At 44.3% G+C, this 125,433-nt stretch overlaps 7 protein-coding genes across 14 annotated transcripts; 5 read left to right on the top strand and 2 right to left on the bottom strand.

The window, feature by feature from the left end:
- Positions 1–2,009: 2,009 nt before the first annotated feature.
- POMGNT1 (protein O-linked mannose N-acetylglucosaminyltransferase 1 (beta 1,2-)) lies at positions 2,010–11,124 on the bottom strand. Of its 3 annotated transcripts, XR_013993763.1 has the most exons (23): positions 11,016–11,124; positions 10,388–10,555; positions 9,649–9,763; positions 9,403–9,521; positions 8,666–8,731; positions 8,463–8,576; positions 7,511–7,628; positions 7,227–7,325; positions 6,945–7,072; positions 6,532–6,602; positions 6,232–6,307; positions 5,955–6,038; positions 5,824–5,865; positions 5,572–5,630; positions 5,172–5,244; positions 4,961–5,089; positions 4,751–4,876; positions 3,686–3,750; positions 3,455–3,499; positions 3,101–3,236; positions 2,767–2,876; positions 2,213–2,681; positions 2,010–2,166 (listed from the first exon to the last, which is right to left on the bottom strand). XR_013993763.1 is itself a non-coding variant. In XM_081055896.1 (22 exons), the coding sequence occupies exons 2-22, from the start codon at positions 10,502–10,504 to the stop codon at positions 2,594–2,596; spliced, it is 1,980 nt and encodes a 659-aa protein (XP_080912022.1). In that variant the 5' UTR covers positions 10,505–10,555; positions 11,016–11,124; the 3' UTR covers positions 2,010–2,593. The 3 variants fall into 3 exon arrangements, 2 of the variants coding, with proteins under 2 accessions (XP_080912022.1, XP_080912023.1); XM_081055896.1 differs by having other exon boundaries at positions 2,010–2,681; XM_081055897.1 differs by having other exon boundaries at positions 2,010–2,681; positions 8,666–8,797; positions 11,016–11,119.
- A 2,029-nt stretch (positions 11,125–13,153) lies between these two features.
- LURAP1 (leucine rich adaptor protein 1) lies at positions 13,154–34,552 on the top strand. Its single transcript, XM_081055895.1, has 2 exons — positions 13,154–13,646; positions 21,479–34,552. Exons 1-2 carry the CDS (start codon positions 13,449–13,451, stop codon positions 21,998–22,000), a joined length of 720 nt encoding a protein of 239 aa, XP_080912021.1. The 5' UTR covers positions 13,154–13,448; the 3' UTR covers positions 22,001–34,552.
- A 1,935-nt stretch (positions 34,553–36,487) lies between these two features.
- RAD54L (RAD54 like) lies at positions 36,488–61,239 on the top strand (the record flags this gene model as incomplete). Its single annotated transcript, XM_081055894.1, has 18 exons — positions 36,488–36,517; positions 37,297–37,383; positions 38,796–38,915; positions 45,535–45,595; positions 46,321–46,456; positions 46,899–46,968; positions 47,081–47,369; positions 47,591–47,715; positions 52,415–52,565; positions 54,629–54,755; positions 55,810–55,884; positions 55,997–56,127; positions 56,648–56,758; positions 56,919–57,042; positions 57,336–57,414; positions 57,741–57,920; positions 60,647–60,807; positions 60,898–61,239. The coding sequence occupies 18 exons, from the start codon at positions 36,488–36,490 to the stop codon at positions 61,106–61,108; spliced, it is 2,268 nt and encodes a 755-aa protein (XP_080912020.1). The 3' UTR covers positions 61,109–61,239.
- Positions 61,228–78,772, bottom strand: LRRC41 (leucine rich repeat containing 41). 4 transcript variants are annotated; one of them, XM_081055890.1, is made up of 10 exons: positions 78,522–78,772; positions 74,831–74,917; positions 74,097–74,167; positions 67,043–68,186; positions 63,953–64,213; positions 63,235–63,399; positions 63,042–63,140; positions 62,356–62,478; positions 62,049–62,124; positions 61,228–61,929 (listed from the first exon to the last, which is right to left on the bottom strand). In XM_081055890.1, exons 1-10 carry the CDS (start codon positions 78,718–78,720, stop codon positions 61,710–61,712), a joined length of 2,445 nt encoding a protein of 814 aa, XP_080912016.1. In that variant the 5' UTR covers positions 78,721–78,772; the 3' UTR covers positions 61,228–61,709. The 4 variants fall into 4 exon arrangements, with proteins under 4 accessions (XP_080912016.1, XP_080912019.1, XP_080912018.1 ...); XM_081055893.1 differs by lacking the exon at positions 78,522–78,772 and adding an exon at positions 78,057–78,410; XM_081055892.1 differs by lacking the exon at positions 78,522–78,772 and adding an exon at positions 77,585–77,649.
- A 290-nt stretch (positions 78,773–79,062) lies between these two features.
- On the top strand, positions 79,063–85,653 carry UQCRH (ubiquinol-cytochrome c reductase hinge protein). 2 transcript variants are annotated; one of them, XM_081057880.1, is made up of 5 exons: positions 79,104–79,215; positions 82,155–82,181; positions 82,669–82,816; positions 82,925–83,086; positions 85,435–85,653. In XM_081057880.1, the coding sequence occupies exons 3-5, from the start codon at positions 82,754–82,756 to the stop codon at positions 85,465–85,467; spliced, it is 258 nt and encodes an 85-aa protein (XP_080914006.1). In that variant the 5' UTR covers positions 79,104–79,215; positions 82,155–82,181; positions 82,669–82,753; the 3' UTR covers positions 85,468–85,653. The 2 variants fall into 2 exon arrangements, with proteins under 2 accessions (XP_080914005.1, XP_080914006.1); XM_081057879.1 differs by lacking the exon at positions 82,669–82,816 and having other exon boundaries at positions 79,063–79,215.
- A 9,009-nt stretch (positions 85,654–94,662) lies between these two features.
- On the top strand, positions 94,663–119,637 carry NSUN4 (NOP2/Sun RNA methyltransferase 4). Of its 2 annotated transcripts, none has more exons than XM_081055888.1 (6): positions 94,663–94,978; positions 98,861–99,204; positions 103,301–103,455; positions 106,864–107,024; positions 116,230–116,354; positions 116,935–119,637. In XM_081055888.1, exons 1-6 carry the CDS (start codon positions 94,886–94,888, stop codon positions 117,209–117,211), a joined length of 1,155 nt encoding a protein of 384 aa, XP_080912014.1. In that variant the 5' UTR covers positions 94,663–94,885; the 3' UTR covers positions 117,212–119,637. The 2 variants fall into 2 exon arrangements, with proteins under 2 accessions (XP_080912014.1, XP_080912015.1); XM_081055889.1 differs by having other exon boundaries at positions 94,777–94,978; positions 116,230–116,340; positions 116,935–119,625.
- On the top strand, positions 96,104–97,992 carry LOC308500923 (sperm head and tail associated protein-like; the record flags this gene model as incomplete). Its single annotated transcript, XM_081056429.1, has 2 exons — positions 96,104–96,126; positions 96,285–97,992. The coding sequence occupies 2 exons, from the start codon at positions 96,104–96,106 to the stop codon at positions 97,990–97,992; spliced, it is 1,731 nt and encodes a 576-aa protein (XP_080912555.1).
- Positions 119,638–125,433: the final 5,796 nt, after the last annotated feature.

Here is a 125,433-nt window from a genome sequence, read left to right as displayed (position 1 = left end):
GACGGAGGAGGTAGGGCCTGGGCCAGTCTGCCTTCCTATCATGTGGGAGGACTTTGGCCTGAAATTATCCCCTCCCGGTTGGGAGCACTGAACCAGAAAGCTATGAAAATAACAAGCTTGTGCCCAAGTCGGGTGGAGAGACATAGTGCCAAGGCAACAGGAGAAGGTCACTCCTTAGGCTCTGGGAGGCCCTCTGGAAGCCTCCATTGGAGGATCCAAGCTGCCTACCCTTCCCACTCACGTATAGCCTCACACCTGTCCCTGCTTTGGGGATTTCAGAAAGAAGTTAATTTATTCTTGGTCTTGGCCTGCCTTGTGCTCTACGGATCTGATCGGTTATTTCATCTTAACCACCTCCATGCCCCAGAAACCAGACCTAGAAAGGCCAAGTGACTGTTCCAGGCCCACAACCTTACATGAAGAGCTAAACCCGTATTTGGGCCCAGGCCATCCGACTCCAGAGCCTGCTGGGGTCCTGGCTGACATGGTGACAGATTTAGCAGAAAGTCCTAGACATAGATCTGATTGCTGCTGAACTAGGAGTGATAGCACTAAGGGGAGAAGCTGTGGCCAGAGAACATGGTGTCTGCTACCAAAGCCCAGCCTGGCAAACCAGTCCTTCTCCTTGCTTCCCTTTGACCCCTGGGTCTCTCTTCCCATGTTTTCTAGGGCAGCCCAGAACTGTAATCCCTTGTTGAGCCCAAAAAGGAACAGTGACCTGGACAGAACCATATAGTGCTTGAGAGCTGGTCTGTGAGGCCCAGATTAGGAACTGCTGGGGTGGGCAGGAAGAGCAGTGAGCCCCTTCCTCCTCCTCCCTTCACCATTTTACTGTGCCTTGCACACACAACCCTTGCCCATATTCCGGTAGAAGCTGCAGATTTGTTTGCCCAGGGCGGACCTCCACCTCATCGTGGGTTAATTGCTCTTCAATCTGGCTGTTGTAGCACCTGAAGCACTATCTCTAGATCCTGCAAACATTGGAGGCGGCAGCGTGTCGACAAACACCAAGCCACACACCACCCGTGCCATCGCCGAGCTGAGCTCCAGGCACAGAAGGGGGGGTGAGGTAGAGGGGGAGGCAGGAGCAGAGAACTGACGAAAGGGTGGGAATTCCAATCAGTTCCAACCTCCCCTTCCAAGACTATAGGAGCTCACCAGGCAGACCCCTTCTCAAGAGATGGTCTCCACTCACCCTCCTGACCCTCAGTCCTTCACAGACCCTTTAAATGTCATACCTCCCCTGCCTTGGGCTGTCTCATTCATTCCCTCGGGACAATCCCATCCATTTTCTGGTGGCTCTACCTTAGACCTTCCTAACCTCTTTGGATCATTGGCTGGGTGAGAAACTGATGAAAATGATGGCTTTTCTCCAGAAAAAAAAAAAAAGCCCAGTTATGGAACCTGCAGACAGGACCACAGAAATCCTTCTTCAGAGGCTTCCATCTGCAGCCCTGTTCTAGCCTCTTTATGATGCCTATCCTTTGCTGCTTCACCCACTTCCTTCCCATCCCTAGCCCACCACACTCACCTGCTCTCCTATCACCTCCCAACCACTAAGTATCTCTTTTTGCTCTCTCTTGCTCTACCTCTAGGGACAGGTGCCTGGCCCAGACAAGCTAGGCAGGAAACAACCGGGTGGTTAACAGTGGAGAAGGGGCGTGGGTGGCTACTCCAAGCTGAGCCCCAATTAGGGCAGGACTAAAGTCAAACTCAGGGGCGCTAGGGTGGAACCTAGGGAAAAACTTTGGAGTTTGAGACTTGGGCATCCCCTGGTGGCCAAATGGCCCCAAATCGAAGATAACACCCAGTGGAAGATGGTAAGGAAAACTCAAAATCCATCACGACCATTCTCTCTCCTACTCTCTCTCTCTCTCTCTCTCAATCTCTCTCTCTCTCAATCTCTCTCTCTCTCTCTCTCTCTCTCAATCTCTCTCTCTCTCTCTCTCTCTCTCTCTCACACACACACACACACACACACACACACACAATCACAAGACACATCCCCAGAGATTTTCTCCTTGTTTAATCAATGACCAATGACCACCTTATCCAGCTTTGGAAACCTGGACAAAGAGGAGGCCGAGAAGAGGCCTAGTTCAGTCTCTGAGGGTCTCTGAATGAGTCTGCATCAGCAGGTGGGACCCAGCTGGGCCTATCCAGGGGCTGGCACAGCAGTTTCCTGAGTAAGAGCCAGCCCCACCCTCAGGGCAGCACCCCGTCCATAAAGAAATCAAGGCCTTTCAGGCTTCAGCCTGTTTCTAAGGCCCTCAGGACAGTCAATAAATAGGTTAGATTCTGAGCCAGGCCTGGGCGGAGGGAGTGTACAAAGGGCAGGATCAGCCTCCTAGGAATCCCAGTGATTCCCAGGTATTATCCTGCCCTTTCTCAATAAGGAAGTAAATAAATAGACCTCCAACTCAGACACAGGGACATTGGAACAGGGGAACCCTCCCCTTGGAGTTAGTAATTAAGTCTCATGTTAAAAACAAACCAGCCCCAGCCCGCCAGAGTCTACAAAATCCTACAGGATGGGTGAAGGGCTAGCCTGCCTGGGGTACACAGTACCCAGCCCTGCAGGGTCCTGGAGGTCTCATGTCTGTTCTGCAGCTCCTGGGGCTCCCTCCTCCTTTGGGGGTGGCTCCAGGAAAATTGGGGTGATTGATGGTGGCTTCTTCACCCTGGGAAGATAATAGGGAAGAAGTCATTAGCTATGTCTCCTAATCCCACCAGTTTCCCATTTCCTAGGGCAGAAGAGTCACTCACGAGTAGGGAGAAGCTGGGACCCCCACGACCAGAAAGTGGTTCTTCTTTCGAAACAATCTCCACAGGCCCCGGTGGTTGCCACGCACATCCAGGTCCCAGATATGGAGGCACTGGTGGGGGGTGGTATAGGGGGAGAGGCATGTCAGAGAACTGTGGGGAGGAGCTACTGAGGTCCCCTGGCCCAGCCCCCACCCATCCCCAGCAGCCTCCTCAATTTGCAAGAGGTAACATCTAGAATATGAAGAAAAGGTTCTGAGTAGAAGATCCCAGAACCAAGGCTCCCTGTATCTTGGGGTCAAGGGTACTTCCTAGGGCAAGTGTGGTATTGGGGCACCTTGGCAAGCTGGGTCCAGGTGGTAAAGTCATCATCTTTCTCCATTCGGATAAAGGCCACGTAGGTGTGGCCCTCTGTGTCTGGCAGGAAAGAGTCTTCACAAGGGTTCTTGCTATGGTCCAAAACCTCGGCTTCACTGCAGCAGGGGTTGGGGGAAAAAGGCTAAGACAGGGCTGACTTATGGGTACCACACAAAGCCCCATGCTTGTTGTCATCTTGAAATTCTTAATAATTTTTTAACAAGGGGCCCTGATTTTCATTTTGCAGTGGGCCTCGTAAATTATGAGGGTGAGACCACCAGTATTTGACTCCTCCTCCCTCCCTGCCATATACCCCTACTATCCTAGGCCATACCTGAGCAGCCTGTGAACCTCCACTTCATAAGCTTCCTTCTTCAGACTGATGGAGAGGGAGAAATGGGTCAGAGAAGGGGATAACCCCTCAGGTCCCAGGGGCAGAGCAAGGGGTCACATGTGAACTGGTGGGCAACAGGGCCAGGGTAAACACACAGTTGGAAGGGACTGTGAAGTATTGGTCATCAAGGCTCCAAGATATCCTCTGCTTTGCCCTGTCCCCAGCCCCTACCTGTCCACGTTCCTGAGCTGGACCCCTGGAACCGTGTTGAACTTGTGCTTCTTGAAGTAGGCTTCCTAGAATGGGTATGAGGATGAAAATCAGGACTTTATAGTATCTGGCCCACACCTGCCCACCAACCCATCACATAGCCACAAGCCCACAAATGAAGGCCCCTCTAATTTCCTCCTATCTTCCCCAGCCTCTTTGTAATATTCTTGGCAGGCTCTTACTAGGTTTAATTTGGGCTCAAGCATTGCCAGAGGTTCATGTCCACACTGACAGCTCATGCTGACCCCTGAGCTAGTCTCTCCCCAGTGGTTTTCCCTGGGCCTGCTGTTCTACAGCCACAGAAGCCAGGAATAGGGCCCACAGAGAGTGGTTGGCAAAGGGACAGGCTGCACTGGGAGATGAAACTGCTGTGACTAAGGTACTGAGAGTGACCTGAGGTAGATGCCTGCCCCTTTTCAGGGAGATGAGTGGGGGTCTTGTATAAGCCAGCCTCTGAGGGCCTTTCTGGCTTCTAGGAGGTTCCAAGGTGGAAGCTGTCCATTCCTTCCTGCTGGGCTGTCTTAAGGCCTCCTTTGCTATAACTGGGGAGTGGCCCTTTGGACACAGCCATGTAGTGGATGGGGTCCTGGAGCCCTCCCTGTTTACTTCAGGCTGAATCTTAGGCCCCAGCACTTGCACGGACAAGAGAGGGAGGAGCTTGCAGGGCTGGATAAGTGCTTGGTGGCAGAAATACCCTCCCCACACCCACAGTCTAGTGCTCAGAATAGTAGTAATAAAAATAATACCAGCTAACCCTTATATAATGCTTACAGTTCAAAGCAATTTACATATATCAACACATTTAAACCTCTTTACCTCACAACCCTATGAGTTAGATAGTATTTTAAATCTCATTTTTACAAATAAAGAAACTGAGGTAAAAGAGGGTAAGTTATTTTCCCCAAGGTTACATGGCTGGTAAGTGGCAGACCAGGTTTGCTCCAGTGTCCATGTTCTTGTGCTGCCTGCCATACCGTGCCCACTCCCTGCCCCCCCCCCCCGCCAACACCCCCACCTCCCACTCACGTGGAAGTAGCCGTTCATGTTGAGGCCCACGATGCCAAAGTGATAGGATCGGGAAACGTCAGGGATGATGCACTCCCGACCTCGACGCTGTTCCGGCATTCGCATCCACATGTCCCAGTCCCAGAGCTGGGGACATGGAAGGTGACAAAGGTTAAGAGGTTCCGAGCCAGCAGGGGAACCTAGCCCACTCACCCTGCCGTGCCAGGGTACCTTTTCCGGTGTGGGCCACTTGGGCTCCAGCTCTTCCTTGTACAAGGACTTCCTGAGCACCCAGCCCAGCCCAGGCATGGTCTCCACGCGGTACAGCAGTGCTGGGTCCTCAGCCGTGTGCTCATACCCCTGGGGACAGGGGGCCATGGTGGGAGGCATTAGTTTGGGGACTCTACAGACTCTCCAGCTGACCCCTGGCCACTCAGCCTACCTGGTCATTCCAGGCAGAGATACAATACAGGCTGTCATCCTCTTCCAGCAAGTGGATGGATTGGCTGAGGAAACTGAGAGAGGCAGGGTCCAGGGGTTCAGGGAGGGGCAAGTACAAACCCAGTCACACAGTGATTCAGGAAAAGCTGGAGATTGTACTCAGGAGTCATGCCTCCCTCTCCCTTCCCCCAAATCCCCACTGTTTGCATTTATCCTTTCTACTCTTTACTCAAGCCCAACACCTACCATCCTACCTTTGCTCAGGCCTTTTCCTCACTTTTGAGCTTGCTTCCTCCAGAAAGCTCTCCAAGACACCTCACTGCCTTCTTCCCTGGAGACCCAGTCAAGCAAAGAGGCCCCATGCAGCTTTTAGGAGCTGCATTTAGGGGTACTCCCCTCACCTGAAAAAATCCACAGCAATGTCCAGGTCCTCTTCCAGAACCACAGCAAATTTGGCTTCCTGCAGAGGGAGGGGGACAACATGATCCCAAGGGGGCCTTTCCTGTCCCAGGTCTCCTCCACCCCATCTCACTTCTCAGGTAGTCCTATCCCCATTTCTCAGATCAAGAGGATGAGGCCCAGAGAGCAGAAGACTGGACTTTACGCCCATGTTTCCCTTCCCTAGGCCCAAGAGTTGTGTCCTTACTACTCACCGGAAACAGGTTGAAAGTGGCGGTGAGGCTTGCCTTGTAGTGCTGGGTGGGGAAGAGGTATAGTGCACATGAGCTTTGGGGTGGACGGTGGGGCCAGGTGTCTGCCCCTTCCATCCCTGCCTGGGCAGTACCTGAGACACGCGGGCATTCTTGATGCTGATGGGAGTGTGCTGGATGCCCCTCAGACCAAACAGTGCCACCACGTCCATAGGCTCCTGGGGGGCATGGCCACTTGTCATCCTGTGAGCCACCTTCCCCCGCCCACCTCTGCAGGCTCTGACACACCAAGCCTTCCACATTTCACAGCCCTTGCCTGGGCTGTCTCCTTTACCAGTGCTCGGTGATCACTGCTGCTCGGCACCCGCAACCCTGTGCTCTGCTCAGCCCAAAGCCCCAAGCCCCACTTACCTCATAGTAGCCATCGATGAAAACTGTGATCATCTGGGGAGACACCCCCTGGGCTGAGAGCAGAGAGCGCAGCATCCTGGGGAGCCCAGGGATGGATTAAGCTTCTTTGTCCCCCAAACTCAGGGCTCCCCTGTGCTTATCGATGGGCCCCCATCCCCCAAGTTCACCCACATGTGAGTGGACCTCCTGTCGCCTTTGTGCCCACCTCAAGAGTTTCTCCCGCAGGTAGATGAGCCTGGGGTTCCCACCCGCTAAGCACCCTCCTGTTCAGTGCTGGATGCAGCCCATTCCCAGGCTCACCTGTACAGGTAATTGGGCCGGTTCCCTGCAATGACAGCCACAGGCACATTGAGGACCTTGTTGTCTGGGAGCTGAGGGAGAAACAGCTTTTAGCTCTTGCCTCACTCCCTCTTCAAACTGGGATCCCTACCTAGGGAAGAGCTCTTGGGGGGAAGAGGGGGACTTCAGGGAAAAGGCAGAGGGTTTTCCCTGTCTTGGGTCTTCCATGCACTCAGCCCAACCCTGACTGCAGGCCTTTGCTCACGTGGCCTGCCCCAACCACCAGGATGTCCCCTGTCTTTCAGAGCTCAGTGTAAATCCTTAGCTCCTGGTCCCTCCCAGGATCGGGTAGGGAAAGCCCAACCTGGATCTTTCCTAGCGCCCTTGCCAAGCTGGGAAGAAGTCCAAGCCTCATTGCCTAAGGCCCTACTCACTGGGTCAGGGCTGAACTCGATGGGTGTGGGGTCCTTGCAGCTGCACACACTCCCATAGCCCTCAACTTTGCTGCAGAAGCGCCGGCGGCGACGGTTCAGTTCTGTGTCTGCCCAGTGGCACTCTGCCTCTGAAGGAGGAATATGGTCAACAGGATGGGGGCATGAGGCCACTGTGGCCTGGAGAACACCAGGTCAAGAGAATAAAGCCCCATAAAGAGGACCCAAATGCCCATCATCCCCAACACTGGCATTGCCCCAGAACCCAGCCCCCATTAACCCCACCTTCAGCTGAGCTCAGTGGCACATCTGTCTTCAGTAGAACTGGGTCCCCCCAGGAGGAGAGGGCAGGTGACTTAGAATGCTTCTCCCCAAGGACAGGACCTGGCAGGGGACAGGAAGAAGGGGTAATGGCAGGCTCCAGTTTTGGAGCTTCTTCCCATCTCCCTGCCCACTTTCACCTAACCCACCACCATTGGCTCCTATTTGTCCCCACCCCAACCTCTCTCCTGGGGTTCTGCTCCTCTCGGGCCCTTAACTACAGGGTAGATGGCTTATGGTAGCGGCACCTCCTTTTCGTCCCACGAAGGCCCAGGTGTCCCTCCAGCCCAGAGCAGGGCCGGCCTGGCTGCCTAAGCTCCTCAGCAGAGCCTTGGCTGTGTCCTTGAGGTGGAAGGAGCCCTCGTCCTGGGAGGCCAGAAAAGGTGGTCAGCCTGACCGGCACGGTTCCAAGAGACCCAGCCTCATGGAGCACTATGTGTCAAGCACCATGTAAATCCTTTTACTTAAATTAGCTCATTAAATTATCACAACAACCCTCTGTGGTTACTATCATTTCACAGATAAGAAAACTGAAGGCTTAGAGAGGTTCTGGGAATCATCCAAGGTCACCAGGCCAACAAACCCTTATCATAATTCTACACAATCTGCACCTCTCTGCCCTCTTCCCACTCTTCTCCCCTCCCTTATTCTGCTTCAGCTCCACTGGCATCTTTGCTGTTCCTCAAACATTCCAAGCACTTCCCCACATTGGGGCCTTTGCACTTGCCATTCTGTCTATCTAGAATGCTCTTCCTCCAGATATTTACATGGCTCACTCCATACTTCTTCCAGTTTTCTGCTCACGTCATTTCCATACAGAGAAGTTCCCTTTCTAAAATACACCCCCCACTACTCTGTCTCCCTTGCTTTATTTTCTTCCTTATATAAGTTATAATTTCCTGACATTAAGCATTTATTTGGCTGCTTTTTGTTGATCTTGCCCTGCTGGAATAAACTCCTTAAGGGTAGGGACTCTTGTTTTCCATTATAGCCCGTGCACCCAGAGCAGTGCCTGGCACACAGTAGGTGCTCAATAACTATTTGCTTAATTAATAAAAATGACAAGGCTAGTATTGGTACGTGAGTCACCTTCCTCCAGAGGCTCTTCCCACTGTGCCATATTAGGGGCATAGAACCCAGGGCCATGAGCAGGGTTGGAGCTGGGGTTGTAGGGGATGGGGCCAGGGCAGAGTTACTGACCTTGACAGTGCAGATGAGCACTCGGCCGGGTGCCACCATGTTGAGGAACAGCACCATGGCCTCATCCTCATGAGGTGAATACGTGTCAAACACACGCTTTGCCATCACATGGCCCTGGCAGGGGACACACCACTCGTGAGTTAGTGTTACCAGCAAGGAGGGCTCAGCTTCGGCCCTCCAGGTCCCCTACCCCTAGACCTCACCGTGGCCTGGTTGAGGACGATGACATGGATGCCCCGGCCCTGCTCCCGGGCCTCATCCTCCAGCACCTACAGGGTGGCAGAGACAAAGTCCAGCTCTTCACTCTGGCATTCAAGATCTCTGTCTTACTGGCACTTAAAAAAAAAACAAGAACAGCTGCATGAAATGAAACCTCTCCTGTCTATCTAGGCCTCTGTTCACTTCCAAACCAGCTTGAAGGCCACCTACCTCTTCCAGGAAGCTTCCATAGCACCCCCATCAAAAGAGATCACATCTTTCTACAACACTCCTTTCGACAGCTTTCATGGCTCTTAGAGCCCTTGACAGTTTCTGCCTCATGCTGGCGATATCACAACCTACCAGATTGAGCCCCTGAAAGCCAGGGCCAAATCTGATTACCTCCAGGTTCCCAGTGTCTGGGACAAGGCTAAGGCTAAAGAAGGAACCAGGAAGCAGTTATGAAATCAATCAATCAATCAATGAACTGCCTACTAATACTAATGGTCACTATATAAATATATTTTATATAGTGTATTTCATTACAATGAAAATGCTCTTCATTTTATCCTGACAAGTAGAAATCATTAGTCCCATGTTATAGATGAGGAACTGAGGCCTCCACAGTCATACAGGTAGACATTGGCAGAGGTACAGTTCCCATTCGGGCAGTGGACCTGAGCCAGTGGACCACACCCTGAGTAGAATGCAGCGACTGTACCCCAAACCCCAGCCCACTCACCGTAGTGCCATCCACTGCCACATATACTTTGCTGCGGCTTGAGTATACCTCCACATCCAGGACCCTTCGGGGACCACTTCCTCTGTGCCGTGGGGGCTCCAATCGGCCCAGGGCCTCATCTGTGGGGGTACGACAGATCATGGAGACAGCAGTCTCAACCCTTGGGATGTGCCTGCTATTTCAGCTGTGAGATCCCAGGGAAAACCCCTGACACACACACCAATCCCATCCTCAGCCTGGCCCCACCATAGTCTTGCTCCGGCTCCGAGTCTTCATTGGCCTCGCTGATTGCTCGTCGTGTATCCAGGATCAACTTGATATTGACAATGACGGTCACCAGTAGGAAGAGCACAGCCCCTGTCTGACGGGAGAGATAGGGTTGACTAAAGAGGGTTACTCCCTCCAGATCACTGAGTGTGTTCCTGAAAGGAGGGTCCTGGCTCCAGTGATGACACAGGGAGAACCCGACGCCTCTCTCCTCCTTCTGTATGTCCAGTTTTACTCCCCCAACCAGGGTCCAGTTTCATGACCGCCTCCTCCATGGACACCCCCCTAACCCTTCCCCCTTCATCAGGGCCCTCCCTACCCAGAGCTCCTGTGTTCTTCCATTGGAGGCCTTGATTTCCTTGGTCCCCTCCACAGTTAGTTACTAGAGGTGGAGTCAGTTCCACAGAACCAAACGGGGATCATAAGACCTAGGTCCCAGCCCTGACTGCCTGACAGGTGTGGACTCCTACGTGGCAAAACCTTCCTGATCAGACTTCAGGCTTCTGTCAGAAGCCTGGGAGGTTGTGCTTAGGTTCTGATTCCAGAACTCTGGGCCTAAACCACTACCCAGCAGGGACATGACACAAAGAGGTTTCCTCTCTAGAAATCTGCTGCCCCTTTCCAGGGTGTGGACAGCCAAGGTGGGTCCCAGTGCCCATAGTCTAGATGGGAGTAAAGCTGGAAAGGTGCTCCTAGGAGATTTGGGACATCGCTATACCTGACAGAATCTCCGCAGGGCCCGTTGGTTGGTTAGTTTATACTTCCAGGTAAGATACCAGCTCCGCTTCTTCCGAGCCCCAAAGGGCTTCACGGGGCCAGGCTTCCAGTCATCCATGCCGGATTGCGGGAGTCACCACTGTCCTGGCCAACCCATGCTTTCAGGAAACTGGGGGGACCAGAGGGTCACATGGGATAAGGTGTTCCTCCCAAAGTCGGATGCCTTCTGGGAGGACCTCCCAGTAACTCTTCAAAGCAGACATCCATGTTGTTGTGTGACCTGGGTAAAGTGGCTCAACTTCTCTGGGAAGGAAACCTTCAGAGGGGCCAGATCATCTGGAAACTCCCCTGGGGCTCGGGGAAATGACAGGGCTGTCCAGGGACCCAGAGGGGGAGGCCAAATAATCGGCTTTCACGGCCCATCAGCCCCCAAAAGGACCAAGCCCCAGGCCTTCCCAGTGCTGGGGTGGGCTAAAAGGCTCCCCCCCCCATTCTCCACCCCCTTCCGTCCTCGCCAACCTCCTATCTGGCCCAGTTCTTCTCCTCCCGGGGCTTTGGGCCGCCGGAGTCTTAGGGAGACCTGTCCCAGCCTCGTCACCCCTCTCGAACCCCTGCCCAGAGGCACTCACGGCTCACGGGCCCCGGGCCCCGCTCGGGCCCCTCTCGGGCCCGTACAGCTCAGCCCGGCGCGCCGAGGCCTCCGCCTCCTCCATGCCGCTCGCGGCCCCGCCCCGGCCGGCCCGCCTTCCCGCTTCCGCCGCCGCCGCCGCCGCCGCCGCCGCGGCGGGGTGAGAGGGCGGCGGGCGGTGCTTAAGGCGGCGGCGGAGGCGCGGGGGTGGTTGTAGCGGGTGATACCGCGTGTCCTCCGCCCCTCCGCAGATTCGCAGAGAGCGGACCGGGTGGGTGCTGGGGGAGAGCCGCTTCCCCTACTTCAGCACTGCGGGATGGCAATCCCGATTGAGTCGGAATCCTAGAGCCCTGAACTAGACCAGACGGCACCCCAGGTTCAGCGGGGCTACAGGCCTCGGACACAGATACCCCTCCCCTCGCTTGGGCAAGGCTGCACTCAGGTCTAGGGCATGCGTGGCCTCTGGAGGCTAAGGGGAATTAAAAACCTGATTCCTACCACTCATCTAGACCTTGTTACTTCATGTCTAGGTTCCCTTCTCTGTGAAATGGGAATACCCTTATATGGTGCTTACTCTGTGCCAGTCACTATTCTAAGCACTTTACTGTTAACTAATTTAACTCCACAACAACCTCATGAAGTAGGTATTACTACTGTCTCAATCTTATAGGGAAAGAAAATGAGGCCTAATGTCACAACGCTGGGGGAGCTAGAATTCTCCAAGTTCCACTCTTAACCCTTGCACTATACTGACAATAATTATGCTTACAGAGTTGTTGTGAGGGTTAAATGAGATAATACATACACAGCACTTCACTTACCACAGTGTTTCTCAGACTTTGGTTACGGTTTAGAGAGTTTGTTAAAATGCATATGGCTGTGTCCCATTTTAAAAGTTTTTGATACAGTGGTATGAGGCAGAACAGAATACTGCATTTCTAACAAATTTCTAGGTGATGGTGACACTTATTTGAAGTGAGTGGGTAGCCATGGAACAGTTTAAGGAGGGAAGCAATATAATCTGATTTAAGAGAACATTTACTGTTTTGTGGAGAGTGGATTAAACGGAGACAGAGGAAGTCAGAAGACCAGTTAGATTTTTTGAACTCTCCATATTCCATCTGCTTCCTAAATGGTGGGATGATGTCCCCAAAACGTTAACACTTACCCATGGTTCCAGAAATCCTAAGGAAAAACATATGACTTAAAATTATAAAAGTAACCATTAGATGAACTAAAAATAATGGTAAAAATATATAGGACCAATGGAAGAGGGAAGTACAATGTGTAAGAGAGGTAAATCCATATTGATCATAATAGGAAGTCAGTAGACAATGTTTAAAATTAAGAAAAAGTGGTATAAGCCTATTGTGGAGTCATGAGTATAAACACCAGAAGAAAAAAAAAAGCTAAAAGTGGTTGCCTCTGGGGAATGGGACTACAGGTGGGGAAGGATACGGAAGGGGTAACTATCTTTTCATTGTAAATTCTTCTGTAACCATGGGCTGGAATTACTGGGATTTAAAACCAAAATCAAGTCAAAACATAAATTTTTCATGGCTCCTCATTGCCTGTAGAATAAAATCCAAGCACTTTAGAACCATCTTCTATAACCTCAAAGTGTAGTCCTGATACCTGCAGCATGGCCATCACGTGGGAGCTTGTTAGAAATGCAGAATGTCAGACCTCACCCCAGATTTACAGAAGTGTAATCTACATTTTAACAAGAGTCCCAGATAATTCATATGAACAGTCAAGCTTTATAAACGTCAGTTTACAAGATCAAGCATGATCTGACCTCTGTGGACCTCTTCTGCTTCAATACCGGTTGCCGCTCATTGGCCAAACTTTGCTTTCCACTCTTAGTCTAAATGCAGTGGCTACACAGGGGTGGGGGTGGGGGTGGGGGATGTGTGTGTGTGTCAGTGGCTAGCTAAATTCTAACTACTGTTTTAGGCCCAGCTCCTCTACTCTAGGAAGCCTTCCAAAATCCTCTGCCGCTCCCTGTTACCACTGTTGCTTAAACTCTCATGTCCCTGACTGAGCATGCTTACTTAGCCTTCATTCAGCAAACATGTATTGGGCGCCTAGCTAGATTCAGTGCCAAGGTGGGGAGAAGGTGCTGTGAACTCTCCGAGTGCTCCTTCAGGTTCAAATCCAGGATCGCTCAGCCCTACGCATTCCAGAGCTAGCAGCTGTGTGCGCAGCACTCGAATACACACACACACACACACACACACACACACACACACACACACGCACGCACGCACACTCTGCGCGGCTTTTCTGAGTGTTACGGCGCCCTCCCTCCGCCCCCGCGCGGCGCAGGCGGGGACCCACCGGTTCCGCTCTGCGCTAGCAGCGGAGACAGGAGGACCCCCGGGAGCGGGATCCCGGCGACCTGTCGCCAAGCCCTGTTCAGGCTTAGGCCCGCATGGAGGGGACTGCGGAGCCCCAGACGCCTGACCTGCGAGACGTGGAAGGCAAGGTGGGCAGGAAGACCCCGGAAGGGCTGCTCCGCGGGCTGCGAGGCGAGTGGGAGCCGGGAACCTCTGGTGCCCTGCTGCTCCCCGGGGCGCCTAGCAGGGACCATGGCCTGGGGGACAAGATCATGGCGCTGAAGATGGAGCTGGTGAGTGTACGACTCACGCCCCAGAGTTGGGCTGAGGAGAGGAGGGGGTTAAAACGCCCCACCTAATTGCTCAGGATCTCTCCCAGGTCGACCCTTATACCCTGGGGTCCATTAATTCCTCCCCTCCCCCCGCCCCCCGGGGTGAGTGGGGGTGTTGATGGGTCCTGAGGATTTGGGGTGGGAGGCACAGGTTCTTGGAAGTTTTTCCTGCCAAATAATTGGAAGGGGAGAGATGAAGAGTGGGAAGCACTCGGAACCTAGCACAGCACAAATCTCCCCCACTGCTGCCCAACCATGGGGCTACCTATACCCCCAGCCACCATTACAGGGCAATCAGTGTTTTCTTCTCCTGCAAACTGGGCCCAGGGTTTGTTCTTCTGTGGCCTCAGTGTTCATGACAGGATTCAGCACCGAGAGATTTGGGTGAAAACTGCCTGGGCTAGATCTACTAAAAACATCCTCCTTTTCCCCAACATCCCCCCACTCCCGCTTAAAATAATTTGAAAGTTCCCAGAACCTTAGAGGACATAGAGTAGCAGCACTATCAGTGTTGGTTCCATCACCTCTGACTCAGTCTCCTCCCTGCCAAACTCCCAGGTACGCTGGATATTTGGATCCCGTCTGTACTTCCTTGGGGAGAAGAGGCAGAAACACTCACCCTCTTCCTTCCCTGTTGCTGCTGGTCTAGATTCAGAGCCAAAAGGACAGTTGGGGCCCCTGAGGCTCCCCAGGGCCCTGATTCCGGTGAAGGGGGTGATTTACACCTGCCACCACTTTGCAGCCAGTTCTGGGGAACTGAGGAATTGCCAGCTGCTCTCTGGCCCAGAACCAGGTGGCCACAGTGAGTGTGTGAGTTAATAAGTCTTCCTGGAGCCCCACCGTGTGCCAGGCTGAGCTGTGAGGGAGCAGGGGAGGAACTCCCAGACAGCCTGAGAGGCTGAGAAGAGAGCCTTGTGGGCAGAACAATCAGGGAAGGCTTGCTGGGGGAAGGATTTGTATGCCATCTGTGCACTTGGCCTTGAAGGTTAGAGGTGAGCCAAATTCTGCAGAGTAAGGCTATGACTGTGCCCACCTAAGGGAGGGGCACATACTTTAGCTCAAGGCCTAGAATGAACCTACCTGGAATGCCCTGCTTTGGAAACTCACCAAGTGCATGTACCGGGCATCATGCTGAGCACTTTATAAGATCTGTTAATCCTCATGGCAACCTTATCAGGTAAGTGATATTTTATGAAGAAACTGAGGCACAGAGCAGTTAAGTCACTGCCCGAATTCATACAAAAAGTAAAAAAGCAGAGCTAGGCTTTGAACCCAGATGATCTGCCTATACTTTACCTCTACCATTGAGACCTGCTGTGTGCCAGACACTTTAAATACATTTATGTTATTGAAATGAGAAAAGCAGTCATCATTTTCTTCATCTTACAAATGAAACAAGCTTGCAGGTGTTGAGGGGCTTGCCTGAGCTCACAGAGGGAGCCAGTGGAGGAGCCATGCCTAATCTCCCTGGATCTCTTTTCTGCCTTTGGTGGAGATTACCTATTTGTAAAGTTTAAGGGTGTACATTTAACTTCTGATTAGGTCATTTTGCATTCTTATCCAGGCTGGGCTGGGGCCCTAGGCTGCCCATGAAGGGCATGAGGGAGGGAGCCTTCTGGAGGCCAGAACAGGGCAAGTCTTCCTATGTGCTCCAAGGATCCCTACCCCATTCTCTTCTCCCTCCTGGGATCAGGATGTCATTGATCTCTTTGTGTACTCTGGCCTGCCCACTGGGTTGCACCCAGGAAGGACAAGGGGCAGGGTAGGGGGATTCCCCACTTGTGGCAGAACTGGTGCAAGCCCTGTAAGTATTGTCCTTCAACTGCCCCTCTCCCAGCTCTCCTGCCAGGAGGAAGCAGGCCTGCCTTTAAAGCCAAGGTCATCCCTGCCTCTAGTCCTCTTCCCTCCTGCTTCCCTCTCCTACTAAAACTTTGATGAACCAGCCCGACTCTGGGATATGTGGGAAGGGGAAACAATAGCAATCTCCCTTACTAAAGGCTCCCACACACAAAACTGTTGCTACAACAACCCACCCCCACAGAACAGTTTGAGAAAAAGCTTTAGATAAGGAGAGTGGGAGGCGTGGATTCAAGTCCCAGCTCTGCTCCTGAATCATTTTGTGATCTTGAGTCGTGCCCTCTCTCTTGGCCTCAGTTTTTCTGCCCCTTGGGGGGTGAGGAGATGGGGGATTTGTGGGACCAGATGATCTCTAAGAGTCTTTCTAGGAACAATAGTCTAAGCATCTCAATCCATGATCAGAGAGCTAGGACTGGGGTCTCTGGATTTTTACCCCATGGGCTGTTTTGGATTGAGTGATGAGGGAGCCGTCCTTGTGACTCCCGGGCTGGGCAAAGAGTCTGATGTGTATGGGTTAAGGGGAGGAGTGGGGAACCTGCATCCCCCTGGGAAGAGAATTGAGTTGGAGTGGCCTCTGAGGCTACATCTCTTCTGAGATGTTTGTCCCCTTTCTATTTCCAAAGAGATGGTGTGAAGTGAGTGTTTCTTTTTTTCTGGAAAGAAAGCTTTGCATTCTTCTGTTCTGGGGAGTGATAATGTCACAGTCAAGGAATGCCACTGTCGCAGGACTGTAGAATCTGGTCCTCAGATTCATTTCCCACCAACATGGTAAAACCAACTCCCTGAATCCTGGGACCAGCGGAGGGGCCAAGGATAGTAAAGGCAAGAGAATCACAGCACTGGATCTGACCTACCCAATCCTAGACTAAGTACCATAAATGAGCTGGGCCGGACCTGCTCTCGGGGAGCTCACAGTGTGGGTTGGGGAAGTAGGGAGACAGACTAACTAGGACAGGATGATAAGTACTATTGGAACCCAGGGAGAGCTACCTGGAAGAGTCTTCATTATAGAATGACAAGGTCAGATTTGTGTTCTGGAAAAGCTTTGAATGGGAGGAGACACATGCTCTTTTCTCCACTGCTTTGTCTGGCTAAGTCCTACTTAACCTTCAAGTTTCAACTTACGTCCCTTATTCTAGGAAGCATTTCCTTACTCCCAGGTTGGGTTATGGCCCTGTAGCCTTCTGTGCAATAATTGTTTCCGCTAGTATATGCTACACTGAATTTTAAGTGCTTGCGTCATTATCTTACCCATTAGACTGTGAATTCTCTGAGGACAAGAAAAGGTGTCTTTTTTTCATTTATCTAACACAATACCATGCCTATAAGAAAAACTCAATAAATATTGTTTCATGACTGAATGGATTAATTCCACCTTGAGGAAGGGCAGGGAAGTCTTCCTAGAAGAGGTGGCATTTGAGTTGGGCCTTGAAGTCTGAATAAAGTCAGTGGGAATTCCAGTGCAAGATAGCAGATTGAACACATAGATTGAACACATTCCATTCCCTCTTGAAACTGCAGGAAAAAGCCAGGAGGATTATTGTAAAAGCCACGAAACCACTATGACAACAAGAATAGGAGAGATGATAGGAACAAAATTTTGGAAGCTGAAAAGCAACCCATTTTGCAAAACAGAAGCCCTCAACGGTCTTAGGAGTTAGAAGCACCAGGTATTTCTGGAACTAGGAGTGCAAGTAGAGCTGAAAACAAAAGGGTTGGTGAATGTTTGTTGAAGAATCCTACTGTAAGATACCCTGCCTAACTGGGCAACCAGGTGTCAGCCACTCCTTTATTCTAACAGAAAACAGGAAATGTAAGTTTTGGAAAGAATAGAACATAAGGAAGAAAGGAAGGAAGAAAAGGAGGCAGGGAGGGAAGGAGGGAGGCAGGGAGGGAGGTAAGGGGAAGAGGAAGAGGAAGGAAGGAAAAAAGGGAGAGAGGGACTGGGAGGGAGGGAGGAAGGGGAAATCATAGCAGGAGAAGCATTTTTATTATGAGAAATTTTGTTTAATGCATTTAGTTTGGTCATGGACTAGGATTGTTGGTATCACTGTTAATGTATTTGTGCCTAGTATGAAATAATTGAAGATAATCTATTTTATTATGTCATTAATAGTCTGTACAGTCTGTGGTATTTCAGTTATTTATGGCCATACCTCCTTATTGAAATAACAAGCTTCTGGTAAGCAGGGATAGTTTCTCCATTATCTTTGTAATTCTTAGAAAATCCAGCTACCCAATAATCATTTGTTTAATTGAATTAGAGTGGTGATATTCCTCTAAAAACACAAATAGTTTCAGGTACAAAATTTTGTTCTATGCTTATGCCATTGTAAATAAGTTAACCGTAGTAATATGTAAAACCAAATGGCTACCATTTATTGATTAACAAACACTTGTCAGGTAATATGCTATGCATGTTGATACATTCCTTCCATTTCTTAAAATAAACCTTTAAATTAGATAGTATCTTAATTTTACAATGAAGGAATAAAGGTTTGAAGGGGAAAAAAATTCCAATTTCATATGGTTCATTAATGGCAAACTGGAATTTGAATCCAGGTCTGTTTAATTCCAGGGCTTTATTTTTCTCAGTATACAAATACTTGATTTTATTCTGGTTCATCATTGTAGATGTGAGAAAGCAGTTATTTCCTGAATAATTCAATAAACATTTATCAAGTGATATATATATATATTTTTTAATTCAAGTTTATTGGGGTGACAATTATTAGTAAAGTTACATAGATTTCAGGTGTACAATTCTGTAATACATCATCTATAAATCCCATTGTGTGTTCACCACCCAGAGTCAGTTCTCCTTCCATCACCGTATATTTGAAAGTGATATATTTTTAAAAATAATAGGGGTGGCCGGTTAGTTCAGTTGGTTAGAGCGTGGTGCTGGTAACACCAAGTTTGCTAGTTCTATCTCTGCATGGGCCTCTGTGAGCTGCGCCCTCCTTAAAAAAAAAAAAAAAAAAAAGTAATATCTGAAAAAATAAAATCTTTTATGAAAGAGAAAATTAATAAATAAAAATAAAAATAAAAATAATAGAACCAAAAGTTGAGGGCAAAAGGGATTACATGAAAATGTTCTTTCCCCCTACTTGGCTCCCAGAATATTGACAGGTTTGCTTACATTATACTCTCTAGGTGGGTATAACGTGGTGACTATGATGAACGCAAGAGAAAAAAAGACAAAAGATACTGACTTTAGGCCTTACCCAAACAAACAGCCCACAGTCAGATAACTGTTAGTGAGGATCAGAGTTGGCAAGCCTCACACATGCACTCAGTTTCCAATGAACTTTTTAGAGACCACTCTGAAGTGTGAGCAACAGCTAAAGATCCTAAGACATCTAATGAGACCCTTTATTTATGTAGACCTAAGCAAAGAGAAAAAGTCAACTTGAATAAAATGGAGAGGATATAGGAGGGTAAGAACTTATAAAAATCATTAGTTTAGTCATATCTTTAAAAAGATAAGAGATAATATTGCACCATGAACTAAAACAGGAAGCTCTAAAAAGGAAAACATACAAAGAACTAGAAACAATTCTTGGAAATAAAAATATGATAGGAAAAAATGAAAAACTCAATAGAAGGATTGGTAATGTCAAAATATTTCAGCAACTAGAATAAATATAGAAAGAGATGGAAAAAGAAAAAGAAAAGAAAAGATCAGCCCAGGATGCCCTCTACCCAAATAATAGGATTTCCAGAAAGAACAGAAAAATATTGGAACAGAAATAATCCTTAGAGAAATACTTAAAGAAAATCTCCCAGAACTGAAGGATATGACTTTCCAGCTTTAAAGGGCTCAACAAGTGGCCCGTTCAATGGATGAAAATAGAGCCACACCATGGCAAGTTACTGTTTCAAAAATAATTTAGAACACTGGGAACAAAGAGAAGATACTAATAACTTTCAGAAAGAATGGAAGATGGTCACATACAAAGGATCAGGAATCAGAATAGCATCACACTTTTAGAAAATTAGAGGACAATGGAACAATGCCTTAAGTCCTGAGGAAACATTATTTTCAACCTTTAGAATTCTATACTCAGCCAAATCATCATCAGTGTGAGGAGAGAACAACATTTTAAAACATGCGAGGCTTCAATTAATGTACTTCCTATGCAGGCTTTCTCAGGAAGCTACTGGAAGGAAAGCACCACGCACTCAAATGAAGGAGTAAATCAAGAAACATATGGTATGAAGATATGGTATCCAGGGGCCGGCTGGGTGGCGCAGGTGGTTAGAGCTCCGTGCTCCTAACTCCGAAGGCTGCCGGTTCGATTCCCACATGGGCCAGTGGGCTCCCCCCAAAAAAAAAAAAAAAAAAAGATATGGTATCCAGGAAATGGGGGAAAGAGGCAAAGGAGATAGAGAAGGGAGATCCCTGGATGGCAGCAGTGCAGCAGGGACAGAATGGAGCAGATGAGAAGGTTCCTAAAGAGCCTCTAAGCAGGTGCAATAGATAGAACATATGATGTGCTTAACAGCCTTTAGAGGGAAATTCAGACAATTGAGAGAGGTTGGGGATGACTTACTGATAACTAGAGAGTGAACTAAGTAGTAGCAGCAGCAGCAGCAGCAGCAGCAGTAGCAGTAGTAGTAATATTATAAGGAAAACAAAGTCGTAAGAAATGAAAAGTAACCAAAGTAATCCAATAGCATTTCAAAATTCTAAGAAGGTAAACACTGAATAATTAATTTTTTTTTCATATATTGGGAACATGGGGAGATGGGAAGCATGTCTGTATGGCAGAGGGATGGATAATAGGATGAAAGAGTTAAATCCGTAACCTTCTATTGTGTGGGAAGGATAGAAAACACCTAAAACTTGAAAATCAGTGAGTAAAATGTCATTTGGAGATTAGAAGGTAAGTACCCAAATAAACAGCTAAAAAAATGAATAGTTGTCTCTAGGAAGCAGGATTTAGGACTAGGATGGAGAACTGTTATTTTTGATAATAAATCTTGCAGAACTGTTTGCATCTTTAATCTGTGCGTCTATTACTTTGATTAACACTGAATAAAATGAAATTTAATTCATGTGTGGCAGGACCTGAGGTTTCCAGGGGGAGGTATGCTAGAGGTGAAACTAGAGAGATGGGCAAGAGCCATATTATGACAGCCTTTGATTGCCAGCTGTTAAAGTGTTCAGATTTTATTCTCTAAAAGCAGTGCAAAGCCCATAAAGGCTCTTGAACAAGGGAGGGAGAAGTTCACTTGTGCATGAGGAAGAAAACTCAATGCATCTGAGCTGGACAGGACCCTAGAGATTACCCAATAAATCAGACTTATTCCCAGTACTGACAGGGAGATTGGTGTGTGGTGGAGGGAAGCCCTGAATCCCCAATCAGCGGATGTTGACCCTTCAGAGCTCTTCCCACCCTCAACAGCTGATACCAAACCCTCTTTATCCCCTGGCTCCTACCTCCAGTCTACTTTGCAATTAGCACCCGGCCACCTATCAGGCATTGGATGTTTCTAAGTCTTACTAGTGAATCTGGACCAGTTCAATAGTTAATAGTGATACCCTGTCTATGAAGTTCAAAGCTCAGTAGGATCAGATTTTAATACATAACATTTACTGAGACCTTATTCTGTGCCAGGCACAGTGCTGAGTACTTAATAGATAGCCTCTCAGAATTCTCACACCTACCCTGTAAGTGAGTGATTTAGCCCTATTTTACAAACAAGGAAACCAAGGCTCAAAGAAATAAGAAAGTTGCCCAGAGTTGTATATCTAATCTGTGGTACTTTAAACAGCAGTCTGTCTGCTTCTAAAGTCCACACTTCAAACCCTTCTATTTCCATGCTTCTTGAAAGTGAAACATGGTTAAACAGCAAGTTAGGGGTCTCTGGAAACATTGGGGAATCGCTTGGCCTAGAACCTGGGACTGATTCCTTCTCCCACTCCCCAGGCTTACCTGAGAGCCATCGATGTGAAGATCCTGCAGCAGCTGGTGACCTTGAACGAGGGCATCGAGGCGGTGCGCTGGCTGTTGGAAGAGCGGGGGACGTTGACCAGCCACTGCAGCAGCCTCACTAGCAGCCAATATAGCCTGACTGGCGGGAGCCCAGGCCGCTCAAGGCGAGGCAGCTGGGACAGCCTTCCAGATACCAGCTCCACTGACCGGTTGGACAGTGTCTCCATTGGCAGTTTTCTGGACACAGTGGCCCCCAGTGAGCTGGATGAACATGGCCCCCTTGGGGCTCCCCGTCCTGAGATGGACTGGGCCAAGGTTATACCTGGTGGGGAGAGGGCCAGGACTGAGCTGGATCTGACAGCCACCAGGCTAGGGAGCTTGAGGGCTGTGTGGAAGCCCTCAGGGGAGGGGCTTCAAGGTGGACCTCCTGAGCCACCAGAGGATGAGAGTGCCAAGCTGGGCTTTGAGGCCCACTGGTACTGGGGGCAGTGCCAGGATGATGTGACCTTCTTGTAACAACTTTTCCACCCTTTAGTGGCTCTTCACTAGGCCCTGGTCTCCCTTGAAATTCTCCCTCAATCTGGGACTAGGAAGAGGCTACATTGAAATCAGTTACTGTGGAAACCTGGCCTCACCATCCCTCAGATCCCTGGGGAAGCTCTGTCTCTCTCAATCATCGAGTCCCTAGAGCTATTTCCATAGATACATTGACTCTAGAGGCTTGACCTGTGGCTCCAGGCATGACGGTATCTCTTCCCCCTCTCCCCCCAAAAAACTAGGTAAGGATTTGAGGGATTTAGGACACTTAGGAGATCACTGATGAAAAATGGGAGTATAATTACTTTATCCAACGTCCAGGAGCCTTGGCCCCACTCTTGGCCAAGACAGAGAATTGTGGAGGGACATGGACATTCAGGGTCAACCCTCCGTGGATCGGCCCTCCCAGAAACCTTTGGGGTTGGTAGAACTACTGCTTCCTATTTGGTGAGCGATGTCATTTCCTGCCAGGATGGATTAGCCTTTCCACTGTACCAGTTCTTTAGTGGAGATAGATGAGTATAGCGGTGTCTGAACTCCTGCAGCTAGTGAGACCGTGCCATTTATTCTCCATACCATTACTTCTTGTGAGGGGGAACATACCACCCCTCCTGGCAGGAAAGTTTCTCATGTTTGATATTTGTGCTTCTTTTCAGAATAAGGTGTTCTCATTTTATCCTAGGGGTCTCGCTTCCTCTGTGGCCACATCCCTCGTGGGATGTGGTGCCAACATTCCTGTATCTGGGCTTTTAGGAAGGGAAACTGGCAAGGGCCTCTACCTCCTGCTCTGTAAAGTCTGTTTGGCCTGCCCTGCCACAGTCCCGTTTTACCCTGTCCCTGGGTTGCCCCCATTCTTGTATTCTGGCTCCAAATCTGTCTGCCAGGTCGTTCAGTCTTTGTGTCTCCACACCTTCTCAGTTTCCACTTCCACTTAAGGCCTCATGCCTTTTATATGCAGATGAGTCCTCCAGCCTTCTGTCTCCATTGTTGATGGGAGCCAGACGGGGGACAAGCTTGAGGTCTCAGAGCTCTGGGGGTGTACCAGAATCTTCAAAGTGAGGAGATGTCTTCTCTGATCCTATGATTCCCCCTTCCCCACCCTGCCCCAGACCCTCCACCATTTGGTCACAAGGACCTGCCCAGAGACTGGGACACAAGGAATCCCCTTGTCTGAGTTACAATAGGGGAGCGGGGCGGGGGGGGGGGGGGGGGGGCGTGGCAGGGAAAGACAGAGGCTCTTTAGTCCCAAGGCCCACGTCCTGGGAGGGGGGAGAGAGTGAGGGAAAGGCCACTTTCCTTCCTCCCTTACAGCAAGCCCTAGACTCCTGGGACCTGACGAGGGAGCAGGGGACTGGCTCTAGGCCTGGGTCCCAGGACCCTAGTGAATTGCACCAAAGAAGGAATTCAGGGAAGCTGCCAACCTGAGGCTCAGGGAGGTGACAAGGAGACCTTAATTGGAGAAGTCACCCCAAATCTTAGAATAACTCCTGCAATTTCTCTACTTTTCATTCTATGCCTGGGAAGGGAAGGAAGCCAAGTTCCCTACTTCCCAAGTGATTGATGTCAGAGAATGATTTCTTGGGGCTTAACCCTTTGAACCTCATGTAACTGCCCATATGTTTGTCCCTGTCTTTCCTGGGCCTTCAAACTAGATTAATGGAAGGCAAAAAGGAGAGAAAAGGATGTCAGGTAATCCTTGGCTATTTATTGTGTCCTCCTTAATTGGAGAAGTCACCCCCAAATCTTAGAATAACTCCTGCAATTTCTCTACTTTTCATTCTATGCCTGGGAAGGGAAGGAAGCCAAGTTCCCTACTTCCCAAGTTCTCTACTTCCCTTACATTCCTCGAGTCTTGTTCTACACCTCCCACCCCAATCATTTTGGGGCAGTGCATTTAGTCCATTGCTCTCCCCTGAAGACCCTCTCCCCTCCTCCCATCCCCTCAATGTGATTGAAATTGCTGCAGTATATTCTTAGCCTCTATTCTGCTGCCCACAAGCCCTCTCCTTACCACCCCTCGTGGTCTTGGAGCTCCTGACCACCTGCCTCAGGCTGGAAATTCAAACACCCCTTTCCAATCCTTACTCTGTTGCCATTTTGTAGTGTGCCTTGGGTAACTAACTACCTTGTATTCCTTTTCGTAGCTTTCTTCTTGTTAGCCTACAAACTTCTGAGCAGAAGAGGTTGCCTGCCCTCTTGTGGCCATTATGCACCATTGCTAGGGGTAGCTGGATGGAACCTCCAAGTTCAAATACAGCCCTACAGGAGACAAACCCCGTCATTGCAGACACAGGCTGCAGAGACAGGCCCAGAGAGGGCAGAGACTTGTCCAGTGTCACCCATGGTAAATCCATGGCAATGCCCAGGTTAGAGAACCCAGATCTCCTGCCTGCCTGCCTTTCCACAATTCCATCACATGGCCAGACTATTCCCCCACCTGTGTCAATACTACCCAAACCCAAAGGGACTGAAAGCAGTTTTCCCCCGTTTTAATATGTGGGTTCTCACCCCACTCTAGGGAGGCAGCTCAGTGTTTAGAGAAATAGCTATAGGCTCTGAGGAAAGAGAAACTTGGACCTGGATTGAGTGAAGGGTACACTAATGTGGACTGCAGATATAAGGAAAATCAATCCTACATTAACCATTTTTCCTGGGAAGGGAGGGAGAGTAGGCCCAGATATCATGGGGGAAGAAACCAGCATTTCAGACCTGGGGGTTAGAAGCAGGGGTTGGGGTGAAGAGGTTTGAGATTAAGAAATCCAGATGGGTCCTGTGGAGTTGGGGAGCTCTACAGGTCAGGGGATTACACTTCAATTGGATAGGCATCTGAGGATGTTGAGGGGGTGGAGATGTGGAGTGAGTTGGGCTGCCTGGGCACCCCAGATAGGTCTGGCATCGTGTCTTAATACCTTAGACTCCATTTCACTACCAGAGAAGTTCAGGAACCCAGTAAACATACATCCTTGGTCCCTCTTACTTGCCTCTGAACCAGCTGCTTGAGGCTTAGCTCCCCTGTTAGTTTAGACATTTCTGGGTTGCAAGGAAGCCTGTTTGGGAGCTCAAAGAAAGAGATGGAAGGAAAGTGGGGAGAGTTGTAGAGAAACAAGAGAGAATGAGAAGAAAACAGAGTGTTGAAAGTATGATCAGAGGGAGCATCCTGTCCTACAAGTGGGCCAGGGGCTTTTGTCAGGGCTCAGGGTAAAGGCCAAGATGAGACTGGTCTTGGCAGCTACAGAAACAGCACCTAGGAAGATAAAGGATGGTGCTGGCTGGGATGAGTACATCAGGGAAACATAAGACCATGTGAGTGGGCAAGTGTAAGGACCTGCATTTAGGATGGGGGCGATGAAGTTGAGCATTGGACTGACTGAAAGTTCAGTGGTAGGCAGCTTAGGTGAGAAATGCTTGAGGCTTGGAGTGGACACACACTCACTGTATGCCTGGTGACAAGCACCTACGAGGTGTTCAGTGACATTTGCTGAATGAATGGAGAAATGAATGTGTATAAACCTACAAGGGGATGTGACTTATTTTTTTTCAAGTAGGTAATTAGATAATAATAAGTAATTTAAAACATTTCTTAGCAACCCTATAAATAATTATTAACATTAGTAGCATTATTAACAATTGCTTAGACATTTGCTCAAGGTCAGGTAGGTATACACTGTCATGTGAACCTAGTTTGGTCTTACTGCAGGGGCTTCCAGGAAGCCTCTGATTCTCCACTTCCCACTCTCACAGACCTTATTTTCCTAGGAGAATAGGTCAGTGTTGCCCAGCAGCAGGCCAGTGCACTAGTTTCTTATTGCTGCTATAATGAATTACCATACCTTAATTGCTTAAAACAACATAAATTTATTATCTTAAACAGTTCTGGAGGTCACAGGTCCAAAATCAGTTTGACTGGGCTAAAGTCAACGTATTGACAGGCTTGCGTTCCTTCTGGAGACTTGAGAGGAGAATCCATTTCTTTGCCTTTTCCAGCTTCTAGAGGCTGCTTGTTCCATGGTTCACGGCCCCTTCCTCCATCATCAAGGCAGCAGCATAGCATCTTTACTCCTCTCTGACCTCTGTTTCCATCCTTACATCTTCTTTCTCTAATTCTCCTGCCTCCTCTTCTAAGGATTACATTGTGATTATATATCCCTGTGATTGCACTGGGTCTACTGGGATAATCCAGGATTGTCTCCTCATCTCATGATCCTTAATTTAACCGTATCTTCAAAGTTCCTTTTGCTATGTAAGTATACAAGGTAAAATACTCACAGGTTCTGGGGATTAGGACACGAACATCTTTGGAGGAGGGGCCGTTATTCAGCCTACCACAGGCAGAGATGGAGGGTGGTCATGAGGATGTACCCAGACCCAGAATGAGCCTCTATGCTTTGTCCAGCCTCCCTCAGCCAGGAGTGAGAGGTGGTGCCAAGGGGGACGTGGCCTGGTCCAGGGCCTCATGTCTGGCGAATGGCAAGTGCCTCCTGCATCATCGCTACCAGGGAGAGATGAGACTGAAGGTCAGACTTGAGAGAAATTCTGTGTAGGGAACGTTTCAGGCCTAAAGCTCTCCTGGGAACATGGGAACATGGAGGAGGCTTCCAGCAGTCTCTTGTCTTCAACATTGCCTCCTCTCCAGAACCATTCTCTGCTCCTCAAGGCAGAAAATAATTACTGGCAAACTAGCCTGGGCTCTCTCTGGAAGGGGTAGATTGTCTCCCTTGTAAATTGTTTTTTTTTTATTCCTTAATAGTTAATCCATGCTCCTCAGAACATGGTGAATTCTAATCATCAATTGATAGTAGGCCCCTTTCTTGTTTTATTTTCCTCTTTTGATCCCTGATCCCTATTCTCATTCATCTCCCTGACCTAGGCATATACTCTAATATGTTCAGTTAGTGTTTGGACATGTATGTATCTTTAACAAACACACACACACACAAACATATATATATATATATATATATATACATAGATATATAAATATATATATATATATAAAATCATGTGCTTATGTGTTTTAATATATATATATATAATACATGGTATACTTATATAATAAGCTAAATTCTATACTGAATTGCCCTATATTTCAGTGATTAAACACAATAAAGATTTATTTTTCACTTACACAGGAGTACAGGTTTTCTTGCTTTGGTTTTCTTCTTTAGGGAGATATATTTATACATATATATGTATATATATATCTTTGCCTATTTTCAGTACTTGTCGTTTTCGTCTCTAATACTTTTTTATCTTCCATTTCTTTTAATTTAAAAAAATTCTCTTCATCTATTTAAGGTATTATCTACTGTATTTATTTGCTCTTATGTATTTTCCAGTTTAGTCTTTACTTCTAAAATGATTTTTTTCTTTCATTTCTAATTCATTCCTGAGTTCTGTCACCTCGTTTGAGTTTTTCTAGTTCTGATTTATGTTGTTCTTTCATGAATCATGTCATTTTCTTAGTGTTTTTTAGCTTGTTTTGAAATAGTAAGTTGCAGTTTGACCTGTTTTGTGGCGCATCTTTCTGGTGTGCTCTTGTTGTCTGGAGTAATGTCATTCTTACGGTTCTTTTATAATAACTTTTATGGGATTTAACCTTGATACTTTTCTATTGCTCATTTTTTTGTGAAATGAGTTTTCTTGAACTTAAAGAATGAAGTGGTGTTCAGCAAAGCTTTTATAACATCACAGAGCTCCCTCTTCTGTTATTTTGTCTGGCTTGCTTCCTAGTATTTCCTGGCTCTGTTCCCCCACTCTATGATGGTATCCATCTTCTCTTTCTTCCTCTCTGTTGTCCCTATCCTACATTTTAATTCCATTCCCAACAATTTCTTCTCAGTATGGGGCACAGTACTAGAAAGAAGCTCTGATGGATTGATTTTGACAGTTCATAGGAGGCAGACCTGCTCCAGTGTCTTAGTCCTTCTCACTGTGGGCTCTGCCCCTTGCACTCACCTGCTATTTTAGACACAAATTCCTCCTAGTTACAGCTACTACTCTCCAGTGGCCTGTCTTGATTCCAATGAATATCCACTGGCTCTTTTGAGGTTCTCCTGTTCTTATTGTCAGATGTCATCCCTTTGTTTCTGTCTTTCTCTTGCAAAGATGCAGATTCCATGCAGGTCTGGTGGCTGTTGGTCATTTGTCCCCTCTTGCTTGTATTTTGGGTTGTGGAGACACCTTGTCACCAAATTTGTTGTAAATGTCCTTTTTTTTTTTTTTCAATTTTTTAATTTTACTGTCCAATAAGAGTTAATTTTTATGTGGGGATCTGAAGATATTGGAAAAACTAGGCTGCTACCATAGTCATCATCTTCCCAGAATCCTCTACCTTTTATCGTTTGATGTCTTAGGATCTATAATGACATCTTCTTTCATTTCTGAATATATATATTTGTACTTCTCCATTTTATTCTTGATCAGTCTTGTTAGTCCATTTTACTTATCTTTTTAAAGAACCAACTTTTGGCCTTGTTAATTTTCTCCATTTTTTTGTCTGCTTTCTATTTCATCGAATTTTATTCTAATTTTTATTATTTCTTTTATTCCACTTTGGGTTGAATTTGCTCATCTTTCTCTAACTTCTTCAATGGAAACTGAGATCACTGATTTGAAGCCTCTATTCTTTAATAATATAAGCTGCAAATTTATTTCTAAGCACTGCTTTACCTACATTTCATACATTTTTTATATGTTGTATTTTATTATCATTCAGTTAAAAATGTTTTGATTCCATTTGCTATTTCTTCTTTGACCCATGAGTTAACTAGAAGTATATTGTTTACCAAATATTTGAGGCTTTTTAAAAAGCTTAATTTTATTGATTTCTAACTTAATTCTAGAAAATAGACTCTGTATAATTTTTTAAAAATTTATTGAGACTTGTCTGATAGCTCAGAAGATGGCCTATCTAGGTGAATGTCCCATATCTCCTTGAAAAGAATGTGCATTCTGCAGTTGTTAGGTATGATGTTCTACGAATATCAATTAGGTTAAGGTATTTAATGATATTGGTTAAGTCTTCTTTATTCTTGCTGAATTTTTGTCTGCTTGTTCTATCAACAGATGAGACAAATAGAAAACAAATAGCAAATGCCAGTCTTAAATCCAAATGTATCAATAATTACATTAAATATAAGTGGATTAAATACTGTAGTAAAAAAGAGGCTATCAGTCTGAATAAAAAAGCAAAATCCAACTATACGCTCTCTATAAGAGATATACTTTAAATAGAAAGATACAAATAAGTTGAAAGTAAAGGGTTGGGAAAAATATCCCATGCAAACACTGACTCAAGGAATGTTGGAAATTAATATCAATATCGGACAAAATAAACTTCAAGACAAGGAGTATTACTAGAGAAAAAGGACATTTTATAATGATGAAAGGATCAACATATGAAGACTTAAAAATTTAAACTATGAATGCACCTAATAAAAGCTTTCAAATTACAAGAAGGAAAAACTTGACAGAACTAAAGTGAAGAAATAAAAATCCACAATCATGGTTGGAGATGTGAACTCCTTCACTGATGATAGAACAAGTATTGTACCACTTCACATAAAATACAGACATCTTGCAACAGTATGTAGTTCTATTTCCCTCTCTGGCCCAGTCCTTTGAGCTATTGTTGTCAGATGTACTACATCTACATATGTTATAAATCCCAGAACATAGTTTATGGTGTTTGTTTTAACACATCATATGCATTTTAAAGAGATTAAAAGAAGAAAAAAATTTTAAAGCCAGACTTTTATATTAACCAACAGTAATTAGTTTCCTATGGCTTCTGTAACAAATTACCACAAACTTAGTGGTGTAAAACAACACAGACTTATTACCTTGTAGTTTTGGAGGTAAAAGGTCTAAAATGGGTCTCATTAAGCTAAATTCTAGGTGTCCACAGGATTACATTCTTTCATGGAGGCTCTAGGGAAGACACTATTTCCTTGCCTTTTCCATCTTCTAGAGTCCATCTGACACTGACCTTCTGCCTCCCTTGTCCAATTATAAAGGTGTTTATGATTACATTGCACCAGATAATCCAGGATAATCTCTCCATCTCAAGGTTAGTTGATGAGCAACCTTAATTCTCCTTTGTCATGTAACCTATCATATTCACAGATTCTGGAGATTAGGTCATGGACATCACTGATAGGCCATTATTCTGCCTCCTCCACACACATATTTACCACCATGTTTCCCCGAAAATAAGACCTAGCTGGACCATCAGCTCTAATGCATCTTTTGGAGCAAAAATTAATAAAAGACTTTAATTTTATATTAAAATAAGACCCGGTATTATATTATATTATTATATTTTATGTTATATTATGTCATGTTACATTATATGATATTATACCCGGTCTTATATTAAAATAAGACCTGGTCTTATATTAAGTTTTGCTCCAAAAGACGCATTAGAGCTGATGGTCTGGCTAGGTCTTATTTTCAGGGAAACACGGCATTTCTGGTGATTTTCATTCCTTTTTATAGATTATTTGGTATCATTTTCCTTTAGTCTTAAGAACTTTCCTTAGCATTTCTTGTAGTGCAGATCTGGTGGTGATGATTGTCTATTCTTGTTGACCTGAAATTGTCTTTATTTTGTTTTCATTTTATTTAAAAATATTAAAATAAGATTTGTTGGGGTACAACTTATATATAATAAAATGAATCCACTTTAAGTATAGTTCGATGAGTTTTGAAAATGTATATAGTCATGTAATCATCATCACAGTCAATACATAGAACATTTTCATCACCTTAAAAATTTATCCCATGCCCCTTTGAAGTCAGCCTCTCTACTGCCCTCGCTTCAAGTAAGCATAAATCTGCTTTGTATCAATAAAGATTAGTTTTATTTTGAGAATTTCATATAAGTAGAGTAATACAATATATCCTTATTTATGTCTGGCTTTTTTTTGTTCAGAATCATGGTTTTGAGATTCATAAATGTTGTATGTATCAGGAGTTTGTTACTTGTTATTGCTGAGTAGTATTCCATTGTGTGAATGAATATACCACAGTTTGTTAATCCATTCACCTATTGATGGACATTTGAGTTGTTTCTATTTTGGAGCTCTTACAAATGAAGATTCTATGAACATTTATGTATAAGCCTTTTTGTGAACATTTGTTTCTTGAATAAATACCTCTTTTGGATAAATACCTAGGAGTGAAATGGATGGGTCATATAGCAAGTATAATTTTATAACAAACTGCCAACACTTTTCTCAAACTGCTTGTACCATTTTACATTTCAAAAGACAATGTATGTGAGTTCTAGTTGGTTTACATCCTCACCAACACTTAGTATTGTCAGTCTTTTCAAGTTTAGCTATATTAGTAGCTATGTAGTGGTATTTCATTTGCATACATTTTCCTTTAGGCCTTTGAAACTATTAATAACAGTTGCATTAAAATTCTTGTCTGCTAATTTTAATATCTGTGTCATCTTGGGGGAGGTTTCTAATGACTGAATGAGCCACATTTCCTGTTTCTTCACCTGTTTACTAATTTTTGTTAGATACTGAACATTATGAATGATATTTTTCAGGATTCTAGACTCTGTTACATTCCGTTGAAGATTGTTTTTTGTTTTTGCAGGAAGCTAACTTGGCTAGACTTTAACTCCAAATTCTTTCAACAACAGTGGGTAAAAGCTGAAATCTTCACCCAGTTTTCACCTCTAGCTGCTGCTTTTTTTACTCGGTTGCCTGGTGTTAACCCTGAGCATGTGCAGATTATCAGTCAAGAATTTGGGGGGGTTATTTTACACAATGTTGGGGGTTTATTTTACACAATGTCTCTGTGATTCTCTCCTTTCCAGGATTTCTCCTCTAACTCTGGTTGCTTTCCCAGCCCCAAACTCTGTTTTCTGATGTCTCAAGCAATAAATCTGTGTCTTTTTTTCCATCAGAACTGCTTGTACATTGGGGAATGCTCTCAGCAAAAGGACAGAGATTCACTAATTTCACCAGTTGCAGTTGTTTTCGAAGGGCACTTAACTCCTGTTCCTGCCTACTGTTCCTACTTTTGGTCACTCTCCAGTGTCTTCAAATAATTGTCTTTAAAAACATTTTTTTCCAGACTTTGTAATTGTTATTCATGAGAGGGTTAGTCTGACTGAATTTATCTGCCATCACTGGGAACCAGAACCAGAAATACTTAATTTTGATGTAATAAAACAAAATCTACATTTTCCAAGTGCCTGAAACCTCTTCTACCTGCTCAGGGAGCCTCTGCTCCTTTCTGAACTTTGGACCCCACACTGAGCACCCCTTTGCCCTCTTGAGCTACTACAGCATCCCCTTATTAGTAATAGAGCTCCCTGTTTTTCAATGGGCATATGGCTATCTGTAATGAAGACTATATTTCCCAGCTTCTCTTACAGTTACATGTGGCTGATAAAATATAACGTGGGTTTTTCAGGTTGGGTTCTCTGGAGTCAGAAGCTGAGATGGCATGTGGGGTGCAAGATACTCATTAGCCATCAACACCTGTGAGAAGGGTGTAGAAGCAGGACTGGGCAGAGGAGGAAGTCAAATTGTGAAACTCCAGCCAACCCAGTAGGGAGTGCTACATCCTATTGTTTGTCAGAGTATACCTTGTTGGGCGAAAATAGCTGGGCCTTTAAGTCTTGCTTTCTCAGTCATTAGATGCAGCTGCTCTGGGACAGGTATGACCTGCTTCGAGCAAGTCTATCAGTGCCATTTTTCAAACACATTCAGATATGATTAGCATTTTTAGCGATAAAGTATTTTTAAATTAAGGTATATACATTGTTTATTTAGGCATAATGCTATTGCAAACTTAATAGACTACAGTACAGTATAAAGATAACTTATACGCACTGGGAAACGAAAAGTCATGTGACTCACTTTATTGTGACATTTACTGTATTGCGGCGGTCTGGAACCAAACCTGCAATATCTCTGAGGTATGGCTATACAAAGCGAGCTCAAAACTCAACAGTAAAAAGCAAACAATCCAATTAGAAAACGGACAAAACGTATAAAGAGATATTTCATTGAAGAGGACATACAAATGTCAAATAACCCCATATAAAGATGTTCAGTGTCATTAGCTATTAGGGAAATGCAAATTAAAATCACAATGAGATATCACTGTATGCTCATCAAAATAGCCAAAGTAAAAAATGGTGGGAGTACTGGGCAAAATAGTAAAGGGAGTAAAAAGGTACAAACTTCCAGTTATAAATAAGTCACAGGGAACTAAGGTATAGCATGATGACTATACTTAATACTACTGTATTGCATTTTTGAGAGTTGCTAACAAATCTTAAAAGCTCACATCACAAGGAAAAAAAATTTTGTAACTATGTGTGGTAACAGATGTTAACTAGACTTACTGTGGTGATCATTTAAAAATGTACACAAATATAGAATCATTATGTTGTATACCCAAAATTATATATGTCAATTATACATTAAAAAAATAGTGACAACACCAAATTTGGGAGGATGCAGGAAAACTGGATCACTCATACATTCCTGGTGGGAATGTAAAATGGCTACAGCTACTCTGTATAACAATTTGTCAGTTTTTAAAAAAATGAAACATGCAACTACTGTACAACCTAGCAAGTGCACTCCTGGGCATTTATCCCAAAGAATGAAGACATGTTCACACAAATATCTATACACAAATACTATAGCAGTTCATAATAGCCAACATTGGAAACAACCCAGATGTCCTTCAACAATGTGAATAGTTGTGAATTAACTGAGGTACATCCATACCATAGAATACTATTCAGCAATAAAAAGGAACATATTGATACATATACATGCAACAATCTAGATGAATCTCTGGACAGTTATGCTGAGTGAAAAAAGTCACTTTAAAAAACTGACATACTGGGCTGGCCCAGTGGCTCAGGTGGTTAGAGCTCTGTGCTCCTAACTCCGAAGGCTGCCTGTTCGATTCCCACATGGGCCAGTGGGCTCTCAACCACAAGGTTGCCAGTTCGATTCCTCAAGTCCCACAAGGGATGGTGGGCAGCGCCCCCTGCAACTAAGGTTGATAAAAATAAATAAATAAAAGCATGAAATATATTCAATATCTGACCTTGCTGATTTGATTTCGGTATTGGAATTCTAAAAGCTTTGAATAAAATCCAAATTTATAAAAAAAAAAAACAATCTGACATACTATTTGATTTCATTTATATAACATTCTTGAAATGACAAAACTAGAAATGGAGAACAGATTACTGATCATCAGGGATTAAAGAAGGGGTAGAGGTGAAAGAGAAGTGGATACGGCTATAAAAGGGCAACAGGAGGGATCCTCAGGTGGTGATGGAAATGTTCTGTATCTTGACTGTATTGTCAATATCCTGGTGTGATGTACTAGTTTTGCAAGATGTTACCATTAGGGGAAATCGGGTTAAGGGTATATAGGATCTCTTTGTATTATTTTTTATAACTTCATGTGAGTCTGCAATTATCTCAAAATAAAAAAATTTAATTAGGGGTGGCCAGATGGCTCAGTTGGTTAGAGCTCGAGCTCTCAACAACAGAGTTGCCAGTTTCATTCCCACATGGGCCAATGAGCTGCACCCTCCACTAGATTGAAGGACAACAACTATTGGATCCTGGAAAAACACACTGTTCCCCAATATTCCCCCCACAAAAGAAACATTTATTTTTAATTTAATTAAAAAAATCAATAAGTAAAAAATTATTGCCTTTCAACCTCCCAAACAGTAATAGTTATCATCAGAGGCAGATTTACCATGAAGCTATGGTAAACTTCAGGGCCCACTTGTACAGCCCCTGGGAGTGCTGGAAATTACTGGGGATTTATAATCAGTGTTCTAATTGGAGAGAAGCCAGATTGCAACAGGAAGCATTTCTGATAAATTGCCTAAAGAAATTTCAGAAGAAAGGGACCTAAATTTCCAGGATTCCATACTGGGTGTCTTTTTTTCCCTTTTCCTCATTCTAAATAAATATTGTATTGACTTAGAATTAACTCCTGGTCGTTCACAGAATGTAAAAGAATTCACAAGACTCAGAAAAGTAAGAAAGCAAAGAAAGTTTTATTGAAGGTTGGGCAGAGAAAGACCTGGCAGTGTCTAAAGAAGATGGCTGCCACCTGTATTAAGGAGAGAAACTAGCGGGGGTGAGAGGTGGGGGCAGTGCCAGGGGTAGAGTCTCAGAGTAGACAACTGCAGCCAGTTCCCGTTTAGCTGGGGTTTTATATTTTTCCATGCAGGATGCAGGGGGCTAGTCATCATGCAGTTGTTTACTGTTGCTGCTGGCCCTTTCTGAGAACTGTTGTCCCAGTTGGCTTCCTCTGAAAATTGTCCTGTTGTTTGTCAGCCTGCAAGTTTAGTGATAGCCAGGAGATTCAGAGCTAAGTGGTTAATCTTTAAGCTTATTCCTGTTAGCTCCCAGACTCATTCTTATTAACTCTTTTTTTGACTCATCAAATATTAATGTGTACCTAATTTTAGAAGGTCTCAACAAGTACTTACAAAAGCTTCAAGCCCCACAAAACTGGGTTCTGCTCCTCCTTACCATACATAGTATGGTAGTAAAGTACTGACTCTGGAGCCAGATTGTCTAAATTCACAGCCTGGCTAGTCTCACTAGGTGTGTGACCCTGGACAAGTTACTAACCTCTCTGAGTCTATTAATTCTCCTATAAAATGGGGACAATAATAAACCTCCACATAGCTGTGAGCATTAAGTGAATATCTTAGAAGCTTAGCAGTGCCTGGTAGTAAATGTTATGTTTATTACGTCTCTTTTTATTATGAGAACCTAAGTTGTGTCTTGCGTGATGTTGAGTACTTTAAACACATTACTTCTCAGAATACCCTGTGGGCAAAATACTAATATAACGCGCACATTTCAGATATGAAGAAACTTGAGGTTTGAGAGATTAAGTCATTAAGTCTCCAAAAAACTCCAAAAACCGGTTTTGCCTAGCAAAAGAATGCAGCTTCCTCCAAGAACACATTCCCTGGGGCTTTCACTGCCGGAGCTGACCGAATGACTCCCCCAATCTTGGGGTAGCGAGGTCTGACTTCAACCCCGGACCTCAGCTCCAGGTCAGGCGCAGGGGAGATGCAGACAAGTGTCGCCTTTACAATCCTCAGCCTTAGGCAGACAGGCGGCAACTCCTCGGCTGCTCAACCTAGAGCAAACCATCTCCAGAGCTGCTGCCGGGTCAGCCCACCGGTCTCTTAGAAAAACGCTGCGGAACCAGTTAAGAATCCCGCCCGCAGGCACAAGAATCCTGGGCGGTCCGCTCGGCCCGCCCACTTCGCTCACAGGTGCAGCCGCTGTTGGCCCTGCCCTTCCGCCTAAATCCCACCTCCTAGGAGGTCGTTTTCCCTCTTCAGCTCCAGAGCCCAGGCCCCTCCTTAGTCCTATTACTGGGCCCGCCCCTTCCTTGTGTCACGAGCGCCGAACGCATCGAACGCAGCCAATGGGTGGTGCTGCGGCAGAACCGCGGGAGGTTCGATTGACCGGGCCTGGCGGAGCCGTGGAGCCCTGGCGGCTGTTAACGCGCGCTTTGGGAAGAGGAAGGTTAAGCGGGCGTGCGGGGGCCAGTTTCATCTCTGCCGCTCTTTCCAGCCTCGCCTAGGGTTCCCCTCCCAAGCCGGGGTCTTTTACTTGTCCTGTCTCGATTCCTACTCGGTCTCCCTCAGTCCGGCCCTCGCATCTGCACTCCAGACCTGGGAAATCCGCCTTCTCCGCGCTCGGGCGCTTCGCCCTCCCCAGGCCTCTGATTTTTCACCGCAGCCTCTCTCTCTCCTGGCCTGTGATTACCCTTTCACCCCCAACTACCTCCTTTCTTCACGCCCACTTGGGACCATTATCCCGACTGCACTGTGCCCAGCCTGGCACTCCATCCATCTCCCCCCCAACCCCAACCCACATCTCTCCTTGGATACTTCCTCTTGGCCTGCTCTCCCGCCTCAGCTAACTGGCGATCGACACTCAGCGGTTGGGCCCAAACCCCAGCGCCTGGCTGAATTCCCTCCATCCACGCTCCCTTTTTAATTAGCCCAAGCTCTCACTAATGTAGCAGCCCGCTCTTTACCAGGCCTTGGTTCTGCATTCTCAGCTGCTGGATGCCTTTGACCTTTGGCTGATGGGTACTTGACATTTTATCCTTCTGGGTCTAGGATGGTAAGTGTGATCTAGGGGAAACGGGGCAGTCTGTGACTGGGTCTAATTGGGCTCCGGCTGCAGGATCCCTCCAGGTGCTCAGTTTCCATTCTCCCGTTTCAGAGGAGGAGCTTAGCTCCCAGCCAGCTGGCCAAGAGAAAACCAGAAGGCAGAGCCTCTGATGATGACGACTGGCATCCTGGGGCAGTGGTGAGTTTCTGCCCTCAAGTGGGTAGGGAAAGTGGGGATGCAGGAGTGTTTGGGCAGAAAGGAATCCTGGACTTGGTTTCTGGGGTTACATGGAATGAACTGGTCATCTCCAGAAGTGTCTTTCAGTAAACTTATAATGAGTACTTCCTATGTGGGAGGCATTGAACAAGATGAATAAAATATTCTCAAGGTGCTCATTAAAAGCTAATATAGCCTTAATTTTCCTGGTAGGAAGGGGTCTTCCAAAGCAAAAGAGCACATTGGGTTGGGCCCTTTGGCTCCCTTGACAAAAATTGCTCTCCAACAGCAACTAGCAGCTTGTTCTTTTGCATTTTGTCTGCTGCCTAATGTCACAGAACAGTAGAGTGTACCAGGCCTTAAGGTCCTGAGCTCCCTTGGGCCTAGATCAGAGGAGTGGTGTCCCTCCAGCCTCTGCTAATACTCAAGTACAGTACTACTTCGGACTGGGCTCTAGGCTTTGCTCTCTGCCTTCCTGCTTTCTGGGGCTGGCAGTGGGCAGGACCTAATAAACCAGAATCAATAGGATAGTGCAGCATGTACTTCAGAGAGAGCAGTTCAAGAAGCAAGGGATTGACCACTGGAACCTTGGACGAAGAGGTTAGCTAAGGAAGATCTAGAAGGCAATTTTGGGTGGGGACAGTGTATGAATAAAAGCATGTAAAGAGAGGGGAAGGGGCTTGGTGTTTCTCTTTCAAGTGTGCCTTACAGGGTCTTTGAAGCTTCAAATACTTTGGCAAGCTGATACAAAAGGCTTCTTGCCTGAAGGCTCAGTGGAACTTGCTGAGTAGTTGCACCACTGCTGTGCATGGGGCTTTTCTACTTGTGAGGGAGGCACATTGGCTTCCCCTTGCCGCTTGCATGGGTCTCATACTTGAATTCGGGCAGGTGTAGCTGGGTCATAAACGGTGGTGTCTGCTGCTGGTTCTCCTGAAAAAGTTTTTGGTGCTAGAGTCCTCACTGCCATGGTGTGGACTGACTGGAAAGAAGCTTCGGTGGCCCAGGAGTTGGGGGCAACTGTACTCTTGTCCCCCCCCTTTGGGAAACTCAGGGAAGCAAACAATTGTTCAATTATTCCTTGGAGCTTTTGGAGTAAAGATTCGAGGGCAGCATGCTACTTGTGGCGTGCCTTTCACAGGCCCACTTTATTCACCTCTTCTAATGCCCCATCTCAGATTAGGCAAGTTCTTTTACCTTATATTAAGCTCTAGTTTTCTCATCTGTTAAAGAAGGATAATAGATATGTAGCATAGGATCACTGTGAGATGATACAGGATAATATGTGTGAAGAGTTTTCAGCATAGTACCTGGCACTTAATAAGCATTTTAAATGTTGCCGTTGTGGTGAACTCTGTGGTCTTCCAGACTTTGCCTTACTCAATGCTGTCTCTTAGGCTCCTAAGAAATGGAAATCCAGCCGTGAAATCCAGAGCCAGGAGTGTTTCCTGTCTCCTTTTCGGAAAGCTTTGACCCTGCTAACGAATCGACCACCCTGTCTGGACAGTAGTCAACATGTAAGTCAGAACTGCAACCTGCTGATGTATGTGTGTGTCCTGTTGTTTTGCCTAGGGAGGCTCCCACCCCTCGGGGCTCTGCAGAGTAGCCAGCAGACAGACTGTGGTGGGGGCTTTGGGCCTGGAAGAGGCCTGGCCTCTTTCCTTAGAGATGTGTGCTGATTGGAACTCCTCTTTGTTTATAGCTACTTGGGCACCAGATCTCAGGTGGCTCAGATTCCTGAGGACATGAAGGTAAAGGAGAGGGAGGATCATGGCAGGGTATTGGAACCAGGATCTGCATGCCGGCTCAGTCTCTGACTGTGCATATGGCTTTGAGAAGCACCAGGGTCCTACAACTTTCATGTGTTTCCTGTAGTAAAATCAAATGTTATCATTAACAGGGCAGGTTCTGTGCATTATCTCATGTAACTCTCATTTTTTAAGATGAGGAAAGCTGAGTCTCAGAGGGTTACCTTGCCTAAAGTTACAGAGTGGTCAGGTCTGCCTAGCTCCATCCAAAGCTTTTTCCATCAAGTTTTCTCAGGGACAGTGATGTTGAACTCTTGGAATTTCTTAAGTGACTAGAGTGATAAAAGTATCTTTTGTTAATTATAACAAACAAACCTCTTTCAACTACACCTGAGTTTATGTTAATGAGACGACTTTGTAAAGCACCTAACCTTGGGGCTGGTGGTCAGGAGAACCAACTCACCAATGAATGGCCAGTGCTAAATCCATCATGTCTATGTAATGAAACCTCCATTAAAAACTCCAAAAGAATAGTTTTGGAGAGCTTCTGGGTTGGTGAACAGGACCTCATTCTTGTGTTGGGAAGAGGTGCCCCACAAGCCCCACAGGTATAGAAGCTCCTGTGCTCAGGACCCTTCCAGAGTGGGCTATGTGTATCTCCTCATCTGGCTGTTCATTCATGTCCTTTAATATCCTTTGCGATAAACTGGTAATCTAGTAAGTAAACTTTTTCTGAGTTCTGTGAGCTGCCCTAGCAAATTAATCGAACCCAAGGAGGGGGTTGTGGGAACCTCCAATCTATAGCCCGTCAGTCAGAGGCAAAGGTGACAACCTGGACTTGGTATTGGCATCCGAAGTGGTGGGAGGGAGGCAGTCATGTGAAGCCCTGCCGTGTAGGATCTGACCCTTTCTCTGTGTAGATAATGTCAGAATTGAGTTAAATTGTAGGACATTCAGGTGGTTCCAAAGGATTGCTTGATGTGTGGAAAATTCTCACAGCTGGTGTCAGAAGGGAAGTAGTGGAGTACTGAGAGTAGAGGCGACACACAGGAGTGTGCTTTTCCTTTCCGGGGACACTTTGGAGGAAAAATGGAAATCTGTTGATGGGAATATATAATGGAGTTTAGTTATTCATGCATTCATTAAACATTTAAAAACATTTTTACATAACATTTCATAAATGCAAAAGTACATATATAGCATGTAAGATACAAAACACAAAATAAACACCTATGAACCCACCATCCAGGACTAGAACATCATCAAAGTCAGAATCCCTCTTCCCATCCCCAGAGGTAAGCACTCTTTGAACTATGTTCATCATCCCTTGCTTTTTGTGATAGTGTTACCATCTGTATGTAATTCACTAAGTAATACATTGTTTAATTATTGAGCTATAAAAATGGTATGTAGTCCACTGGGACTGTTTTCATTTGGGATTCATTCGAGTTGTCTTATGTAACTAAGTACAGGTGGTGGGAGTACGCAATAGGGGGCCTAACAGTCTGGAGGTTGGTGAAGGTCTGAATCTGAGGGTCATGCTGATTAGGTTGAGTCCTGAAGGATCTGAGGAGTCAGTCAGGTGAGGAGAGTGGGAAATGTTTCTAGATAAAGGGAACAGTCTGTGTGAAAGCTGTGGAGGAAGGGGCCTGTCAGGGAGGAATATTTTTCTCTATTCTAGGTTCTTCTGGCTGGACTAATAATCGAAGTGTCATGAGACAGATTAGCAGGAGAAAAATAAATTAATGTTTAATAACATGTATTCCTCCTGTATACATGGGAAAGACCCAGGACAACTGAGTAACTCGCCAAAATGGCGGAAGCCATGACCTTAATACCACCTTCAGCTAAAGACAAAAAATGTTGTTGGGGGTGGAGAGTCAGTTAAGGGAGGTGCCCAGGAAAAGCACGGTAAACAAGGATCTGCAGATTTAAGTCCATGTCTTTTCCATTGATTGTGGAGGCAGGCCTGGTTCAATGGGGGAAACACCCTTACAAATGGTGATTTCTCTTACAAAAGTAAATGTCCTTTTACAATGGGTAACTTCTACTTGGTTTTCAGAGCTTCTCCCACGTGTGCTGTTTCTTAAAAATAGCCAGCTTAAAACAATATCCCAAAAGGCATATTTTGGGGTGGCAAAAACTGGTTCCCCAAAGGCAAAAGTGCTTCGGGCCCACATAAGTCATAGTACAGCCCTAGAGATGAGGACTGCAGCCCCACACGCGATAGGTTTGAAGTCACGTAGGATGTCTAGTTTGGAGGTGGTTGCAAATGTGGGTGTAGAGCGTAGGAGGGAGGTACTGACTGGAAATAGAGTTGGGGTCATTAGGATAGTGATGATATTTAGCACCTCCAAAGTGTATTGGAGTGGCAGGGTGGGTATACAGTTAGAAGAGCTGAGGGCCGAGCCCTGAGGAGCACTGACATTTGGGGGTTAGGCAGAGGAAGAAGAAAGCCCCAGTAGGGGACTGAACATGAGGTCCCAGAGAGGGGAATAGTGGGAGAGTAGTGTCATGGCAGTAAAAGGCAGAGAATATTTGAGAAGGAATGGCCAGCTTTGTCAAGTAAGATGAGGATAGAAACACACCCATTGGAATTAGGGTCATGTAGGCTATTAGTGATCTTGGCCAGAGTCATTTCAGAGCAATGGGAGGGCCAGAAGATAGATTGGAGGAATGGGAGATAGGGAAGGGGAGACAGACAAGTCTTTCTAGGAGTTTGAAGGGGAGTAGATAAGAGGTCAGAGGAATTTTTTTTTTTTAAGATAGGAAAGTTAAGCATGTTTTAAATGCTGGTGAGAAAGAGATAGTAGAGAGGGAGAAGTTGAGATACAGGAGAGATTAGGCAGAACTGACACAGGGAATCTCTCTGGAAGGGGAAAGCTTTGACCTTGGGGAATAGGGATGCTCTCCCTCTTCTCTCAGAAGGAAAGAATGTTATGAATTTTCAGCAACTAAATGAACAAAGTGAGAACATGCTCTCTCCCCTGCCTCTGCTCCAGTCTAGTGAGTATTACCACACCAGATTCCCAGAGACTGCGCATTGTAAGTCTTGTCTTGCAGACTGTACCCTCATATGTCTTTGGCGAGGGGTTCACATAGCCCTGTTTCCCCCAAAATAAGACGTAGCCGGACAATCAGCTCTAATGCATCTTTTGGAGCAAAAATTAATATAAGACCCGGTCTTATTTTATTATAAGACCGGTTTTTATCTAACATATTATAAGACTGGATCTTATATTAATTTTTGTTCCAAAAGACGCATTAGAACTGATTGTCTGGCTAGGTCTTATTGTCTGGCTAGGTCTTATTTTCGGGGAAACGCGGTAGTTGCACAAGCCTGCAGTTCTCCCTGCAGAACCTAGGGCTCTTAAGATTTTTGACTGTCTTGCATTTTAAATTTGGAGCATAAACTCTTGGCTACTCAGAGCCTCAAATCTAGCCTCCTATGTTGATAATCTTGAAAATAATATTTCAGTTTTAGAATCGAAGGCAGAATTGATGCCAAATTAGAAAGGAAATTAGAATCCATCTCCTTCCTTTTCCTCTCCTTTGACCTAAGGGTAACTTTTAGTTAGCATCTTTCATTTATGAGTTTCTCATTATTGTTGCAATTTATAATTACAATAATCATGGTAATTAAAAATAGTAAATCAAAGATTTTATTCAGCTGCAAAGAAACATGCAAATATAAAATTTGGGCTTTTCTCTAGCACATTTTTGCCCATGTCATATTATTTAGTGTGATAATGAAGTTCGATTCGCCCACATTCCTTTTCTATTTTCCAATAGATTGCCAAATATATTCATTACATTTTTCCTATTTAAAGTACACCGAGTTTGTTGAAATGTATGTTCTGTGTAGAAATGAGTCAGAATAAAAAGGTAAAAAATTCAGGACAAGACAAACTTACTTTTATTCCTATTAAACTGCCTTTTTACCGGAAGGGAATAGTTTTCATTATTTTTCTACTAATGTATTTCCATTAAAACTGCCTTTAGGGTTTCTGCTCTTGCTTTCTCATTGCTCTTTTGGGTTCCAGCTCTTGTTTTGAGATTCACAGACTACTGTAATTCCCCAGAGGGCTTAGCTGCGGATAGCCCAGAACTTCGATGGAATTTGTCAGAGTTAGCTCAGGAACTGGTGCTGTGGGTTCTCCTGCCTTCTCTTCTACCCCAGTCCCATACCCCTGTGCTGATTCCAGGCCGAAGTGATGGTGTTGCAAGAGAACAGACCTTTCTCGGTGCAGTGTCCAGATTCTTGGTGCCTCGAGCAAAAAATTGAATGTGACACAGAAATACAGTGGTGAAAGAGCAGTTTATTAAAGGCGAAAGTACACTCCAAAGACATGGGAATGGGCCAGAGCAGTAGAGTGGCTCAAAGGGCACTGACTTGCAAGGACTTGGAGTTTTTATTTCCTTTTCTTCTAGAATGGGCTACTCCTCTCTAATTGTGGGGCTGTTTGATTGATACTTGTGATTGACAATGGCTAATAGGTATGGTAAACAAGGGCAAGTTTGGGCAGAGAGGGGAGGTCTTTTGGGTGGTCATTTCCCATAGACTATGTTGGACGTGCAGGAATGTTACCTGACGTATCCAGGCATCTCGGAGACCCAATTCCTGCCTCTAACTGCCTGCCTTATGTCCCCTTTGAGAGACATGATCCCCATAAATCTCTGGGAAGTTGAGAGACAGGAGATTTCTTCTGTGTCTGCTTCCTGCTGAATGTGGCCGTTGTCCCTACCTATTGGAGATTCATGGGACTCTCGCCCTATCTGATCTTAGATGAGGGGAAGGGTCTTGAGATCCACCTAGAGGACCATGTTGACCTCTTTGGTGGGGAGGTACTGGAAGTCTTGTTGGGGTATCACTTGTAGGCCCCTAGATGAGGAGAGACAGATTTTAGTTAATAGAGTTAAAAGTGTTGGCCCAAGAAGCAGGACTCACAGCCATTGATGCAGGGTGACTGTGTGATGAAATATTTGTTCATCTTCATGGAGCCTGTGGTCTTTCTTGTGGTTTAACTGGTCATTTAGTCATTGTTCACCCAGGAGCTAGGCCTGGAGAGAACGCTGCTACAATGACCACAGTCAATAGACATTAATCACAAGCTTTAGAGTAATTATCTAAAGGGGGTAGGGGGATAGGAGATTTCTGTGATTCAGGTTAAAAACAATCTGTTGTTTATGATTAAGAAATTGATTTGAAAAATGATTACAACCAGGGCCTAAGAAGCTAAGACACTAGGGAAAAGGAGACTTAAAGTTTTTATTGTGAGTGGACTCTCCCGTATCAATGGTACAGGGTCTTCCTGCAGACCCTGAGGTGGAAACACCAAGGCCACCTTTCTCTAGGACCTATATATGTCTGCTTCCTGTCACCCTTTTCCCACTTGCTTTCTCTTGATGATTGGCTTGCCCTCTGTCTCATGTCTCCTTTCTCATGTTCCCTCTCTTGTGCCTTCCCATGGCAGGAAGCTGCTGTCTGAGCTGATCCACGTGGCTATACTCAAAACAGGTTGGGTCAAGAGGCCACATTACTTACTAGTTACAAGTAAGGGCCCTGGAATCAGGAAAGTCCTGCATCTCTCCTGGCTGTGTGACTTGGGAAAGTGACAACCACTCAGCCTAAATTTGCTTATCTGTAGAATGGGGATGCCAGTAATCTAAGGACCTCACAGGGCTATTTGTGAAGATGAAATGGTCACATGAATACAAGGGGTTTAGCACTGCATCTGGCATACATTGTTAGTCATTATTGTTGTCATTTTTGCTGTTGTTAGTATTAGTTTACTAATACTACCGCCTCTGTTACTCCTGCTACCACTGCTCTTTGAAGGGCGGTTTAGTTCCCGAGGAGGCTGATGTGGGAATTAAATGGAGTAGGCAGAATTGATATGCCAAAAGAAGAAATGTGAGGTATGTTTGGGAAGATGTATCCCTATGGAAGGTGTAGCTCTTTAGGACAGTGGTTGAATCCGGACATTGGAGTTCCTTGTTAATACTGAGGTTGGTAAGTTTGTGGTGTTTTCTCCTTTAGGTGCTGCTCCCTAGGGAATAGCTAGATGTCCACACTGGCATGGTCTTTCATGAGCTAATGGGTCTTATCCTTGTGGTTGACTGAGGTTAGGCACTTGCCAGTGGCACTCTGCTGTCCCTGGATATTTGTAGAACTTTACTTAAAGCCTCAAAGATGAAAGCTGTTGTACAGAACCTAATATGAAGCACACCTCTTTAGTTCTAGATGCATCTGAATGAGATATAATCACAGTATAATACTCTCACTGTATTACAATGCTTAAATAGGTGTTTTGGCTTGCATTTGTAAAAATATTATCCCAAAACATCTCCAAACAGTTCTGAATCCCTCTTTCTTCTTTCTTTTCAGGAAGCATTTATTCGAAGCATTTTGTCAAAGCCTTTCAAAATCCCCATTCCAAATTACCAAGGTAAAAATGGAAACTTTTCTATTTTTTAAATCAATCATGTGTGAATGTGCCTGAATAGATTAAAACCTCAGCTTTTGTAAATACAAGCTTATCTTGGAATTGAAGATGCCAGTCTAGTGATGACTGTGTGTGAGGAGACCCCCGCCTGAGGCTGGCATGAAGGCTGTGTTTGATAGCTTCAGCAAGGGCTGCCAAGACGGACTGCCCCTCCTCTTCTTGGTGGGGCGGTGCCAGTGCTCAGGAAGCTACTGGTGGGCCAGGGTGGCTGTTGAGCCCAGGTTTCATGTAGTCCAAGTGGGTTCAGTAGCACCTCCTTATGAGGTTGATTCTGTCGGAGGCCTAGTTTCTACAAAGTTCTCCCCTGTTTTCTGTAGGGTATGGCATTTAGCAAACGGGCTGGGGAAGGAAGAGTTCATCTTAACTCTCAAAAGCTCTCAGTCTTGAAAGGCCCCTTTAGGGTTTCAGACCTTTCCAGGATTGACTTGAGTTGAGATGAACAAGACCCAGACCTTCAGAAGTTTGTAGTTAAATGGGGAGGTAAATGGGAAAAATTGATCTGAGGCAAACTGGGATAATGGTCAGGTAGAGGTGCCCAAACTGGGTTTGGAGAGGTGCTGGGAGGCAGAGGGTCATATGGAGACTTAGGAAGGTTACGTGAAGGATAGGCATTTGAGCTCTGGAGCTCCTCAACATAGAGGCTCAGGTAACAGATTATTGGTTTCTAGGTCCTCTGGGCTCTCGGGCACTGGGACTCAAAAGGGCCGGAGTCCGCCGGGCCCTCCATGACCCCCTGGAAGAAGGTGCCTTGGTTCTGTACGAGCCTCCCCTGCTGAGCACCCATGACCAGCTGAAGCTTGACAAGTATGTGCATTGGTATTTCTTGAGCAATTCTGTCCTCTGCATCTAGCATACATTGTTACTGGGGAGGGCATAAGGCATTTCTCCGTAGGACTGGCATGTTTTCAGAGTGCTGTCATGACTACTGCACCGTCCAGAGAGTGGGTAAGGTGGGAAAGGAGTGCCTGGGGAAGAGCATGTGGGGGTGTCTAGTGGGTGGGGGTCCCTCACCCCTTCCTTCTCAGCTCCCTCAGGAGCAGAAGGGGTTGATCTGATGACATAGGGAACCCATCCCCCTCTCCTAAATTCCCTGGAGCAGGAATTTATTATGGTTTGATTACCAGGTCAAGAAGGTCCTTTCTTCGGTAGCTGCCTCTGTGGCCTCTGGATTAGCAGGACACAACTTCTTGAGGGTGTGCCCTTGCCCATGTCTGAACTCCATGTTCTCTTTGCTGTGTTTTCTCAGGGAAAAACTCCCTGTCCATGTGGTCGTCGATCCTATTCTCAGTAAGGTCTTGCGGCCTCATCAGAGAGAGGTAAGTAGGGGTGGGGGGAATGAGGTACGGTGTAGGGGCTGAGCCTGGAGGCTGCCATCCCTGGGTGGCAGCCGTGTGGTTGCCGAAGTGGCTGAGTGCTGTTCTTCCCCAGGGAGTGAAGTTCCTGTGGGAGTGTGTCACCAGTCGGCGCATCCCTGGCAGCCACGGCTGCATCATGGCTGATGAGATGGGCCTGGGCAAGACGCTGCAGTGCATCACATTGATGTGGACCCTTTTGCACCAGAGTCCAGAGTGCAAGCCAGAAATTGACAAGGCTGTGGTGGTGTCGCCCTCCAGCCTGGTGAAGAACTGGTACAATGAAGTTGGGAAATGGCTTGGAGGGAGGATCCAACCTCTGGCCATCGATGGAGGCTCTAAGGACGAGATAGATCGGAAGCTGGGTATGGAGCCCTAACCAAGATGGCTGCACTCTTCTACCCAATTTGCTCCTTTGTATGTCTCTAACCACAGTTGAGGGGAATGAGAGGTAGAAGAGAAGAGAATTCCCATGGAAAATAGTTAAAATAGTTGCTACTTCCAGGCTAAATTAAAGCACTGTGAAACTGGTTTTTTTCTTTAAGATTTTCTAAGATTTGTTCTGTTCACACCTTTTCTGTTGTAGAAGGATTCATGAACCAGCGTGGAGCCAGAGTGCTTTCCCCCATCCTCATCATTTCCTATGAGACCTTCCGCCTTCATGTAGGAGTCCTGCAGAAAGGGAGTGTTGGACTGATCATATGTGACGAGGTACTTGACTCTCAGCATGCTGGGTGGTTGGAGAAAGTCTATCAAAGTCTCCTCACTGAGAACTGTCATTCAAGGGCTGTGCCAGTCACTGGAGAATGCTGACAACAGAGCAGGCTACCTTGGAGGAGGCAAGTGAGAGGGAGAGCCCACGATACCAGTCTGCCAAAAGAAGCATTGAGCAGTGTTCAGAATTCCAGAAGGGCAAAGTGCTGTGGGCTTTTGTTGTGGCCTGATTGGTTTTGTTGCCTCCAGAGAGTATTCCTAGACCAATGGACTTTGAAGGATGGGAGGGATTTGGATGGTTGGAGAGACATGCTGCAATGTTCAGGGGAACAGGTTCTAGAGTCAGAGACCTTTATTCAAACCCTAGCTCTGCTACTTCCCAGTACTATGAACAGGTTACCTAACCAGCTAAGCCTCTGTTTCTGTCAGTAAAATGGGGGTGATAATATCTCCATCATGGGGTTATTGTAAGGATTAAATGAGGTAATTGAGTGACAGCTCTTATCACAGTGCCTGATATGTCTTAAGACCTTGGTAAAGACCAGCCTGGGGGCGGGGGGGGGGGCGGGAACTCATGAACTGAAGCACAGAGATAGGAATGTTAGGTATGGTTGGAGGAATGAGGCACAGGAGACCAAGGTTGGTCTATTAGAATTGATTTGGCGTGTTTATGCTGTGGGAGGTCAGGCTAGAGCAGAGGGGAAAGATCGTAACCTCCCCGAGCAAAGAAGGGTGTGGAGTTTTATAGGAGAGGGTAAATGAGGCTATTCCCCCTTCAGTGCTTCAGGGGGTTTTCGTTGGCTGAGGGTTTCAGGGCGTGACCAAGCCCTCCAGCCCCACACCCTGGCCCCCCGGGTCGCATCCATACTGTCCGCCCAGGCCCCTAGAAGATTAAGCTAGACAGGATCAAGACAAGATGGCTTTTAAGATAAGGTTTCTGCTCCTGGCCTAAATATGGCTTAACAAGGAAAGCCTAGTGTGGACAATCCATACACCTTGTAGTAGTCTGTGCTGACTCTCTGGGACTAAGGGAAATGTGGCAATAGTTACTTCCTGGCCTTTGCCTGCACTATGCACGAATGGTGGTAGACATGCTACTACTTAGTGGAGAGGGTGGCTGAGAGCTTCCAAGTATAAAAAATTGTCCAAGTCTTCATGGAGCTCGGCTACGCTGAGGCAGCTGCAATTGTTTGGACTTCTTTGAGAGTTACGGTTACTTTACATACCCCTGGGGCTTTAATGGAAAGGTGGTTGAAAGACTTGGCCCATCTGTCAACTGATTGGCAAGCTTGACTGTGCTCTGGAGACTATAGATTACCCCAATAACAGGATCTTTCGGGAGGGGACAGAGAAGAAAAGCATCCTTTGGGGTGCCATGCTTGCTACCTGTGAGCTACTTCCCAGTTGGGCTTTTGTCCTTAATTGAAGATTCAATCATTGTCCGGCATATCTGCAAATTTATGGCGCTGGTGGGCTATTTCTTCTGGTAGAAGTAAGGGATTTAGAACGATGAGGTGGAGTATGTGTGTGATCACCCTGCGTATCTCAGGGTCCTGGCATATGCTTTATCACCATAGATGGGCGGACTGTGCCAGGAGCCTGCTCCCAAGTCCAGAGCATTGGGGGAGAAGAAGACAGGCTGTAGCTGTTGATTCCTTGGGGGCTGGGGGTGGGGCATCTAGATTTTTCTTATGCTCTGTAGTGTTTATTTTCTTTCTCACTCTCCAGTTTTCTGACCTGACTCTGCAGGGCACAAGGGACCAGGCTACCTCTTGCCACACTGAAATATACTGGTCCTCTCTTCTCATCTGCCTTTTATTTGTCAGCAATTTGTTAATTGTCAGAGACCTAAGGAAGCCAAAGTCTTGAAAGATCACCAGCCTACTCTAGGAGAAGAGAGTTTGTCCTGTTCAGTGTCCGGAAGGGGAAGGTGCCACCCCAGTTTTTCACGTTCCTGCTTCCTCCTAGTTCAGACTTTTCTCTGGAACACAAAGTTCTGCATAATAACACCATGTATAAAATCCTTGCTCTTCACAGTAGACCGCCGTAGGCAGGACAAGTCAGAAGACTTGGGATCAGACTTGGCTTTGCCACTTGTAAGCATGACTGTGCAGATGAGACTGCTCTGAGACTCAGTTTCTTTGTAGAGTCGATGGCACAGGGTCTACCTGAAAGGGATACAATCTGGATCAAGAGAGAGGCTATATAGAAGCGTTTTGTAAATTGTATGACTAGGGGAGGTATTAACATCACCATCATCTCAGTTTGGAAGATAAGGACACTGAAGTGCAATGACTTGCCCAGGTTCATCCAGTGAGCGTATAAGGAAGTGGGACTTGAATCCAGCTCTGGGATTTTAAGTCTTGGCTCTTTCTTATCTCTTACTGTCTTGGATATAACCCAGACTTGGTGTAGGAAGAAGCCTGACTTAGGTATGGAAGGACTATCCCGGTGTGCCTCATCCATGTATGTCCCTTTACAAGTGTTAGAACGCAAAGCAAATCAGATGAAAAGTGCTGGGGAAATGCAGAAAAAGAATGCTACTCATTGGGCTCATGTTTCAGACAGAGAAGTGGTGGTATTTAATCTTGTATCATTTGTTTGTTTGTTTGTTTTTCAAGCACTCTTCCAGAACAGAAATTCATAAATAAGAGCTTTGACAACTTTGCATCTGGCCAAACATTTGATTTGCTGAGATGCCACAATTTGGGTTTAAATCCATGTGCGATGGTGGCAGGAGCTGGGTCTGGAGCCAGGGAGGTGCCACAGGGAGCTGAGCTTTGCTTTCCCTTCCACAGAAACCCTTAAGAATGGCGTTTCAGCCTAGTTCCTTCATGTTATTTACTAAGTACCTATAATGTATTGGGTCCTGGGGATCCCGTGATGCCTGCCCTTCAGTTTAGAGCTTCAGTTTAGAGGGACCCAGTTGTCGGTGCCCCTTTCCCTAGGGCCTTTTTGAGTAATTTCCTCACAAGTTGCAAGTTTTATTTCTCTCTTTGGCTCAAAAGTTTTAGCCTCTGTCTCAGGGCTAGTGCTTGGAGCCTCGTCATATTTTATTTATTTTGTTTGTTTTGGATGTCTTTAAAAATTTTTTTTAAATTGAGATATAATTGATATAACGTTATATTAGTTTTAGGTGTACAATATCAAGTCATTTTTAAAAAATTAAAATTCTATGTCTAATTGTTCTTTAATTGTAATGTGGTCATTCATTCTTTTCAGCCAACATTCACTGAGCAAAACTCTGTGGGCGTCTGTCCTATGTACTAAGTTATGAAGGCCATCTGACATGGTCTCTGCCTTAAGAAGTTCCTGCCTAGGTGAGGAGATAAAGTACAGTAGAGTGATTAATAATCTACTGTACTAATAGCAGTGAATGAGAGGTACAGTGCCCACACTTCAGAATCACACAGACCTGAGTTCAAATCCCAGTTCTACTTTTTACCAGCATGATTTTGGATAACTGTTCACCTCTCTGAACCTCATTTTCTCTAAAATGGGTATTATAATTTCCACTCATCTGATTGTTTTTGGAATGTAGAAGAGAATACAGGTGAAGTGTTTAGTATAGTACCTGGCATATTAAAACGATTCAGTAAACAGCTGTTATGTACAGAGTGCCATAGAAGCATAGCAGTGAGAGACCAACAGCCTTGGGTCATTGAGGAAGGCTTTGTATAGGAGGTAATCTTTGAGGAATTTGCCTATGGAAGAGAATTCTGGGTGGAAGAGTGGCATAAGCAAAGAGACCTAAGGAGGTCCAACATTAGGAATGGGGAAGAGTTATGACTTCCTGAACTATGCATAGTGTCCAAGAAGTTAGCTGCAGCCTTACTGAGAAGTGCTAAGCTAACGAACTTGGACTTGATCCTATAGATGGGAGAGTTAGTGGAGGGTCTATGTTTAATTACATTGTGAAAGGCTGACCAGAGGAAGCAAGGCTGACTTGTTGGTTCATTCTTTCATTGGTGGTTTTGTTTTCTGTGCCTTGCCTACTGTGGGGCTGAATCGGGGCTGAGGGTAGAAAAGGCACAGGCCTGATCTTGCCTATGTGGTTCTTGGGAAAGGGGAGATGATAGGGTCCTTTACCGTTTTCGTGAAAAAAGCTTACAAGAGTAAAGTAACAGGTATGTAACGGGTGTGTGTGTGACAGGGAGAATAGAGGTTGGGGAAGAGATGCAAAGGGAGGCAGAGAGGGACTCTTTCATTAAATATATGAACTATGTGGATTCTGTGGGAAGAGGGGCGGAGGAGATTCCGTTAAGTCCCTTTAGCACTGACAGCCCAGACACTGCCTGGAGATGCATGTGGGAGGTGTTTTGGCTCAGGAGGTTCGGGTTTGGTTAAGCTGGTAGAGGGAGGATTCCCTGAAAGCACGGGTCTCTAACATGGCTGAATGATCTCTGAAGAGGATAGGCAGGCTGCTGAGGCTCTGGAAGTTGGGGCAGGGAAGAGGAGGGGAAGAAACAGGGAATCCTTGCTTTTTGGATGTAGCACTGGTTTGGAAATGGAAGGTCTGTCTCTTGAGCCTGACATTTCTCCCCAAGCAAGTGTGTAAGCTCACCCTTGCTGCCCCCTGCCCAGTTCCCAAGGCCCTCTGTAATGTTTATGATTCCTCTTTTCCTGTCTACATAAGATTTTGCCGCCATTAGGGATGCCACGTCGTGCCCAGGCCTAAGTGAGAATTTCCTTGCAGGGACACAGGCTGAAGAACTCTGATAATCAGACTTACCAGGCTCTGGACAGCTTGAAAACCAGCCGGCGGGTGCTTATCTCTGGGACTCCCATCCAGAATGATCTCCTTGAGTATTTCAGCTTGGTACATTTTGTGAATTCGGGCATTCTGGGTAAGAATACAGCTTTGTCTACTACATTGGAGAGGAACCTTACCTCAGCGAGAGTTCTCGCTGAGAGAAAAGAGAGAATGCTAGTTATGTGTGGCTCACTTGGCAATCTTGCAGGAAGACTTCTCCTGTCAGGGAGTGCCATTGGGATACCTTGGCTCTGCTGAGCAACTTAGCAGGGCCCACTCTGGCCATTTTCCACTGCAGAGGTGGCAAGGTCCATACAGGGTGTGGGGTCACTATGAGTTGTGAATGGAAATACTACCCCCAAGCATTTTTGCTCATCGCATCCTAGCTGCCTTACAAGAGCTTTGGCCTCAGCAGACTGTCTTGGGCAATTTATTTTTTTAACTATTTTTTAGTGTACAATTAAGTGTCATTAAGTACGTTCACGTTGTTGTGCAACCATCACCACCATCCATCTCCAGAACTTTTTCATCTTACAAAACTGAAACTCTATCCATTAAACAATAACTGCCTGTTTTCCATTCCCTTCAGTCCCTGGCAACCACAGTTTGTGCAGTTCTTGCACATAGATATCTGGGAGGTTTTATTAGTGCCACCCCGACTTGCCAGCACTCAGGATAATCACTTTAGGCAGAGAACCAGCTGATGAGCAGCAAGATTTTCACAAAGTGAACACATATGAGTAACAACCACCAGGTCAGTTACTACTGCTGTCTCAGCAGCGTCCCCTGCCCCATCACTACTTTCTCCTTTTTCCCCCCAGAAATAGACACTCTCCTGACATTCAAGATTGGTTGTTGCCTGTTTTTGAACTTTATATAAATGGAATCATACAGTATATATCCCTTTGATTCTGGTTTCTTTTGTTCAACATTATGTTTATGAGATTCATCCATGTTGTTGCCTGTAGCTGTAGTTTGTTCATTTCCATTTTTGTATACTATTCCATTTTAATTATATACCAGAATTTCTTTATCTATTCTACTGATAGACAAATGAGTTGTTTCCAGTTTTTTATGCTTTTGAATAATGATGCTGTGAACATTCTTGCACATGTCTTTACCTGAGCATAGTATGCATTTCTCTGTCCTAAGAGTGGAATTGCTGGGACATGTGCATGTGTTCATTTCCAGTTTTCCAAAGTGATTGTACCAGCAGTGTGTGAGAATTTCAGTGTCTCTACATCAGGTGTCAGCAAATTTTTTCTTAGAGGCCTAGATAGTAATATTTTAGGCTCTCAGGCCAAACTGTCTCACAACTACTCAGCTCTGCTATTGTAGAATGAAAGCAGCCACAAAATGTAAATGGGCCGGGCAGTGTTTTAATAAAATTTTATTTACAGAAACAGGTGGTTGTCCCATGGCTGTAGTTTGTTGACCTCTGCTCTGTATCATCAACAATATTTATCTTACTTGTTAAAAAATTTAATTGTTCTGTTGGTGTTTAGTGATATCTCATTGCATTTGTCTCATGTTGAATAATGTTGAACTCCTTTTAATATGATCATTGGCCGTTTGAAACTTCTCTTTTGTGAGGTACCTGACCTTTTTTATTTGTGGCCAAAAAAACCCCCTATACCTTTAAGCAGTCACTTCCTATTCCTCCTTTACCCCCAACTCCTGACAACCACCAGTCTGCTTTCTGTCTATGGATTTGCTTATTCTGGATATTTCATATCAATGGAATCATATAACATGTGACCTTTGTCTTTGACTTCTTTAGCATAATGTTTTCAAGGTTTATCCATACTGTAGCATGTATCAGTACAAGGAAGTACTTACAAGCTGCATATAGGTGGGCTTTTTTAAAAAAAGTCCAGTCTGATGATTGGATTGTCTTTTATTAGATTATTTGGTTCATTTATATTTAATGTGATTAGTTGCATATTTGGGTTTTAATCTATTGTCTTACTGTTTGGTCTTTCAAGTCTTCACTGCTTTGGTAGTTTTCTGATTCACTCAAACAAATTGCTCATAATTTGTTCAGCTTTGTTCTTGGCAGGAAGGTTGGTCTGTAACAAAGTAGTCTGCCCTTACTGGCAGTGAGAAAATCATTCCTTTTCTACAGTCTTTAATTTTCCCTTTTCTTCCTGTGTTTAGGAACTGCCCATGAGTTCAAGAAGCATTTTGAGTTGCCCATTTTGAAGGGTAGAGACGCAGAGGCCAGTGAGGCAGACCGGCAGCTAGGTGAAGAGCGACTGAGGGAGCTCACGAGCATTGTAAATAGGTAATGGCACATTGGGGGCGGGGCTAGAAACAGCACCTTTCTTTGAGTCCCCCTACGTTAGTTCATCAGAATCGCCTCCTAAACCATCCAAGGTCAATCCTTTGGCGACTTGGCCTATGAGGGCTGGAATTCTAGGAAGGGAGTGAGATCTGTGCCCTTACTATAGCCACTGAATAAATGAAGGGGTCTTGTAGGCCATGTCCTACTTTCTTCCTGGCCTGGGCCTTGAGGTCTTGTTTTGGGTTACTTAGCAATATACTGAGGAAGCTCTTTTCTGACATTGTTGATCTTCCTGAGCAAAATCTCCCTTGGAGCAATGTTGTACTTCAGAAGCTTGCTGTCGATCGGATCGGTCTCAGACCTAAAGCACCAGGCTTTTCTTCCCAGGCCTCACAGCCTTCTTTCATAGGTAGGAATAGATCTGATGGATGGGCATGGTTCCCAGGCTGAGAGGGCTTTTTCCATGGGAGCCACATAGCCCAGGGGGCAGGTACATTCTGGACTTTTCTGTTATAGTCTACACACTTGATGATTTATATCCTGAGTGTCCTATCCTTCTCAGTTGCTACTTCTCCCTCCCAATTTTAGATGGCAGGAAAGAGAATGAGTGTGTTAGGAGCTGCTGCTTAGGTGCCTGAGCCATGTCCTTACTGGTCTACCAGGAGGTATGAGCTTAATTTCATTGAGCCTTGCACCATCTGACAATAGGTATTTGGGCAAATGCAAGCAGAAACTCCCCTAAGGACTTAGTGGTTTGCAACTTGCTTTCCTTGTTAGAGCAACAGGCTCAATTGGGAGACTTGGGCCTCTTCTTGAAGACCAGCTGAACTTTCGAAGGGGAAGAGAAAGAGTTGTTAGTCAAAGCTAGACTGTTTGAAAGGGTCTCTCTTTCCATGACTGAGACCACAATATGGATATCTTTGCCGTAGGGCTGATGGGTCTCTAACATTTGATACTAAGAAAGAGTCAGTCTTGGTCCTTTGGATGGTACCTTTTATTCTAGTAGTTTGCATGTCTGTCTTACTAGCCCTGCTTTTTATCCTGTTCTCTCCAGGTGCATGATACGGAGGACATCTGATATCCTTTCTAAATATCTGCCTGTGAAGATTGAGCAGGTGGTTTGTTGTAGGTACTGAACTCAACTGAGGGGTGTGGAGTGAGTAAAAGTTCAGCCCTCAAGCTGTCTTCAGAGGGCCGAAGTGTGGTCCAGCCTTTCTTACTGACTCAGCTGCCTTTTTCAGGCTGACACCCCTGCAGATGGAATTATACCAGAGATTTCTGAGACAGGCCAAGCCAGCAGAAGAGTTGCGTGAGGGCAAGATGACTGTGTCTTCCCTTTCTTCCATCACCTCACTAAAGAAGCTGTGTAATCGTGAGTTGTGTCTGTGCCCTGAGAGCCTATGTGAGATGAGCAGGAAGGGAAGCCTCCCGCAGGTGATTCAACCACCTTCACTAAAACTCGTCCAGAGGCCTCAGAAGCCACATGTGATTGCAGCTCTCTCCGAGGCACGAGCCCTGCATTGTGGACTCTAAACCAGACCCTTTGCTTTGAAAATTTTAACTTTCCTCTGCCCAGCCCATTCTTGATGGTTGGGGTATATAGGATTGTGTGTGTGAATGTGTTCATGCACACATGTGCATATAAAATGTTGGACAGGAGGAAAAAGAACAAACCATACCCTTTCTGGTATAGCTCCCTTCTTGTTGGGAGAACATGCTAATGAACAAGATTGTCCACTCATGGTCCCAGATGGCACTGACTGCACACTATTTGGGACCAAACAAACCTGGTGCTGAGGAAGGTCTTTTGTGTAGGCTTCTAGTCGGGGGTTCTAATGAGCACTGAAGTAGAAACTTCCAAAAGCAATGTAGCTGCCTTTTTTTCCCCCCAGATCCAGCTCTAATCTATGACAAATGTGTGGAAGAGGAGGATGGCTTTGAAGGTGCCTTGGACATTTTCCCCCCAGGTTATAGCTCCAAGGCTCTAGAGCCTCAGTTGTCAGGTGAGCCCTTTCCTACCAGTCTTTGGGTTTCTCTGGGAGGAGGGATGGGAAATTGTCTGTTTGTCCAAGACCTATCCTGTCTCAAGGCAAGATATCAAGAATAAGAATCCCAGGCCATTGAGAATGCCCACTGGGGGCTAATGGTTGCTGGTCTCCCCAGGTAAGATGCTGGTCCTTGATTACCTTCTGGCAGTGACCCGAAGCCGCAGCAGTGACAAAGTAGTGCTGGTGTCCAATTACACCCAGACATTGGACCTTTTTGAAAAGCTCTGCCGAGCCCGAAGGTAGGGAAGAATCTAACTAGGCTGCCGAAAGGGTCCCTCCCCGCTTGTCCCCCTAGGAAGAGGGTCCTAGTGATGGTCCTAGTTTCATCTCCAAGCGGAATAGCCCCATATCCTTCAGGTGCTGCCATAGGACAGTCCTGGCCCCTAGCTCCCTGTCCATCCCTTTGGGAGTGTGGGGCCTCGGGCCGTGCATGAACAGCCTCAGGCATGTTTTCTAGTTCAGTCCCTGCAGTAGCTCTGCCTCCAAGGACTCTGCTTCCTTCTTGGGTTTTAATCTTTGGGTTCCTCTCTAGGTACTTGTATGTCCGCTTGGATGGTACAATGTCCATTAAGAAGCGAGCCAAGGTTGTGGAGCGCTTCAATAATCCATTGGTAAATGCACAGCCCTGCTCCCACCCCACCAGTGCAGTAACATCAGAATTAAGGGTTGACCGAAAAGCAATAAGGGGGCTCTCCTCTAGGGTCTTCCTGGATTATTTTTTTCGGTAGCTGTGATAGGGTTAGGCTGGTTGTTAATGGTTGGGCTGGAAACTGACTGTGGGCTGGGAAGTTGGCTGGTAATGCAACAAATTGGTGGTCCTCACAATTGGTCTGAATGTAAGAATATACTGATGTGTGAGACAGAACAGCTGGCAGGGCTGAGTAGGATTCATGTTCAGCCTGCAAGAGCTTATTTTTCTCCTCTTTCCTCTTTCCAGAGCCCTGAGTTTGTCTTTATGCTGAGCAGCAAAGCTGGGGGCTGTGGTCTCAATCTCATTGGGGCTAACCGACTGGTCATGTTTGACCCTGACTGGAATCCGGCTAATGATGAACAAGCCATGGCCCGAGTCTGGCGTGATGGTCAAAAGAAGACCTGCTATATCTACCGCCTGCTGTCTGTAAGCATGGTGGTAGTGGTCCGAGTAGGGGTGGGTCATGGAACAAGACCTTCAGGACCATCTTGGGTTGTCTCCCGTGTCTCTCTTTGGCCCCTTTGCCTCTAGCAGTGGCCAGGGTATGGGCTTACCCTGGAGCCTTTTATTCTTCTGTTCTCTCCACCCCATTCCTTCAAACCCTTCTTACAATGCCTTCTGGATGTCTGTTCAATAGTTAACAAACTTCCCTGTGGCCTCATCCTTTTCTGCTTTCCTTAATACCTGATTTTTACTGTGCTACTTGCCTTGTAGTCGTCTCATACTCCATGTCCCATGGTGCTAAGAAGTGGTATTGGCATCCCCCGGGATCTCTGTGACCAACCACATACCATGCAGCCTGTAGTTCCTCTTTTGAAGCTCATGTTGTCTGACTTGATACACTGTTTTTCTTGTTAGTCATCTACCTCCTGCTCTTCTAATTCATTGATGACGTTGGACACCAGCTCAGTCTTCATTTCTTCCCCAAATCCAGCTATCATCCTGTGGACTTCAAGGGCCATGCAGTTACCCAGCACTCTGACTTTCATGTTTCCTTGACCTCCTAATGACCTCCCCCTATTTTAACTCCCCTTTTGTAAGTACTTGCAAGGCTACACTGTGGAACTTGAACAGTACCCTTTAAAACTTTAATAGCTATCATTAGTAATAGCTATCGCTATCCTTTCTCATACCTCCTACATCAGCTTCAACCTAACATTCCTAGTACCCCCACCCCCCAAATCTGGCTTGACTTCCTTTTCTATTCAGCCTGATCCTCACTGTGCATTCTTTCAGCCACTCCTTCCCTAATACCTACTCCACTTGGATCATTACAGCTGTTCTCACCTTCTACCCTAGGTGAAATTTGACATTTACAGACTGGCATGACAGCAAATTCATGTTCACCATTTTGGGCTAGGCTATATCTCATTTTCTTCAACAGCTACTTCAAGCCTTCACCAGTTCCCTCAAGTTTCCTTCCTAACCCTGTCTCTCTCTTTAGAGACCTTGTCTTTCCACTCTTCAGAAAAAAATGTAAGCTACCAGGCTTCAATTCTCTTCCCTCTCTCCCTTTTGTAAATCTCTACACCTGCTCTTCCCTTCCCATCTCAGAGGAAGATCATTCCCTTCCTCTCTGCTTGAGGAAGGGGTCCAGCTCTGCTCTGGACCCCTTCCCAAGTTGATTAATGTCTCTTTTATTCCCTGAAGTCTGTAAACATCTTCAGGTAGCTCTCATCTTGAAAACAATTTCTCAGCTCTGTCTTATTGTAGCCACGACCTTGGGTTACTTCCCATTCATTCACTGTCAATTTTTTCCAAAGCCTACAGATTAACTTCATCTCATCTTCTATTCACTCATCAGACCACTTATGCTACTGAACCTGCTTTTGAATGTGAATTATTGGCTTCCTAATTGCCAAAACAAGTAACTTGATTTTCTCCTCTTTGTGTCTTACACTATTGACTACTAATCTCTTCTCTTTGGAAACTCCACTCTGGTTTTCCTATCTCTGTGATTATATACGCTTATTGAAAAGTTTCTAACAAAATTTTTAGCCCTGATCTCTTACTTGAGTTCTAGACCTCTATACCCATCACCTGCTGTACATTTCTACTTAAATATCTTATGAACACTTTAGATGCATCATGACTAAATTTGTTCCCCTTCTGAATTTTATCATTTAATGGCCCTACTATCCACCCAACCCAAATCTGGGGCATCATCCTACTTGACCATTCTGTCTCCTAACAACCATTGATTGTAGCTTCTTGAAATTTCCTTAACCTAACCTTCCTCTCCATGCCATGTTGAAGGCACAGTAATCGCTCACTTGGATATTACAGCAGCTTCCTAATTCTTTACCATTAGTCTTATCCTAACCCATTCTTCACATATTGCTTCCAGAATGAGCTTTCCAAAAATTCTGATTTTGCTTTTCATCACTTCCAGGACAAGGTCAAGCTCTTCAGCCTGGCATACAAGTTTCTCTAATATGGCTTTTGCTGCCTTTTCAGTCTCAGCTCTTCTCACACTTCTGCCATTCTCTACATAGGCTGAACTCACAGTCCTCTGTTAGGCCAGGCTTATTCCTTTGTTCCTGTGCTGGGAATGTCTTCCCTTCGCTCTTTCCTTGTAAACCATTTTTATTTTTTTTAAGACAGCTCAGGGATCATCTTTAAGCTTTTCGACATTATTTCATTCAACCATCCCTCTTGTGGGCTCCTGGGTGTTCTATACAGATTTCTGTTATTGTACCAATTTGCTTATATGTCTGCCTCTCCTTCTAGTCTATGAGTTCAAGAATAGGGATCATATTTGATTCTTCTTTGTATCCTAGTGTTAGCACAAGACCTACCTAGGATAGCCAAATAAATGATAGTTACTGAGTGAGAGAGACTGAGCCTGAGTATGGAAGCACAGTGAAGCTATGACAAACCCCAGCCTTCCCTGAAGGAATTTAGCCAGGCTCTGAAAACCTTTGGGACAGGAAATGTCCTGGGTGCGCAGACAGGTAGAAGTTATGTCCCCAAAGACAGACTAGGAAATGGACTCAGCTGAGCAGAGGGATTGCTGCAGGACCTTTTCATTTATATCCCCTTCTCTCGGGTGGTGGCTATAGTTTCAGTCCCCGGGCTTCCTGCCCCGTGTACAGGGATGCCTTACGTCCCTTGCATAGCCTTGCATCCCCGGTCCCCCCCCCCCACCCCAGGCAGGAACCATTGAGGAGAAGATCTTCCAGCGTCAGAGCCACAAGAAGGCCCTGAGTAGCTGTGTGGTGGATGAGCAGGACGTGCAGAGGCACTTCTCTCTGGGCGAGCTGAAGGAGCTGTTTACCCTGGATGGGGCGAGCCTCAGTGACACACACGACAGGTGGGTGGAGTGCCCTCGCTAGCCATTATGTCTGAAGTCCCTGCACAGCATGGGATGTATGGTGACCACAGCTCTGTGCTCTGCCCTTAGGTTGCGCTGCCGCCGCTGTGTCAACAACCACCAGGTCAGGCCACCCCCCGATGGTTCTGACTGCACCTCAGACCTGGCTCAATGGAACCATAGCACTGATAAGCGGGGGCTCCGGGACGAGGTACTGCAGGCTGCCTGGGATGCTGCCACCACTGCCATCACCTTCGTCTTTCACCAGTGTTCCCATGAGGAGCAGCGGGGCCTCCACTGATAACCAGCTGGTCTGGGTATAGCTGTTAGAGGAAGGAGACAGGGCACCGGGGCTCCCTGCCCCATAGGGCCCTGCTGAATTTTGTTCTCTGGGAGAAAAAATCATCAAGAAGGGCTGCATGATGTTTGCCCAAAATTTATTTTATAAGAAAAACTTTTTTGGTTAAAAAAAGAAAGGAATAAAGGTATGAAAGGGACTGAGGCCTGGGAGCAGCATGGTGAGCCCAGCAGGGAAGAGGCCTGGTAGTGGGCACTCCTGTACTTCTCTAAAGCTTGGGTACCTGCTTGCGGCAGGAATGGAGGAACCCTGGAGCAGGCGGAGGGGAGCTGTCCTCAGTGACTGATGACCACTGCAACCTCCTGGCCCAGGGTTCCCAGGTTACTGAGTAAGGGACCCAAAGGCTCTAAACCCAGTTTGGGAATGCCTTTGCTGGGTCTCATCAAGGCCTCCAGAACCTCAGTGCAAGGGAAGAAGGAAAACAGAGAAAAAAAGGTGGCAGAAAGAGAAAGATAGAACGGGGAGTTGGGAGTTCTGGGCAGCCCATGCCTCAGCCCCTGCAAGCTGACGGTACTGAGCATGAGCCTGTGAGGCGTGGGCCCCATCACATGGTGCTGACATAATCTGCGAAGGCCTGGGATGAGTCCCACGAGTCACTAACCACGTGGCAGGTGGCCCGGAGCCGCCGGATGGCTTCCCTGGCTGTGACTGCATCCTGGTCCAGCCAGTTCTGGAAGAGGCGCAGGTGACCAAAGGCTCCACGGCCCCAGCGCTCCAGCCGCTTGGCGAACTCCAGAAGCCCATCTGGCTTGATGCAGTTGGAACTGGTAGGGATGAGATGAATTAGACACTCACGAAGCAACTAATCCTTGGTCTATGTCCCTGTAGGTCTATCTCTTGTCCCCCCTCCCTCTCTGCTCCCCCCAACCCCCACAAAGTATACCTGATGTCCAGCTGACACAGAGAGGAGGATGAATCCTCTGAGAAAACATCTGCCAGGGCCAGCAGTCCAGCATTCCCTGGGGAGAAGGGGAGAAATGTCGGTAACCTCCACCCATGAACCGGGAACAGGGTATCCCAGCCTAATTCTGGCTGGGGAAAAGCTCCACCTCCTGAAGTGCCAGCACACAACTATATTCTAACCCCCAAGTTCCCAGTGAAGAGGTCTGTGCCTTTATCCACTTGGTTTCTAGGTTAAGGCTTTGGCTCCTTCCCCCTCTCCCTCTCCATTCCCAGGGCCCTGCCCCCACCCAGGCGGTTTCCTGGCAGCCGGAGGCCCTTCAATGTGGAGTTGCCCTTCATAGCAGCAACCATCTCAGGCAGAAATTGGGCCGGGCGCTTCTCAAACAGACGGCAGAAGGAGAAGGTAATTTCTGTCAAGAGAAATTAGAAAACATTCTGTTGGCTGCATTAGGAATGGTGCTGCCCCTCCTGCCCCAGTTGAACTTAGCAAGGGATGTGAACATTTTATAGAGGCCCCAAAAGAGAAAGGAATTTGTCTAAGACCCCAACTAAGGCTAAAACTAAATCGGTATTCAAACCAGAGATTGAGCCTGGATGTTCACTGTAGGGAGAGTCTGCACGGACATTCACTTCTTTCCCTCATCCATTGACTGCCCTCTATGCAGCGATGGGAATTAGAGACAAGCCTGTGAGGGCACATTTATTCCTCTCTACTACAATCATTTCTATCAGCCACTGAAAGATTAAAAACTTGGGTTAGGCTCTCTAAAAGGGAGTTATTTCCCATGGATAGTGGAGGAGGAGTTGAGTTTGGGACCTTAGAGAAGGAAGGTCATGCAGTTTCTATTAACTTTTATAGTTGAGGACATAAAACCAACAAACAACAAAAACCAAACAGTGGCTCACTCAATGAGACAGTGCAGAGCCGCAATGAGGCCTCAGGAATGCCCCAGGTTTTAGATAAAGAACTTACCTTGAAGAGTCAGATTCTGTAGCAAAAAGAGCACCTCGCTCTGACAGTCAGCCAGATTCATGTCGTGGAAGCTCAGCCTCTTCAGGGCTATATTGTACTCTGGATGGGGGCAGAGGCCATGGGCCTTAGCTTTTCCAAAGAACAATGCAAGGTCCCCTCCTACCCTCCTTTTACCATTCTAGCTGGGTCTTACCTTTGAGTGTCTGCAACACAAGTCCAAAATCCTGGGGAGAGGCAAAAGTGGCGCTATCCAGGGACAGCTGCTGCAGAGAACCTGAGGCCTTCAGTACAGAGCAGAGCAGTGGGGCTGGCTGGGCTCCTCGTGGAAAACCCATCTCCAACTGTTCCAGGCAGTTTTCTGGACATGGTAGGGAGAGTAGATTCCAGCTGGTCATCTCTACTTCACTCCCATCCTGTCCTTAAGGGATTCACTAAAAATTCATTTATATATCTACTTGTCCATCAGTGCCTACCATGTGGCTAGGCACTGTTCTACATTCTGGGAATAAAGCACTAAATGTAAAATTTAGTCCTTAGCTTTATGGTGCTTTTAGTCCAGGAAGACTAGACTACTCAGACAAGCAAATATGAGTATGCAGAGTGGTGGGATAGGAGACATACAGGGACTAAGGGAACATAGCAGGGGGACCTAATCTAGTCTAACAGTTGTGTTCTTGGTTCAGACCTCTTTTCTGGAGACTGATAATGCCATGGTCACTCCCTACTGGGCTTGTGGTCTGGGCCCTGTCTGGCCCATGGTTATTTTTAAGAACAGGCTAAAGAGGGAACAGATTCCAGATAAGCCAGGAATAAGTGGTGGCAGGCCTGAATTGGAGATCTTTCTGCCTTCCGCACACAAATGCACTTGCATATTTGTGTAGACACACACGTACGCATACACAGTGCTTCACCTGGTATGTCTTCATCCCCAATTATGTGGCTAGGGGGCCCTGCATTCCCTGGCACAGCAGGGTTGTCCCTTTGGCTGGGGTGGTCAACACGAATAGAGAGGACCCGCAGCAGGGGCAGGGCTCGCACAATGGCACGTGTCAGCTCCAGGATGGGCAGTGGTGAGAACAGGTCACTGAGATGCAGGGCACGGAGGCGGCATCCAGCCTGGCCGGACAAGGCCCGCAGGCTGTCCAGGAGGCGGAAGATGTTAGAGCCCAGGCCTACGGCAGGAAAGAGTGATTTGGGAGTGTCAGCAAGGGTAATATGCAGAGACAACTGCAAATATTTCTAATGATAACTATAAAATCTCAAGCTTTGGATCAGATTATTTAAAATCATTTTCTCAACTTTTCATCCATTGTCTTGCTTTTTCCTCAGGTAACCAGAAAACTGATGTCTACTGTACTGGGCCATGCCCTCAAGCATCAGTTAGGGCAGAGTCACAGAACAAGATAGGATGTGGTGGGGCAGCATGTAGCTGGCAACTGGACGATAGGCCCAGACAGCAGCAGAGGTCTCTGGACTTTTCCTATAGGTCCTGGGGAACAGCTGTAAACTAAGGAGAGTGACAATGACCCAATGAAGTACCTTAAAAGATTCATTGTGTAGATATGGGTCAGAAAAGGATAACCACATCCCACAGAAGGGGTTATGGTTAGGAGGCAGTTGTTTAATGCCACAAAGCAAGTAATTCCTTGGGACCTGTTCCCTTGTCTCCCCTTGGGTTGAGTAGGCTCCTATTTATTCATTCAACCAAACCTTACCCAGCAATCAGTAAATAGGTTTTTCTGCTACACAGTGGTGAGCAGCAGATCGTGTTCCTAACTGTATAGGCTGATGAAAAAATGTGTGATGGGAACTTGGGAAGTAGAGTACTGTGGAAGTACAAAGGATGGGTGGGTACTTAACAGCCAGTTCAGCTTAAGTCAATGCAGGTTTTCCAGGTGAGTCCTAAGGAACATAAAGGATCAGATTAGGATGGGCTAAAAGAAGTGGCAGAGAGAACCTGGAATATATAAAGGCCTGAAGGAGAAAAAGTGACAGGATCCAAGAACTGAAAAATATTCAAGTAGCAGGTGTATAGTTTTAACAGGTAGAGTGTTCAATATACAACTACAGAGGTAAGCAGGCGTGAGAACATAAATGACCCTATAAGTAAAATTAAGATGTATAGTGATGAAACCATTGAAGAGTTTTTAAATGAATGAATGACACTTGCATTTATGAAAAAAAATCTTGGGTCACAGTGTAGACAGTGGATTGTATGGCGAGTATGGAGTCAGGAGTAACGGTCAAAATTATGAATCTGGATGAGAAGTAATGGTAGCCTGAATTAAGGATGTGGAGATGAAGAAATAAATGGATTTGAGAGATAGGTGGGAAACATAGGAACTGGTAACTAAATATATGTGGGTAAGAGAAAGAATCCAGTTTGCTTTTGGGCAACGGAGTCACCTGTGATGTCATTGAGAACAGAAGGAGCAACGTATAAAAGGAAGAAGATATGTTCAGGTTGGGGAGCTTCTGGTTTATGAAGTGATGCTACGGTATCTAGTAATCAGCTGGATAAATGGGTCTGGAGTTTAGGAGAAAGATCTTGGCTAATGTCATAGAATGGGGAGTCTTCAGTACACTTGCCTTCTGAAACCAAGGGAATGGACAAAATTGTCCAACAAGTGTGTAAAGCTGGAGAGCTCTGAGGAACTCTGAACATTAAGAGAGAAGTAGTGTCCAGAGAGGGAGGAGGGGAAAAAAATCAGATTTTGAGAAAGTGGAAATGAGAGTACTTCATGAAGACGTGAATAGCAAAGAACTCATATGAGGACTGAAAAGTGTATATTGAACTTTGGAGACGTAGGTCTTCATAATAGTGGGGATAGGAGTGTGCTGCAAGAGGAGATAACATGACTCAAGGTTGTGAAGGACAGGAGAGAATAGGACAGTAGTTAATAATGGAATAGAGAGAGGTGGTGGTGGTAGATTTTGGTGAATACCTGATTTAATGTTTAAATGGGGAGCGAGAAGGGAGGCAGCATTAAGTAGTGGTTTAAAAGCATGGATTCTGGAGCCAGGTTGCCTGAGTTTGAATCCTGGCTCTATAATTTACTAGCTAGGTTATCCTGGGCAAGTCAGTTGACCTCATAGGGTTGTAAGGATTTAGTTAATGAGAATACTTAAAATATGCCAGACACATACTAAGCGGTATATACAAGTTAGCTATTATTACTAAGGCATTTAAAAAACAAGCTTTCCTAAGGTGAGGGTATGGGTCCAGAGCACAGGACGAAGAATTCGCCTTAGATAGGATTTCTTCCACTGGCGAAGGAGGAAAGGATGAAAGCAGATATAGGAGAGCTTATAGGCTAGTTAACAGTAAGTTGAAGTAGTTCATGTGTGATGGCTTCTATTTTCTGTGAAGTAGGAAGTCAGGTCATCTGCTGAGAGGAAAAGTGGGAAGGGTTTGGAAGTGGTACAGGAGGAATGGGAGCTGACATTGCAAACAGGATTTGTCTAAGGTTGATGACTGTGTAGTAGCACCCATCTGCACAGTTGTGTGATGTCTAGCAGTGCAGTGCAACCTAGGCAGATTCCTGGATTTAGCCAGTTGAAGTTTGGCTAGCTGGACATAGCCAGGAGGAGAGAACTGCTGTGCATGTTGCTGGTCTGATAAAATATGCCCCCCACCTCCTTGTCTGTACAGCTCTTTTGATATATGACGGGTGTGATCCATTTTCAGCCCTGGCGGGTTTGCACACGCTATACTCCCACCTGCCCTTGGATTGCCTACCGTATCTAAAATGTACTCATTCTTCAGGTTCTCACTGCCCCTCAGGAACCCGGGTTTTAACTATAAATCAAGCCTGTAGACCTCATGTTCCTCTTCCCTAGCACCGACAGCCTGCCACTACATGTGTGTGCCTTCTGCCTCACAGGGAGGCAAGCCGGGCCATATCTCCAGCTTCCTGCTTATACCCTGTTCCCTTTAATAGGATTGGGCATACAGCTGGTGCTGCTGGGAGACCCAACCCCTGACCCTCTAAGGCACTCACCATTATAGGATAGTGTGAGGCTCTCCAGTGACACCCAGGAGCTCAGCAGGTGGCACAGTGTCAGAGCCGCCTCTGTGGAGAGTGGAACTGTGAATAGCTCCAAGGTGGAAATGCTGCGGAATCGTTGGGAGGCTTCCAGTGCTGGAAGCCCCAGGCAGCTGGGATCTGATCCATCCAAAGCTCCACAAGCCACTTCCCCGATCTCCATCTCTTCCCCATCCTCCTTCTCACCAGCCACAATGAAAACAAAGTCATACAGGTCTTCAGACTCTGCTCCAGACCCCTGACGAGTGCGAGCACCCTTCTTCCCTGCAGCTCGCTTAAAACGCTTTAGGGGTTTAGGCTGTGGGGCTGAGCTAGCTGGAGCCCGTTTGGACGAGGATGTGGAAGAAGAGGGAGAGGCAGAGGAGGTGGTGGCTGGAGCAGAGCGTGGCTGCTTGGTGCCAGGAGCCTCATGGGAGGTGGCTGGAGGGTGCAGCTCCCTTTTAGGGTCTATCCCGCCTGCTCTCAGGCTCTCCTGTGCGCTCCTGCGGGTAACCCGAGTGGCAGGTACAGCTCTGGCTGTCTGCTTAGCTTCGTTCTTCCGCCGGGAAGCCATCAGGGCTGCAGCACATCGCTCAGCAGCATCCCGGCGAGGCCTGCGTGAGCCGAGCAGGAGGGACCCTTCATCTCGGGATGGGGCCCGGCCTCTGGACGCCTCTCCACAGAGGCGGCAGGGCGGGCCACCAGGGCCTGGCTGCCAGAAGCCAGCACTCATGGTCAGGATTAGGATGAAAAGGGCTGACTCAGGCACAGGCCAGGAGTATAGGGACACCTGGCTGACAGCCCCATGATGAATAAGCTGATGCAACAGCTGTCGGAGTGACTGCTGAGCAGCCACATCAGAGAACAGCAGGTGTCGGAACTTGAGGGTGTGTAGTGAACTGGCCAGGGTCTCCAGGACCCTGCGGTTGGGCTCTGCCACCAGCTCTGTTGCACCCTGCAGCATGTTGCAGATGGTGAGCTGCCGGACATGGCGGGAGCTATGCAGAAGAGGCGAGAAGCGCTGGTCACAGAGACGCCTGTCAGAAGACACATCGATGGTCCCACGTAGAACATGGGAAAAAAAGGCCTCCATAAACTTGGCTCGCCAACAGGTCACACTCTGAAAGCAGAGAACACGCCAGACAGCTGTGATGCTAAGTGCAACCCATGGAGCCATCATCATCCGTTTCCTTGCTTCCAATAGCTATTTACTGTGCCAGGCAACATTCTAAATTTACACAAATTCGTGTAACCCTCGCATTATTGAGGCATGTGTTACTATTAGCCCCATTCTACAGGTAAGAAAACCAAGGTGCAAAGTTTGTTATTGCCTGTGGTTACACAGGTAAGCAGCAGAATCCAGATTTGAACCCAGGAAATGTGGTTCCAGAGACCAGTTTGCTCTCGTTCCTCTCAAGTGAAACACTCAATCCTATAACTTCTTCCATGTGTGTAGAACTTGACCCCAACTTTCCATTTTTACACTACCACATTTGTTCAGAAACCTTATTACCTCACACCTGACTACTTCGTTAGTTTCCTGATTATTCTCCCTGTCCCCTTTTCCCCTTCTCAAACTTTTGCACAAGTCCACTGGATTTATCTTTGTGAAATACCTCTGATTACATTATTCTGCTTTAAACCCCCCAATGTTCACTGCCTAATTTGAAGCTCTTCAGGCTGGCAGGGAAAACCCTCCACAATATGACCTCTGCCTACCTGAGAAGCTTTACTTCCTGCATCTCCTTCCATGAATGCTTTGCTCTGGCTAAATCGGTCACTGACCCAAACCCGCCTTCTATGTCCTTTCTTACATCTGCCCAAAATGCTGTCCCTTGCCAAACCAAATAGACTTCCTGAAAGAATGTACTAAAATTTAATTCCTTCAAGCTGTTAGTCTTTCTTTGTCCCCGCTTCTCCCGACCCCTGCCTCTTGTTGGGACTACTCAGGTCTTGGACTTTGGTAGACATGCCTCATGGTGTTGAGTCTCTGCCTGTGTACATGTCTTATCCCAATCAGAAATTCCTGGACAACAGGGATCAAATCTTAAGATTCCTTTGTTTTCAAGGCAGTAGTTACTTGCTTCGATGGATGAGACTTTATCAGACTATCCTGATACATTTAGAAGAACTTGAGTGCAAGTGATTTTGAACCTTTAATGCACATCAGAATTTACTGTGAGGTTTTCCAAAATTAATGAGCCAGGTACCCAGACTTGGACATTCTGTTACATCTGACATAAGGTCCACGCATAATTTTTTAAAAAATCATCCCCCCCAAAATTTGATGTATATTAGAGGTTAGGAATAACTTCTATCTGCCCCCAAAGGGCAAACTGAAACAAAGACTTCCCTAAGTCCCCATTCTTTTTTAAGGTACAGTAGCAAGTCTGCTGACTTGGATACAGGTGCCAGCTCTGCCACTGTTCTCTGGACCTTTCTGAACCTCTCTTCAACTGTAAAACCTGCTTCACAGGTTTGTTGTGAAGATCAAATTAGGCAGTGAAAGTTAAAGCACTTTGTAAACTGTCAATTACAAAATGTTGCTTCTGCTGCTGCTAATTAACCGAAACTGGCAATGTGGACATGATGGAGGCAGAACCTGTTAAGTGGATACTTAGCCTCAAGTAAAGGTAGTGGGGGCCTGAGGGTTGCCCAAAACTTTAAGTCACTTTGGTACTTACCCTGCCTCCATGCACTCCCTTATATCAGAGTGATCCTCTATACCTGAGGTTCTTGGTAGGAGCTGGGCCCCTATTCTCAGGCAAAAATGTCATTCCTTTGGCCCTCACTCTTCCCCAAGGCTGCCTGCTGTCATAGGAATGACTTCATGCTTGAGATAAATGCATGGAAACAAGAGAAGGACCTCTCACCAGCAGCAGAGTAGGGTCATTAGGGGAGCAGGAAAAAATACCTGGCAACCATATCTCTACTCAGCCTTGAATGAAAGCAGGGGGTTATTCCTGAATCCTTCAAATCCTACTTTACGAGCACTTTTCTTACATTTGTTGGCCCACGTTCACAGCTTTGAAAAACACTTGGTAGGTAACCCTAGCAAGGCTTCAACTTCACAGAGATAGTCAAATGATTATAGATCTGAGTCTAAAATATGGACAAAGATGTGAACCAAGATACTGTGGCTGTTTCTGACCATGAGGCATGTGGAGTATATAGTTTAGATAACTAAATACTGGGATTTTTAGATAGTTGAAGACACTGGGATGATGACAATGGGAGAGAACATCTGAAATTGGAACACTGCAGATATGACTTTAGTGCGAGCATATGACAGTGATTAGGAGCATGCACTCCAGAGCCAGACTGCCTCAACTTGGGACTTGGTCTGCCATTCACAACTGTAACCTCAGGCAAGTCACGTCGCCTCTTTCTGCCTAAATTATACATCATAGAGTTGCGAGGACTAAATGAGTATGTATAGTTAGTTATGAAAACTACCTCAGTAGTTTTTTTCTCATGAATTTATGCATGAGCAGATAGCAGCTCACTGCATTTTGTTCCATCATTACCTTTTAGAACAATCTGCTAAAACTGCAAAGCTGAAAAATACCTGAGATCTAGTCCAAGCCACTCATTTTATGGACTTACACACTATAGCTCAGACAATGCAAAGTGATTTAAATACTTCCTTTTGAGTGACAGCAGGGGAAATGAAGCACCACCAAAGAGGTGAAATGACATTTACCTACCAACACAATCCCTGGCCTATCCATAAAAGGATGGCAGCTCAGGCATTGGTGGGGGAGGAAGTGTGTGTACAAATGAAGGAGAACTAAATATTTTCTTGTACTAAACTGTTAGAGCCTGCAAATGTTCATAAACTATTGTCCGCTGTTGCTTTTCTAATAGAAATATTGTTTGTGGAAAGATAAATAAAAAATCATGTGTAAACCAACTCTTTGGAGTATATATGCATATGTGAATAGCTTTATATATATATATATATATATATATATATATATATATATTTTTTTTTTTTAACTTTCATTTATTTTAAGTGTGTTTTTCCAGTAGTTGTTTCAATCTAGTTGCGAGGGCATGGCTCACACTGGCCCATGCGGGGATCGAACTGGCAACTCTGGTGTTATGAACGTCATGCTCTAACCAACTGAGTTAGCTGGCCGCCCCTAGATATTTGTTTTGAAGTTTCAAAGGTTGGGTTTTTTTGAGCATTATACCACCATATCATTAAACATTTTTACCACCATGTATTTAAGTACTTTTAGAATATGACTTTATTAATATTTTGAAAATATGGATGTACTATATTTAATAATTCCTCTGTGATTGAATATTTAAATTTTTTCTAGCTTTTTGATATTAAACTTTGCTGTAATGGACATCTGGAAATCTTCATGAGTATCTAAATTTTTATATACTATAAATTCTAAGTAGAATTTCTAGTCAAAGAATTTAATTGTTTTAAAGACTGGACAATTATCACCAGATTGCCCAAGAAAGTTGTAACATTTCTGCTCCCACCAATAGCATATTAAAATGCAAGTTTTACCCACCCCTGCAATTACCTTTTAAAACAAAACCAACTCAAAACAAGACTTTATAAGAGGTACAATTTTACTTTCCCATTTTTTTATTATTTATGAGATGGAACATTTTTTACTTTATTGGAGATTGTTGTATATTTTGTGACTTGTCCAAATCTTTATTTTATTTATGGGGATGTTCACCTTTGTCTTTTCTCTGTATCCCTGTTTTGCCAATGTTGTTGCAAACATTCTTTCCCAGTTTATGTACCTTTTAAATTGTATTTATAGTATTGGCATTTTTTATAGTCAAATATGTCCATTATTTTTTTATTTGGTCCTATTCATTTAATAGCACTCTCCATCCTGAGATTAGATAACCAGTCACCTTTATTCATTTTTCAGTTGTGTTGTGCTTGTACTTTTTATAATTTAATCTTTAATCCATATAGAAATTATCAGAGTATATTGTAAAGTGAGGCTCTATTTTTTCCAAATGATTAATTACTAGAGAACCATTTTCTGAATAATCCTTCATTTCCATATTGCCACACCAGTACTACACAGAAATACTATTGCTTTATAAGCAGTCAGGTACTATGTCTACCTTGCTCACCACTGTATCCCTAGAACCTAGCACAGTACCTGGAACTGAATAAGCATTCAGTAAGTGTTTTTGAATCATGAATGAAGTGAAGGTTACTGTCATGCAAAAGTGGGAAGCAGAAGAAGACACCCTCTGGAATGGATATGCTCCAAGTCAGGACCTCTATCTAGGTTACCGTTAGGTCACCAAACCTGGGGCTTCCTAAATGTTCTGAAATGCTCTGAGACAAGAAAACAAGTTAACAAATAGACATTCTTTTCCAGGAAGCTTGAGATAATGTTGGACAAAAAGCTTTCTTCAAGAGAAAGATATTATAATTTCCATCATGAGCTAGTCAACATGCTTCTTAGGAAACATTGGGATAGTCAATGTCATGTTTCTTTAAAGGTTGCAGGAAGCCGTTACTGTTTTCTAATATTCTTGTGTTCACTTCTCTTCCTCATAAGGCCTAATTCCTGTAGTACATAGTGACTGAGGATTTTGTTGGGCCTTAGTGTCATCACACTGAACTCCAGGGGTGGGGTGGTGTCCAGATCTGGAAACAGAAAAGCTGAAGGATATGGAGCTGAATATTACTGAATCCAGTGCGTCCCCAGAAATTCAATCTCCAATTCCTGATGAGAGCTTGTTTTCTTGTCATTTGGCCTCATTCACCATATAAAGCCCAGTTCAAATACTCCTTGCTAGGAAAAACTTTCTTGCTCCCTTCTCCCTCAGCCTTCTTGCTACTCTCTATCACATCACTTATCCTACCATATATGATGTATCTGTTTGTAGTTTTCTCCACTAAACTGGTAGTTCCTCAAGATTAGGGACTGTGTCTGTACTTCCAATATCTAGAATAAGACTTGGTATGTGGTAAGTTTTAGTAAATGTTTATTGAATTCAATCTGTCCTGTTACCTAATTAACCAAATTATGGTGCAGCAAAAGAAATTCTGCTTAAATGAAAGCTCTGGTGAGTTGTATCTGAACCAATGAATATAACAGAATCTCAGGGTTAAAAGGAGCCCTAAAAGTCACCTTGTCCAACCTCTCTTACAATGCTGAACTTCCTCTACAGTACACTCGTGTCAAGTAGTTATACAGGAACTATTTGAACACTTAGAGATGGGAAGCTTATTACCTCTGGAATTAGCTTGTTTCCTCACTAATAAGCTCAGAGTTTAAAAGTTCTATTTTCCGTTTAGCAAAAATTTATCCTCTTTTAGCTTCCACCCAGAACAAGTCTATTAATCCCTCTTTCATAAGACAACCCTTCAAATATTTCATGACAGTTCATGTTTCCCAAGTCTTCTCTTTCAGGAAAAACATCTCCAGTCTTCCAAATGTGACTCACATGATGTGGCTTTGACTTCTTTCTCCATATTCCAGGAGTAGCCTGACCACTGCAGAACCAGGCAGGTCTATCATTCCCCTTGTCCTTCGGCCTATATTATAGTACATTAGTTCACACAGTTCAGGGTACAGTCTTTATATGAGTGGCTTCAGCACATTGTTGACTAAAACCCCTTAATCTTTTTTATACAAGCTGCTAAGCCAGACACCATCCACTCTCTACCCTGTGAGGTCATGCAATTGGAATTTTCTAGACTCAAGTGAAGAGTTGGTTTATCCTGTTAAATTTCATGTTAAGTTTGACCATTGCTCCAACCCTGTCAAGACTTCTATGAATCTGGGTTCTGCCATCCATTGTAATCACTACCTTTCCCTGTTTTGTGTCACATGCAAACATGGTGAGCAAGCAAGTCAGTGACAAATGCCAATGGTAAAGTACCTTCTGACAAGCCATCAGAGCCCTCCTCCCAAATTCACTCCATCCCTGTCCCTGTGCTTTACCAGTGCCCAACTTAAGTTTGTGTGCTATTCTTGCTTTCACTGTGCAAAGTCAGGCCAGAGTTCCACCTGGTGCCTTAACTTACTTCCAGACTGGAAGGCCTTGTCTTCATCAGCTCATCCCATAGTCGGCGCCAGATGGCCTGAGTGGAGAGGCCTGTAGGGAGAAATGTCACATTTATTTGGCCGCTCCTTGGCCACCATGAATGAAGGATATCATCAACCTCTTAATATTGTCCTTCTTTGGGTTCACAGGAGCAATACGGCAAAGTGGCAAAGAGCACTGGCTCTAAAGACACTGTCGAGGTTTAAATATAAGCAAACTACACTCTTACTGGGTGACCTTGGGCAAGTTGTTTATTTTTCTGTACCTGTTTCCTTATATGTAAAATGTAGTTAATAATAGCTATTTCATTAAATTGTTGAAAAGATTAAATAAGTTTCTCCAGGTAAACTTCCTAGAACAGTGCCTGGCACATCAGGTTAGTTAGATAAATGTTAGCTCTTAACAGACATGTCCAATGTCGGGTTTGGGAGGCAGCTTGCTAAACTAGAAAAACTAAGATTCAGAAGATCTGGGTTCTAGTCTGGCTTTGCTATTTGCAATTGTAGTGTGCCCGTGGTCTCACTTTTATTAGTATAATAGCAATCATATACTTGCTTTGTGTTTCACAGGACACTGTGAGGAATCAGAAAGTAGATGTGAGGGTACTTTTTAAAAAGAAAGTTCTATGCAAATATCTGGTGTGATATTTACCTGAATAACATATGATGCCTCGCTTATAATCACTGACTGAGAAAGAGATAGAAAGACACTCACCTTTCTTGAGGGCAGTTTCCTCAATCCTCTCCAAGTAATATATATTGAGCAGAGGTAAGATGCTTTGAAGTATTGGACCTGGGAGGGCTACAAAAACCAAAACACAAAATTTACTGTTTTCTTCCATGGTTCCAAGCATTACTTATCCTATTGGAAAAGAAAATAGAAGGGCAGACTTCTCATTTGACAAATGGAATCTGTAGAAGTTAACCTAAGTCTAATTCAAACTCTGGTTCACTTATCTTCAGCTACTTAGTTGGCAGCTGGAATTTCAGGGCCATACACATCTACAGGGGTGAGATAATCCCACAAAACAAACTGATACACTCATTTGGGAGCTGGTCAGTTTACCTCTGCCCAAGCATAATGAACCATTTTGCATTTAAAAGGTCCTATTGAATATGTGTGATAAAAAAGTCCTTCATAATCGGGGCCCCACTAACTTCTCCAGCTGCCTGCTATGCCTCCTACACTTCAGCCACACTAAACTACTTTTATTCATTTATCTAACATGTCACACTGTTTTCTGCCTCTGTGCATGAGATCCACTTTGTCATGCTGTTCTCTCCAACAGAAATATTCTTGCCACTTCCAGCATATCAACCATTCATCTTTCAAGTATCACATGCCCTTTAATAAGCCTTTCCTGAATTCCCTTCCCACTCTTCCAGGTTGGCCACTTCCATCCTTTGGGTCCCCACTATACCCTAAACTAGTACTTCCCTATGAAGAATGGAAATAATTAGGCTCTATATTCTAAATTCAATATATCTTAAAAACAAAACCTGCTTGTTGACTTCCCTAGATCTGAGAAGCATTACAGTATCACGGCTAAATGGTTTAGTCTATAGAGCTGCACAAAACTGGGTGAAATCCTGATTGTATTACATAGTTAATCGTGAATCCTTGGGCAAATTAACGTCTTTAAGCCTAAATTTCCTCAATTTTAAAATGGTGATAATAATAATTACCTCATAACATTGTTGTGAAAATTAAAGAATATCATGCTTGTAACCTTTTTAAGACCATGCTTAGCCATAATAGGTTCACTAAATATTACAATGATTATTCGTATGCTGTCAATAGCATCTCTGTCCAGCCAAGAATAAGTCTAAGATCCTGGAATACACAATATCTAAGGAATATCTTTCAACACTTCCATTCCAGGGTTTTCTTTTATCTTTATTTGTAGAATAACTGAATTTTGCTCTCCAAGAGTCTAACAATTCTTTGTACATAGTAGATACTCAATGTACCTGCTGAACGAAAGCACTTAATTCCCTATGCTATTGCACTAATGTAAGCTCTCTATTGGATTCACAATCAAGTCCAAGCTCCACATCCTGGCATTCAAGGTCTAACATACCTATTCTCCTGCAGTTTCCTCATTGTATCCTTTCCTGCTGCCTCTACTCACTTTTCCCTCCTCTCTACCCACACAAAGCAAGACCAGTCCACTACCTGCAGGAAGCCCTTCCTGGCTGTTAGCCCACAGGCCTCTTACTTGGTCTGACTTGATCCAGCGTTTGCTGGGTGACTGTTCACCTGGGCTGGCCCCTGGGAGCTCTTCCTCCTCGCTCTCCAATCTGCTCCCCTCTGTTTAGCCATCCCTTCCCGGAGCCACAGGGATTCGAATCCCCTATTACCCACCAATTCCCCTCTTCCTTTCTCCATTCTTCTTAGGCCAGGGTCTCTCTTGCTTCTTTCCAGCCTACACCCTTAATACTGCCCCTTCCCTACTTGGGGCCTCCACACCCAGTCCTCTTCCCTCGCAGCCACGTCCCGCCTCTGAGAAGGTCCAGGCTGCACACCCAGCTCCTCTCTGCCTCCGTCCACTTACCCCAGGACTTTTCTGAGTGCCCTGCCCAGGTCCACTGAGACCTTCCTCCCATTCCCCAATGTCAGCCTGACCCTCTCTTCTCACTTGGTGGCTCAGGGCCTCCAAAACCCCCTTCCCCACCAGGAATGAGGTATCCTACCAGTCTTTCCCTAGTACACGAAGACATTTGGGCGTCTTCGGGATACCCCATCCCCACCACACCGAGCGCCTTCCCGCACCCCTGGGCCTCCTTAACCACCACCCACAGCCTTGGGGCTTACTCCCCCTGCCGACCCCCCCACCGCCGCCCCCAAACTCCGGGGCCCTACCTCCGCACCCATCCATGCCCATGGTGCAACGCAAACCCCATCCCAGGACCACAAGCTCTCACTCCTAACCTCCCCAGGGCCTTCCTCCTGGCAAAGACGCCCCCCCCCACGCCTGCGGTCCTTAGGCCCCCCTCCCACCCCCACCCCCAAGACCCAGGGCCTCCTCTCCTGCCACCCCCCTCCCCCGGGCCCGGGGCCCGGCCTGTGAGCTCCTCACTCAACGCCAGCCCTGGCTGGACCCCACCCCCTCACACCACCGGTCTGTCAGGCCCCAGGCCTCCCTTGTCCTGGTGCGGGAAGGCCTCAGCTCCCCCACGCCGCCGCACCCGCACACCCGGGCCCTCACTCGGCTGTCTTTCCCCCTATCAGTCCTCACAACGCGGGCCCGAGTTTTCGTCAGCGGCCGCGCTGCGACCGGCGGTGCCCACCCCACAGCCAGGCCTCCTCGTGCCCGTGAGGCTTCAGGCCCCCTGGCCTCCGTCGTGCTCCGCGGCCCCCCAGCCGGGCTGCTCATTTCGCCCTCCCCGGTCCCTCAGCTCGGCGCCCAGGCCGCCGCCTTTGCTGCTCAGCCCGGGCGCCCTCCAGCCAAGCCGGGCCCGTAGGTACCCGCGCTCTCAGGCCTGGGGCCTCCTTTCACTCCCAGGCGGACCAAGGCCTCCTAGCGGCGACGCGCCCCCTCCCAGTCCGGAATCCCCGGGCCGTAGCCCCGCCTGGGGCCTCCTTGGCCCTTCCCGCCGGTCCGTCATTCTAGCCTCCTTCTCTCGCCAGCCCGCTCCGCGCGTCCCTTCTCCGGCTCTCGGGCCCTTCCTCGCCGCGCAGGCCACTCTGAGTGGCCACCGGCGCCCCCCGCCTGGCCCGTCAGTCCGTCGCTCAGTCAGCCTGGCACCGAGGCCCCGGCCGTCAGTTCTGTCCCTACGGCCCCGGGCCGTCAGACAGGCCGCGGCGCCCCGAGCCTTTCGGCCTTTCTCCCGGCCCCGTCGCCTCACTTCTCGATCCACCGGGCCACCCTCGCCCATCAGCTTGGCCCCCGGGGCCCCGGCACCCATGGTGTGTCAGGCAGATACCGGAGGCCCCTCACCCTCAGTCAGGTTGGGCTGCCCCGGGCCTGGCCTCCCTGCCTTAGGCCGGGCCTCCCAGCCTCGGCCCCCGCCCCCAAACGCCGGGCCATCCTTGCGGGTCCGCGCAACACGCGAGACTCCGCAGCCCAGTCCAGCCCGAGTGTCAGTTGGGTGCCCACAGCCCGGCCCGTCAGCCCAGCCGCTGTTGTCCGGGCCCTGCCGGCTTCGCCCCAGACCGGGCCTCCTGGCCTCGCCCCCCGCGCCCCCCAGCCAGGCCGCTGTGCGGGTCTATCTGCCGGTTTGGTCCCGGTCTTTACTCTGCCCAGCCCGGTCAGTCACGGAATTCATGCTCCGACCCAACGGTCTGGCTTCCAGTGCCCCGGGCTGGGCCTTGCCCCGGGCCTCCCGGCCTCGCCCCCCGCGCCCCCCGGCCGCTGGGCCGCCTCCGCTCGTTGCCAGAGATAGCCCCTCACCCCGCGACTTACCCCACACCCCGCTCTCCAGAACCCCCATATGGGCGCTCACCGCCCGCCCGCACAGCTCGAACAGGGCGGGGGGAGCGCTGGGGCCCGAGGCCGAGCTCTTCGCTGGCGCCGCCTCCCGGGACGTGGCCTCCATGGTCGTTGCCGCCGCTACCTCACAGAACCAGCAACTCCGGGCGCGCCAGGCCTCGGGCGCCGCCATCTTGGGGAGGTGCGCGAGCCCGCGAGTGACAGAAGCGGACCGCCATCTTGAAAAGGTCAGCAGTTAGGACGGTTTCATCAGCGATGTGGGTAAGAATAAGAACTGTTTTAAAGGAACAGAGCATAAGTCTACATGCTTCCCAAGTCTCTTAGAATATAGTGTTTTAATTAAATCACTAAGTCAACGTATTTGGGTCTGGAGAGACTAAGGGGATATGTCTTAGCAAATCCTCCTCAAGTGCAAATACCAGCTACCCCTATCCCCTGCCTATGGACGGTGGTACATGCCAATCGGAGCGTGTGTTCGCGACAACGACTAGTCTGCCGCACTTCCGGCCAGACCGCCGGATATCCGCCGAGTGACCCTTACAAGTCCTTCTTGATCCTGAAGTGGAATAGGTGCCGCTGTTACTGCTCTTGTTGACCAGAACAGTAGCCGGACATGGGGCTGGAGGACGAGAGAATGATGTTGACCGGGTCCGGAGATCCCAAGGAGGTAAGGCGAGGCGATCGATTCGACTCTATACCGAGGGTCAGGACGTAGCCCGCCGAAACAGGCCCGGGGCCCTCGTAGTCCTGCTTTACCCCCTAGAATGTGCAGGGTCAGGAGAACTGGTGCCCTCGACCCTTCCCCAGAATTCATTGAGGGACCTTGGGCAAGTGGTTGACTAGTGTTTCTCTAGGCCTCGACTTCCCCGTTTTATGAACATGGTGAAGGTGTAACGAGAGCGAAAATGCTGTATTGAGTAGAATTTTGTAAAAATAGTACCTATATTTTTAGTCAGTCGGGTGTCCTGGTCCCTGATTTGACAGATTTGGGGAGCAAATGACCAACCCTAGTCCTCAGCTCAGGAATCTCTGCCACGATCTTCTATGGAGGTTCTGGAAAATTGGCCTTACACTAGTTAGGCCAGAAAAAAGGTTTTGTTTTTTCCTTTGTGGGGGTTAGGGGGAGGTATCTTTGGGGACAATGTAGGAATGTGCAGTATAATTCTGCAGTGAAAGAAGGAGCTCTTTCCCAGAGTAAGAATGCCAATGGAATAATAATTTGACCACTTACAATTTCACGTGCTTTGTATGTCCTAATTCATTTAAACCACACAACGGTCCTGTGAGGTATTAGATGCTGTGATTGCCATTTTACAGATGGGGACACAAGCGTAGAGAGGTGGAATATCTTGCCTAAGGACACACAAGGAATAAATGCAGGGCTAAGACGTAGCCACAGTGCTACAGAGCTTCACAGCAGCCAGCTGGCTTTTGTTTCCAGTCACATTCCCTATCTATTCCGTTGCTGGTCACGTTCTGTGCTTATGGGTTCAGAATAGTTGGAAACTAGTTTATCCCCTAATTTTTCCTTGTCTTACTATTTTAAGAAAGAGGACCAGGAAGACTTGGAGCTAAGCCTCAGGACGTCCAGCAGAAAGTGTACTATAAAGTTCAGTAGGGTTCACCACAGCAGTAGATGAGAAGAAGGAAGTAAATAAGTAGTCAGGTTTAAAATTAGGAAAACTGAGGTTTTTTTTTCAATGAAGAACCTGTACCTCTTGGAGATTAATTCTTTTTATTTAGGGTGACCTTGGCTTTTCTCATTGACTAGAAATTGTACATGAAGTAGTCCATATTCAGACTTCTGTTTGGATTTGTTTTTCCAAAACAAGCCAAATGCATTTAACAAAATTATCAAAGACACAAAATGATAAATGTAGAAGCACTGCTAATAGGGAAATGATGTAACTATAAAAGTCTTGCTTCTAGTATACTAATTTTGGTTTCCAGCTCAGGCAGAATGTGATTTCAGTTTTTTGGGAAAACTTTTAGTATGAATTTTGTTTAAAAAGCAAGGTTAAGAAACCCTATTTAATGAAAAACTAGAATTTTACATCCTAAATAACATCTTCATGTTTAGAAGAGACCTTTTCCAATTGTGGAAACAAATAGCTTGGCTGCAGTTGAACCTGCCCTAGCCCTCTTAGCTTTCATGAGTTGTGACCCTTTTCTGAACGGCATGGTAAAGGTGAGGCAGATTGTGTTGGAATTTTGAAAACCTAATGAGGGATTGCTGCACTAGTTCTTTTTATTTCTTTATACCTTTTCTTTTCCTTCCCCCAAATGTGGTCAGGTACATACTCAGGCAGGCAAACACCTTACTTTTGACAGGTTGAAATACTGATCACATAGACTCTCTCTGTTGTGGCCCAGATTTAGGCCTATGCTGATGCTCCCACGGGGAATTTTTTCACACTGCTCCCCTTGGAAGAAAGGAAATTAAGTTTGAGATTGTGAACCTGAATCAGAAATAAATATGTACGGCCTAGTGTTTCCAAGCTTGTGAATGGAGTCGTGTAGACCTTCGGTACACTTACACTGATTGTCTACTTAAGAGTCCTGGGAGTAAAGCAAGCCAAAAAGCAGAGGCTGTAACCATCGTTAGTTTAAAGTTCTGGCTCAAAATAAGTTTATGGTCTGGCCATTTTCATATTTCCTATTCAAGTTCAGAATCTAGAAAAAGGTGTTAGTTTTCCTCCTAACTTGGTTTGGGATGTAAGGACTAAATTTAGCTTAGCTGTTTCTGGTGATAATGGGCCCCACCAGAATTTAGAACAAAATACTTGGAAGTTATGTAGATTCCATATGAAGTCTGACAGCTTGAATCTATATCAGAACATGTCTAATTAGTGTTTGTTATCTCTCAACTGGGAGTCCCTTAGGGGCTGTTGTGATTAATCAAATCATTACAGATATGAAAGTGCTTTATAAACTTTACGGTGTTGTGCTCACTTAAGTTGTTGCTAATGAAAGTGAGATAGTGTGTCCTAGTTGAAATGTACCCAGGATTTTTTAAAATCAGGAATGGTAAGGTTACAGACATGAGACAACTGTTTTTAAAAGAAAAGTTTATTATAGTTCCCAAGAGAAAGGGGCAGGCCACACCACCCAGGGGAAGTGCCTGGACCAGTAAGGAGCAGAGGAGTAAGGGAAACCGGACTCTTGGTTTCTTTAGCAAGTTTAGCAAGCTTTAGCAAGTTTAGGATTGGACAGTTTGAGTCATTTTTGTGTGCTTTGGGCTACAGGGGTGATCCCTAGTTGTTTGGTACTTGGCCCTGGGGTGATTAGGGCAGGGGCAATAATTGCTTTAAGTGTAGGAGAGTTAGATAAAGGAAGTGGTTGGTGGTAAGGGTTTTGGATTGGTTGGTTTGCATATGAGAGGCATGCCCTCAACAAGTTGTTTGCTATCTCTAGAAATTAGCCAGCCCGGGGAGGGACTATCTCCACGATTAGCAAGGCCCCTAAAATGTCAAAATATCATAAAATACAGAAAATTTAAAACATGATTAATATAATGTCTATCCTCAATAATTACAAGATCAGTATGATTGGTAATATATATGTCTTAAAATTGCTGCTGACCTTAATTTTGCTTTCCTTTTATAGGAGGAAGAGGAGGAGGAGGAATTAGTGGTAAGAGCTGTCTCAGGTTTGGAACCATCTCGGTAAAAGGAAGTTTGAGCTTTAAGAAACTCTGAAGCCATTTGAAGGAGTCTTTATACTTGATACCTAGGAGAGAATGGGAGTGGGAAAAGCCTTTAATGCTTCCTTCTTGTGTAGTGGAGTATTTGGGGGTGTGAGCCTGGAAAGCTGAGTGTTTTCTGGGTTTGGGACTTCTCCAGTTGTGTCAGGGAGCAGAGCAGCATCTTGAGGGCCTGGCACTCAGTTACTTGCTATTTGTGGTTTAATAAAGAATTCTGGAAGGAACTTTTCTTAAATGGCCCTTCTCCGCGCTAGCATTGCCTTTCTAGCTGGGCAACTGGGGTGCATAGGCCTGACTGTCAGATAAGGGGAATTGAAATTCACAGACATTACATATCCCAAAATGCTCTGTTAATAAGTAAGGCCTCCTGTAGATCTTCAAGTTTGGCCAGGTTTCCTTTACCACCTTGTTTTTCAGATAGGACTGAGGCTTTCAGTGCATACTGGCAACCTTGGAAGGCAGGAATGTGAAACTTTTCCCTACTACTTAGCATCAGAATTGAATGGGAGACCCCATTCTGCCATTTCTGGCGGCAGTGTGGCTCTGCCAGCTGGCCTTCTGCACGGTAATTCAGAGGCAGCACCTTGGTTTGGTGGTTGTATTAAAGTATATGGTTTGTGGATCACCTCCTAAAACCCCCATTTTGGTTTTTTTTTCTGTGTTTCTCCTTCAGGATCCACTAACAACAGTGAGAGAGCAATGCGAGCAGTTGGAGAAATGTGTAAAGGCTCGGGAACGGCTGGAGCTCTGTGATGAGCGTGTGTCCTCTAGGTCACACACAGAGGAGGATTGCACGGAGGAGCTCTTTGACTTTTTGCATGCAAGGGACCACTGTGTAAGTTAGCCTAAAGTCAGGAAAACTTATAGTGGCCAGGGAAGATTTGGTGCTGACAACCTTTCCATCCTAGGAGCAGATCCATCAGTAAGCATTTACTGTAGCTCAATATATGTTAGGTACAGTGCTGAGCATTTTACATGAGTAATCTTACCTAATCATACCACTTTCACTGGAGTCAGGTGTCATCCCCATTTTACAGAGAAAAGAAATGATGTCCCAACTTGTACTGCTAAACAGTGGGGAAGCTAGATTTTGTACTTTTAAGTAACAAGCTATTCTTTGGGATAATTTATATCCTCCTACATAGTAGTTGGTCCAAAAAAAATTTTTTTTTAAGTGAATTTGTATTTGTCTCTTTAACAACAGTAAGATGTTTTAAATTATAGGGCAGGCAAAGTTTGATATGGTTGCTTATATTAGAACTGACTGAGTGGCTAATAAGCATATGAAAAGATGTTCAATACCATTAGCTATCAGGGAAATGCAAATCAAAACTACAGTGAGATAACCACTTCATGTCCACTAGATTGGCTCCCATCAGAAAGTGTTGGCCTATGTGGAGAAATTGGAAACCTCATACACTGCTGATGGGAATGTAAATTGGTACAGCCCTGTGGAAAATACTCTGGCAATTCTAAGATTAAACATAGAGTTACTCTGTGACCCAGCAATTATACTCCTAGACACACACCTAAGAGAAATGAAAACATGGGTCTATACAAAAACTTGTACACAAATATTCATACTGTGTTTTCCTGAAAATAAGACCTAGCCGGACAATCAGCTCTAATGCGTCTTTTGGAGCAAACATTAATATAAGACCTGGTCTTACTTTAACATAATAGGCTGGGTCTTATATGATATGATATGAGACGATATGATACTGGGTCTTATTTTACTATAAGACCAGGTCTTATATAGTATAATACAATATAAGACCGGGTCTTGTATTAATTTTTACTTCAAAAGACACATTAAAGCTGATTGTCCTGCTAGGTCTTATTTTTGGGGAAACAGTAGAAGCATTATTCATAATGGCCAAAAAGTAGAAATAACATCAACTGATAAATGAATAAATAAAATGTGATATATCCATATAATGAAATATTATTTGACAATAAAAAGAAATTAAGCACTTTACTCAAAATTCCAAACAGAATTACTATATTGATCCAGCAATTCCACTTCAGGATATTCCCCAAAAGAATTGAGACTCTGTTCAAAGACTTGAAAAAGATATTTGTGCATGCATGTTCACAGCAGCATTCACAATGGCCAAAAAGTGGGTGCAATCCAAGTGTCCATTAATGGATGGATGGATAAATAAAATGTGTATGCATACAATGAGACATTATTCAACCTTAAAAAGGAAGGAAACTTGCCTTGACACATGCTATAACATGGATACACCTTGAAGATATACTAAGTGAAATAAACCAATTACAAAAGGACTATATCATTCCACTTATATGAGGTACCTTCAGTAGTCAAGTTCACAATGTTGCCAGGGGCTGAGGGAAGGGGAAAACGGAATTATTTAATGGGTATAGAGTTTCAGTTTAGGAAGGTGAAAATGTTCTAGAGATTAATGATTGCAGGAAAGTGAATGTACTTAATGCCACAAATGTATAGTTAAAAATGGTTAAAGGGTAAGTTTTATGTTATTTAAATATTTTTAGAAGCAAAGCACAGGTTAAGATCTGGGGGTGAGAGAGGCATGGTCCCTTCCTTCACTGAGTTATGAGCCAGCATAGGTGTCAGAAGTAGAACAGTTATTAAACTGGTAAGTTGCTTGGGTGTAACCTTAGGATGGCCTTCACTGATCCCTTTTTTGAAGTGGCTTCCCCCCCACACCATTTTATTTTCTTCACATATACTTTATATGTATATTGTATTTCCCTTATTCTCTAAGTTCCATAAGAGACAGAGATACTATCTTCCTTACTGTTGTAACTCATTCAGCACCTAGAACAGTACCTGGCATATAGTAGATGTTGTATAAATATTTGTTGAATTAGTAAGCACTGTGATATGGGAGGTACAAGTTTCTGCGGCGAAGATAGAGGGACAGATTTGTGTGGGGATAGAGCTTGTTTAGAGAAGACGTGCAGGAAATGACATGTTAAGTTCTAAAGAAAAAGATGAAAAAAGGGGGAAAGAGTTCCAGGTAGAAGGGAGATTCAAGTAACTGAAGGGAGTTCACTACCCCTCAAGAGTATGGCTCAAGAGTGTGTGAGAAGGGGAGTGGTGAGAGAAGGGGCAATACTGTTCCAAGTCATGAAGGACCTTGTAAGTCATGACATTAAAGCTTCCAATTAATGACTTCTTTTCTTTCCCCCATCTAGGTGGCCCACAAACTCTTTAACAGCTTGAAATAAATGTGCAGACTCATTCACCCCAGCTATCACCTGGGCATCAGGGTATTTCCTCATGGTTTTGAATATGCCATTTGTTTCTTGTTTGTGTAACTGTGAGTTCATGTGAACCTCATGGATTTTGTCTTAAGCAAGTAGCTTCTATGTAATTAGTAGTGATTCCATCTTAATAAAGTCCAGTGATCTGCAGACCTGCCTCCTATTCTTTATTTTTAATTAGAATTTTTTTAATTTGAAAATTTCAAACATGTAGTAGAATAATAATCAACCCCTCTGTACCCATCACCTAGTATCTCTTTAATGATAAGGACTTTTAAATTTTTTTATTTCCCTTGAGGCCATTATCACATTTAAAATTAACAATTGCTTAATATTATTATTAAGTACTCAGTTCATACGAAAGCTTTTCTTATCCAGAAGTGTCTTGACAGTTTTTGGTCTGTGTCCAACAAGGTTGCTTTGCTTTAAAAAGATATTTTTTTAAAAAGGGAGTAAGGGAGGGTGTGAAGGGAGAGGTACTGGGGTCTAAGCGGGGTGAAAAAAGGGCACCTGGGTAGGCGGTACTGGCAATGAGAAATTGGTTATAATGGGAGCTAGCAGAGAATGGAGTTACAAATATAGAAAAGGAAAAACGCAGAATAAACCCTGCACTGATATGAATAAATATGGATTTCAATGTAAGTAAATATAGATACCAGTATGTGTACATATAGGGAATACATATATTCCCTAGCTCAGCCCACAAAGAGGGCTTCATTCACCAATAAAAGGAACCAGGGCTCCTTGGAGAAATTAGTTAATTCCAGAGCTGGCAGGGAAAATACAAGATAAGTCTGAAACATTTTGTTGTTCCAGAAAGAAGGAGGTACTCAATGCTGGGGACATGTCAAAAGTATGTAAAACTGCTAGTCAAATCTGGGACAATTTGATCATCAAAATATACGACAGTATTAAATTATAAATCACTGAATAAAATAGGAACCCATGAATCCATACCAATATAAATAAGTGAATCAACTGAAAGTTTGGTGAGGAAGGGGATACATATTAATTACAAAAGGAAAAAGTACAGTAGAGAAGCTTGGCAGGCAGTAGCTTAGATGAGTGCTGACATCACCAATAATGAAACAATAAATACCACCTACAGGCAGCATTGAGGAAAAAAAAGCATCACTAAGTCCAGCAAAAAAATAAACTGAATATAACCAGATAAATTGAGGGACATTGTGTAAAATTAGACATTGTATAAAATAACCCTCATTGTGTCAAGCTTGTGAAAGTCAAGGAAAGACTGAAGAACTGTTTTAGACAATAAATCTAAAGAAGACAACTGAATGCTACATGCAGTTCTAAACTGGATCCTTTTGTTATTAAGGACATTATTGAGATAATTAGTAAACTTGAATCTAGACAGTCGATGGCAGTGAAATATCAATGTTAAAGTTTGAAATTATTAAAATACCCCAGTAAGTCCCAAATGTGTAGAACAGAGGCTGACTTCAGACTTAAAGTTAACAGCTAGTGCTTGCTGTGAGCCATCCACGTCCCACGTCTAGTGTTAGAGTTTATCATATTTTCTCTTAAGTCCAGTAAATAGTGATGAGGCTTCACAGTACTGCTAGAAATGTATGTTGCTCAAATAGGGAAAACGTTCCCTGTTCCAATTGGGGAGACAGGCTAGGTCAGCACTGTCCAGTGCAACATTCTGCAACGATGGCCAAGTTCTATTGTGTATTGTCCAATATACTAGCTACTAACCATATGTGGCTAATGTGACTAAGATGCTGAGTTTTAAGTGTTACCTAATTATAATTAAATAAAATTTGAATTAATTTATATTCAACTAGCCATGTGTGACTAGTGGTTACAGTAGACAGCAGAGATCCAGCAGTTACCAACTCAACCACCTGAGTGGTAACGGAGGGAAGCAGGCCCTGTAGGCATTGGAAAAGGGCTTGTGCACTGCAGTCAGCTGTTGCTATGTGGGAATGTGCATCCAGTGTTGCCAGGTCACTTGTTAAGGAGCCAGAAATCCAGGTTTTATATGAAATTCCCAATTTTTAAATGTGTACAAGTAACTTTTTGAAAGCATTAGGCCAAATATTATAAAACTCATCTATAGGCTGGCTTTGGCTCACTAGTTTGCAACCTCTGCACATGAGAAAGTTATATACAAATAGTTATATACAGACAGAAAGTGAGCCATGCCAAAAATGAGTACATTGTGCCTCAGAAGTAATCACCAGTCTGATACTCAGTATAGCCAGCAAGACTGAGGGACGTTTCATAGATGAACATATGGCAGTAGAGCTGAGAATCTCCGTTATATTTGCAAAAATGGGACAAAGGGAAACTTGAACTTAGAAGCTATTTCAACCTATTGTCCTAGCTAGAATGATTGGCTAGCATTTCCCAGCCACTTCTGACTTAGAACCCATTTCTGGTGTATTAGGTTGGTGCAAAAGTAATTGTGGTTGAAAAGGTTAAAAAAAATTGCAAAAACAGCAATTACTTTCACACCATCCTAATGTAATCTCACAAATACCTTTACTAATGGTGGCATTGTATTTGATGTACGTAATCTGATTATTTTGAAACATCTTAATAAATTTTCAAACATACAGCAAAGTTGAAATTTTATAGTAAACATCCCCAAATTCATTACTCAGATTTTAGTGAATGATTAGTAAAATGTTACTATATTTGTTTTATCACAGAGAAGAGAGAATTATAGAGAAATAGCTCCAGAGTTCTGCTTAGAAGATGCTTGAGTCTGTTGCTGACTACTCAGATGCAAATGAATAGGGTGAAACTCCTTGTATCTAGGCAAAAAATTAATGAGTAGCTGTAAACTGAATAATTCCCAAAGCTAACAGAGAGCTGGGAAATGTTTGAGTTTTGACCAGCTAATGTGGGGAGATCCTATTGAACTTGTTGAAACACTTGGATCATTGAACTTGAACTCCAGAAGGGGACGCATGAGCATAGGGATAAAACTAGCCCTAGAGAGAGACTACTTATAAATCTTAAAAGGGAACCTTGAAAGGATCAAAGTGATTCACAAAAAAAGCTGCCAGAATAAAGTTCAAGGTATTTTAAAAGAAGACAACAAAATCTAGCATTCAACAATGTAAATTTCACAATACCAAGCATTCAATTAAAAATTACTAGGCATGTAAAGAAGCAGGGAAATGTGACAAGGAGAAAAACAGTAAAAAACAGACCCAGAATGGCAGAGATGATAAAATAATAGACAAGGATTTTGAAATTGCTATTACAAATATGCTGAAGGATTTAATGAAAATCAAGAACATAATGAATAGAAAATATAAAAATGAAACAATTTCTGGAGATTAAAAATACAATATCTGAAATAAAAAATTCATTGGACAAGATTAACAAAGGATTAGACACCGAAGAAGAAAAACAAATCAGTGCACTGGAATGTCCTTGAAGACACTGCAACAGAAACTATACAAACTGAAGCACAAGAGAGAAAAAAGAAACATTAAAAATAAATGAACAAGGAAAAAGTAAGTGGTGGCCCAGAAGACAGGGAAAGTGAGACAGCCCGGGGAGAGAAAAAAGTATTTGAAGCAGTAATGGTTGAAAATTTCCAAATTTGATGAAAATTATAAACTCACATTTCCCAGAAGCTCAACAGAACCCAACCAGAATAGACACAAAGGCAATCACACCAAGTCACTTACCCTCAAATTGCTGAAAACCAGTGTTACCAAGAAAATCTTAAAAGAGAACTGACTCTGGGTGGTGAGCACACAATATGATATATAGATGATGTATTATAGAAATGTACACTTGAAACCTATGTAATTTTACTAACCATTGTTACCCCCAATAAGTTTAAGTTAAAAAAAAAATCTTAAAGGGAAAAGATACATACAGAGGCACAAAGAATTACTACACACTTTTTGTAAGAAACAACTCATCTTTAAAGTGTTGAAAGAAGAAAATTTTGACCCTAGAATTCTGTATCTACTGAAAATACCCTTCAATAAAAGCAAAATAAAGATGTTTTAAATAAATGAAAGGTAAGAGACTTCACTGTCAGTAGACCTGGACTACAAGAAATATTAAAGGAAGTTCTTCAGGGGAAAAAAATGACCTACACAAAGGAACAGAACAGTCCCAGAAATAGGAAATACAGGTATAAATATAATAGATACTTTATCTTACTTTAAAAAATTATTTAAAATGTAGCTAACAGGGTGGCTGGTTAACTCAGTTGGTTAGAGCACATACTCTGAACGACAAGGTTGCCGGTTCTATGCCCACATGGGCCAGTGAACTGTGCCATCCACAACTAGATTGAAGACGACGACTTGAGCTGAGCTGCCGCTGAGCTGCTGAGGGGCAGCCGGATGGCTCAGTTGGTTAGATCGTGTGCTCTTAACAACAAGGTTGCCGGTGCCGGTTCGATTCCCGCATGTGGTGGTGGGCTGTGCCCCTCCCCACAACTAGATTGAAAACGGCGACTGGACGCTGAGCTGCAGCCTCCACAACTAGATTAAAGGACAATGCATTGACTTGGAACTGATGGGTCCTGGAGAAAACACTCTGTTACCCAATAAAATTTTAAAAAAGAAAAGTAAATGAAGATTGATAAATGATTTAAAAATATAGAGCTAACAATAAAAAGAACAAATATCTAGAAAGAAATTAGAAAGATAAAAGAAATCGATGAAATACCAAAAAAGAAACAGGAGAAAACCAACGAAACCAAAAGCTTTTGAAAAGTTCAATGAAATAGATAAGCCTCTAGTTAGGCTGATAAAATACAAAAGAGAGAAGACACGAATTACCAATATCACAGAGGGGACATTACTATAGAGTCTTAATCAGAGGTCAGCAATCTTTTTCTGTAAAATTTCAGACAGTAAATGTTTTGGGGTTTATGAGCCATATGATCTCTAGAGCAACCATTCAACTGTTTTTGTAGCAGTAAATGAGCCACAGTAAATGAAAGATGTGGATGTTTTAAAATAAACATATTTCAAAAATAGGCTGCAGGCTGAATTTAGCTTGTGGCTGTAGTTTGATGCCCTCTGCTACAGATGCTACATAATAGAATATTCTGAATAACTTTATGGGAAGAATTTAGAGGAACAAGTTCTTTAAAAGACTCAAATTGTCAAAACTAATTCAAGAAGAATTATAAAATTCAAATAGCCTTTTATCAGAGTTTCTCAACCTTAGCATTATTGACATTTTGGTCTGGATAATTCTTTGGGTGGGGTGGACTGTCCTGTGTATTGCAGGGTTTTCAGCAGTATCTATCCACTGCAAAAGCATCACTCTGTTGTAACAACTCAAAATATCCCCAGATGTTACCAAATGTCCCCTGGAAAAGGGGCAAAATTACCTCTGGTTGAAAACAGAACATCAAGGAAAGAAATTGAATTCATAATTTAAAACCCTTTCCTTCTCACCTTGCACTCCAGAAAGGAAGGAAGGAAGGGAAGAAGGGAGGAAGGAAGGAAAGGAGGGAGGGAAGGAGAGAAGGAAAAAGGGAAGGAGGGAGGGAGGAAGGGAAAAAAGAAGGAAGGAAGTAAGGGAGGGAAAGAAGGAAAAAGAAACATCCAACTTCAGGCTCAGATGGCTTCACTGTTTAATTCTATCAGTAATTTAAGGAAGAAATAATACCAATTGAATAAAAATTCTTTCAGAAAATAGAAGTGAAGGGACACTTCCCAAACTAATTTTATGAGGCCAGCATTTCCCTGAGTATCAAAATGAAACAAAGGCCTTACAGGAAGAGAAAATTGCTGGCTAATATCCCCATGAACATAGATGCAACAATACAATAATATATAAAAAGAATAATACATCATGAACCAGTGGGTTTTTTTTTTACAGGAATGCAAAGTTGGTTCATCATTTGAAAAATCAGACAGTATAATTCATCGTATTAACAGAATGAAGAAAAACCATATGATGATCTCAATAGATGTAGGAAAAGCATTTGAAGAAAATCAAGAACCATTCTTGATGTTTTAAAAATCTCAGCAAACTAGGAATAGAAGGGAACTTCTAAAAAAACCCCAAAAAAGGGCCAGCCCGGTGGCTCCGGCGGTTGGAGCTCCATGCTCCTAACTCCGAGGGCTGCCAGTTTGATTCCCACATGGGCCAGTGGGCCCTCAACCACAAGGTTGCCGGTTGGACATCTCAACTCCCTCAAGGGATGGTAGGCTGTGCCCCCTACACTAAACTAATAACAGCAACTGGACCTGGAGCTGAGCTGCACCCTCCACAACTAAGATTGAAAGGACAACAACCTGACTTGGAAAAAAGTCCTGGAAATACACACTGTTCCCCAATAAAGTCCTGTTCCTCTTCCCCAATAAAATCTTAAAAAATAATAATAATAAAATAAAATAAAAAAATGGAAAAAAACAAAAAACTACAGCTAACATCAAATATAATGGTGAAATACTGAATGCCTTTGGAACAAGGCAATGATGTCTATACTAACATGACTTGGATTCAACAGTAAGTCCTAACCAGTGGAATAAGGCAATGAAAGGCAAGGGGGAAAAGCATGCAGATTGAAAAGAAATAAAAGCAACTTGATAAAAGACACGGTCTTGTGCATAGAAAATCTGAAAAGATTTCTCAAAAACTTACCAAAACATAACTGAATTTAGCAAAGTTTCAGAAAGTAAAATCAATAGACAAATATCAATTGTATTTTAATATACTAGCATTTTCTTGAAAAATGGACAAAGTAAGCCTGTCATTTCAAGGAAAAGAATTGTCAGTATTTGCTGCCAAAAATAAAATCCAAGCTTTCAAGCCAAAATTAGGATTTTGAAAAACCTGAACCAGCCATTGTCAGTTTAAAAGCTTCCTAACATTTAAGGGTCTTTCTGTTGAGATCAGTAGTGGTATTAACAAATGTGACTTTTAAAAATATTTATAATGAATGTGAAAACATTTGAAAGATCTGTATAACTTAGTGAACCAATAATTTCCAAATAACCACTGTATGATGTGACAATCATGCATGGACAAAAGTTTCATTCAGAGTACCAGAGAGTCCAATGAATCTTAATGTAACAGAGTACAAAAGTTCTTTGATATGGTTACAGATTCCCTGCCATTAATGTTTAAAGAAATATCATTTGTCAAATTGTGGTTTAGTATCAAAGAATATTCACAATTATAAACAAAAGCTACTAAAATACCCCTCTCTTTTCTTACTAAATATCTGTGTGAAACTGGATTTTCTACACATATTTCAACTAGAACACATCATAACACACTGAAGAAGCAAATATGAGAATCCAGCTTTCTATTAAGCCAGACATTAATTTGCAAGAGATCTGTAAAACAATTACACTCTTCTGACTAAATTTCTTTTAGGAAAACATAATTATTTTTCTAAAGATATTTATGTAACATGTAATGGGTTTATTGTTATTTTAATGACTATTTAAAAAATTTGTTTCAATTTCTAATCTGGCAAATACTAATAAACAAAAGCTCAATAATTCTAAATAACTTTTAAGAGTGTAAGGTAGTCCTGAGAGCAAAAAGTTTGAGAATCATTGATTTAGTCCAACCCTTGCTCCCCCATTTTATAGATTGATAGACTGAGGCCTGGAGTGGGAAGGGGACCTTCACAAGATTTTGGTTGAGGTCCTGACACTCCATATTTGGTGTAAGCTTTTGAGGACAGGCGAGGCTAAGATACTTCCTCCTTGTGTATCCAATTTCTCTTATTGGATCCTTATTTGGATTTAAATGTCTATGAGGTTTTTTTTAAAAAAATACTTTTTTCTATACACATACCTCTTTTCACTTTGCAACTGCCTGGTTACTGTAATCAACTTCTTGAAAATTGTTTACATTCACATTTCTATTTTCTCATCTTTAACTCATTTAATTCGTATTTATTGAGAGCCAACTATGTACCACTTACAGTCCTAGGTGCTGATATGATAATTCAGCAATGAATTTAAAAAATTCTTGTTCTTTTAAACCTTGCAATCTAGTGAGAGAAGACAAGTCCAGAAAAATTGTCCAGAATGTGTAAATGGGCAGAAGAGGATTACTGGGTGCTTTTTCATTGTAGTGTTGGGGTATACCTTTGATTGACTTTATATTGACTAGGCTGTCTTACAACTTTGTAGGGGTAGAGGTTAACTTGTAGAAAACTGGTAGCAATGTAAATAATTCTTGTCTGAGAGCAACGCAAATGATTCCTATCCATAGTAATGTGCATGAATTTTGTCCAGTAGAGATGGAATTGAGTTCCATCTAGCATAAGAGATAATTCCAAATATTACAGTTTGTTACTTAATAGGATATTAATGATTTTGCAACTATTAGCAAATTCATTTCACCATTCCTTTGGCTGGTAATGGAAATCTCTGCAACTCAAATTCTCATTTGAACAAGTCCTACCATCTTACTGGTTCCCTCGTTATTTAGGATAATGATAGATGAGTAGTTTATTATGATGAATAAAATCTGGTATGTGTTCATTTTATATTTGTATGAGTTATACTTTTTTTCTTTTGAAAATTATAAGAAAATAAATACGTATCAGGTGTAGTAAGTTATAAGAATAAAGGCAGGGTAAAAGAACAGCAATTAATTGGTGGTGTAGTATGTATTATTTGGGGCCAGTCAGCAAGTCCTGTAGTTTCTCTCTTAATTATAGGTGGGATCCATCCTCTTTTCTCCATCTTCACTGCCACCACGCTAATCATCTTCTCTCATTTGACAATCATCTTCTCTCATTTGATCTCCCTACCTACTTGGTCATCGGCTGTCAGATGATCAATTTTTTTTTTTTTTTAGATGATCACTTTTTAAAACACTGATCTCTACTGGCTCCCTATCTGTGGTGAAGTCAAGTTTTCCGGAGCCCCAAACGTACACAAATAAAAATAATATAGTGTTAAGTACAGGGCCTTGAAGGGGGCGGTGCGAATGACAGGTCCAGAAACTTAAGTTTTCATCAGCTTCACTAAAAATCCGTCTCTGCCTGCACGTCTAGGCTCGTTTTTTTCACTCTACCTTAGGATCTTTCTCCGTGCAACTTCTTCTGCCTGGGAGGCCTTCCCCGCCCCTTTTTGTCTAGCTAACTCTTTCAGTACTCAACTGCCAGTTCCCAGTACTCCGATTCCAGCTGGGTTAGGCTTTTACGGAGTTTCTCCAAACGTTCCAAGCACCCAGGCGGAGCCACCATTCAGTGCGAAGGGTTGTTCTTTTCCAGCGCCCTCAAAAGATCCCCGGGGGCGTTGCACCTGAGAGGTAAAGGTAGGTGGAGCCTCGGGAGGACTCAGCCGTACGTCCCTCCCCTTTTTGTCCCGAGTGTCGCGCACCACCTCTCGGGAACCCGCGGGTCTCGCCCTGCTGTTCCGGTCGGAATTATACAGCGGCGCACGCTGATATGGCTGCTCTGGTAGTGAGAAGTGCTCGGGACCTGTTGAAGCGTGCGGACTTCGCGAAGGTCCCGCGGAGACACCGACACAAGAAGAAATGGGTAAGGTCCAGCCGGGGGCCCAGGGGGGAACAGTGACAGCGGCGTCTGGCTGCCGCTCCTCGGGAAACTTCTCCGGCCCTTCCACTTGGCGCCCTACTCAGTTAGATTCGCTACTCCCGCCCCTCTCGAACGCCTTCGGCCTCCATCCTCCTCCCTACAGGGGGCGTCACCAGGTTCCTCCCTTTCACCTCTTTGTCGTCATCGCCTCCGTCCGCCCTTTTATTTCGCCGCAAGTCTCGGACTCTCCCTCTTGTTCCGTCTACGGCCTCCTGACCCCGCCTCTCTAAGTTACGTCATCACCTCCGTCCGCGTTCTCCCAGTTTCGTCCTTGCCTCTTGTTCCCCAGCTCCTGATTACCTTCCTCTTGGCCCCCACTTCCCTCCCTCCCTCCCTCCCACCCTTCCCCTCTTTCCTACCCCGCCCCCTCTCGCCCCCCTCCACCCATGACCTCTTCTCCTTCTTTCCTTAAAGATTTTCCAGCCGGGCCACCCGAACCCCAAGGAAAAGATCTTAGCGACTGTCCCTTCCTTCCTGGGTCTCAGCCGCCCTTCGGAAAAGGATTTAACCCCTTCCTTACCCTCGAGCTGCCTCTGGCGGCCAGGAAAGGTTACAGCGACCACCCTGCCCATAGCTCCGGCCCTTCCCCAAACCCGGGTAAAAGATGCACTGACTACTCTCACACTCTTGGGTCTCCGCATCTCTCCAGAGACCCTTTCTCTGGCCTCACCGGTAGCCCTCGAATTTCCTCCATAACCGGCACTCCCCGCTCCCTACCCCGACCGTGTCCCTCCCCGCCCCCACCATCCCCCTCCTCACCCCCACAATCTTCCCTGCGCTTGGCGAGATGTTCTTTTGAACCCTGTTCTCCACCCCTCGCAAGGCACTGCTACCAGGAGCCTGTCCCCTCGGGTTCGCCCCCTCCGAGCCCTTGTTTTGAGCGGTTCAGACTTCTGGATTCACCCCTTCTCCATTCGCGGAGCCCTCATTGCAGCTGGATCAGTCCTGTGAGAACACCGCGTCCCTGTCCCCAAAGCCCTTACACTGATCACCACACTTACCTCTGTTACTGTGCTGAAAATAATTCAGCCTTAGTAACAAGCAGGGTGACCTCCCCTCCTCTCACTCATGGGCCCCCACAAACCAGCCCGGTGAGTTCTCCTCCCCTCACTCATGTGCATTTAGAAACTGGCCCCATGATTTCATCTGTCACTCATGGTTCTCAGGGAACTGGCCTCATGATTTCACCTCCCATTGCTCTCCGGCCAGAGGAAACGAGGCCTATAATTTCCCTACCCCTTTCTCACAGGGTTTTAGAGCTCTCACAGATCTCCTCTCTGTACCCTCCCTGGTCCCCAGGGAGAAGTCGTAATGATCCTCCTCTTTCCTCAGCATCTTCCCCACCCACTGGCCAGTTTTACCAAGGCCATCTTAAGCCTCCAGACTCTTGTGAGCCTAAACCACAGCTTGATCCACGCGTTGGGAAAAACTGTGGCTCCCCACTTTCTTCTCAGGCGTGTGTGGCTGACTATCCCAGCTCATCTCAGGAGGATTCCTATCACTATTCCCATCTCCCCCCAGAGACCCACATATCTGCCCCTGGGAGCCCTTATAGTATCATTCTCCTACCCCCTGGGATTACTGGTTCTTCTTGCTCACCCCAGTCCCAGGCTCCCAGGAAGCCTGGCTTTGAGTCCATTTTCCCCTGGGAGACTGGTGGGCGCTCTTACCTCTTTACCGGTACCACGGTTTCTGGTCCCCCATGTCCCCAGGAACCACCTCTTCCCCTGTCCTCGCCCTGTCCTTTTTCTGCCTTCTCTTCATCCCTGGGCAACCAGTTTGCATCTCCACCCCAGTCATCCTTCTGTAGAAGCTATAATGAACCCCCTCTCCCTACTGCAGTTTGCCCCCAAGAGAAGTCCCCCAAATCCCCAGTGTTAAAACAGCCACGTGCTCCCCACAGATGTCGCTCCCTGGTCACCTCTGCCCAGAACACTCCTGAGCAATTCAGGCCCTCTAAGGCCAGCATCTCTCCTATACCTCCCTCCCACCCTTCTGGTCTCTCTGGTCCTTCTTGTATGGTGACATCCATCACAACTTGCTTAAATTCCTGCCCCAAAGAACTTCCTCAAGGGACTACCTTACCTACCCTAGTCCCTAGGACCCTCAAAACTGTTATCCCCACTTCGCTTCCCTTCTGCTTTCCTTGTGATTCTATCTTACCCAATATTTATGCTCAGAGCTGCCCCCATGGACCCCCCCTAAGAGCCCCTTGCAGTACCCATATATATTCTGTGGTTCCCTCCACCCCCGATCCCTGCCCACCTTCTGGTTCCACACGTCCCCCTCAGTGTCATAACCAGCCCATGGTGCCCCCCTGTGGTACCTATGGCACTCCCAGGGGCCCATCCCAACCCCATCGCCAGCCTGTGGCACCTCCGTGTCCTACACACATCTATTCTTTTATCCCTTTGAGAACACCTTTTGACCCCCAAAGTTTACCCATTGACCCCCGACCCCAGGGCCACCCTGATACGATGCCCTGTGGCTTCCATGTCTACTCTGTGGCTTCTCGAAGCTCACGCAAAGATTCCCTAAAGATCCCCTACAGCTGTCCTATGCCTTCATCCACAAGTTCCTCCTGTAGCACTAATCCCAGCTGTAGTTCGACTGTTACTAATGAATGCCAGAATAGTGACAGCCAGAACACAAATACCCATCAAAGCAGAAGTTGGAACCAGAGCGAGAGTCCCTGCCAAAGCATAAATCAGGATCAATGCGAGAGTCTTCAACTTGGCGTATGTCAGGAACAGAGTGAGCATCCCCAGAGTAGCAAAAGTCAGGGCGCAAGCAAGAATGCCCTCCATAGCAAAAGTCGGAGCCGAAGCAAGAGTCCCCACCATGACAAGAGTCTGGGCAAGACTGAGAGTCTCCACCACAGCAGAAACCAGAGCAAGAGTCCCTGCCGTGGGAGAACTCATGGTCGGAGCAAGAGTCCCAGCCATAACAAGAAATGAGGGTCAGAACAAGAGTTCCGACCAAGTCAGAAATCCAGGCCAGAGGAAAATTCACAGATGGGAACAGGACTGCCAGCTATCTTAAGCTTCCCAGTTGTGGCAACCAGGACCAACTTATGGACTCCTCGGCTGAGGTCTTCGTTTTCCTTTTAATCTACTTTTATGCTCTTTAAGCCTGACTGATGTCCCTCTATGCTACCCCCATAGAACTTCATCCCAGAAGTTCCCATTTTGGTCTTTACTTCTACGTTTCTGTGAGTTCTCCTTTTCCCACCTTCCTGGGGTCTAGGTACTCTCCCCAAATGACCCTCAACCCTGTGATTGAATTATGGTGTCGGCTACGGCGTGACCTTAGGTGAGTTACCCTCATCTCCATCAAGTGTGGAAGGTTGATGTTTATATCCCACTGAGCTGCCTTGTGGTGCTCACATAAGGTAGGAGACGTGAAAGTGCTTTAGAAAATGGAAGGGCTATTCAGAGAGAAAGGGTCTTTTGTTTTTAAGCCCGAGGCTTCCCCAAGACCTCCATAGTTTCTTCCAACCTTCTGTAGATTTTCCTCAGGAGTCTTCTCCTGAGTTCCCATTCTCTTAAGTTCCTCTTACTCCAAGGCCTCATGGAGTGCCCCCTATCTTGGTGACCCCCACATGCTATCATGAGAGTTACAGCTTCCTTTCTCTCACAGAAAGACCAGCTCCTCACTACTTTTCTCTCCTGCACTGCTTCTGGCAGGCAGAGGCAGGGTGCAAAGGCAGGAGTGGGCACTAACGGGATCCATGTTTGCCCTGGGGCTCTGAGGGGTTGGTGGAGTCAGGCAGTAGGGGATAGAGGCAGGACTAGAAGACCAATAAGCCTGTTCTTTCTCTTTTAGGCTGCTACAGAGCCCAAATTTCCTGCCACTCGACTAGCTCTGCAGAATTTTGACATGACCTACAGTGTGCAGTTTGGGGAACTTTGGCCATCAATCCGGGTCAGTCTCCTCTCGGAGCAGAAGTATGGTGCACTGGTCAATAATTTTGGTGCCTGGGATCATGTGAGTGCTGAGCTGGAGCAGCTGAATGCCAGGGACTTTGTGAATAAAGCCCACGCCCGTGGGGAACAGGAGCCTGAGAGCAGCCAAAGTGCAGCTTCACCCCCAGCTGCCTGGGCCTGCAGTCCAAACCTTCGATGCTTCACTTTTACCAGAGGGGATGTCAGCCGTTTCCCTCCTGCCAGGTAGGACCTGGAGCCATTGATGGGGCTGTCCTGAGTGTCTGATGGAAATAGAAAGAGCCCCAGCTCTTGTCTTCTTTAATAAAAACTACAACGTTCGGGTGGCCGGTTAGCTCGGTCGGTTAGAACGTGGTGCTAATAACCCCAAAGGGTTGCCAGTTCGATTTCCGCATGGGCCACTGTGAGCTGCGTCCTCCTTAAAAAAAAACAAATTACAATATTGTGAATATTTACTGAATGCTTATGATACAAGCTGGGCATTTCTCCAAGTGCTGTACATATGTTGTCTCCTTTTGTTAACAGCCCACTGAGATAGCGGTTCCTCTTTACGTTTGAGGAACCACTGTTCCTCTTTACGTTTGAGGAAACTGAGGTACAGAGAAGTTAAGCTACTTACTTGCTTTAGGTCCCTTAGATAGTAAGTGGTACAGCTTGTGTTTAGACCCAGGTGATCTTACACTAGAACCCGTACTTTGAACCTGCAGTTCTCTACTGCCTCCTGTAGAAAACAACCACATCGTACGTGAGCACGTACTACAACCTCTCCAGTTAAAATGTGCATCATTTACAACTGCTTTCTTATTTTTCCCTTATAACCACCCATCAAAGAGTAGGACAAGTAACCTCATGGAACCAAAGAAGTGGGACTTGCCTAGGAACAGAGTTAGTTCTAACTAACAGAGTTAGTTCCACCCCTGGAAAAAGAAAGGAGAACTTCTGGTCTTCTGATCCAATGCTCAGATGTATATGAAGTTGAATGAAAAAAGACCCCGTAATCAAATGTTAAATTGTGCTTTACAAATTCAGAAAAGAAGAGCTCAGTGTTAGTTGTAGGATGTGGAATTGATCTTTGAAGGATTGCTTCATTCAACAAATTTTTATTGTCTGCCAAATGCCAGTCATTCTTAATTGCCCGGGTTACAGATCACAAGCCCTCAATGAGTTTACCGTCTAGTGAGGAAGACAGCTAATAAAAAACTATTCGTGATTTTGATAAATACTACAAAGGAAAAGTACAAGATGTTATGAAGTCATATATAAGGAGATATAACCCACTCTTCTGAGGATGTGAAATTGAAGCTAAGACCTGAAAACTGAGTAGGAATTAAAGCTGGTGACATGGGGTTGGGGATGGGGGTTAAGAAGCTAAATATGAGGTTATAGAAGCAGGCAAGAGCCAGAATATGAAGGTTTTATAGGCCAAATGGGATTTTGGACTTTGTCTCTAAGGGAAAGAGGGAGCCATGAAAGGTTTTCAGCTGGGCAATGACATGACCAGATTTGAATTTTTAAAATATCATTCTGGCTTTTGTGTTGGGAGGAAAACAGATTGGAGAGGGGCAAGGCTAGAAATGGGGATGTAAGTTAGGAGACTTTTGGAACAGTCCTAGCTACTGGTGTGAGGGAAGGCTGTATGCGTAAGAGTAGTAAGTGATGAGGCTAGAAAAGTGTATGGGGTGCCGCGTGTGGCAATCTTGAATGCTAGGAGCTTGCAGGTTGGGGAAAAAGGGTTTTTCTGGTGGCCTAGGGTTGCTTAAAAACTGGCTGGAGTTCCTAGGGCTGGATGGTTTCAGACTGTGTGCTCTTTAGTATATATTGCTGTAAATTGCCAAGAGCTGTTCTAGAGAGTCACAAGAAAAGGTGTCTGAGCGGGGAAAGGCAATAATGCACCGTGGTTATAAGCATGGGTTTTGGAGTCAAGAAAACCTAGATTTGGATTCTGCCTTCATCACTTACTAGCTGTGTAGCATTGGATAACTGAGCCTTGCTTTCCTTATCTGGAAAATAATGGTAGTAATAGCTGACACTATAGTTCACTATGTGCCACTGGACTTATATTAATTCCTTTAATCCTAACAATCATCCTACGTGGTAGGCACTGGTATTACAGATGAGGATACAGAGAAGTTGCGTAATATACTGAAAGTCACACAACTAATGAGCAACTGGGCTGGATTTGAGATGCAGGCAAGCTGGCTCTGGAATTTGGGTTTTCCTGCCTTAGAGGGTTGTGGTAAAGATGAAATGAAATGATGCATGTTAAACACCTAGTATAATACTTGCAATATAGCACTGATACGTACCATTTCTTACGGTTGATATTATTCTCATCAAAGTTATGATTCAGGAAGATCATTTTAACCGCTGTGGGTGTGGGAGGATAGATTGGAGCAGGATTGGAGACCATTTCAGAGGTGATGGCTTTAGGCAGAACCATGGAGTTAGAACCACGTGGTTTCCTAAGTTACGTGAGGCGCTTGGCTCCTACTCAGGGAGGACACCTTGAGACTAATTGGGGAGACAGTCCCTATATGGTTGGGTTCTTTTTTTCCTTGTTATCTTGATGGGATTCCTGTAAATCAAGGGAATCGTAACCTCTCAGGAGTTCAAGGATGTATTTAGGGAGTCCAGGGACCTCCTGAAGTTGTCTGAAAAACTTGTGCCCTTTTTTTTTTTTTTTTTTGGAGTTACTAGTTTTCAGCAGATTCTCAAAACTACCTGTGATTAAAAAAAAGGGTAAGGAGTGATACTTACAAAAAAAAGTAACTTGAGGAGAATGGGTTTTGTGGGCCAGTGCCGGTGTGATAGCAATTCTGTGCCTTTCCCCAGATTTCTGTTTTGTTTTCATTCTCCTTTGTGAGCCATGAGGTTCAGTTTCACAGACAGTTCTAGCATGATTTGACTTTGAAATTATCCTATCATAACCTGAGTCCATTTGTGAATGCTCGTGTCACAACTTCACAACTGGGGGTTATAGCGCTTTTAGTTGAACCTCGGTGCTATGTCTTATGTCTTGTCACATTTTTCTCTCAGAACCTTCCTGTCAGGGCAATAAGGACCCGGTTTCTGTCTCCTTCTCCTTGAGTCTGTCCCCAATGGCTGTCCATACTGAGCCATGTCTCAGGCAATTGCATGGCTGTACCACCAGTTGCCCTTATGAAAACTGGCCTGGGAGTCCTTCTGTGACCATTAGGTTGCTATCCGTCATCCTCTCTCTCTCCCCACACCATTGCTGCCTCTTTTCATGCCTTGCCGGCTCTCTCCTGGACTCTTGTAACAGCCATCTCAGTGATGTCTTTATTTCTATTTTGTTTCTTCTAGCACACCTTGCTTTCTCAAACTCTATCTAGCTAATCACATCATTTACCTTAAAAACTTTTGGTAACTGCAGGTTATAGTCCAAACTCCTTAGCATAGGGTTTAATACCTTTTACAACCTGGTCTCTATCTGTTTTCTAAACTCAGTCTCATGCACCTTGTATTTCTGCCACCCCAGTCTTTCTATCGCTGTTTCTGAAAGAAGCTATGAGTTTGCATGCTTCTGTTATTTTGCTTGTTCTTTTTTCTTCTGTTTAGAATGCTTCTCTTCTTTTTTTCTTAACTTGTTTCACTTTATATATTTTACCTTCATCAGCCTAACTCAGACAGGCACAATGACACTCTTCTTTGAACCCACAAAGTACTTTGTATCTCAAAATGTAATCCAATAAAATTGGGTTCCTACTATATGCCAGGCACTGTTTCAGGTGTTGGATATACTACGATGAACAAAGCAGACAAGTCCCTGCCCTCATTCTAATAGGGAGAGCTAGAGGGGAAAACACTCACACGCACACATCTATACATATAAAGTAAATAATAAATGCTTTAAAGAAAAATCATGCAACATAGAGAAATAGAAAGAGATGGGAGTAGGGGGCTTCTATTTTTAGATAGAGTCAGGGAATGCCAGGGCCTCTCTGATGAGGTAACTTGTGAGGAGAGACCTGAATGAAGTGAGGAGGCAAGTGAGGGATTTTTGGGGGAAGAGTGTTGCAAGCAGAAGGTACAGCGTGAGACAGGAGCATGCTTAATTAAGGAATAGCAAGATGGTTTTAGCAGGGCTGGATTAGAGTGAATTGATCTGTGTTTTAAAAGAATCAGTCTGGCTGCTGTGTAGATGAATAAGTGAATGACTAAATTAGTGAGTGTAGGTTTGAGAAATGAGTTTTTGCTGAGTAGAGCTCAGTAGGCCCTGAGGACATGGACTTGGTGTCCTTGACTTCCCAGTGGGTCTCCTGACTTGGAATTTGACGATATGTGCTCTTCTCTATTCTAGGCTTGGCAGCCTGGGTGTCATGGACTACTACCTGATGGATGCTGCTTCCTTGCTGCCTGTCCTGGCTCTTGGCCTGCAGCCTGGCGACACCGTGCTTGATCTATGTGCAGCCCCTGGGGGAAAGACACTAGCGTTGCTTCAAACTGGCTGTTGCCGTAAGTCAGAGGGCTGGTGTCTTGGGCAGGGAGGGCGCCCTACCTCAGCCAGTCAGGTGCACACTGAATATGATGGGCTCTTTGGTTCCAAGGTCAGAGGAGAGATCGTGCTTGCCTGCTAAGCTGGTGTAGTTTTTCTGTTTGTGAGTATTTTTTTGTTAGTCGGCCATGGAAGATTGCTGAGCAGAGCAAGGTCTCTGAAGGCAGATTAAAATCGGGCCCTAATCAGTCTATCACATGACACTTTCTCCCCTCTGCATCTGTTTTCAATGTGTCTAAGATTAAGTTCCATGTCCTTAGACTTCCAGCTAAAGCAGTGGGTCAGGCTACAGCGACCCTTTTTAGCAGGGGTGTCCAAACTGCGGCCTGCAGGCCAACTGCGGCCCGCAATGCATTGTTAATTGGCCCGCAGCAAATTCCAAAAATATATTTAGTTTACTTAAATAAACCAGGTGAGGCAATACGTACTTCACCTCAAGTGAGTGGCCCCGCTGTTTGTGTATTTTACCGCATATGGCCCTTGGTGAAAAACGTTGAAAAAAGTTTGGACACCCCTGCTTTATAGCTTTATGTTATTCTTCCCCAGCCTTTATGTGCTTCAGCCATATCCTGCTACTCTCTGTTGCTGGAATTCACCTCCCTCTTTGCTCATGGTATGTTTTCTCTCTCTAATACCTCTACCCCACCCCAGCTGGCCTTTTGGCTTTCAAGCCTCAGCTCAAATGTGCCACCTCCAGGAAGTCTTCCCTCATAGCTTCTGCTGGTCGATTGAGAAGTGATGCCTCTGTCACCTCTGCGCCCAATTATGGGCATCTCCTAGCATATTATTAGCCTTGCATCAAAGCTTTACTGGGTACACATCTTCTCACTCTTCAAGACTATGAATTCTTTGGGGACAGGCCTAAGTCTTACTCATTTCAGTTATGTAGCCCAGCCTGGGCCTTGTACATTGTAAGTGTTCACTTCAGCCATTCACTGGCCTACATCCTGCCTTAAAAATAGATATTTTCTCCTTAAGGACCTGATAAATATCCACAAGGGGGCTGTGATTTTCACACTCACCTTGCAGCTCAGCCAGGCTTCTCTTGCCATATGCCCTAGCCTTTTTGTTGGGCCTGGACCCTTCTTGCACAGTTCTCGTCAGCCAACTTGCAGTTTGAGTTAGCTTTCAGCCTCGTGGTATGCCCCATCCATGATCATGGAGAGGTACCACATTTGATTTCAGCCTTCTGGAAGTCCAGAGGGAGAGGAGAAAAGATGTTGATCTGGCTTAATGAGTCCAATGCAAGAGAGCCCAGCCTGTGTGGTGGGCTGTGCTAATTTTACTGAGTGCTGTTTGAATCTGTCAGAAGAGGGGTGAGAGAAGTAGGGTTACTTGTAAGAGGAGGAACTTGAACTAAGAGGAATGAAAAGGGCCAAGGAGAAGTACTTGAGAGTTGCTCTTCTAAGGTGTGCTGAATTACCAGCTCCTCACATTCATCCCAGAGACTCCTTGAACCCAGGGTGACAGGAATTTCGGTGCAGGAAGGGGACTTAGATTTTCCCTAGTCCAGCTCTCATATTTTATGGAGGGGGAATTTGAGTCCTGGAGAGATTAAATAACTTAATCTTTTACAAACTTATAAGTTGGAGGTAGAGCCAGAACTGGACCCAGCTTTTCTGTTCTTAGTTCATATCCAACTGCAAATTCCCATTGAGCAGAGAATCCAATTTTTATTTCTTTGCATACCCTCAAATATTGGGACCATATTTCTTTGTGGGAACACTAAACTTGTTCATAGTAGAGATCACTCCTGTTAGATAAGGTACGTACTCTCTAGTTCTTCACCACACTTCCCACCTCCACTTCACTCCTTGACTCTGAGGCCAGGTATCAATTGCTATTTATCATCAAGTTTGTGGTACTATTTTTTCTTATTGTAGAACCAAGAGCAAAGTGAGATATTTCTTGAACTTGTGTCTGTCACAGAAAGGAAAATGAAAGATAGTGAATAAATTAGGATAGGTTTGGCCATATACAATAGAAAACTCAACTAACTGGCTTAAAGAAGAAAAGTTTATTTCTCTCTTACACAAGACAAGTTGGGGTATAAGCAGTCTAGGGCTGGTGTGGAGGCTCCATGGTCATCAGGGACTTCTTTCTCTTTGCGACCTATTTTATTGTTGACTTCCGTCCTCAGGATTTATGGTCAAAGGGGGCTGCTGGATCTCCAGTCATCACATTCAAATTCAGAGCAAGAAGAAAAGACAGGGCAAGAGCCACATCTTCTAACTGTGTCAGCTTCTTTTTCTTTTTTAAAGATTTTATTGGGGAAAGGGGAACAGGACTTTATTGGGAAACAGTGTGTACTTCCAGGACTTTTTTTTTTTTTCCTAGTGAAGTTGTCCTTTCAATCTTAGTTGTGGAGGGTGCTATTCAGCTTCAAGTTGTCCTTTCAGTCTTAGTTGTGGAGGGCGCAGCTCAGCTCCAGGTCTAGTTGCCGTTGCTAGTTGCAGGGGGTGCAGCCCACCATCCCTTGTGGGAGTCAAACCCTTATGGTTGAGAGGACGCGCTCCAACCAACTGAGCCATCTGGGAGTTCAGTGGCAGCTCAGCTCAAGGTGCTGTGCTCAATCTTAGTTGCAGGGGGCAAAGCCCACCATCTCTTGTGGGACTCGAGTAGTTGAACTGGCAACCTTGTGGTTGAGAGCCCACTGGCCCATGTGGGAATTGAACCGGCAGCCTTCGGAGTCAGGAGCATGGAACTCCAACCGCCTGAGCCACCGGGCTGGCCCCTGTGTCAGCTTCTTTTAAACATCTTTCCAGAAGTCCCAGACAGTAATTCTGTTTAAAACTCATTGACCAAAAGTTAATCATACTTAGTTATAAAAGGAGATTCGGAAATGTAGTCTTTTTGGGCACATTGCTCCTGATTCCTCTAAATAAAGTTGGAGTTCTATTACTAAGGAATAAGAGGAGGATAAATTTTGGGTAAATAGTGTGTAGTGTCTACCAAAAGAGAAGAGAGACACATGTTTCAAGAACAGTGGGAGGGAACATATTTCTTTAGAAATAAATATACTTACCTGGTCTGCTTTGTCTATTTACATAACTTTTCTGGCCTTTACAGCCCCTGCTCCGTAGTGTCTACTATGGCGCCATGCACATAGTAAACCTTTCTCTTCCATCTGCCCCTGCCCCTCCATTAATTGGCTATGCCTGAGAATTGGTCTCCATCAATACCATTGCTAGTTGGATGTTTCGTTGGGCCATGACCTGTGAAGTTTCTTTATTCCCACAGACATAAAATGTCCGTACTACCCAAAACCATCTGTAGATTCAGTGCAATCCCTATCAAGATTCCAATGGCATTTTTTTTTTTTTTACAGAAATAGAAAAAAAGCAATCCTAAAATTTGTATTCCCACAGGCAACCTCGCTGCCAATGATCTCTCCACTTCCCGAACAGGCAGACTACAGAAGATACTTCACAGTTATGTACCTCAAAATATCAGGGATAGAAATCGAGTTCGAGTCACCTCATGGGATGGCAGGAAGTGGGGAGAACTGGAGGGGGACACCTATGACCGGGTGAGTGATGCCTAACCTGGGAAATCTAGCCAACCAAGTCTGGCCTCCTCAGCCTGTTTCCAGGTCCTGAGGCAGTAGGTTCTAGCCCTACATGTTTGAGCATGTAGGGCTATTTCTGGACTTGGCCAGCTCTTCATGGGTGATTTGGAGAAAACAGTCATCTGCAAAATTGTTGGTTCCCCGTAGAAGACTATCTATGATTTCTTCAGCTTATTTGGATTTGGAGAAAACAGTCATCTGCAGAATTGTCAGTTCCCTGTAGAAGACTATCTATGATTTCTTCAGTTTAGCTGACTATCTTCATTAGAGACAGCAGCAGAAAGAATTTGAACCTGACTAAATGGAAAAAAGAAAGTTTACTAGGCTTATTTTACTTCTCAACTCACATGGTTGCTCAGAAACCCTTATTAAATTAAGTATGAATAAGCTCATTTTATTTGTTTTTGAATATTAATACCCTGTTTCCTCGAAAATAAGACCTAGCCAGACCATCAGCTCTAATGCGTGTTTTGGAGCAAAAATTAATATAAGACCCGGTATTATATTATATTATATTGTATTAGACTCGGTCTTATAGTAAAATAAGACCCGGTGTTATATTATATAAGACCGGGTCTTACATTAATCTTTGCTCCAAAAGATGCATTAGAGCTGATTGTCTGGCTAGGTCTTATTTTCGGGGAAACACGGTACAACTATAAATGTGCGTGTGTTTTAAAAAATAGGAATGATAGTATATTATACTCACTATTCTGAACTTTGTATTGTTTTCATTTAGTAATGTACCCTGATGTTCAGTCCTTTTTAACTTTTATGTTTTTGAAGTATAGTTGCTACTGTAGATAACAGTTATATGCATTTAAGATTTTGACAGGTTACTAAATCACTCTCTGTGGAGATTAAATTTGTTTCATTTTTGCTAATTAATAAGAGTACTGTTTTCTTCATATCCTGCCACCATTGGTGTTTCAGACTTTGTGGGTTTTGCCAAACAGATAGCATCTGATTTGTATTCTGTTATTACAAATGATGTTGAAACTAATTTCATATTTTAAAATTACTTGTATTTTAACTGGCATACTCTAAAAATACTTATTGAAAACATATACTTCTAAAAATATAAAAGATATATAGCTATTGTTTCTGTGTTATCATCTGACTCATTTATCTAATCTGTTCAGCTCTCACCATCCTGCCTCAACCAGTCTAAAATATTGAAAGACCAAAGCATATACTGTCTTAGATTGGCGTGAGAGACCTGCTTCCTACTTGTGTAGGAATGCCCTATTCAGCTTTTTTGATATGGAGGCAGCAGAACAGAGTGGAGAGCACATAACCTCTGCCATCAGCTTAACTTGTTTCTGTATCACAGGGCTGCCACAGACTGACTGACCTTGGGAAAGCTGCTTGATCTCACTGAACTTCATTTGTAAAACAGAGAACACTACTATGTAGAATTATTATGAGGATTCAATGGAGTATCCAGGGAAAGCTCTTAGCCCTGTACCTGGTCATGAAGATTAGGCAGCCATCGTCATTATTCAATATGTGCTTGCATGCCTCCATTGACAGAGATTCTCTGAGGATCTGTGGTTGAAAACCTCTTGATGTTAGAAATAAGTTCTTCCTCTTACTGAATTAAAATCTGTAGATTGCATGGTATATGGTTGAGTACTGGAGTCAGACTGCTTGGATTGGACTCCTGGCTCCATCACTTACCAGCAAGTTACCAGGAGAAGTTTGGGCAAGTTAATCTTTCAGATAAACTTCAGCTTCATCTGTTAAATCATGATAATAGTAGTGCCTATCTCATAGGTGAAGATTAAATAAGAATGCACGTAGCACAGTTCCTGTCATATAGAAAGTACTTAATAATATTGCTATTATCACAATCATTATTTTTATTATTATTTCCATTCATTAATCCTAGCTTTGCCTTCTGGAACAATGAGGAGTGAGCTGCCTCCTATTTTACTTGCAAGTGCTTCAGACATTTAAAAATAGTTTTAATGTCCTAAAGATGTCTCCATTAATTTATTTGTTGAACAGGTAGTTGTGTGCAATACCCTATGTGTTAGGCATGTGTTAAGCACTTCAGATGCAAAGAAGAATACCATCTCAGGGCTCCATGCACTTTGTAACTCCATGTCTCCCACAACTCTACCTGGCCACGAGCTGGAGTGAGGACAGGACCTCAGCGCTCTGCATGTTTACAGCTAGACACTTATCTCCCTCCACACTCAGTTTTCTTTTTATATGTATTGTAGTTATACCTTTTCCCATCCCTTTATATTTAGTCTTGTTGAATCACTTCCTTTTAGGTGTTTCTCATATATTGCATAGAATTAGGTTTTGCTTTGTAAATGAATCTATAAATTTTATTCTTTTAAAACAATTGTTGCCACTGATAAATTTGATCTCAGCTGTCAAATTATTTTGTGTTTATTTTATTTACTGTGTTTCTTTCACTATGTGATATCTTTTCTTTGTTCTTTTGGTTTTCTTTTAATTTCTTTTGTTATTTAGGAAGGTTTATATTTTAGTTCTACATTAGCTAATTCCAATATAAAAACTGTTTGGGGTTTTAATTCTACTTGTTGTAGTTTCTGCTAATTCTTGGTTAAGAGGACTTGTTTCCTTTTAAGTTTGTCGTTGTTTTTGTTACCTGTCATAATTTTCTAATAACTTTTCTATTGGAGTATAACACAGAAGTGATCAAATCATAAGTGTATTACTTAAGATTTATCCTATGTGAAATACACAGATTATTCTACCCTTTCAAGAAATATATTACCAGCATCCCAGAAACTCTTATGCCTGTTTCTATCCTCCTAGAGGTAATAACTAGTCTGATTTCTAAAACTATGGATGTTTTGAACTTTATATAAATGTAATCATATATTATGTACTCTTGTCTGACTTTTTCCTCTCAACATTGGTTGTGAGAGTCATCTACGTTGTTGCCTGTAGCAGTGGTTTGTTCATTGTCGTTGCTGAATTATATACCGTGGAATGCATATATAACAATTTATTTGTCCATTCTATTCATAATAGGCAAGTGGGTTGTTTCCAGTTCTGGGCTATTACAAACTACACTGCTGTGAACATTCCTGTAAATGTTGTTTTGGTGCACTTATGTACCCATTTCTTTTGAATTGTTTGGTCATAGAATATGTACATGTTCAACTTCAGCCAGTAATGTCAAACAGTTTTCCAAGTGATTGTGCCAGCTTAGATTTCTGCCTACAGTGTATGAGGAGAATTCCAGTTGTCCCACAACCTCATCAACATATGCTATGTTTTTCCCATTTTAGCCATTTTGGTGGGTGTGTAACTTGCATTGTGGTTTTAATTCTCATTTCACTGATGACTAATGAATTCATACACCTTTCATGTGTTTATTGGCCATTCTTTTTTAAGTGAACATATGTCTTTTGTCTATTTTTCCTTTTGAGTTGTCTTTTTCTTATTGATGTGTAAGAGTTGTTTATGTATTTTTTTTTTTTATTAGTCTTTTTTTTTTTTTTTTTTTTTTTTGGTTTTTGAGAGCCCACTGGCCCATGTGGGAATCGAACCGGCAGCCTTCGGAGTTAGGAGCATAGAGCTCTAACCACCTGCGCCACCCGGCCGGCCCTGTTTATGTATTTTGGATATGAGTCCTTTATTGAAAATATATGTATTGTAAATACCTTCTTCCGCTCTGTGAGTCATCTTTTCACCTTCTTAATAGTACAACGAAGTTTTTTGTGTTTTTTTTAATTTTTTTTTTTCTTAACTGGGGAATATTGGGGAACGGTGTGTTTTTCCAGGACCCATCAGCCCCACAGCTCAGCTCTAGGTCAAGTTGTTGTTTTCGATCTAGTTATGGAGGGCACAGTTCTCTGGCCCATGTGGGAATCAAACTGGCAACCTTGGTGTTATGAGCACTGCACTCCAACCACCGAGCCAATCGGCCAACCACCGGCGTCTCAGCTCCAAGCTCCAGCCGTTGTTTCTCACTGGCCCATGTGGGAATCAAACCAGTGACCCTGGTGTTATGAGCTCTGCTCTCTAAGCACTGAGCAAACTAGCCGCCCCTTATTTTTAGTGTAGTCTAATTTATCATTATGGTTAGTACTTTGGGATCTTATTTAAGATACCTTTGCCTACCCTAAGGTAAGGAGGGTATTCTGTTATCTTCTAGAAACATTTTTGTTTTACCTTTCTCACTTAGATTTACAATCCATTTGAAACTGATTTTTATGTATAGTGAACAAAGTAAGGAAACCAAAAATGATAGCCGATCCAGCATCAGTTATTTGAAAGATTATTCATTTCCCATAGCTCTGCCATGTCACCTTTGTCGTAAATCAAGTATCCATATATTTGTGGGTCTGTTTCTGGACTGTATTCTGTTTATTGGCTTATTTGTCTTTCTTTTTTTTAAATTTTTATTGGGGAATATTGGGGAACAGTGTGTTTTTCCAGGACCCATCAGGTCCACAGCTCAGCTCCAGGTCAAGTTGTTCACAATCTAGTTGTAGAGGGCGCAGCTCACTGGCCCATGTGGGAATCAAACTGGCGACCTTTGTGTTGTGAGCACTGTGCTCCAACTACTGAGCCATCCAGCCTCCCCATCTTTCTTTTCAAGAAACTATACGTCTCAATTGTTATAGCTTTATAATAAGTCTTGATATCTGGTATAATAAATCTTCCGACTTTGTTTATCTTTGAATTTCTCTTAGCTATCTTGCTGCTTTGCATTTTCATAAATTTTAGAATCATTTTGTCAATTTGCACAACAAAATGTTCAGGGATTTTGCTAGAGATTACATTTAATCTAAACAAATTTGAAAAATAATTTTTCTGGACATAGAATTCTATGTTGGCATTTTTTTCTTTGAACATTTTGGAGATCTTTATTTCTTTTGCTATTCATTGTTACTGTTAAGTCAGCTATAAATCCTATTAAAACTCCGTTAAAGGTGATATGCGTATCCCCAGCGGGGGTTCAGAGTGCTTGAATCCGTGGCTTCATTTTCTCTTCAGTTTTAGAAAACTCTTAGCCATTATCTCTTCATATATTTTTTTCTGCCTTGTTTTTTTCTCACTTATAATTTTGGAACTCTAATTACATGTATATTAGTCCTTTTTGCATGTCCTATATAATATTTTATGTTATTTTCTGTATTTCTCTCCTTTTTCTCCTCATGATTCAATCTGGATATTTTATTTTTTATTTTTTGCTTTATTTTTTATTTTTATTATTATTATTTTTTTAGAGGAGGAAGCAGCTCACAGTGGCCCATGCGGGGATTGAACCGGCAACGTTGGTGTTATCAGCACCATGCTCTAACCAACTAAGCTAACCTGCCACCCCTGGATATTTTATTTTGACCTGATTCCCTCATCTTTTCTTCAGCTGTGTCTAATATGCTGTTAAATACATCTAGTGAGTTCTTTTTTTAATTAACAGATATATAATATTGTATTAGTTTTAGATGTCCAACATATTGATTTGATACATGAGTATGTATATATTGTGAAATGATTATCACAATAAGTTTAGTTAACAATTACATCACCATAATAGTTACCCATTGTTTTTTCTTTTTTTAAAATTTTATTGGGGAATATTGGGGAACAGTGTGTTTCTCCAGGGCCCATTGGCTCCAAGTTGTTGTCCTTCAATCTAGTTGTGGAGGGCGCAGCTCAGCTCCAAGTCCAGTTGTCGTTTTCAATCTTTAGTTGCAGGGGTGGGAGGGTGCAGCCCACCATCCCATGCGGGAATTGAACCTGCAACCCTGTAGTTCAGAGCTCGTTTTCCAACCAACTGAGCCATCTGGCCGCCCCACACATTTTTTTTTCTTTAACAAGAACTTTTAAGATCTCTCTTAGCAACTTTCAAATATGCAGTACAGTATTGTTAACTATAGTCACCACGTTGTACATTGCATCCCTAGGACTTATTTTGTAAGTGGAAGTTTGTACCTTTTGACTCCCTTCAGCCATTTCACCCATTCCTCACCACCCTCCTCTGACAATAACCAATCTGTTCTCTGTATCTGAGGTTTTTTTTTAAGGCTCCACATATAAGTGAGACCATACAGTATTTGTGTTTCTCTGTCTGACGTATTTCATTTAGCATAATGCCTCAAGCTTGATTCATTTTGTCTCAAATTGCAGGATTTCCTTCCTTATTTATGGCTGAATTATATTCCTGTGGTGTGTGTGTGTGTGTGTGTGTGTGTGTGTGTGTGCGTGTCCACATTTTCTTTATCCATTCATCTGCTGATGGACACTTAGGTTATTTCCATGTCTTGGCTATTGTAAGTAATGCTGCAGTCAACATGAGGGTGCAGATATATTTTCAAGATCGTGTTTTCATTTCCTTCAGATAAATACCCAGAAGTGGAATTGCTGGATCATATGATAGCTCTATTTTTAATTTTTTAGGAACTTCCATATTGTATTCCATAGTGGCAGCACCAGTTTACATTCCCAGTGCATCTATTGAGTTCTTAATTTCAGTTATGTATTTTTGTTTTAGTTTCCATCTGCTTCTTTAAAAAAATTTAATATATATATAGTCACGGGATGTGGAGTACAGCATAAGGAATAGAATCAGTGGAATTGTAACAGCTATATACGATGTCAGAGGGGTAGTAGGTTGGGGGAGGGGTTATCACTTTGTGAGGGGTGTAAATATCTATTACATTGTTTTGTAAACATGAAACTAATAATAATAAAATAAAATAAAATAATCCAGTGCTACAGAAATGGGAAATTATAAAATTTTATGTCTTTTCATCTAATTTCTTGAACATATTAATCATGATTATTTCAAACACTGTGATATTCTAATATCTGGATTTCATGGGTCAGCTTTTATTACCTATTTTTTCTCTTGGTTTTTGGTCATTTGGTTTTATCTCCTGGTGTTAGCAATTTTTTTATTTGAATGCCAGACATTTGGGTGAAAAATTGTAGAGATAATCTGAGGCTCTAGATATCTAACTCTAGAAAGGAAGATTTTCTTCAGGCTGACAGTTAACATCAGAGCAGACCCTCTTAATTCAGTCAGAAATTATGCTGATTCAAAGCTAGAGTTTGTGAGATCTGTTCTATTTCCAGTTTACTTCTATACCCAGGGTATTAAATTTCAGGTGTGCACCTCAAGGCATGAGGCATTTGTTTAGTAGGACCCTCTGCTTCTTGGTGTCAGCTGTGAACTCCAGTTTGTATCCCCTGAGCCCTGTAAGACTGCTGAAAGTTCTTTTCAACTTCTGAGCCTTTCTGTCACAGTGGAGCTGAATGCTTCTGGCTCACCTGTATTTTTTCTCTCTAGGATCTTAGTCTTCCAAGGTCATGCTTCCTTAGTAGATCTCTAATGATGATTTCAGATAGATATTTTAAATATTTTGTCAAGCATTTCTAGTTGCTCCAGCTGGAGGGTTGGTTTGTAACAGCTATTCTGCCTTTACTAGAAGTAAAAAAAAAATCTGATTTTGTTTATTGTCAGCTTATGATCATTGCCCCCTTAATCATCAGAGCCCTGGTTTGAGGGTTGATTTGCATTCTTCCAGAAAGGAACCTGCGTTTGCTTTTCCCAGGTGTTTGGGGGATCTGTCAACCTGGGACTATTCATTAGGCTATGTGGGGTTTTCTGGATCATGTAGGCTTTAAGAATGTGAAGCTCCTACCTGAGCGGTTACAAATTCTCAGGGAGACCTCTTTCTTTTTTTTCATTTCACCAAGAGTTAAAGCCAAAACAGACAAGTTCTCATCATCTTCTATTATGGGCTGATTTTTTTTTTTTTCTAGTTCACTCTGTGATTGAGGGTGTGGCTCTTGAAGGATTTTGGCTTTGCTATGGATTTCCATTCCAATTCCCTACCCCAGGTGGGCTCAGTGCGCTGTTTTTTGTTCTTTTTGGGGGGGGTTACTAGGGATTGGTAAAAGATAGAAATCATTGGCTTCAGTTACAGTATGCCTCCCGAGATTTGTGCTCCTGCTTTTCCTTTGGCTTTTGAGGATTTCTCTAATTTTCTATGAGCTATACATTTAAAAGTATTTTTAAGATATATTTTATCCAGCCTTCAGGTATTTTGTATTACAAGGATTTTCAGGACATGTAGTTTACTGCATTCCTGGAGACAGAAGTATTAATTTCTTCTATGATGTGGTTTCTGAACATGCAGTGGCCTTTCTCTGGGCATCCCTATTTGTTTAGTCTCTTTTTCCTGTGAAGGCCAGCCCCATCACAGTTCTTGAGACATGAAATAATAACATATCATTATTTCTCTTACTCTGTATGTGCTGTTCAATTCATGCTGCCTAGGAACATATCAGAATATTGAATGTTGGGCCATTATTAATTTACTCATAGTTTTCTGCTTAACTAAAAATTCACAGATCTTTTCCATAGATGATTTTACTTTTTTTTTTTTTTTAAAAAAGCAAGCCTTTTTTTTTTTTTTTAATTTGTTTTAAGTGTGTTTTTCCAGGACCCATCAACTCCAGTTCAAGTAGTTGTTTCAATCTAGTTGTGGAGGGCGCAGCTCACAGTGGCCCATATGGGAATCGAACCGGCAACCTTATTGTTAAGAGCATCGTGTTCTAACCAACTGAGTTAACTAGCAGCCCCTGATTTTACTTTTTTGAAACATAAATATAGGACAGCTTTTTGAGAAACAAGTTTGTTTTTGTCTTTAGTGCCTAGCACAGAATAGGCTCTTAGTAAATGAATGAATTTTACATTTCTCACTTTAAAACTTTTCCGTATTGTATATGACATTGTTTTAGCATAAGATATTTTGAATCCCGATACTGTTATTCAGTATGTTAGCTACCTTCTGGACATTGTGTCATCTGTAAATTGGATATTTTCATTCAAATAGCTAAGGAACGAGACAAGGACAGAGCTCTGAAGCACTAAAGACTTCTTTCTAGGTTGATATCCATTAATTATTGTTATTTGTGTGTTGGTTTTCGTTTTTTAGGTATACAGCCATGAGTATACCTAAATATACTATTTTCCCACTCCTTGTTTCACAGTTGTCTACCAGGTTAAAATGAGAAGCTTTGTCAGGTACTCTGCAATGGAAGAATGGGCAGAGGGAGCACTCCACAAAACCCTCAGGCCAGGGGCCTGAAATAGCCCTGGCCTAAGAAAGAGGAGTCTGTAAGGAGCTTTAATACTTCACCCTTTAACACTTCTGGGCAGGTGCTGGTGGATGTGCCCTGTACCACAGACCGCCACTCCCTTCATGAGGAGGAGAACAACATTTTTCAGCGGTCGAGGAAGAAGGAGCGGCAGATATTGCCTATGCTACAGGTGCAGCTTCTCGCGTGAGTGATAGATTTACAAAAACTCAGGACTTTGTGCCAGAGTGCTCTGGGGGTCTGGTCACCCAGGGGATTGGGGGGCTGGAAGCTCTTACCAAGACCATCACCCATAGAAGGGCCTTCTGGCCGAGGATCTGCCTGGAGGAAACAGGCATCATGGAATAGTCCTCTGGAACATAAAAATCCTACGGGCCCCACAGATTCACTTATGTTGTCTTACCTCCATGCGAGGCTCAGTACCAGTGAGTATCACAAGTCTGAAAAATAGTTGCTGAGGTCAAAACTCTGTAGGGCTGGGCTAAGGACTCAGTCCATAGCCAGCATGAGGATTTGGGTCATAACTAGAGCCAGAGCTCAGGGGATCATTTCAAGATTTCTAGAGGAGAGCCCATGGAGTAAGGTTGGGTTGCTCTCTGTTTGGAGAATGACTTTTCAGGTGGTGTCATCGTGGAAGGGACTTCAGAGGTTTAACATAGCCACTCATCCCAAGTAGACTCCCCTATCCTTTCTTCCAGCTCCTTCTGTTGCCCTCCTGCTTCCAGGAAGCTCACTAGTCACCGCTTCTCTCTCTTTCTGGTTTCAGGGCTGGACTCCTTGCCACCAAACCAGGAGGCCACGTTGTCTATTCCACCTGCTCACTCTCACACTTACAGAACGAGTATGTGGTGCAAGGCGCCATCGAGGTTCTGGCCAATCAATATAGCATCGAAGTTCGGGTAGAAGACCTGAGTCACTTCCGAAAGCTTTTCATGGACACATTCTCTTTCTTTCCATCCTGCCAGGTTGGAGAGCTGGTAATCCCAAACCTCATGGCCAATTTTGGGCCTATGTACTTTTGCAAAATGTGTAGAATGACATAGCATTGCCCTGTTCCTAAAGCGCTGGTGAAGGAAGACAAAGGGTGTACTCCATGGAAGCACTGGAAACTGAGACCAGTGGCAAAGATGCACTCTGGATCCTATGTCCATCCTGTTCAAGTCTTTCTATAGACAGTTTTCAGCAATAGGAAATAGGAGGTTTTCTGTCCTGCTGTCCAATTGTGGAGCATCAGCAGGTTTCTAACTCATCTATTACACTCCACCCCCCACTTCCCATCTCTATATACTAAAGGTTCCTCCCCTGTTAGGGGCTTTGGAGGAGGAGCCGTGAGCAAGCCCACACTTTAAGCTGTAAACTTGGGAAGAAGCATTTAACCAATAAAATTGTTGACGCGCCATAAAGCTGGGGCTGTCATTGTGGGCCTCATGTCAGTCCAGGTACTGTTAGTTCCCTTTGTACCAGCTGCTGCTACTGAGCACTAGCTCCCAGGTGCCTGAAGCCCAGGACCACAGCCTGGTGACAGGCCTCTGGTTACAGAGCCCCTCTTACACTTGAGAGTTCTGTGTGATCGATCTTCAGCAGCCAGTGGGCCCAAACAAATCTACCTATTTTCTCCATATGACCCATGATCTAATTTAAGGAACAAGTAACTAAAAATGTGAAGCCAGTGCATAATGATCTGCTTATTTACAGGGAGAAAGCTCGCCTGAGCCGAATAATTCCAGCCTGCTATTAACAGCACTGCTGTCCCGTTGTAGCTGGGGAAGCTGCTCTTCCATAGGACTGTGATAATTTTTTGTGTGTTTCCTTTATTGTTGATTTCTCTAGCAAGTATTCCTCAAGCTCATGTATGACAGGTAGCCAGGGAGCTACTGGAGATGTAGCAGCTGGGATTGTGAGGGGTAAGGAGGCCTCATCCTTCGGAATGGCAGCTCTCCTCCTTTGCTTTCTGAGCCCCTAGGAATCTCCGAATGTCTTGTTTTGGTATATTCTGTTTTGTTTTGCCTTGTTCCTGGTCTGTGGCTGAGCTCTGGTGCCAGTTCTTTGGCATACCTCAAATCACTCAGAGCTCTTCTCCCAGCATCACAGGGCCTCATCTCACACGGTGTTTGTTTGGAAGCTACTTTACATCATTTACTGATTGCATGCTAGTTAAATTGTTTTTGTAACTTTAGCACAAATAATTCAGTCTTTCAATGGCAGGGATATTAAAAATTGCTTATGGTCACTTGCAGATACTGCTTTTTTATTAAAATTTTTTTTTCTTAAAAACTGGCCCTTGTGCAAAAAAGGGTGCATATTTTAGAATACTTGTGTTCTTGGTTCTTCCCATTTTCCTTATCCCTTCTTTTCTTCTTTCTGTCACTCCCTTTGTCTTTTATGCCTTTCCTGCTAATCCTTGTTTGGGTATTAATGGTGTCAGCTGAAGAGGATTTTAGATGAAGTTCAGCCTTCTGCTTTCTTGCGATTTGCATTATATCTGAGGGCCCTGGAAGACCTTCCAGACTTAAAATCCTAGTAGCTAGGAAGATGGAGCTTCAGGGAATAGGAACCTAATTAGCCTCCAGGTGTGATATGTGGTCCCTGCCTGCTGTTTACTCTGCACTCAGTATTTTCTGAGGCAATGAGGTCTCAGGTGCTTGGGCTTCTGCCCCTGTATCCAGGCTGGTGTTAATCAAATACTAAACAGTGATAATTCAAGGGGAGAGGGTCTCCTTCCCCTGGGGTCCTTGTTCCTGGTCTGTGGCTAATTGGGAAAAACAGACCTAGGTAAGAAAAGCGGAGAAGTACTTTGGAAAACAGTTTATCTCCTGTAATTGAGTATTTAACCTACTCTGCAGCCCAGTTTTACCAATACTTGGGATAAATCCAAGAGAAACTCCTACATGTACATCAGGAAACATGTACAAGAATGTTCATAGCAGCCCTGGTCACAAAAGCAAACCTAAATCCTCATGACCAAGAGAATGGACAAATAAACTGGAATATTCACACAGTGGAATATTACACAGCTGTCAAATGAACTACGGTGACACATAACAATATGGATGAATCTTAGCAATAAAATATTAAGTGAAAAAGTTTAGTCCCAAAAGATTAAATGTAACATGATGCTCTTTTAAAAACAAAATGTGGGGTGGCTGGTTAGCTCAGTTGGTTAGAGCATGATGCTCTTAGCACCAGCGTTGCCGGTTCGATCCCCACATGGGCCCGCGTGAGCTGCGCCCTCTACAACTAGATTGAAATGACTACTTGATTTGGACCTGATGGGTCCCGGAAAAACACGCTTAAAAAATAAATAAAAGTTAAAAAAAGAAAAGTAACATGATGCCCTTATTTAAGTTATTATTTACATACAATATAATTTATTAATTTTAAATGCACTGTTCAGTGAATTTTGGTAATTGTATAATATATAATAATGTATCCACCATCACATCAAAATACAGAAAATAATTCCATTTCCTAAAGTTTCCTTGGGTTCTTTTGCACTCAGTCCCCGCCATCCCTGGTCCCAGGTAATCATTGATCTGCTTTTTGTCACTACAGTTTTGCCTATTCTAGAGTTTCCTATTGTGGGAGATAGAGTTGATTTACAACTGGATTGCAAAAGCTGTTGTCTTTATCTGGATGTCTGGTTTTTCATTCTTGGCCAAGGTAAAGGCATTAGGATTTCTAATGTGCTGCTTAAAGTCAGAAGCTACCCTGTGACTCCCAGGGTTGCTTTCTTTACTGACAATTTACAACTGGCCTAACTGGTTACATGTGTCTGGCTTGATTATATGGCGAGAGTAATATAAAAACCCTGCTGGGAACTTGTAATTTGAGCTCTTCCAAAGCCGAGATTCTGCACACAGATCATTGTGATACAACCTAAAGATAGAGTACTTTATGTCACATCCTTGCTAAAACTTGGCATTGTAAGTTTTAAACTTTATTCTAGAGGGTGTGTCTTGATGTCTCGTAGTTTTAATTTTCATTTCTCTGAAGTTATCAAGTTAAACACAACTAAGAATTGAAAAACATTTTTTAAAGAACATATATGCAGTAAAACTATATAAAAAGGAAAAAAATGGATTTCATTGTGGGATTTAGGATAATGGTTCCAACAGGCAGGGAGATAGGATGGGGATGGAAGGACATATGGGTAGGTTATTGTCAAGGTTCTAGTTTTCATATTTAGTGCTTATTACATTATCAAAATAATTAAATTAGTAAAAGACTGCATAAAAGAGTATTGTGGGGGTGGCTGGATGGCTCAGTTGGTTGGAGTGCGAGCTCTGAACAACAGGGTTGCCGGTTCAATTCCTACATGGGATGGTGGGCTGCGCCCCCTGCAACTAAGATTGAAAATGGCGACTGGACTTGGAGCTGACCTGTGCCCTCCACAACTAGATTGAAGGATGACTTGGAGCTGATGGGCCTTGGAGAAACACACTGTTCCCCAATGTAATTTAAAAAATACAATAACAACAAAAACCAGTTTGAGCATGATAAAAATGATAGGAGTGTCATGAACAAAGATTATTCTTAATCCAATTTTGTGTACTTGACGTCCAACAAGAGAGATAGGCGGTAGAGAACCAAGTCTACCCAGCATAATAGTGCCAAAATGTAGCTTGATATGGGCTGTAAGAGGCGCTGTTTCTAGAGACCTAGAAGCTTAGCAATGTTGCCTCAGTCTTGGTCATGAGTTCCTCTTTCGTTGTGACATACAACAGCCCATCCTTAGCAGAGGTCCAGCCATGGGTCACAATAGAGAGATCGCTTGGATCTGTGGTTTTCATTTTTTGGGAGTCACAAATATATTTGACAGACTGATAAAAGCTTTAGTCCTTCTCAGGACACACACGCACATACACACACACACACCACATTTTACACATAATTTCACTCCCTAAGGCCCATCTGTAAACCCCAAGTTAAAAATTTCTGGATTAGAAAGTCTCAGAATTTGAGGTTCTTTAGTGGAAGGCAAGTGGGGCACACAGCCCTCCATGGCCAACTCAAATCGCCACTCCCTCCCCCACCAACCTGCCCTTTTTCCCTTTTGTATTCCTCATCTCCAAACAGCACCACCATCCACCCTGCTCCCCAAGCCAGAAACTGCAGTTACCCTTAGTGCCTGATTAATAACAGCAGTGACAGTAATCACTCTTGCATATTGCACACTTACCTGAGCCAGCTTATGCCAAGCATTGTTTCACAGTTATTGTTTCTTTTCTTCACAAAAACCCTTAAAGATAGGTACTCATTCAGTTCCATTTTATTTATAAGGAAATAAGCTTAGACCACGTAAGTAACTTGTAAAAAATTACAATCTGAAATTTGTTTCTTGAAATATCTCTTGTATCAAACATCTCATATCTTAGGTCAGGCCTTATTTTTCACTGAACAATGACAATGGCCTCAAAACTGATTTCTGTGACTAACCAGTCCTAAATCCTTCCCATTCTTCACCAACTTCTCATACCAGCACTTATCTGTTGTATGGTAGCTGACAATAGCAATTCTTTGCATCCTGTCCGAATGCAATATGACTTGGCCACTTCCTTCATCAAGAAACAGTTGATTTCCCCACCCCTTAAATCTGGACTGTCCATATGATTTGCCTTGACCATTAAAGTTTCTAGTTGTTAGCTTGGAAACACATCTAACCACACCTCGCCTTAAGTCTGTTTTCCTCAACCTGTGTTCACCCATACCCTCTTTAGATATGTACAAAATGCTAGGCTTTCTCTCTCCTAAATTTATTTGAAACTGGGGGGGTAAGTTCCTTCACCATTCTGCACCTGAATTTCCTCACCTGTGAAATGGGGATTTTGTACCACCTTACTGGTTATTATGAGAATTAAATGAGTTAATGTTAGTAAAGTGTTTAGGACAGTACCTGACATATATTCGTATATAGCACGGGCTATATAAAATAAAATAATGTGACTAAAAATAAGCCATAGCAATAGCAGTTTTATTAGAGAAACGCTTTTGTTTTGCTCCTGAGAGCTACTTATTTTTCACTTGGATCTGGTGACATCAGTATGAGTATGGAGTCAGCTTGCATGCCATAAGCACTTCTATCCAAGAAGGTGTAGGAGACAACATCTCGTGGGTGGCAAACCAGTTATTGAAAACTAGACATGCAGAAAAGCACGTTTCCCTTCTTGAGAAGCACTGGTAGGATATTATTAAACATTTAACTCCTAATTCACAGAGAATATATTCTTGGTAGGCGGTATGTAAATCAAATCCTAACATCTATGTTATTTAAAGAACTCATTTGGGGAATCATTCTGCAAACTGAAGATGGCGTTTATAAAGCAAATCAGTATCCTTTTGAGGGACATTCAAAATTTTGACTAGAGATATACTGAATTTCTTTGTGTCTAAAACAAATCTGCCCTCCATGGGTAGATTTCCCTCAGGGGACTCTGGTCTCTGTCTTTCCAGTTAAATTTGGTGGAACAAATGTTGTGCAAGCTCTAAGCTTAGGCCTCACTAGGCCTTGCAGCTCCACTCTCTCATACTGGAACTCTTCATTTATTATTCTCTGAGTCTACTGGGTTGGCTGGTGATTCTGCTGACATAAGCTGGGCTTGTGTCTAAGGCTCACTTATGTGTCTGCAGTCAGGGGGTTCTGCTCATCTTGGCTGGGCTCTCACTTGTGTATGAGTCTGAGCAGGGACAACTGGGCTGAGTAGGTTCTACTCCACCAGGCCTCATTCTCTGGCGGGCTAGCTTAGACTTGTTGTAATGGCTGTGGCAGGGTTCCAGAAGAAAGAAAATAATTCTCTTGTAGCCTAGGTTCAGAACTAGAACAACATTGCATTCTGTTAGTTGAAGGAAGTCACAGAGTAAACTCAGCCCAGGTTTTACAGGGGTGGGAAAATAGACTACACCTTCAGAAGGGAGAAGCACAAAGTTATTTTGCAAACAGCACAGATAGAGAAAAGGTGGGAGTATTGGGATCATCTAAATTATGATCACTTTACCACAGAAGAAAAACTCTCCCCTAACTCAGAGATAGTAGGGAGCCTCTGAGGTGGTAGGGGGCTCAGACCACTGAGGGCAAACACCTGACATTGCTTTGAAAATTATATATAAAGTCCCCCACAGATAATGCTTCTGCGTGTAGTGTCCTAACTTACCTGTAGGACAGTGAGTTCCTTGGAGCTGCGCTGTGTCCCCTTCCTGACCTCCCCTTCAGTACTGAGGAAAAGGTTCACAGAAGTGAAAGGAAACAGAGAAGCAAAACAGTTACTGAGAACAGGGGTGCACACACTGTTCTCAACCCCAGAATAAAAACTTCAAATCCTCTTTGAGAAGCTCCCTTCTGTAAGCTTTCCTCCCCACTTTCCATTTGACAGTGGAGGACACATTAGGATGACTTGCTCAAGGTCACCAGCTAATGGAAACCTACCAGGCCTGCTGGAAGGACCGCAGGTAAGAGTAACTCTCCCTTACTCTCTCCACCCAAGCGCGGATCTGGCTCATGGAATGGTGTGGTGTTGCCTTACAGATGCTTTCCTGATAACATACGAGTAGGTTGAGGCCTGGAAAGCCAACCCCACTGGATGCTTGTATCCTGCTCTTCCATTCCTTAGCCTCTGCCTCCAGCTTGCCTCTCCCAATCCTCCACGTGGCCATGCCAAAGCACTGGTAGGAGTGTATCACATCTCTGCTTAAAATAATGAGCTCAAGTTTCTTGAGCTCTTATAATGGGCCAGTTGCTGTTCTAAGCTCTTTCCTTGAATTAACTCATTTAATCTTCACAATTCTGTGAGGTAGTCACTATTAATTATTATCCCCCATTTAAGGAAACAGGCACAGGAAGTTAAGGTGACTTACTCAAAGTTACACAGTAAGTAAGTGACAAAGTTAGTATTTGAACTCAGGTAGTCTGGCTCCTGAGCTGGACTTCTTAGTCCAGAAAAACCCTCTCTGTAGGTCTCTATTTACTAATAATATAACAACTAACATGCATGCATTGCTTATTATATGCTAGGCCCTGTTCTGGTTTTGTTACATGTATTATATCATTTGATTCTTACAATAGTACTAGAGAATTGGGGTATAATATTAATATATACAAATTACCTCATTTTACAGGTAAGGAAATTGGGGCACAGTCACATAACAAAGATGGGCTACTGTTCCAGTTTTACAGCCAAGCTTTAAACCACTGTGCTGTCAGGCTTCCCCAAGGGCTGTTCAGCCCAAAGGCCCAGCATCCAAAGCTCTTTGGGTTCATGCAGCATGAACTCTACATTTCCACCAAAGCATGTCTATGAATGTTTTTTTCCAACCAGACTTTAAGCTCTACAAGGCCAAATTTGAGATGTGGTACTTGCCTCAGTTTCCCCACCTCACAGCAAGGGTTAGTAGATGTCTGTTGAATCACAGAATGCCAGAGGTGAACTGTCATGGAACCCTCTCTCAGAGGAATGAAGTGACCACCCACCATGACCTGAACATTAGACTCAGTCCAAGACTTGCTGCCTTGGCCTCCAGAACCCATCCAAGTCCCCCATAACCTTTTTATAAATTAAATCCTGTTTAATATGCCCCAAGAAATCTACAACTTAGAGAAACCATCAGCACAGGAAACAAACACAAGTGAATATTTTGTTAATGGAGTTCCTAAATTAATAAATTTTGGCCCAACTCACAATAGGTACCAACTTGGTGATTAAGCCTCAGGAATGGCCAGAGTTTCCCCACACCTATACTCTTATTTTCTACTTGAGAGGGAGAGGGGTTCAGGAAGAATGCTTCTCATTTACAACAGAGAAAACTGACTTATCCAAGATCACCCAACAAGTGATAAGTAAATCCCTTTATTCCATCAGGAGATGGGTGAGGTGACCTTGTAAAATCTTCGGACTGGAGTTTCCACCCTGCATCTTGTTAGCTCCCCTCTTATAGAAAAACTGAGGTCCAGAGATTTGAAACTTACAAAGGGCCATCAGTGCTGAATAGGCACTCAACTGGGACTGAAGTCTTAGAAACACAAGGATTTAGACCCCTCCCGAATATTCTCAATAGCCTGACAGCGATGGCCCTCAGGTCCAGATTCTTCTAATAACATTCAAGGCTCTCCACACGTGGGGCCTTTCATTCAGTCACCACGCATAAAGAACCCCACAGACGACTCCTAATAATCCTGCAAGGTAGGCATTATAACAATTCCCCTTGAGGACAGAAAAGGAGCCACAGGTTAAACCTGACAAGGTCAAGAGACTGAAATGCTTCTCATTTACAACAG

This window comes from Rhinolophus hipposideros, assembly GCF_964194185.1.
Source record: "Rhinolophus hipposideros genome assembly, chromosome: 8".
NCBI classification, from domain to species: Eukaryota; Metazoa; Chordata; class Mammalia; order Chiroptera; family Rhinolophidae; genus Rhinolophus; species Rhinolophus hipposideros.
This window is presented reverse-complemented; position numbering and strand designations above follow the sequence as displayed.

What these genes read in the sequence shown, in the direction of transcription:
- UQCRH (XM_081057879.1), top strand. Translation starts at nt 79,162, where the DNA reads ATGGGGCTGGAGGACGAGAGAATGATGTTGACCGGGTCCGGAGATCCC. An exon ending in GGTCCGGAGATCCCAAGGAG is followed by an intron (nt 79,216 to 82,154) that starts GTAAGGCGAGGC and finishes TTCCTTTTATAG; the next exon opens with GAGGAAGAGGAGGAGGAGGA. An exon ending in TGCATGCAAGGGACCACTGT is followed by an intron (nt 83,087 to 85,434) that starts GTAAGTTAGCCT and finishes TCCCCCATCTAG; the next exon opens with GTGGCCCACAAACTCTTTAA.
- LRRC41 (XM_081055890.1), bottom strand. Translation starts at nt 78,720, where the DNA reads ATGGCGGCGCCCGAGGCCTGGCGCGCCCGGAGTTGCTGGTTCTGTGAG. An exon ending in TGTGTTGCAGACACTCAAAG is followed by an intron (nt 63,141 to 63,234) that starts GTAAGACCCAGC and finishes GCCCCCATCCAG; the next exon opens with AGTACAATATAGCCCTGAAG. An exon ending in GCTGCCAGGAAACCGCCTGG is followed by an intron (nt 62,125 to 62,355) that starts GTGGGGGCAGGG and finishes CCTTCTCCCCAG; the next exon opens with GGAATGCTGGACTGCTGGCC.
- NSUN4 (XM_081055888.1), top strand. Translation starts at nt 94,886, where the DNA reads ATGGCTGCTCTGGTAGTGAGAAGTGCTCGGGACCTGTTGAAGCGTGCG. An exon ending in AGCCGTTTCCCTCCTGCCAG is followed by an intron (nt 99,205 to 103,300) that starts GTAGGACCTGGA and finishes TCTCTATTCTAG; the next exon opens with GCTTGGCAGCCTGGGTGTCA. An exon ending in CTACAGGTGCAGCTTCTCGC is followed by an intron (nt 116,355 to 116,934) that starts GTGAGTGATAGA and finishes TTCTGGTTTCAG; the next exon opens with GGCTGGACTCCTTGCCACCA.
- POMGNT1 (XM_081055896.1), bottom strand. Translation starts at nt 10,504, where the DNA reads ATGGATGACTGGAAGCCTGGCCCCGTGAAGCCCTTTGGGGCTCGGAAG. An exon ending in GGAGCCGGAGCAAGACTATG is followed by an intron (nt 9,522 to 9,648) that starts GTGGGGCCAGGC and finishes GTACCCCCACAG; the next exon opens with ATGAGGCCCTGGGCCGATTG. An exon ending in CAGCTCAGGAACGTGGACAG is followed by an intron (nt 3,500 to 3,685) that starts GTAGGGGCTGGG and finishes CCTCTCCATCAG; the next exon opens with TCTGAAGAAGGAAGCTTATG.
- LURAP1 (XM_081055895.1), top strand. Translation starts at nt 13,449, where the DNA reads ATGGAGGGGACTGCGGAGCCCCAGACGCCTGACCTGCGAGACGTGGAA. An exon ending in TGGCGCTGAAGATGGAGCTG is followed by an intron (nt 13,647 to 21,478) that starts GTGAGTGTACGA and finishes CCCACTCCCCAG; the next exon opens with GCTTACCTGAGAGCCATCGA.